The following is a 144,179-nucleotide window of genomic DNA, read 5'->3' as shown; positions in this document are numbered from 1 at the left end:
GGCTTAAAATTCCACTCTGTGGAACCTCAGTGGAAAAATTGAAGAATAATTCATTGGATATGGTTCTTGTCGCTGTACTTTGGTTTTGTTCGAATTGTTCTTACTGTTACATTCTTGCCGTCCCTCCAGTCGATTGTGCAGCCTGTGCAGCCGATGATTTGTGGTTCAGCAAAGAACAATTTCAGCGGCCGTGAGTCTAACTTTTGTGATCACTTTATTTGTGAAATACTCATTTGGCCTGAATGTAAACTCCAGAGTGAAGCTCACACCTCGCAGATGCTTTAATATGGGTTCATCATGTTCTCGTATCATGCCATTGAGCCTGTGCACGTTCTTCAAGACTGTTAAACAGAATTGCGGAATGCTCACTGGCAGTTATCATAGAATTTACAGGGCAGAAGGAGGCCATTCGGCCTGTTGAGTCTGCACAAGCCCTTGGAATGTGCACCCCACCTAAGCCCACACCTCCACCTTATTCCCGTACCCCAGTAACCCCACCAAACGTTTTTTTGGACATTAAGGACAATTTAGCACAGCCAGTCCAGCTTTACCTGCACATCTTTGGACAGTGGCAGAAAACCAGAGCACCCAAAGGAAACCCACGCAGACACAGGGAGAATGTGCAGACTCCACACAGACATTTCCGTCCCCTTGTCTGTTTTTTCTGTCCTCCACTAAGATTTTCTTCTAAATCCTCATACACCATGCACACCATAATGCCTTGCAGTGATTCACTGTGCTCAGGTGACCATCTATCTTCCAGGATATTTAGCTGCCCGACTAGATTCAGAGATTCACATGATTTAATCCCAAGTACTGAGTCCACATCCATTTCTATAATGTGAAAGAGTATTGTGTGCTTCATGCCTGCCACTGAGAGCACCATTGTTGCAAACATCGAAGATCTCTAGAGTTCTTGTTCTGAAGTCTATCATCAGCCCTCCTGATCAGCAAAGTCCCGCTGCACAGCATGTCGACTCATGAGGTTGGCTGTCGCTTTAGGATCAAAGTCACAATGGTTGAAAGCGTCATTGAGCATTACCTTCGATTTGAGTATAGACGTAATGGTTTTCGGAGTGTTCTTATTATCTTCATACTTTGTTTCGATTCTGCTTTCATCTTTGTTTCTGAGAGTTGTCTGGTTTCTTGCGCAATGAGATCGATAAAAACCTGTTTTCCCCCGTGTTTATCTCATCTACTGCATGAACGCACATGCACGGTCCATGGTGGAACACGCAAAACATTGTTTTTGCAAAAGCGCTCAACCATGGCCACACTAGAACAAACTTTTCCATAGGCCAGGCATTGCCATGGGACATGCCGAGTGCCACACTGTTGGCACAAGAGTGGCGGTGGCGACTCCTGTCGGCCGCTTAAAATGGCCATCCGCACTGAGATCATGTTTTCTTCATGACGTGCGACACAGCACTAATGGCGCTGGGTTCTTCTTCCATGTTGGCGCCAAAATTCTTTGAGCCGAGTGCGCCTATGCTTTGAACAGCAATCTGCTCGTCTGGCAATCTTCACTGCCTTTTCCAGCACTAAATCTCCCTCCCGCAATAATATCCGCCCGAAGCTTATCATCAAAGACAATTTGGTAGTGGATTAATGACGATTTAAGGTCACTGAAGTTGCATGACTGGGCCTTTAGCCTCAAGTCTGTGACAAAACTCAAATGATTCACCAGGTCTCTGGTTACGCATATGGAACATATAGAGCTCAAACGTTTCATTCTTTTCAAGGGAACAATGCTTATCAAAGTGCTTTATCACTTCATCAAATTTCTTGTGATCTTCCCCATTATCAAACACAAATGAGTTGTACAGTTTGAGTCTCATGTGGTAAGATAGCAATCTGATACAGAGCACATTATCATGGAGTCTGCTAACTATTCCTCTGAAACTTGCATCGAGCACTGACCATTCACATATACATCTTATTACCCTCTCAAGCTTCTTCTCAAGATGGCCGGATGTGTTTCCCTTTGTATCCGAGTCACAGGTCACACGATCTTGGTCGAGAGACCACAACGTGTGCCTGTACCGCCACCTGCTGGTCGGAGGTTGCACACCATTCAACTATGATATAGCCCATAGGCATATCACCATACTGAACAGTCCTGGAAAATTACAAGTATCGTGTACTTTTGTGAAAAATGTCATAGCCTTGATTTCCCACATGAATCAACTCTGTAGCTAAGGTGTATTACAATTTGCTGGGAGAAGTTAAAGCTCTCACAATAATAGGGTATCACTGCGAATAATTGACAGAAATTGAGAGATGTTCTCTTTCATCATTTGTGAACAACACCCACCATAATGCCTTATGTTGCTTCCTCTTGGTATAACTGTGCAGCGTGTGCTGAACCATAGCAGCATTGTATTTTTAGTGGGCCTCTCATTGCAGTGCACATGAAATAGCTGGCTTCCTTTTTATTTGTAAATGGGCCTCTATGGACTGAGGGGGCAGCTAAATTCTGAAGAACCTGCTGTTAGATGTATTTCTTCAGATGTTTAACAGATAACCCGATCCTGTCTCTTTCTGACGATGAGGGGTTTGACAGAGAGGCCAACAGGTGCTGCTATCCTGACACACAGCAGCAGCATGTGATTGTGTGGTGAATCTACTATGGCAGCCATTCACCACTGTATTGTATTGTACTATGTTGTTGCCCTTGTGTGCTCCACCTATGGACCATTGTATTGTATTACACCGCATTGTATCATGTTGGTGCCCTTGTGGGCTCCGCCCCTGGCCTCCGCCCCCTTGAGGGGAAGGATCTAAGAGCTGCTTCCTTCAGGCGACTCTCAGTGTAGAGTCTGTCACAGGCAAGCACAGTTCTAGTTGATTAAAAGCCACTGGTTCCCAACTTCAACTCTCCGTCTCGTATGAATTGATGGGTCGCATCAATTTAATCAGCAACAACATCGCGATGGAAGCACCCTCAAACTCTGACGCGACTGGAACTCGACCACCACAGGCCACTGAAGCCAAGGGATTTTTTCGCACTGGCTCCGCCTGTTTGACGGCCTACCTCGCCGCCTCCTCCTCGCCCTGCCGGCACCGAGGAACAGAAGCTGAGCCTCCTCCACGCCCGGGTTGAAGCCACAGAAATTCTCGGCAACGCAAGATCGAAGAATGCGACCACGCACGCAAGAATGCCGCACTCGCGATCCATGAAGCAGCAATTGTGAGGCCGATGGACGAAAGATGTTCGCCGCGCATCTCCTCACCACTTGCCGCCAACGCCATGTGATCGCTGGGGGAGTACCTACGACACCGAAAGTACTTGCGAAGCTGCAACTACAAGGCCGTCACGGCCTCACACCACATGGAACGTCGCCATGCGGGACGCCTATGTGACTGGAGTCCGGTCCAACTACGTCAGACAGTGCCTGCTCGAGAATGGCACCCTCGACTTAGAAGAGATGGTAAAACTAGCCACCCTCCCTAGAAGTAGCGTTTCAGAGCCTCAACGCTTTCCCCTCCGACCACTGCTATTTCCTATGGCCAGCACCAGGCCGCATTGCCCGTTCGGAAAGCGACAGGTAGCGACTGCGGCAAAAATGGACACTTTGCTAAAGTTTGCCTGGCCAGGTCCAAGTCCTCCAAATCACAGGCTCAACTCTCAGACTCACAGGCCCCGCAGACCCCGCAGCATGGCCCCTTCGGATGCATCATCCACCTCGTGGTTGCCCTGGGGGCAACCATCTTCGACTCAACACAACACTGCGACTCTTGCCATCTTGGCTGCCATCCCCCACGCGGCCTGCCATGTGCCATTCATGGGGGCCGCCTTCTTCATCACCGCCCAACACGTGCGACCGATGGGGGCAGCCATCTTGGGACCACCCCACCACCTCTGACCACACCAGCTACCCGCAACTTGGTGCGGTCAACCTCGACCAGTCACGCCAAAAGCACCTCAGGAACTCCATGATGACCATCCGGGTCAACGGGCACGAAACGCCCTGTCTGTTTGACTCTGGGAAGAGCAGGGAGAGCTTCGTACATCCAGACATAGTAAGGCGCTGTTCTCTCCAAATCTCCCCTGCATTTCAAACAAGCTCCCTCGCTTCCGGATCGCATTCAGTGCAGATCCGGGGCTACTGTGTCGTGAACCTCGCAGCGCGGTAGCATGGTGGTTAGCATAAATGCTTCACAGCTCCAGGGTCCCAGGTTCGATTCCCGGCTGGGTCACTGTCTGTGCGGAGTCTGCACGTCCTCCCCGTGTGTGCGTGGGTTTCCTCCGGGTGCTCCGGTTTCCTCCCACAGTCCAAAGATGTGTGGGTTAGGTGGATTGGCCATGCTAAATTGCCCATAGTGTCCTAAAAAGTAAGGTTAAAGGGGGGGTTGTTGGGTTACGGGTATAGGGTGGATACGTGGGTTTGAGTAGGGTGATCATTGCTCGGCACAACATTGAGGGCCGAAGGGCCTGTTCTGTGCTGTACTGTTCTATGATTCTATGATCTATGATCTATGAAGTACGCAAACTTTAAACTATATATACCCCCCGATCTCTGCGCTCCTCTCCTGTTGGGACTGGACTTCCAGTACAACCTCAGGAGTCTGACCCTGAAGTTCGGCGGGCCCCTACCCCTCTCTCACCGTATGTAGCCTCGCGACCCTGAAGGTCGACCCTCCCCCGCTCTTCACGAACCTCACCGCCGACTGTAAACCCGCCGCCACCAGGAGCAGGCGGTACAGTATCCAGGACAGGACTTTCATCAAGTCCGAGGTCCAGCGGCTCTTGCGGGAAAGGATCATCAAGGCCAGTAACAGCCCCTGGAGAGCCCAGGTAGTGGTGGTCAGGACCGGGGAAAAGAACCGGATGGTTGGAGACTACAGCCAAACCGTAAACCGGTATACGCACCTCGATGCGTACCCTCTCCCCCGGATAGCAGACATGGTGAATCATTTGCACACTACCGGGTGTTCTCCACGGTAGATCTGAGGTCCGCATACCACCAGCTCCCAATCTGGCCGGAGGACCACCACGACACGGCCTTTGAGGCAGACGGCTGCCTCTTCCACTTCCTCCACGTCCCCTTCGGCGTAATCGATGGGGTCTCGGTCTTCCAAAGAACAATGGACCGAATGGTGGAAATGTGGGCTGCGGCCACGTTCCCGTACTTGGACAACGTCACCATCTGCGGCCAGACCAGCAGGACAACGACGCCAACCTTCAGAAGTTTCTCCAAATCGCCCAAGCCCTCAACCTCACTTATAACAAGGAGAAATGCGTTTTCTGCACAACCCGACTGGCCATCCTCGGCTATGTCGTGGAAAACGGAGTCCTAGGGCCCGACCCCGACCGCATGCACCCCCTCCTGCAAATTTCCCTCTCCCACTGCCCCAAGGCCCTGAAAAGATGCATCAGGTTCTTTTCCTATTATGCCCAGTGGGTCCCCAACTATGCGGACAAAGCCCGCGCACTGATCAAAGCTACCATCTTCCCACTAACAACGGAGGCCCGCCAGGCCTTCAGCCGCATTAAGGCAGATATTGCCAAAGCCATGATGCGCGCGTGGATGAGTCCATCCCTTTACAGGTGGAGAGCGACGCTCAGAGGTCACCCTCGCCGCTACCCTTAATCAGGCAGGCAGGCCCGTGCCTTTTTCTCCCGTACCCTCAATGACTCTGAGATTCAACACTCCTCAGTCGAAAAGAAGCTCAAGCCATTGTGGAAGCTGTATGGCATTGGAGGCACTACCTCGCTGTAGGAGGTTTACCCTCGTCACTGACCAACAGTCGGTAGCCTTCATGTTCGCACACACAGCGGGCAAGATCAAGAACGATAAAATCTTGAGCTGGAGGATCGAACTCTCCACCTATAATTACGATATCGTGTATCGTACTGGGAAGCTCAATGAGCCCCCCAGATGCCCTGTCCCGCGGCACATGTGCCAGCGCGCAAGATGACCGACTCCGGGCCATCCCCAACGACCTCTGCCACCCGGGTCACCTGGCTTTTCCACGACATCAAGGCCCACAACCTGCCCTACTCCACCGAGGAGTCAGGGCCATGACCAGGACTGCCAAATCTGCGCGGAATGTAAGCCGCATTTCTATCGACCGGATAAGACCCACCTGGTGAAGGCACCCCGGCCCTTCGAGCGCCTCAGTATCGACTTCAAGGGCCCCTCCCCTCTACCAATAGCAACGCGTATTTTCTCAATGTCATTGACAAATACTCCCGCTTCCCCTTTGCAATCCCCTGCCCCGACATGACTGCGGCCACTGTCATTAAGGCCCTACATAGTATCTTCACCTAGTTCGGTTTCCCCCTTACATCCACAGTGACCGGGCTCCTCGTTTATGAGCGACGACTCCGTCAGTACCTGCTTGGTAAGGGCATCGCCTTGAGCAGGACTACCAGTTACAACCCCCGGGGAAACGGACAGGTGAGAGGGGAGAATGCAACGGTATGGAAGGCCGTCCTCCTGGCCCTACGGTCTAGGAATCTCCCAGTTTTCCCACTGGAAGGTCCTCCCTGACGCGCTCCACTCCATTAAGTAACTTCTTTGCACAGCCACGAACGAGACACCTCATGACCGCCTATTTGTTTTCCCTCAGAAATCCACCTCCGGGGTCTCGCTTCCAGCCTGGCTGATGATACCGGGGCCCGTACTCCTCCGAAAACACGTGAGGAGCCATAAATCCGACCCCCTGGTCGAGAAGTCCAGTCCTTCACGCCAACCCCCAGTATGTCTATGTAGCGCACCACGACGACCGACAATATACATCTCCCTCCGGGACCTGGCACCCACAGGATCCCCTATGACCATCACCTCCCCCCCCAACCTACACTGAACAGCGCCCCCACCCCTACATGGCCTCCACACCCCCTCTTATACCCCCTCCTCCCATTGCCGACCTACAGGGATGAAGCTCGAGAAGACATGCTCCCGGAGTCCACACCCGTGCCCGCACCGACGAGTCCAACACCTGTGCCCGCACCGACGAGTCCAGCACCCGTCCCCGTAGCGAAACCAGAGCTCAGGCGATCGGAGCACACGATTAGGGTGCCAGACAGACTGAACCTGTGAGCCACTTCACCCCTGCTGGACTTCAATTTTTTAACTGGGGGTGAATGTGGTGAATGTATTATGGCAGCCATTCACCACTGTATTGCATTGTACTATTTTGTGCCCTTGTGAGCTCCACCTATGGACCATTGTACAGTATTATACCGCATTGTATCATGTTGGTACCCTTGTGGGCTCCGGCCCCTTGAGGGGAGGTATATAGAGCTGCTGCCCTGCAGCGGCTCTCAGTGCAGAGCAGTCGCAGGCAGGTACAGTTCTAGCTGATCAAAGCCACTGTTCAATTCAACTCTCCTCTCGTCTCGTGTGAATTGATGGTCGCATCATGCACTATGTTTGAGTGCTTTGGTTGATAGAGAGTTCATATCACCTGCAGAGAAACTGAATAAAACGAATAATTTCTATGAATTATATTATTATAGCTAGCGAACAATTGTTCAGATATATTTAAAAATAAAGGCACAAAACCACAGAATTCCTACAGTGCAGAAGGAAGCCATTCGGCCCATCGAGTCTGCACCGAGCCTCTGAAAGAGCACCAACCTAAACCGACTCCCCACCCAATCCCTGTAAACGCATAACCCCCACCTAACCTTCAAATCTTTGGACGCTAAGGGGCAATTTTACCTTGGCATCCCCCTAAGCTGCATTATTTGGACTGTGGGGCGAAACCGGAGCACCCGGAGAACCCACACAAACACGGGGAGAATGTGCAAACTCCACCAGACAGTCACCCGAGCCAGAAGTGAACCCTGGGTCTCTGGCACTGTGAGGCAGTAGTGCTAAACACTGTGCCACACTACTGCCACCCAACCCCAGTTGCAACAAGTATTTATGAAATAGAGTCATATCAATTATCCTAAATTAAACCAGAAAAAAATTAACAGCCATCCAATAAGGATTTCTGCATTATTTTATAGAAAGATAAATTATCGGCAAGTGCAAGACACATTTTTAGATGATTATTTAATAGCAGTGTACAATCATGTTATCAGCCAGATAAAGCATTAGCTAATGCGTTCATTTACTCATTATTTACAGAGAATCACCCAAAATAACATATATTTCAGATGGCCGCTGTACACACTTGCCATAACCTATCAGAAATCACCATACACCAGTGGGGTGTATCTGTTGGTTTGACTTCATTTTAACATTTCGAAGTGCGTGAATACTACTTTATATCCTCAAATTTTGAAACAGCTTGAATTAAAAGTGATGAAGGCTTGGAACTGACGTACCATATTACAATGCAAAAATTAAAATTTCGCATGCCCACAATTTGTGGTATATTCACTGGAGGTTAGAAGAAATGCCTGACAGTATGATATTTGTAATGACATATTAGGTACTGCTTAGTCACAGAAATTAAATAATCACACAATGGTCTGAAATTGTGATATTACAGTTGAACAACATAAATTAGCCTGTTATAGTGTGTGTGTGGTGTGTGTGGGGGGGGGGGGGGGTGCCTAGCGGTGGTGGTGAAGCACAGGGTATCGCGATATGGGGACGATCTATTGCTTTACGTATTGGACTCATTGAAAAGTATTGGAGGGAATCAGGGACATTCTGGTGATATTTGGTTGGTTCAAGGGGTATAAACATTGGGGAAGCATGAGGTCTTTCTGATCCAGGCGAGGGAGCAAGAGAAGAGGTTGGACGAGCTTCCGTCTAAAGTAGTGGGGGCAAGTTTCAGGTATCTGGGCATGCAGGTGGCATGGGGATGGGAGCAGCCACATAAATGAAATCTGGCGCGGTTGGTGGAACAGTTGAAAGGGGATTTTAAGAGGTGGGACGTGCTCCTGCTGTCGTTGGCTGGACAGGTTTTTTATTTAAGACAGCATTATATGACTTTTAAATAGAAACAATTGGTTAGTGTACGGGGAAAAGGAAGGAGAATGGCACAAAGTCATAATGCGTATATGGAGAGTGAGTGCAGACATGGGGGGCCAAATGGTCTCCTTCTGCACCAATACAATTCTGTGATTCATACACAAGTAATTAATTAATTAAATCATTAATAAAAAGAAAATCCAGTTATTGTTCCAGTTAAACTGAAAGTACACTTATTAGGGCGCACGGTGGTGCAATGGTTAGCACTGCTGCCTTATGGCGCCGAGGACCGATCCTTGAATTACTGTCCGTGTGGCTTTTGCACATTCTCCCCATGTCTGCATGGGTCTCACCCTCACAACCCAAAGATGTGCAGGATAGGTGGATTGGGCCATGCTAAATTGCCAAACTGCCCCTGCCAGGCCCCCCAGTTGGTAAACATGGAGGAGATCAGACCATCCCTTGCGCGTTGGCCCTGGTGCACACGTTGTGCGGTCTCCCCTGTCCTGCCTGGGCCCCATGTCCTGCTCACCCTCGCCCTCCCCTGCATCCTCCTCATCGGACTGGCGTTCATCCTCTTCCTCCAGCATGTTGCCCCTCTGCTGTGTGATGTTGTGGAGGATGCAGTAGGCCGCCACGATGCAAGCGACCCTCTCAGTGTCATACTGGAGGGCCTCTCCCAGAGCGGTCCAGGCACCTGGTGGATTGGCAACACTAAATTGCCCCGTAATAGAAAACAAAAAGAATTGGGCACTCTAAATTTATGAAAAGAAATTACACTTTTTCCTTCTCACAACTGCTTTGAACTGTTGCTGTGGTTTTGATTTTAGCTAAGGTCTGTCTCTGCTATCCACAGTTTTCTCTCTTGTACAATTTACAAAAGCATGTTCAAAAGTTGAAAATAGTTCGAATCAGTAATGGTTTCAAGTGTTTGAACTGTCCCCTCAATACCATGTTTTGGTACACTAGCTCTCTTGTTTTTTCTTAAACATTCATTCGTGTCCTAATATTTTGATGAAATTGGTTTCTGTAACCTTTTGAGCTTCAATCATGCTAGGTTCAGGTTAGGGATTTGCTGACACAACAAAGCAGTCATACGTTTCTGCACAGCTTGAAACTTAGAACATGTTGATTCCGTCACTACATCTCCTAATCTTTTCAATTAATAATCTCATCAGGTGTGATTTAGCGGCCTCATCGTGCCCGACTCGGTGTATGACGCAGTCGTTACGCTCAAAATGTCTTGCGGGATTCAATGGAATTGAGGGGTTTATTTTGTTTTTTTATAGCCGCTTGCTCCTCCTCAACAGCCGTGACACCCACTCCCTACTTGAGAATTCAGCCCCCAGTCTCAGGGTGGTCACTTACTCATCCTCACCCACAGCCCGGCGGGATTTCATTATATTTTTTTTTCATCAAATCTCCGGCCCGGATGGGCCGAAGTCCCGCCGACGTGGCCACAGGTCACGTCGGCGAGAAACAGAGTAGCTTTAAAACGGCGTCAACCATTGATGATGGTTGACGCCGTTCAGTGTCCGAGGGCGAGTGCGGGGGGGGGTTTGCGGCGTTGGGGGGTTGCGGCGTTGGGGGGGGGGTTGCGGCATTGGGGGGGGGTTGCGGCGTTTGGGGGGGGGTTGCGGTGTTTGGGGGGGGTTGCGGCGTTGGAGGGGGGGTTGCGGCGTTGGGGGGGGTTGCGGCATTGGAGTGGGGGGTTGCGGCATTGAGAGGGGGTTAGGGGTGGTGGGGAGGGGGTTAGGGGTGGTGGGGAGGGGGGTAGGGGTGGTGGGGAGGGGCGGTGGGGGGTAGGGGCGTTGGAGGGGGTAGGGGTGGTGGGGGGGTTTGGGGGCAGCGGCGCACAGAGAGGGGGGGGGGCGACGGATGCCCGGGGCCAACGCACCATCGCCCCCCCCTCTGCACGCCGCTATCCCTACCCCAACCACCCCCCCCCTCACCACCCCTACCTCCCTCCAACGCCCTACCCCCCTCACCACCCCTACCCCCCAACCACCCCTACCCCTCCAACGCCCCTACCCCCCCTCACCATCCCTACCCCCCTCCCCACCACCCCTACCCCCCTCCAACGCCGCCCCCCATCTCTTGCAACGCCGCAACCCCCCACCCTCAACGCCGCAACACCCCACCCTCTCAACGCCGCAACCCCCCCTCAACCCCCCCTCATCGCCGCAACCCCCCACCCTCAACGCCGCAACCCCTCACCCTCTCAACGCCGCAACCCCCCCTCGCAACGCCGCAACCCCCCCTCCCTCAACCCCCCTCATCGCTGCAACCCCCCACCCTCTCACGCCGGTCCCCCCCCCCTCACGCAGGGTCCCACCCCTCTCCTCTCAACGCCGGTACACACACACCCCCCCCTCTCAACGCCGTACCCACACCCCCCCCTCCCCCTCCCTCTGAAGGCCGGTACCCCCCTCCCTCTGAAGGCCGGTACCCCCCTCCCTCTGAAGGCCGGTACCCACACCCCCCTCCCTCTGAAGGCCGGTACCAACACCCCCTCCCTCCCTCTGAAGGCCGGTACCAACACCCCCTCCCTCCCTCTGAAGGCCGGTACCCACCCCCCCCTCCCTCTGAAGGCCGGTACCCACACACACCCCCCTCTCCTCCTCCCCCCCCTTCCTTCCTCCTCCCCCCTTCCTTCCTCCCCCCCTTCTTCCTCCTCCCCCCTTCCTTCCTCCTCCCCCTTCCTTCCTCCTCCCCCCTTCCTTCCTCCTCCACCCCTTCCTTCCTCCTCCCCCCCTTCCTTCCTCCTCCCCCCTTCCTTCCTCCTCCCCCCCTTCCTTCCTCCTCCCCCCTTCCTTCCTCCTCCCCCCCTTCCTTCCTCCTCCCCCCCTTCCTTCCTCCTCCCCCCTTCCTTCCTCCTCCCCCCCCTTCCTTCCTCTCCCCCCCTTCCTTCCTCCTCCCCCCCCCCTTCCTTCCTCCGTCAGTGGGGGGGGGGGGGGGGGGGGGGGGTGCGGCGTTAGTGGGGGGGGGGGGTGCGTCGTTGAGAGGGGGGGTACCGGCATTGAGAGAGAGGGGGGGCGGCGTTGGAGGGGGGTAGGGGTAGGGGGGAGGGGGGTAAGGGCGTTGGAGGGGGTAGGGTGGTGAGGGGGTAGGGGTGGTGAGGGGGGTAGGGGCGTTGGAGGGGGCAGGGGTGGTGATGGGGGGTTGGGGTAGGGGGCAGCGGCGTGCAGAGGGGGGGGCGACGGTGCGTTGGCCCCAGCCATCCGTCGCCCCCCCCCTCTGCACGCCGCTGCCCCCTACCCCAACCCCCCCTCACCACCCCTACCCCCTCCAACGCCGCCCCCCCCTCTCTCAACGCCGGTACCCCCCCCCCCTCCTCTCAACGCAGGTAACCCCCCCCTCTCCTCTCCTCTCAACTCAACGCCGCAACCCCCCCCTCTCCTCTCAACGCAGGTAACCCCCTTCTGCCCTTCCTCTCAATTCAACGCCGCAACCTCCCCCCCTCTCCTCTCCTCTCAACTCAACGCCGTAACCCCCTCCCCCACCCTCTCCCCTCAACGCAGGTAACCCCCCTCTCCCCTCTCCTCTCCTCTCAAACGCCGCAACCGCCCCCCTCCCTCCCTCCCTCCCTCTTCCCCTCTCCCCCTCTCCCCTCCCTCCCTCTCCCCCTCTCCCTCCTTCCCTCTCCCCCTCTCCCTCCCTCCCTCTCCCCCTCTCCCTCCCTCCCACTCCCCCTCTCCCTCCCTCCCTCTCCCCCCTCTCCCTCCCTCCCACTCCCCCTCTCCCTCCCTCCCACTCCCCCTCTCCCTCCCTCCCTCTCCCCCTCTCCCTCCCTTCATCTCCCCCCTCCCTCCCTCCCTCTCCCCCTCTCCCTCCCTCCCTCTCCCCCTCTCAACTCCGCAACCCCCCCCCACAATGCCGGGTCTCTCCCTTCTCCTCCCCCCCCCCAACGCCGGGTCTCACTTTCCTCCTCCCCCCCCCCCCCCCTCCCCCCCCAAAGGCCGGGTCTCTCTTTCTCCTCCCCCCCCCCCCCCCAAACGCCGGGTCTCTCTTTCTCCTCCCCCCCTCCCCAAACGCCGGGTCTCTCTTTGTCCTCCCCCCCCCCAAACGCCGGGTCTCTCTTTGTCCTCCCCCCCCCAAACGCCGGGTCTCTCTCTTCTCTCCCCCCCCCAAACGCCGGTCTCTCTCTTCTCCTCCCCCCCCCAACGCCGGGTCTCTCTTCTCCTCCCCCCCCCCCCCCCCAACGCCGGGTCTCTCTTCCTCCTCCCCCCCCCCCCCCCCCCCCAACGCCGGGTCTCTCTTCCTCCTCCCCCCCCAACGCCGGGTCTCTCTTCCTCCTCCCCCCCCCCCAACGCCGGGTCTCTCTTCCTCCTCCCCCCCCCCAACGCCGGGTCTCTCTTCCTCCTCTCCCCCCCCCCCCCAACGCCGGGTCTCTCTTCCTCCTCCCCCCCCCCCCCCCCCAACGCCGGATCTCTCTTCCTCCTCCCCCCCCCCAACGCCGGGTCTCTCTTCCTCCTCTCTCCCCCCCCCCCAACGCCGGGTCTCTCTTCCTCCTCCCCCCCCCCCCCCCCCCCCCAACGCCGGGTCTCTCTTCCTCCTCCCCCCCCAACGCCGGATCTCTCTTCCTCCTCCCCCCCCCCCCCCCAACGCCGGATCTCTCTTCCTCCTCCCCCCCCCCCCAACGCCGGGTCTCTCTTCCTCCTCCCCACCACACAAACGCCGGGACTCGCCACTTCCGCAGCGGGTGAAACTGACACGTATCGCGTCAGTCCGCTGCTGGCCCTTTCGGGAACGGAGATTACCGGCTTAAAAGAAGGCCCTGACGTCGGAGTCATCCGCACCGCTTTTTCCCGACGGAAATGGGCGTCACGTCGGTCCGCGGAGAATTTTGCCCTCTATCTCTCCCCTTCTTTGAAAACCTCCTTTTCTCCATGGACTCGCGGCCAGTACCTGTGCTCAGGCCTCAGGCTGAATGTAGTACAATGCTTGCTGCTCCTCCAAGCAGAGTCCAGTGAGTCTAGTAAAGACTGCTGAGCAGAAAACATGGTAGGAAACGGCCTGTGATTGGAAGAATAAGAGCAGCTCCTTGCAGAACCTTCCACTCTACTCTACATACTGGCATTGTGAAAACCGTGTCTATGAGGCAGGATAGAGAAGAATGGCAGGCTGGATCTGATCAATGGCCTGGAGTTGGACAAGCCTATTGTAAGTCAATTATCTATTCTTCTGGAGACAGCAATGCTTGTTGGGCCTGGATATTCAAATTCAGCAAACAAGTTTCAACTTGCAAGTTGAACCATGAGAGAGAAAGCAAGGGAAGAAACCCACTCAAGATTTAAAGCAGTGTCTCAGTTGCTTGTTGTATTTTGTAGAGAAAACAAGACACTCAAAGAGATGGCTTGTCTCAAGTCTTCTCTCTCAAACTGTCCAGTGACCCGAATATGGTTGTGGCTGGTGTATTCCAGTTAACTCAGTTAGATTATGGGGGCAATTCTCTGGAAAAATTTCCAAGTTCATTTGTGGCGGGTTTTTCAGGGTGTTTGCCAGTGGCTCTGCCGGTGATTTCCCCACTACTATTCAATGACACTTAGTGATTTATTTGGGCACTGGGGAGTTTCTCACCAGATTAACCCGCACTTCGAATAATTATAGCACTGGGGAGTTGAACTCAGAGATTGGGCTGCCATTTTGAAACAGTGCCCCATTCTCTAAGTGAGCTTGTGGGCCCCCACACACCCCACCCATGGGAAATGTCACCCTCCACACACATAGGCACTATCCCACACACCCCAAGTGAGGACACTATGCTATGAGTTTTCTGGGGTCCCCCACTTCAGGCCCCCCCCAAACCCCCCTCCCTTCCAGGAACCCCACCAGCCACTCTCCCAACTTCCCGGAGGCCCTTACGTACCTGCCCTGCACTACCCCACCCTTCAATACTCCCTTCACCCTCATTTCATGGACATGGCCTCCCCTTGGCCCCGATCCATGGCAGTGCCATCCTGGCACTCAAGCAGCCTTGCACTGCCACTCTGGCCATTCTACAACCAGTTTGGCAGTGCCATCTGGGCACCTTGGCAGTGCCAGAGTGCTGGTGCCAAGTTGCCTGCTGGGCAGTGCCAAGGATCCCGCATTCCAGGGGGAGGGCCAGCCTGTACTTAACCTTAATACCCAGTGGTCTCTGATGGCCCGGGAGACCCACCCTCCCCCCCCAAAAACCCTCACCTACAACCCACTCCGTGTTACATACATGCCCACTATGGGGTGTGCCCTGTGTTGGCAGCAACAGCAGGTCTGATCCATGGGATGGAGGATGATGACAACCCACTCTGCGATGAACTCTGTTGTTCCACATCGTGTGACAATGTCTGACTCCTGCCCATGGTCACACTTTGCACCGTGCACCTGGGTGATCCCTGCATGCGAGCTGGCCATTCCATCACCAGGTGCCATCCGATCCCTGGGTGGTGGCAGTGGTGGGGCCGGCTGTGGGGTGAGGGAGCTCAGCCCACCCACAACGCCTGCCCATCACCCCCCTCTCGCCCACAGCTCCCTACACCCCTTCTCTGGCCAGGCCAGACCAGCCCATCCCTCACACCCACCTGGCAGCGAATCAAGGTAGGTTGTAACAGTGTGTTTAACGTGAACAAATAAACACAGGTTTGTTTCCTAGCCCATATAACTAAACTGCTCCCTGCACCCATAGCAACTTAACTGGTGCCCATCTCTCCGGTCTTACAGGCCCTAACACTACGTCCAGATGGATCCCCAAACAGTACATCAGGAGTGGAGGCGATTCCCACTCTGCGATCTGGGTCCCCTTTGGCAGGCGTCTTCTGGGGCATGAAGCCCTGGATGAGCCCAGCTGCTGCTCGGGTATCCCAGGTGGCATTCTGCCAGCCTGTTCTGTCCACTGCCCACCAGGTGCACCAGGAACAGAGGGGGGGACTCCGAGGTGCTGCAGTGTTCCGGCACTTCCACTGCAGGAGTCACCGCACGGGCCCCTTCACCTCCTCCTCGTTCAGAGTGCCCAATGGACCCCAGGCTATTCCATGGGATGGCGGGAGGCCCCGCACTGGTCTCAGCCAGGGTTTACATGCGCGCAGCCATGGAGCACAATGAGTGGGCCATCGCCGTCTGAAACTGCGATATCACATTGTGATATTGCCACCACCTTCTGGATCTCTATCATATCAGGCAGTGACTGCGCCATCTCCCTCTGGGACTGCGCCACCTCCCTCTGCGTCTGTGCCATGTTGTCCAACGCTTGGGCAAAGTCACTAATGTTCGCACCATGGCCTGCTTGACTGGGCCACACTCAGGAGCGCTGCTGCAATTTCCAGGTGGCTCTGGCACATGGTTGCCTGTGAGGCAGCAACTCTCTCCTGGGCTGCCTGCACCTGCACAGTATGCCCCAGGGTGGTGTTGGGGTGGCATGGCGACACAGGGGTGGCACGGTGACACACTGGTTAGCACTGCTGCCTCACAGAGCCAGGGACCCATGCTCAATTCCAGCCTCGGGTGACTGTGTGGAGGTTGTACATTCTCCCCATGTCTGCATGGGTTTCTAGTATGGCCCCCTCCCTGGTTGGATTTTCAACATGCTGTATCAAAAAGCAAAGAAATTGCACTCCATCCGAGCCCTGGCTGTAAGCGATTCCCAGGCAATATGGGGGACTTAAAGTCACCCATCATAACTACCAGTTTTTTTCACACCTTTTCAGTGTGACTACACTACTGCTCCTCTGTCTCCTGCCGGCTATTGGGAGGTCTACGGTACACACCTAACATTGTGATTTCACCCTTCTTATTCCTGAGCTCCACCCATAATGCCTCACCAGAGGATCCCTCCAATGTGTCCTCCCTCAACACAATTGTGATCTGCTCCCTCATCAGCAATGCAACTCCCCACCTCTCTTGTTCCCCCATCTATCCCGTCTAAAACGACGGTATCCTGGGACGTTAAGCTGCCAGTCCTGTCCCTCCTTTAACCATGTCTCCGTAATTGCAATTGCATCATAGTTCCATGCCATAATCCAGGCTCTCAGTTCATCTGCTTTATCTGTTATGCTTCTTGCATTGAAGCAAACGCACTCCAGACCTACAGTCCTACTGAACCCTGCGGGTTACCTTTGCATGCTCTTACTCTGCGCTATGTTTATCTCAGTCTCACTTTTTATCCCCAGTCTCTACACTTACTGGCCTGCTGTTCCGGTTACCATCCCCCTGCCACACTAGTTTAAAGTTTCTCGAACAGCACCAGAAAACCTCCCGCCCAGGAAATTAGTGCCCCTCCAGCTCAGGTGCAACCCATCCTTCTTATACAGGTCCCACTTTCCCCAGAAGACATTCCAGTGATCCATATATCTAAAGCCCTCCCTCCTACACTATCTCTTTAGCCATGTGTTTAATTGTACTTTCTCCCTGGTCCAAGTCTTAGTAGCATGTGGCACGGGGAGTAATCCTGAGATTACTACCTTAGAAGCCCTGCTTTTTAGTTCCCGACCTAACTCCCTGAATTGTCCCTGCAGGACCTCTTCCCTCTTCCATTAGTACCAATGTGGACAATGACATCTGTCTGTTTACTCTCCAGTTTCAGGATGCCTTGTTGCTGTTTAGAGACATCAGGACCCTGACACCAGTGAGACAACACACCATCCTGGAGTCCTGTTTGCGACCAGAGAAACGCCTGTCCGTGCACCTGACTATCGAGTCTCCTACAACTATTACTCGTTTTTATTAGCCCGACCCTGCTTTTCAGCAGAACCAGTCGTGGTGCCACAGGCCTGGCTGCTGCTGGTATCTTTCCCCTGAAAGCCAATGCCCTCCCCCCCAAAGTATCCAAAATGATACACCTGTTTGAGAGGGGAATAACCACAGGAGGCCCCGGTCCCATACTTGTAAAAGTAGCGGCATACTTTTGGGAGCCAACGAGAAGGAACACCTGGACGACCTGGAAGAAGTCCTCAGGCAGTTCTCCAAAGCAGGTGCTTGCCTGAAGAGAGGAAAGTGGATGGGCATTTGTTGGTATCCCCACATGCGTTGCTAAAAAAGAACCACAAATGGGCATGGAGAGCGTCACATGAGGAAGTGTTTGCCAGGGTAAAGAGGCAGCTACTGTCCCACCAGCTGTTGGCATCTTACGACCCTTCCAGGTCACTCGTCTTCACATGCAATGCCTCCCCTTGTGGCAGTATTGTCCCATCACCATCAGTGGGACTGACGGCATGGAATGCCCAATCACATAATGCATGTAGGACCCTGGATCATGCGGAACGAAGCTCCATCCAAATAGAGAAAGAAGGATTGGCTGTGATATACGTGGTGAAAAAAAATTCAGCTGTTTGTCAAGGGTGCCATTTTTTAAATCATCACTGATCATAAGCCCCTGCTGGGCCTTTGCAAGGAGGACAAGGAGATTCCTCCCATCGCCTCAGCCCTGATCCAGTGCTGGACATTGTTCCCAGCAGCTTATGAATATTCATTTGAGCATCGCCCGGGTGGACAGATAGCAAAGGCAAATGCCCTCAGTCAACTCCCGTTCCTTGTGAGCCCCCTCTCCTACAGTAATGGACAAAGTAATGGCCCCATACCCATGTTGGATGCACAGATCCATATGTGGACTCAGAAGACCCACATTAGCAAAACTACACAGCATCATCCTTCATAGCAGGTTACAAGTAAGACCCCCAGGTGATTTGCAGCCCTACCTCACAAAGCAGGAGGTGCTCTGTTTGTAGCATGCCATCCTCCTATTCGGAGCTCAAGTGATCGTCCCGTGGCTGACACACAATCCTACAGGACCTGCATAGTGGATACCCTGGGACCTTGAAGATGAAGATGTTAGCGTGGAGCTATGTGTGATGGCCTGGAATCGATGGTGACATCAAGGCGTGGTAAAATGGTCCTTGACATGCCAGGAACAGCATAGGCTCCCTCCATCAGCCTCATTCCAGCCCTGAGAATGGCCGGATCGCCCCTCTGTGCGCTTACGCGCAGACTTTGTCGGGCCGTTCTTATTTTTGGTCCTCGTGTACACCTATTCTAAATAGCTGGATATACACCGGATGCCTACCGCCATATTGGGGGCTACCTTTGAGAAACTACACCAATCATTTAGCAACCATGGGATACTGGAAGTATTGTTCACAGACAACGGTACCCCATTCAACAGTGAGGAGTTCCAATCATTTATGGGGTGCCAATGGGGTACAGCACATCCGTATGTTCTGTACCACCAGTCCTCGAATGGCTTGGCAGAGCGGGCGGTTCAAACATTAAGCAAGGCATGAGGAAACTGAATATGGGCTCCTTTGATACAAAACCGGCGCGGTTCCTATTCCACTATCGGATTATGCCTCACATCACAGTGCGGTAGCACCAGATGAGTTATTAATGGGCCGATGACTCCAGACCCACCAGTGGCGAACATTACCGTGCCTTGGCGGGAAAGTAGAGATGATGCAGGACCACCAAAAGAAATACCACGACCACTGGACACCTGAGAGGTTTCAAACCAGGGGATGCCGTGCAGGTCTGTAATTTCGGGGATGGATCCCTGATGTCATGATGGAGGGAATGGAACCACTTTCCTACAAGTTCATAACCAGGAAGAGGACCATACGGAAACATGTGGGCCACGTCAAGGGCAGGGCACCCGCCTCTGAGGAAACCACACAAGACACATCAGTGCCCCCACCGCCCCTCATATCACCATACAGTCAGGAAGCACAACCCACCGTAAGCCAGTATCCATGCCAGCAGTACGATGATGACTGGGCCGCTGACATGGACATGGAAGAATCAGCATTCCCAGATGCCGCCACAACCTGAGCCGAGTCGCTGGCAGTGACCCTCCGTCGTTCGTCATGGAAAAGCAATTGATCCTCATCCCTGACCTGGCCCCACCGCTGGCATGTGAAACGGTGAAGAAGACCTCCTCAGCTGGCCACTGGAGGAGAATCTTTGGACTTGGCAGGAGGGGCACATAATGATCCTTATGAGGCCCACGGAGGTATACTAATCGATCTCCCCTTGGGACTCAGAGATTAAAAACGTACAAATCCCCCCGCTCGTGGGTGGAGGCCTTGTCTGTGCTGGCCTTAATATTAATAATAATCTTTATTGTCACAAATAGGCTTACATTAACACTGCAATGAAGTTACTGTGAAAAGTCCCTAGTCGCCACATTCCGGCGCCTGTTCGGTTACACAGAGGGAGAATTCAGAATGTCCAAATTACCTAACAAGCACCTCTTTCGGGATTTGTCAGAGGAAACTGTAGGGAACCCATGTGTCATAACATACATCTATGTATATAATGGAGTGCAGACAGGCAGTGATTGGCACACAGGATGACCAGTAAGCACGCAGAACACAGCAGCCAATCACCAGACAGGACACGACCACTATAAAGCCAGAGGTCACCAGTTTTCCCGCTCTCACGGGATCCAGCCTCTGAGACAGTCAGAGTTCATGAGCATAGCCAGTGCAAACACCATGCGGTAGCTAGTAAGTCTGGTCAGGCTAGCATCAGGTCTCCATTCAAGTCAGCATAGTGTCAACCCACAGTTGAACATGTATAATAGTTTAGATGTTAATAAAATCGTGTTGCATCTCATCAAGTGTTGGAAGTCTGTCGCTCGCTACACTGCATCAAGTGCAGTCCACATCGCCCCAGCCTGCCCAACATATCACCATGTAGACTCGGGAGAATGTGCAGACACCGCACAGACAGTGACCCACGCTGAGAATCGAACCTGGGACTCTGGCGCTGTGAAGCCAATGTGCTAATCACTATGCTACCGTGCTGCCTTTGATCATTGAGTCTAAGCGAGATGTTGTGTACTTGGTTGCTGCTTTGGTGACGATCGGGTCATGCGAACACTGTCCTGAGAGTGCGCCGCACCTCTGTGCGAGGGTCACCCAACTCTATGGATGCTGTAGTCAACAGAATCCTGGACTCTTGAAGCCCCTTCTCAGCATTCTCATGAGACAGGACCAGTTCAATGGCCCTTTTCAGGTCTGAGGTTGGCTCTGCCAAAAATTTCTTCTAAGTTGCCATGTTGTGCATCCCACACAACAAAAGAACCCTTAACATCTTAGAGAGGGATGGATCAAACTCACAATGTTCTTCCAGCCTTCAAAGCCGTGTCAGAATGTCTATCACTGATTCCCCTGGAGTCTATACAACAGTGTTAAACCAATACCTTAACATTATCACTGACGGTTTTGGATGGTAATGATTCACCACTAACATCACAAGCTCATCGTAGGACTTCGAGTCTGGGGCTGCCGGGTAAGTGCGGCTCTTGATTATGCCAAAGGTTGGGAGCCTGCAGGAGGTCAGGAGGATTACCTTCCTTCGGTCCTCTCCACCGATGCTACTTGCCTGGAAGAAATATTGCATTCTCTCAGCATATTAGGCCCAATCCTCCAGGCCTGCATCAAAGGCCTCTAATGTCGCAAAGAACAGCATTTTCAAAACTCCTCCAACCCCGTTCCTGGACGGGAATATTTTGATCACAATCGGCATGTTTACCTCATTGTCAGCATGAAGACCCAGGAGGTAGAGAAGGTAAGTAAACAAAAGTTTATATAGATCAAAGAAAACTGTCACTATGGCAATGTACATGCAATTATTCCCCAGTCAGGACTACCAGAATGCCGGATCCAGTCCGGGCATTTTACGGAGCAGGATTACGATCTCCAGATGGACGGACCTACGCCCACACTTGATGGAAGCTTGTATTCCACAGGTCCCACGGGGAGATCCATCAGTCTGTCCCCCTAAGCCTCAATAACCCTGATTACGGTTATTGTGGAACCGTTTGAGTTTTACTACTCCTCTTCATTTTCCAGGAAAGAGCAAAACTAGGCCGTTGGATAGCTGGAGAGGCTGAAAATGAGAACCCCGACAGGTGTCAAACACTTTGTGATACACCCCCCGAGGGTTGCCTGCTTTATGGTGGTCTGCTGTGTCCTCCACAATCTCACACAGCTGCGGGGCGATGGGATGGAGGTTGGTGATGAGGTAGGGCTGGATCAGCCGGGACTGGAAGACAGGTCCAGTGAGGAACCAGAGGACCAGCCAGAAGCTGTAGGACAGGCGTCAGTGGCAAGGTTCCGGCAAGTCTGGAGGGCCAGGGAGGCCCTCATACTCACCCAATTCAATCAGGACGTGGCCTGGTCTACCTGGGCAGGGGAGATGACTGGAGGGATGTGCCAAGGGTTCTGAGGTGGCCCGCATTGTGGAAAAAAGTGACAGAGGAGTCACATTGGATGTGCACAAGGATGTTTATTGTGTTTTGTAATTCCCCACTCTCCCGATGAGGCCGCCCCCTCCCCCAACCCTCCCCCACCACCTACCTACCCCCCTTTCCCCCCTCCCCTTTGCTCACAGTGATCCCCGATATGCTTCACCTTCCTAGCTCTACCGCTATGTCCAGGTGTGTCTCCAGGATGCACATCTGAGGTGGAGGCAGCCAACTGCTTACCTTGTCCTGTGGCCTTAGATGCCCCTGGCGTGTGTCCTCTGGGGGCTTTGGGGCTGGAGAGTCCCAGCGCACTTTACACCGGCACGTGCACCGCCGTGCCACCAGTTCTGGGTGTTGACTGAGAGACACGCCCTCATCAGAGTGGTGGAACACGGTGGAGCTGGTGGCCATCGTTGTCAGTCCATGGGATGGGTCCATGTTGCCACCCAGCATTTCCTCCTCCCGGCCGGTGCCCAAAGGGCCCTGGGTTCATCTTGGGATGGAGGGGCAGCTGGTTTGAGCCCCAGCTGCCGCTGCATCGTCTGGCTCTGTCAGCCATGGTGGTTCCCCATGGTCCACATCATCGTGTTGACGCCCTCAGCGATGCTCCTCAGTGATTGGGACATGCTCTGCAGCACCTCGCAATGCCCACCTGCGACTGCAACAAGCTCTGCACTGCCTTAGCCATTCCAATCAGAGAACATGGCATGTCCCGCATGAACCTCATCAAGGTCAGCCTAGTACTGGGTAACATCACCCAGCGAGGTAGACATTCTGCCGAATCCCTCAGCCATGACCCTCACCGACTGAACAACATCTTGGACACCTTCACTGATATTGCCGACATCGTGCACTAGGCTGTCCACCGAGGTTGCCACCCTAGCAGTGTTGGCCACAGTGCCACGCATTGTGGGTGACATCTCCTGCGCCCATAGCCTCTGGGACTAATCCGATCAGCCATGGACCTGCTGGTGTATCGCTGACATCCCCCTCTGAATGTCCCGACTACTCCCTATCATCCCCATCAGCTCAGGGAATACCTCTTCCATAGGCTCGGTATCAGGTTGGGGCACAGCTGGACCCTGGGAGCCAGCAGACCTCTGACTGCTGTCTCGCCTGGGGGTTCCGACCTCCATCTGATGTGCATCCGCAGCTGTATGGCGCTCAGCATATTGTGCCCCAGAAGCCTCACTATTAACATTTCCCACTAAGGTGCATGTATCTGCGTTATGGAGGGTAGGGATGACGCCTTGATCGTAGATTCCTCGGAGCTGCCCTCCAAAGTGGTCTCATGGATGGATCAGTCAGGAAGGCAATCACAACTCACATTTGACAGGTTGTCCGGTTGGAGCTCAGTGGTTCCTCACCTCTGCGGCATCCGCCAACAACTGCGTGAGTGACTGCCCCATCCTCGCTTCTCCACTCACCTCCAAGGCCTGTTCCTCAAAGGAGGTGTGTGTTCTTAAGTCAGGTGTCCCACATCAGTCTGGGCTGTCTCCCGGTGATTGTGGGAGAGTTCTTTCTGAGGAGACACAGAGAGGGCATTCTTAATAATAATAATAATTGCTTATTGTCACAAGTACGCTTCAATGAAGTTACTGTGAAAAGCCCCTAGTCGCCACATTCCGGCGCCTGTTCGGGGAGGCTGGTACAGGAATTGAACGCACGCTGCCGCCTGTTCTGCATTACAAGCCAGCTATTTAGCCCAGTGTGCTAAACCAGCCACACCCGTGGTTCACAGTAGTGGGAGGGAGATGTGGAGAAAGGGTTGGGGGGGTTGAAAGGAGAGGGGTGATGGGAGGGTTACTCAGTGTAGATCGTTGACCTTTTTCTAGCACTGGAGGCCAGTCCTCCTGGTCACACTCCTGGAGCTCACAGCCATCGTCACCTCGCCCCGGGCAGCACTGGTTGCCTTGTGGCTGACCCTCTGGGACCCTCGGGGAAACAGAACATTCCTCCTGGCCTCCACTGCTCTCGGAGCCTCCCCAGATCTGCATCCCCAAGTCTTGGCGTCGGTCTCTTGGGCGCCATTGTTGTGAGCTGGCTGTGTTAGCTGAGCACGTGCAGCTTAATTGTTGCTCGGCCTTGTTAGCGGGGGGCCGGCGAGTGCAGTGTCGGCCAATTGGCTGGCGAGCATTCATTTGCGGAGAGAAGTCCATGAGGCCTCATTAATGGACCAATTAACATAGAACATAGAACAGTACAGCACAGAATAGGCCCTTCGGCCCTCGATGTTGTGCCGAACAATGATCACCCTACTCAAACCCACGTATCCACCCTATACCCGTAACCCAACAATCCCCCCATTAACCTTACACTACGGGCAATTTAGCATGGCCAATCCACCTAACCCGCACATCTTTGGACTGTGGGAGGAAACCGGAGCACCCGGAGGAAACCCACGCACACACGGGGAGGACGTGCAGACTCCACACAGACAGTGACCCAGCCGGGAATCGAACCTGGGACCCTGGAGCTGTGAAGCATTTATGCTAACCACCATGCTACCGTGCTGCCCCATTGAATAGCATTTCCAGCCTCGCTGGGCTGAGCGCAAGGAAGCTCACGGCAGTTCCCACTCGCTACCACACTTCGAAATCTTTCCAGTGAATCGCACCATCCATGTGTTATTTTAACACTGTAGTTTAATAGGTTAACAATTGATTTCAATTCGGGGAGGGGGATTTGAATATCCCCTGTGTCTGATTCAATTGCTGGCACTTACATACTTTACCTTGTTATCTACCAAAAATCACATCTGCTCATCTGAAGGATTTTACCGAATTAGGTTAATTGCATTTTTACGTGTCTAAATTATGATTTGGTAGAATACACAGTTCCAGCTCTCCTTGTGTCAGCATATTCATCAACAAAAGTTGATTATAAATTAACAATGTTCACCTTCCTAATTGACAGTTAGTTACTGCGGCTGCACGCTCTGTGAGTTTGGCACTGCAGACTTTGCTCTCTCGGTCTGAGTATAAAAATCAAGTGCTGAAATTATTTCTTGCCAGACTGGATCAAGTGCGCAAATGCAAGAATTTGTGTGAGGAAATCTGTTCCAAAGTCAGGTAAGACATAACGATATATTTGTGTGACAGTGTATCTATTGATTAATAATGTTGTTTGCCTTTGAATGTAAACAGTTAAAATATTGTCATGTATGTTTATTAATTCTCCTATTTTGTTAAAATGCAGCCTAATGAAAAAAAGGAATTAAATCACTTTCTTGATTAAAGTTCAAGATGTCAGTGTCGTATTGGATTAAGTTGGCATTATTTTAACTGAACGTCTTTTGACACATTTTCAAGTCACTGTCTGTGTTATTTTAACACTTTGATTTACTGGGTTGGCAATTGAGTTCAATTCATTCAAAGGTGTTAAGATGGAAATAATACACAGAAAAGGTTATGCGCTTAAACAGCTGTATGTAAACTGGAGGATAATCACTGAAATTGTGGGACTCAGTGGCCGGAATTCTCCGGTCATCGGGATTCCCTTTTCCTGCTGGCTTTGCAGCGGTGTGGGGTGGTTTCAATGGGAAATCCCGTTGACAAATGACAGGAAGATCGAATCCCGGCGCAAGCCAACGGTGCACCACCAAGAAACACGCGGCTGGCGGATCGGAGAACCCAGCCGAGTATGTCGGGGAAACAAGGAGAACAATTTATCTTCCAACACAGCTGTATCCTGAATTTAGTGTTGAGCTTGCTTTCAGTTCATTTGATATTTTCCCTGCACAGCTACATTTTAAAAATGAAGTTACATTATATAGTAACTCACAAAAAGCAAAAGCATATTCAGATCATTGGACAGTCATGACTTATGCTCAGGTATAATTATTCATTTAAGCTGGAGAGGGTAAAATTTAGCTATCTCTTTAAGTCATGTGGATCTCTGTAGTAAATTCTTAATATAAAATAATTCCAAAAGTGCTTTGCTGAGGAGCAGGAAAGGAGCAGACCTGATATGGGAGTCAAGTAGGGCTAGTGCCTGGGTTATTGTTTAGAGATGGATCTTGAGAAGACTTTTGTGAGTCGCTTTCAAGGGAAAAAACTAAGGGGTTTAGGGAAGGAGTTTCAGAGAGTAGGCCCAAGGCAGCTAAAGACTCTGCCTTAAATGGAGGAGAAGAGATGCAGAAAGGTCTGGAGGCCCAGAATGTGTGAGAGACAACATGATACTGAAAGGGTTAACACAGGTGATGTGGACCCTGGCTCTCAACTTCAATGTAACACACACAGATAAATCTTAGAAGTATCGCCTAAATTCATTCTTTATTCTTTAATTCTGAATTTGTATGTGTGCGGTTATTTCAACTCTGAAAATAGCAGGATAGAGCAACACCTGCATTTATCCCAGTTACCGTCACGGGCTCTGAGCCACTCCGTCACAATCCTGGCAAAATATCCAAACTCAGGCAGAATTTAAACATCTGAAAATACAGGTATTCTGGACACTCTAAGCTTTGGATACATTTGGACTATGTTGTGGCAGAATTGTCTGTTCTTTAAAGAGAGCAGCAATTTATTTTGACTGGCCAATAATTTGTCCCTTCCTGCAGAGAGGGTTAGTGTCAACTTGGAGAGAGTAACTATCAGCGCACAGGCGGCTGCTGAGAGGACTTGTCTCTTTCTCTTTGGTGCAACCATCTAGTGAGTTGCCTGGGTGGACCTTGAGCCAATTGGGGGCCGTCTAAAAGAGGAGACAGCATCCAACTTCTACATTTGGGTTCCCTGAAGATACGGTAGCAATTTGCATCGCCACTGCTATAAGTCATTGATAGCAGTTTCCCTTCTAAGGTGGAGAATACAGTTTTGTGTTCCACTCCAGAGACTGGAGTACGCAATCAAGGCTGGGACTTCAGTGCACTGCTACAGGAGTGCCAGGGGTGCTGCATTGTGGATGAGATGTTTGCTCTCTCAGGTGGGTGCAACATACCCGATGGACTATTTTGAAAAAAAGCAGTGGAGTGCCCTCTGGTGGCTTGGTCAATATGTATCATCCACCGACAATGGCATTCTCAGATCATTATCACATTGTTGTTTGTGGAATCTTGCAGTGTGCAAATTGGTAATATTTTCTACCGATCTTTCCACCCCACCCAGGGGTTAGTTTTGTAAAGAGTTCCTCGACTCCCCATGGAAGTTTTCACTACCTATGAATGTCTTGGAATGTCTGAGAGGAAGTTGTGTTAATTAAATCTTGACGCATGTTTTCTGGCGGCGGAGGTCCCACTAATGTCTATGGTGTTTTGTGTGTCTTGCCCCTCCTTCCGCCAGGGAACACGCCGTGGGGTTGTCTTCGACTGGACAGGAAGATCCTGCCAGTGTGAAGGGCACCCTCGGAATGAGTCCCACATTTTCACTCGGATAAATCCTGAAGAGAATATGTTTATATGGTTTCAGGGGGAGTTGAAGAGTTGCAGCAAAGTATTTTTTTCTCATGTAGGTAAATGATCTACAATCGTGAAGTTAGTGAAATAAATAAGATGCATTTACCTAGCACCATTCAGAACCTCAGATATCTCAGAACACTGATCAAACAACTTCAAAAACAGAATTATCATAACCCCCATGAGGCCCACTGGGAGACAATCATTGATCTCCCTGTGGGGCACACGGAGCACACGCTTCGCAGGTGGGGCAGAGGCCACCCAACCTGGGCTCTTTATAACAGAATATAAAAGCCGGCCCGAGAAAGGACCGGTATGTTAGTTATCCCAGCAGGGGCTTTTATTGTAAACTGTTACTGTCATGGGCAGAGTATTGTTATGAGTAATAAGAATTCTTGAGTAATAAATATTCTTCTTCCTACCACTGGCTCCCTTAGTCATTAAGTTGTGATTTGTATGATGCAAGGAAATGCAGCTACTAATTTGTGCACAGCAAGGGAATCAAATGTAATATTTCCAAGTTAACTGAGAACACAAAACTTTGTGTGAATGTACGTGGCGAGGAGAATGTCGAGAGATCTTCAAGGTTATTCAGACAAGTTGAGTGAGTGGGCAAATACAGAGCACTTGCAGTATAACGTGGGTAAGTGCGAAGTTATCCACATTGGGAGAAGAAACAGAACAACGGAGTACTATTTAAATGGTGATAGAATAGGACATGTTGATGTACAAAGGGACCTGGTATTCTTGTGTACCAGTCACTGAAAGCAAGCAGGCAGCTATGGAAAGCAAATAAGAAGGTAAATAGTATGTTGGCCTTCATTGCAAGAGGGCTTGGGTACAGGAGCAGAGATGTCTGACTGTAGCTTTACAGAGCCTGTGTGAGACCACACCTGGAGTATTTGTGTGCAGTGTTTATCTCCTTGCCGAAGAAAGGATATACTTGCCATCGCGAGAGTGCAGCAAATGTTCACCGCACTGATTCCAGGATGGCAGGATTGCAGCCTGGGGAAAGATTAAGTTGACCAGCCTTGTAGTCACTGGAATTTGGAAGATGAGACCATAAGATCATAACCAAAAGACATAGGAGCAGAATTAGGTCACTTGGCTCATCGGGTCTGCTCCGCCATTCAATCATGGCTGATATTTTCTCATCCCTATTCTCCTGCCTTCTCCCCATAACCCCTGATGCCCTTATTAATCAAGAACCTATCTATCTCTGTCTTAAAGACACTCAGTGAATTGGTCTCCACAGCCTTCTGCGGCAAAGAGTTCCACAGATTCACCACCCTCTGGCTGAAGAAATTTCTCCTCTGTTTTAAAGGATCGTCCCTTTAATCTGAGATGGTGTCCTCTGGTTCTAGTTTTTCCGACAAGTAGAAACATTCCACGTCCACTCTGTTCAGGCCTCGCAGTATCTTGTACGTTTCAATAAGATCTCCTCTCGTGAAATGAAATGAAAATCGCTTATTGTCACAAGACGGCTTCAAATGAAGTTACTGTGAAAAGCCCCTAGTCGCCACATTCCGGCGCTTGTTTGGGGAGGCTGGTACGGGAATTGAACCGTGCTGCTGGCCTGTCTTGGTCTGCTTTAAAAGCCAGCTATTTCGCCCTGGGGTGTAGTCCATCTGGTCCAGGTGACTTAGCCACCTTCAGACCTTTCAGTTCCCCCAGTTCCCCAGTTTCCCCAGTTTCTCCTCTCAACTCTGCTTCTTGGTTCTCCTTGAGCTCTGGTGTCTTCCACCGTGAAAACTGATGCAAAGTAACTATTCAGTTCGTCTGCCATTTCTTCGTTTCCTATTATTACTTCTCCAGCCACATTTCCTAGTGATCTAATGTCTATTTTTGCCTCTCTCTTACCTTTTATATATTGAAAAATTCTCTTCCTATCTTCCTTTCTATCTCCAGCTAGCTTGCACTCATACTTCATCTTCTCTCCCCTTATTGCTTTTTTAATTGTCCTCTGCTCGCTTTTAAAGGCTCACCAATCATCTGGTTTCTCACTAATCCTTGCCACTTTGTATGCTTTGTCTTTAGCCTTTATGCTGTCCTTGACATCCCTCATCAGCCATGGCTGCCTTGTCCTCCCTTTAGCATGTTTCCTTCTCCTTGGGATGAGAGGGGATCACATTGAAGCATGTAAAATTCTGACAGGGCTGGGCAGACTGGACACAGGGATACTATTTCCTTAGGCTGGAGGTTTAAAACAAGGGGGTTGCAGGCTCAGAATACTGGGTAGGTTATTTAGGACTGAGACAAAGAGAAACCTTTTCACTCAGAGAGTAGTGAATCTGTTTAATTCTCTCCAACAGAAGGCTGTGGTGGCTACGTCACTGAAAATGTTTAAGAAGGAAATAGATTTTTAGATTCTAAAGATGTAAAGGAGTATAGGGAGAGAGTGGGAGGATGGCACTATGATAGAGAATGCGTCATGATCATATTGAATGGCAGAGCAGGCTTAAGGGGTCAAATTACCTACTCCTACTCTTATTTTCTATGTTTCTGTGAGATAATGTCCAGGTTGTTGTTTTAGGAATTTTGGGTTGGGGATGGATATTGGTCAGGCTTCCAGGGAGAAATCCCCGCTCTTGTTTGAAATAGTAAATTGGGATGCTTTACATCCACCGGAAAGCGTAGACAGGGCCTCAGTTTAACATCTCTTCTGAGACAGAATGTAGCACTCCAGTGCAGCACTCCCTCACTACTGGTAGACTAGTTTTTGTGTCCAACTCTCTGGAATGGGACCTGACCATCCCCATCACCAAACTCTCAGATTGAGAGGTGAGAGTGCTACCAAGTGAACCACAGGGGACACAGCCATTTCAAACAATATCCAGAATATCCACCAATACGCATTGCATGGCCTAAATCCCATACCATAGAATATATTGGCCTGAATTCTCCGGCCATTGGGATTCACTCATACTGCTAGTAGCGCATCCCTGCCCATGGATTTCTCTGTGGCATGGGGTGGCTTCAATGGGATATCCCATCAACAAGCGGCGGGAAGAGTGAATCTGCCACCAGCAAAGGGTGTGCAGCCAAGAAACACGTGGCTGGGCTATAGTGATATCATGGTTGTGTTGTAATTCACCGACTGACCACTAGGAGTCTCATTAGTATAGAATTGAATGTTAGAGTCTGGTGACCTCAGACTGACTAGGGAACTGGGGGAGAGGTTGCTTGTGCATGTTCACACTATTATTCATCTGTTGTTTTTATATTTGACCCACAGTTAATGTTAATAAATTGTTTATAGCTTTAGCTACAAGTGTTCTTGTAATATAAATCAGGCCATCCAACAAGAATATTACATGGTACCAGGACTATATGATATTAAACACTGAGAAAAAATCTATCAAATCATCAACTGACATCTGCCACAATGTCTCCAGAGATTTGATGATTTTGCAGACTGTAAGAATGAGCTACTTGGATTTGTTGAATCCACCAATGAGTCTCAGATTTCATGGTAATGTGGACAGCAACTGCAGTGTGTTTAAACAACAATTTAATTTGTTTCTTACTGCAGTAAATTTCGGAGATTAATCAGATTTGTGTAAGGTAGCGATGTTCCTAACAACGACAGGGCCCAATGCAATTGTTGTGTTTAATACATTTAAATTTGCAAACAATGAAGATAGTACATATTTTAATGAAGTAATTCGAAGATTTGAAAAATATTGCATCCCCAGAAAGAATTAAATTCATGAACACTATGTGTTTAGATCACATGTGTTGACAGAAGACAACGAGTCCGTACATAATTTTTCTGCAGTGGAATCTTCCATGATTTGGGACCAAATTGTGTTTGGTGTGAATGTAAATATGCTGAGGGAACGGTTGCTGAGGAAATTGGAGCTGTCCTTGGAACAAACAGTTACCATTTGTCAGGCTCACGAGCTAGCAGCACAGCATTCTAAAATGTTTCTCAGTAATGGCGGCGTCTTCTTGGAGAAAAGCACTCCGTTTGTCGTCCTTTTCCCAAAAAGGCAGGAAACTTCCGATTAAAGTTGGGAAAGTTCCTGCAGCTCCTAGCACACCAACAAAAAAGGTTAAAGATCAGAACAAAGTATTTATGTGTAAAAGATGTGGTCAAAGGCACAAATTAAGGCAGTGGTCATTGTTTGGCAAGCTTTGTTCCAGATGCAAAGGGAATAGTCACTTTGCTTAGAATTGTTACTCTAAGCTTAACTCCAAATTAGCTAGCACAGTGGAAGACAAAGACTCCAGTGATGAAACATCATTGTTTTTTGGAGTAATAACAGAGAATAATAATTTTTTGGAGACACCAAAATATTCTCCAGCACTTAAAAAAACGCAAACTGGTTGATGAGGACAAATGGTTGCTACCACTTGATGTGAACGATACAGTGGTCTAATTTAAGTTAGACACTGGTGCCAAAGCCAATTGAATCACCATGACTGATTTAAAAAATCTAAAAATTCAGTTGATTGAATCACAAAATGTCTCTGAGAGATTATAATGGTTCAATCATTAAATGTTATGGTGCTTGTGACCCGAGTATGGTGGAGAAGAACACAGTTTATTCCGTCCCATTCTGTATTGTATCCAAGGGCTTGGATTCATTATTAGGTGATCAGTCCTGTGAAGAATTAGGTCTAGTGTAGTTGGTATCTGGCATCCACAAAAGATGGATCAACACTCCAACGATTCTGAGAACATTATCTACAAATTCAGTGATGTGTTTACTGATTTTAGTGCACTACCATTTGCCAATGAGATACAATTAAAAGAAGATGCATTACCCAAAGCATGAGGAAATCACAGCTGGTTTGGCTGGTGCACAATTCTTTATGAAACGTGACACATCTCAAGGTTTCTGGTAGCTAAAGCTAGAGGTACAAAGTACTGTTCTTTTAATACACCATTTGGATGGTATTGCTTTCTGAGAATGCTGTTTGGCATAATATCGGCATCAGAATTTTTTCACCATGCCATGGAGCACATAATCAAAGGCATCGAAGGTGTACATGTGTCCGTGGATGATACCATTGTTTGGGGCTCAACCATAGAAGTGCACAATACGAGGTTGCTTAAAGTTAAAGATTCAGGCAATTTGTCAAGAAAAGCCATTGTACTTGAAGAAGAAGATCCTCGTTCCTTCAATGTACAGACAGAGGACGGGTTGGTTTTTGAGAAGAAATCATTGCGCACTCTTGAAAACTAAAGAAGACTTTCACAGTAGTTTGATGGGCGACAAATCTCTGTCAGAATCAACGCCAGCTACAGTGTCAGATAGTTCTGCAGTTCCTGAGCATGAAAATGTCATGGAGAACATTAAATCTACAAGTTCTGAGCAGCAAGTCAAACTTTGAAAAGTTCAACCGGAGTCAAACGAAAACCTGATCGACTCAATATTTAGATTTGGACTATTTGTACATATTATGCTTGCTGTTCTTGTGCGTGTGTGTATATATATATATTGTATAATATGCATATTTGTTGAACCAGTTTTAAAAATCTTAAAGAAAAAAATTAATACTTTTAGACTCACAGGCTAATGATATCTCATGAAAATATACTGATGATAATGTATTAATTTATTCCTTCAAAGGAAAGAGGATGTAGTGATATCATGGTTGTGTTGTAATTCATTGATTGACCACCAGGAGTTTCATTAGTATATAAATGTATGTTAGAGTCAGGTGACCTCGGACTGACTAGGGAGCCAGAAGAGGGGTTGCTTGTGCACATTCATACAATTATTCATCTGTCGTTTGTATATATTTGACCCAGTTAGTATTAATAAATTGTTTATAACTTTAGCTATAGGTGTTCATAGAATTTACAGTGTAGAAGGAGGCCATTCAGCCCATCGAGTCTGCACTGGCTCTTAGAGAGAGAACCCTACTTAAGCTCACGCCTCCATCCTATCCCCGCAACCCAGCAACCCCAACTCACCTTTTTGAACACTAAGGGCAATTTATCATGGCCAATCCACCTAACCTGCACATCTTTGGACTGTGGGAGGAAACCGGAGCATCCGGAGGAAATCCACGCAGACACAGGTAGAATGTGCGGACTCCACACAGACAGTGACCCAAGCCGGGAATCGAACATGACACCCTAGAGCTGTGAAGCAACTGTGCTAGCCACTGTGCTACCATGCTGTCCGTGCTGTTCTTGTAATATAAATCAGGCACCTGACAAGAACATTACATGGGGGACCGGACAATCCCGCCCATTGTATTCAATATGCATGACGCACAATTTTTTTTTGTTTGGAATTATTTGTGAGATAGCTGCTAGTAACTTGTTTCCTTGCAAAATGTGGACTGCCATAATGCCGTTACTGGTTTGCCGGGTAGATCTTGAGACCGATGTTTCTATGACAATATCATCTCCTCCTTTGCTATGCAGCCACGAAGCACAATGGCGTCACATCGCGGAGCCAGTCCAGCCAGCCCCAGGAGGGTGCACCGTGGACCCCTCCCCCTTCCAAGTGGGGGTGCACCTGATTCACCCCGGCTGCCGTGCACAATCATCAATGGTATTCAGCTCTAGTGGGTTCTCACAGTCAGTGAGGACCCTTTTCTGCTACAACATTCATAAACAAGATCTATGACTTGAAACTCTAAGTATGATTATATACATATATAAGATGTGTCTGATAATGAGGCGGTGCAACGCAAATTAAGTTTCAAAAAGCATAATGGAATAGAGTGATTCGGGCTGTAAAAGGATAGCTAGCATGTGTGCATAAACATTAGTGTTTACTTAGTGAGGCAAATTTCCTATTTCTATGTTGCAGGTTCTATGCAATTCTGCACATTATTATGAAAGTCTTCATACTTCCAATTCAATGTGTCACAAATGCATAAAGCAAAAGACTGCTAGTGGTTTCCTACTGCTTGTGCAGATCTGGGAATCAACATTTCATCCCAAGGCCAGTGGCTCAGGGATTTATATCTAACTGCCAACCAGAGTCACAGAACTAAAAGAAAGCCAGTTGGCCCATTGTGCAGAGATTTTCAAGCTCTTTCCACCATCAGGATCTTATAGTCCCACTAACAGTGACCCCCCCCCCCCCCCCCCCCCGCCCCCATTGCATGTTCCTCAGTAGCCGAGGATGTAAACAAAAGGAGCCCCCATTGACAGTGTCAAAACTGGAAGATCCTGCCTCCAGACAATGGTGGGTCACATCTGGCACTCCAAAACACGCCATGACGGTGTGTGGTTCTGACTGTGGTGGGGTGTGGGGGGCAGAAAATCCCACCCATTGTTTCTGTCCCAATCCAAAAAGGTTATCCTACCTCATCCCATTTCTAGCTCTAGATCTGTAGCCCTGTAGGTTACAGTATTTCCAGATCATAACCAAGTACTTTTTAAATATGATGCAGGTTCCCCCTGCACCCTTTCAGGCAGTTCAGGACCCCGACCACATTGGGTGAAAACAATTCTTCTCGTCTCCATTATAGTCCTTCTACCAATTACTTGAAACTGATCTTGGTTATTGAAATCCCTGTTAAGAGAAATAAGTCATTCCTACGTACTTTATTTAGACCTCCATAATTTTATACACTTTGAGTAACTGCCCCCTGAGCCAACACTTTTATTTAGCCTCATATAGTTGAAATGTCCACGTCCTGGAACATGCAACAGATCTCTGATTTCCCTCAAATCAATCACACCTTGCTGTCATTGGATGACCAGAACTGTACGCAGTACTCTGGCTGTGGCTTAAATGGTGTTTTATGTATTCTCACATAACTTCACTATACATATAATCTATGCCTTGGCTAATGAAGAAAATACCTTGGCTTTCTTAACTATCATAACTACCTCTCCTGCTATACATTCAGGGATCTGTAGACAGGCACTGCAAAGTCGCTCAGTTACTCTACACTTCTCACTATCTCACTATTTGGTGTGTATTCCCTTGCCTTGTTTGCCTTCCCCAAATGCATTGGGTGGGGTTCTCCGACCGTGTCTGCCCAGTGACCGGAGAATCCTGCCTCGGGTCAATGGACTTCTCCATTGTCCGCGTCTCGCCCGTGGCGTTCTTGTGGCAGGCGGGGCAGAAGAATCCAGCCCATTGTCTCACTTACCTCTGGTTGAATTCCTTTGCCATTTATTTGTCCACCTGACCAACCCATTGAGGTCTTCCTGTGGCCGACAGCTTCCTTCTTCATTATTAACCACATAGCCAATACTTATATGAAGAGGTTTCCTCAGACCTTAAAAATGACAAAATCGTAGCTAGTTTGTTATCCTACCTCATCCCATTTGGGAATTTGGAATTTCAGTCACATCTAAAGAACGCTGTCATTTCAAAATAACAATTTGACTCTCCAGCCTAAAGTTTGATTTGAGTTTTTGTTAAGAGGCAGCTTGGGGCAGCACAGTTTATGGGGATTGAGTTGAGTTGAGAAAGTATCAGATCTCAGAATAGAACAAATGGTAGTCCAGCTTACCTAAACACTGAACAAGCTTTTTGGATCATGGGTGAGAATCTTTGACTTTTTTTATGTGTTCTTTACGTATGTGAGGGTTTACGAGCTTCCCTCTCCATCTCCCCAATTGAAAAGAGACAACAAGCAGCAAAACTTCCAGGAAGTTTTGGGGGTTGTGAGTCTGCAATCCTGAGAATCCAATCTATTGGGGCAGCACGGTGGCACAGTGGTTAGTTCTTCTGCCTCACAGCACCAGGGACGTAGGTTGAATTCTGGCCTTGTGGCTGTCTGAGTGGAGTCTGCACATTTCCCGTGTCTTCATGGGTTTCCTCCAGGTGCTCCAGTTTCCTCCCACAGCCCAAAGAAAAGATGTGCAGACTAGGTGGATTGGCCATGCTAAATTTCCCCTTAGTGTTCAAAGGTTAGGTGGGGTTACCGGGTTAGGGGAGGGGAGCCGGCCTAAGGGTCAGTGCAGGCTCGATAGGCCCTGTAGAGATTCTACTGAAATGAATATATGAAATTTCTCCAGGGACTGGGAACCAGCAGTGTCTCAGTCACAGCCCCTCTGAGTGCGCTGCCATACCAGGAGGGGAATCAGGCGCCGGAATGTGGTGACTAGGGGCTTTTCACAGTAACTTCATTTGAAGCCTACTCGTGACAATAAGCGATTTTCAATAGGGGCTAGTTTAGCTCACTGGGCTAAATCGCTGGCTTTTAAAGCAGACCAAGTAGGCCAGCAGCACGGTTTGATTCCTGTACCAGCCTTCCCGGACAGGCACCGGAATGTGGCGACTAGGGTCTTTTCACAGTAACTTCATTGAAGCCTACTCGTGACAATAAGCGAATTTCATTTCATTTCATTTTCATCAGCCAAGAGAACACAAAACGGAACAACTATCATTGTAAGTAATCATCACAATAATTGTTGTGTTGTTCAAATGTGGCAGGTATGAATGGGGTCGCTGGCACTAAGCCATACCATCTCCCAGCCGTTGGAAGTGTTCCACACTCGGATCATGGGTACCTCTGCCCAGGCTCAACAGTCAACCTGGTGGACAACATGGACAAGTTTGAGATTGACACGCATTCAGCAATGGCCTGGAAGTTCTCCAAACTGGAGAATTCCAATCCGCCTCAATGTAAAGGTAAGTGGCGTGCTTTCAACTCAAATATCTTGAGGGGGCATGGTTGCTAAACTTAAGAGTTTATTTCCTTTTTGTAAAGTTTTTTTTCTAATAGATTTGTGCCACAATTTGTTGATTGATGCTGGTTTATAGTACTGTTTGTGTCATTGCATGTCTCTGTGTTCTCAGTGGGAGCGGCTTTGCAGTGCAGAAGCACACACCACAGAAATTCAGCTCTGTTGTTGTGTAAGTTAGTCACTTAATCAGAGCTCATGGGATATGCAGAAACTTCATGATGGTTCAGTCATATTGTATAAATGTAAAGGGCAGAATAATGTATAGACTTGAAAAGTGGCAGATTAGAAAAACTCTTAAATAACACTCAGAAAAGGAAAGAGGAGAAAAGTGACACAGCAATCACAGCAACACCTTGCATTTATACACAACTAAAACATAGTTTTTGGGTCCTTCCTTGTTTGTTCTTGTTTACTCCCTGTTTATTCCCTTATTTCCCTTTTCTTTTATTTTTGCTCTTACATGTTTAATCCATGGATGGTTAATGGACCTGTGACTTTAAGACAAAGCAGCCTCACCTTGAATTCAAACAGGAAGATCCAGAAGGGTGGGCTGTTTTAGAATGACATCAGTGATTATTCTGATTGATTGATGTGGCTAGTGGCTAGTATATTGGCCCAAAAGCCTGTGCTGTGCTCGGTAACAGGTCATAAGTGGATCTGGTCCCACTGAAATGTTCTCAGAGCCACAAGGATCCATTTTAATTTCACTTTTGATTCTGCAGTCTGGGTGGAGGATTCCACGTAATTCTCTCCCAAAAGACCCATCTATAATCAGGCCACTGTGATGGCTGACTCTCTGGGCGGGATTCTCCCCTGCCCGGTGGGGCGGGTCACACCGGCACCGAGGATAGTGTGAACCACTCCGGCATCGGGCCGCCCAGAAGCTGGCGAGGTGGCAGCTGGCGCCGCAGGGCTTGGCACTGTGCCAACCGGTGCCGAAGGGCCTCCGCCAGCTGGCGCGAGTTGGCGCATGCGCGGGAGTGCCAGCATGTGCTGGCATCATCCCAGAGCATGCGCAGGGGTTTCTTCTCCACGCCGGCCATGGCAGAGGTTGACAACAGCCGGCGCGGAAGGAAAGAGTGCCCCCACGGCACAGGCCTGCCCGCGGAGCGGTGGGTCTCGATCACGGCCCAGGCCGCCGTGGGGCACCCCTCCAGGGGCAGATCACCTCGCGCCTCCCCGAGGACTCTGCAGGTCACCCATAGTGCCCGGTCCTGCCGGTACGGACCTGGTTTGATTTACGCCGACGAGACCGGCCGAAAATGGGCGGTCGTTCAGCCGGGGGGGGAGGGGATCACGCCATGCCAGTCGGCGGCGGGGATCACGCAGCGGCCCCCTCGGTAATTCACCGTGCCCTGATGGGCCAAGCGGCCATCGGTTTCTGGCCAGTCCCGCCGGAGGCGATTGGACATCGTCCCACACGGCGGAACCTGGCAGGTAAGTTGGCTGGTGTGATCCTCGGGGGGGGGGGGGGGGGGGTGGGCCCACGCCGGCCTGGCCCTCGATCGGGGCCCACTGATCTGCGGGCGGGCCTGTGCCGTGGGGGCACTCCTTCCTTCTGCACCGGCCCCTGTCGGGCTCCACCATGGCCAGCACAGAGAAGGCACCCCGTGCGCATATACCAGAATACGCTGGCCAGTCTGCACATGCGCTGAACCACGCCAGCGGTTCTACGCATGTGCTAACACGCGCGCCAACCCCTCTGGCGCCAGCCAAGCCCCCAGAAGTGTGGAGAATTCCTCAACCTCCGTTCGGCCCGATGCCAAAGTAGTTCACGCCATTTTTTAAGGCGGCGTCTAGCCAACGCGCCGATTCGGGAGAATCCCGCCTAAAGTGCCTCAAGAAAGAAGTAGGCTTGAATGTGAACTTTAAGTTAAAGACCCAGTTTGATAAGAAATAAAGGCCTGCTGCCTGTAAGCACTGTACTGAACGAATGACTGCAAAGAAGACCATCACAAGCCAGAAACCGGAGACTTTGATCAACCAGCATGCTGTGAGAAAAGTCTACTGCAGGACCACCAATGGAAGTAAAGACTCTTGTGTTTTGACCTTCACACTTATTATTTCATCCCCCTCCCTCTGTGTTTGTCAGTCTTGTGTATGAGGGCAGAGGGTGGGACAGTTAAGGGGCGGTGTAAAAGGTTAGCTTGGTGTCATTCAATTGCATTTACTGCATATTTCATCTTTAGTCTTGTTACAAATAAACAGTAATGTGTTTCAACTTACATACCTGGAGACTGTAATCACTGGGCCGCTAAGGGCCAAAGATTTTGGGAATTTTTATAAGAATTATTGGTTAATTCACTTGTGTTGTGACTCTGGGACAGTGCGGTTGGAATTGATTGCTCACTTGCCCAGGATGTTGTAACAATATTAAAGAGGCCCAAGGCATTTTGCAAGTTGCTGTACCAAACAAAATTTTGCTGAACCATATAATGAGCTATCATGCAAAAGCGAAAGACTGCAGTCTGCAATAATAAGATATTAGGACAGGTAGCAAATGTCTGGTTAAGGAGGCAGGTGAGGAATATCTTAAAAAGAGAAGTAACTGGTAGAGAGATGGAAATATTTATGGAGAAAATTATGGAGCTTAGGGCCCTGCAGTTGCCAACGGTACAGCAATGGAAATCATAAACATAGCAGAAAGTAAAAGGTTGAATATCCTGCTTATTAAGAATAATCTGCCATTAACTCAGCATTGCTTCAGTCAGACATCCCACATCTCTAGTTTTCAGATGTTTTTCATGATTACTTTACCCCCTGCTTCTTTAACTGCTTTAATTTTTCACATTTCTTTGCCTCATTATAATAATCTTTTAAACCAATAACTTTAGTTTGTCCATACTCTTAAGAATGTATCTAGGAGAACAAAGAAAAGGAGGGAATGGCAAAAACTGCTCAATAACTCAAGTCTGTTAATGAAGAACAGCTAACGGCGTTTTACAGGACGCCGTTACAGGTTACAGGGAGATTTTTCAATGTGAAGAGAGATTTACGTCTTGTAAATTTTGAAAAGGTAGTGAATTTTCCTTTAAATTTAGTCTTGGGATATGAGGTCCTCCTCGGGCTGCTGCAGTAGTAGCCAGGGCTAGAAAAGTGTAGCTACGTGGAGAAATTGGAACGAATAAGGTTGAGGGGTGACTTAATTGAGGTGTAAAAAATTATGAGGGGATGAGGTAGAGCAGACAGGATAAAATTGTTTCCCTTGGTGGAGAATTCTAGAACCAGGGGACATAGGTTCAAGATAATTGGCAGAAGGTGCAGAGGGGACATGAGGAAGAATGTTTTTTACTCAGAAGGTGTCATAATATACACACAAGTATATGATGCATAGACAGACACTGAAAGACCAATCAACACACAGAACACAGCAGCTAATCACCAGACAGGGCACGGTCACTATAAAGCCAGAGGGCACTAGTTGTCCCGTTCATTCGGGATGCAGCCTCTGAGACAGACAGAGCTCGTAGTCAGTAGCACAAACATCTACCATGTGCTAGCAGTATAGTCTGGCTAGGTTAGCCATAGGTCTTCAGCCAATCTAACATAGTGTCAACCCATAGTGCAAGTATGTTCAACAGCTCATAGTTAAATATAATAGAGTTGTACTTCTACAAGTGTTGGTAGCCTATCTCTTCTACTGCTCTGGTAAACCCAGTCATCACAGACCCAGCATACCCAACACATCATGGTACCAGTACGTGAGGTGAGAGTTTGATTGACCCACCCTTAAATAATCTGCCTTTGACCAGCGATCAGCCATCCAGTAGTATGGACAGCGTCCGCCCTCCCCCGTCGCTCCGCATCACCGGCAACCTCGGTGCGAACTGGAAAATCTTTAAACAAAGATTTCAACTGTACCTCGAAGCTACAGATCTGGAAGCTGCTTCAGATGCCAGGAAGATTGCTCTCTTCCTCTCTACGGCCGGGGACCACGCCATTCATATCTTCAACTCCCTCACATGCGCTGAAGGTGAGGACAAGTCCAAGTTCAAGACGGTCCTGCTTAAATTCGACAGTCACTGTGACATCGTGGTAAACAAAAGTTTTGAGCAATACGTCTTTCAACAGCATCTGCACCCACCTTGGCATCCTCGCGCAGTCCTGCAATTACAGCTCCACCTCCAATTCGATGATCCGCGACCAGATCGTTTTTGGTGTGCAATCGGATCCCCATGCCAGCAGCTCCTCAAAGTTAAACAGCTCTCCCTTGCTATAGCCATCGAGATCTGCGTTCTGCATGAACATGCCACTAACTGATACTCTCACATTCAAGCGGCAGAAATGGCGTGGCAAGGCCCCCACGAGGCAGAGCGGGTGCAGGCTATAAAACAGCTCCAGGGCCTGAGCCTGGATGAGGGCAGCCCTTTCACGCGCTTTTCACGGGCTCCCGCGCATGCGCACACTGACCGAGGGGACAGGGAGGCCGAAGACCGAACTGCGCAGGCACGAACTACATATGACCGCCCTATACAGGTCTGCTCAACCAACTACCTCTCATCGCTCCCACCAGCCGCGCAGAGATGTCCGGACTGTCCAGCCACCGGTCACCGATTCCGACTCTGACCTGATGCCGGACCTTGACACTGAGGATCCCAAAGCGCCATTTCGGGTGGGCATCACCACCATACACAAGGTGCTTCAGAAAACAAAAGCCAAGTCCTTCCCAGTACTGAGCATTGATCCAGACGACGAGTGGTGTGCCACCCACATGGTCAACCAGAATTCGTTGCCAACCACAGAGACTGAATTTATGAACTGCCTTAATTCATGGACTCTCTAAACTCATTAACTAATTGTTTCGTTACCCTCTTCATTAATTCACTAGTTTGTACATACTGTTATTCTTGTTCTGCTTTGTGTTACATACTGTCTATCTCAGGGGTGGGCAAACTACGGCCCGCGGGCCACATGCGGCCCGCCAAAAATCTTTATGCGGCCCACCAAGTCATTAAAAAAAAAAAATAAAAAAAAAATTTTTTTTAAAGGTTAATGGGGGGGGGGCTGTTGGGTTACTTACTGGTATAGGGTGGGTACATTGACTTGAGTAGGGTGATCATTGCTCGGCACAACATCGAGGGCCGAAGGGCCTGTTCTGTGCTGTACTGTTCTATGTTCTATGTTCCATATGAGGCGCCCAGAATCATAACCGGGTGAAGTAATTACTTTACTTAATATACTATGCGGCCCTTTAAAATTGTGAATTTCTGAATGTGGCCCTTGCACGGAAAAGTTTGCCCACCCCTGGTCTATCTGCACTAGACACCTTCCCATGTAAATATGTTAGGAATTATGTATATAGTCCTGTAAATATGCTCACATATGCCCCACATAGTCAGGAACACTCACATACCACACTATTTATTGCCACGTACACACATTTTAAAAAAAAAGGGGGAGATGTCATAATATACACACAAGTATATTATGGTGCATAGACACACACTGACTGACACACTGAAAGACCAATCAACACACAGAACACAGCAGCCAATCACCAGACAGGGCACGGTCACTATAAAGCCAGAGGGCCCTAGTTTTCCCGCTCATTCGGGCTGCAGCCTCTGAGACAGACAGAGCCCACACTCAGTAGCACGAACATCTACCATGTCCTAGCAGTATAGTCTGGTCAGGTTAGCCATAGGTCTTCAGCCAACCTAACATAGTGTCGACCCACAGTGCAAGTATATTCAAAAGCTCATAGTTAAATAAAATAGAGTTGTACTTCTACAAGTGTTGGTAGCCTGACTCTTCTACTGCTCTGGTAAACGCAGTCATCACAGACCCCAGCATACCCAACACATCAGAAGGGAGTGGGCATCTGGAATTCATTGCCTGAGTGGTGGTGGAGGCTGAGACCCTAATCTCTTTTAAAACGTACCTGGATCTGCACCTTAAGTGCTGTAAGCTAAATGGCTATTTACCAGGTGCAGGAAGGTGGGATTTGAATGAGCACCTGGGTGTCCTTAGGCTGGCGTGGACAATATGGGCTGTATTGCCTCCTTCTATGCTATAGCTTTTCTACGTTTCAATGGTTCTATGGAAAAGATACTTCACACCTGAAGTATACTTCACACCCCTTATAGGGATATTTTATATTAAAACAAACCATGAATACAGTATTAACCACATTGACATCACAGAAAAACAGCCCTACAACTAACAGTTCAACTGTTCTAAAAGATCGACAGTGAGGTACATTTTTGACACAACTGGTGAGCAACTGAGGTCTTCCTTTTCTTTTCAGGGCTAAATGTTAAAGGGAAAGTGAAATTCATTCTGAGCTCGATGATGAAGATGCTGTTGCTGTTCAGCTTCCTCTACATGTTTGTTTGCTCCCTCGATGTCCTCAGTGCAGCCTTTCAACTTGCTGGAGGTACTGTATGCATCCTTCCTCACTCGATCTTCAGGCAAATATCTTCATTCCAGTTGCGGTGAAACGTTAAGGGGAGACCAAGCCAAGATGGCCATTGTTGCTAATCATTATCAAAGCTATTGAACAAGCTATCATTGAACAAGCTAGAAATAACAGTGCCTTTAAAATGTTAAAATGATTTGAAACAGTGTACACAGAGAAACTATTTCCTCTGGTTCGGAGGAACGTAATCATGAAATTAGAGTTAGACGTTTTGGTGGTAAAGTTAGCAAGACTTCCATCAGGGAAAAAAAGATCTAGCACAGCTCTGCAAAAGGCTACGAATGCTGAGGCCAAGAGGTTTTTGTTCAGTAAGCATATTGAGGGATGTGGAGCTAAGGGTGAGGTTGAGGCTCAAATCAACATGGCAGAGCAGGCCCAATCCTGTCCCCATGTATAGAACCAGAAATTGGGTGGCACACTGGTTTAGATGGACCAGTTCTGAAAGCTCCAAATGAGAGGCTGTAACGGACCGATGTGCAATAATATATCCACCCTGTGTGATTTGATAAAATATTCTATTGATTTGTTGCTTGATTTGAACCAAACAGACGGCTAATTAAATTATGGTCAATCCCAACCAAAATGTCTTTACCAAACTGGTTTATTAAATCAGCAAGTTTGTCTGTATGCCTCAGAGAGTTAGTAATGCTTGACAACTTCCACAGTGGAAGAAAAGGGATTAAAAAACTGTAATGTGAAAATAGTTATTTATAGAATAGGTCAGCATTGCAGTTGTGCACTGCTTATTATTTTCCATTGTGATGAGGAGCCCAAGACACTGTGAAAATGTATGGTGCATTACTGTGAAATTCTAGGATCCCAACTTCAATGGCAGAAATGTGATCGAATGGGATTCCTGGATACCTCCATTAGTGGGCATAGGCCCGGCCTGCCCAAATCCCAAAAGTGGATTAGGTACATCTACAGAGATGCTACAGGTGTCCTCCTCATGGAACATTGACCAAGTCGGAATGAATCCACATCATTCTGATTGGGGCATCAAGGGATCGTTAATGGGCTGAAGGTGCAAGTTGCATTAAAAATGACTTATTTCCCCCAGCCAGTCTCCATTCCAGAGAAGCAATCCCCTTTGGGATCAGTATCTTCCTGTTTTAGGCAGCTGCCCAGGATATCTAAATTATGGGCCCAATAAATTTAGCAACAAAGGCATTCACAGGTTGGACAGAAGTCCTCCAAAATGTGTCGTTGCTGGGCCCAATTCACTTCTGTAAAATAGACACAATTCACACCAATTTCTATTCTAATATCTCTGAGTTGGGTCACCCACAAGTCTTCCTTTTTCCAAATGAGAATATGATCAGTGAACTATACAAAGCGCTAAGGATAACAGATTTGAATAGTAGGCATGAGGTACCAAATCCATAGAGTCCACAGAAACCCCACAGTGCAAAAGGAGGCCATTCAGCCCACCGAGTCTGCACTGACCTCCGAAAGAGCACTCTACCTCAGCCCATGCCCTATCCCGTAACCCCATAACCTAACCTACCCATCCTTTGGACACTTAGGGGCAATTTAGCATGGCCGATCCACCTAACATGAACATCTTTGGACTGTGGGAGGAAACCGGAGCACCCGGTATAAACCCACGTAGACACAGAAGAATGTGTAAACTCGACACAGTCACCCAAGGTGGGAACCGAACCCTGGTCCCTGGTGCCGTGAGGCAGCAGTGCTAACCACTGTGCCACCGTGCCGCCCTACTATAGCTCCTATTTAGTATCGATCAGCTTTGCCTGGACAGACATGTGAAAATATAGCTGCTTTTGTGCTAATGAGTTTTTTCTCTTTCAGGCAAGGTGGCTGGTGATATTTTTAAAGACAACGCAATCCTGTCTAATCCTGTGGCTGGACTTGTAGTGGGAATCTTGGTCACTGTCTTAGTCCAGAGCTCGAGTACATCAACATCCATCATTGTCAGCATGGTGTCGTCAGGATGTAAGTACGCCAATCCTACATACAGGAAGATCAGGAAAGCACAGGAAATCAATGCAGAAGGAGGGAGAGAGAGACATGTTTCATCTTCAATAATCCATGAAATCCATGAATAAAGATCATAATGCATCTGGCCCCGATAAAATGGTGATTTTGATGACTTTACTATGAGGGGAACATCAGAAATAAAAGAGATATCTGCACACGAACGAATATTTTCCATCTCACTTATGTTTCATTTATGCCACTATCTGCTTGGCACAGTTGGACTGAGGATAGAAGGTTTTTTTTTTGCTTGCCCTTGTTGTATTTCCCAGTTGCCACCTGGAGACTTGAAGATTTTGGGGGTGCTGGAAAGAGGCTGTCACCCATTCATGATGCTGTAGGAGCACAATTTCATGGTGTTATTGTAGGGAAGATGTCAGCTCTTATGTTTTACTGCAACCAGTAGCATAAAGAGATAAAGGGAACAGGAAAATGGGGACCAGGAGATCAAGCGGGACCAGGGTATGGATGGCATTAGAAGAGTCTGTATCTCATTAAGAACAAACAGCACATGCCGACATTAAAATTAGGGGATCAATGGGGCAGACTAAAGCCCACCTTTAATTCCATGCCATTGTCGCTGATACCAGCCCGCTACCCAACCCCTGCCTGTGACTGGCTATTTACAGTCTTGGGCCTGAATTTTATGTTGCTCGGGTGGGCACGCCCCTCATCTGGGAGCATATAAAATTGCACAATAGGACATCCCAATGCTGACATGCACTCGCACAATATTTTGGTCGACAGGCGCACACGAAAGACGGAGAATTGCCTGCCAACAATCAAGCAGGCAATTTAGCCCATCAGGGGGAAAACTGACTTCAATTTTTCGTGGCCTGTCTGCTGTTATGGTTGGCGGTTGGGCTGATTGTCGAGGTGGCCTTTACTTTTCAGCTTCAGCCTCAGTCGAAGGTGGGATGAAATGTCAGGGCTGGAATAAAATTTAAATATTTGTTTGGCGGGGGGGCATGGTTGTTGAAGGTTATATGTGAATGTGCTGCCTCAATGCTCTTCGCAGCATTTTTCCACCATGCCCTATTGTTTTACAGGTCTGCAGCTCCCTGAGGCAGCTCCACAGTCGCTGTCCCCCTGAGGGAGCACATGAGAAGTGCCAGCCCACACCCTCCCTTTTCTCTGTGCCAGCATTCGTCCCACCCACCCCGGCAGTGCTCAGTCTTTTCCAGCACGTGTTTCACACCGCTGTCATTAATTGGTCAGCCAGCGATAAATCGTACTCCGTGGCTTCTCACAGCCGAACGTTCATTTTGTGCCTGTTTCCAGGCCTGCCGAATATGCATGCCCAACGGGCGAAGAAAATCAGGCCATGATGTCTGAGTTATTGACCCCTTATGTGCTCAAACACAAAAATACTTCCACCTGGATAACATCATCCGCAGCAGACACTTCCTCAACCGTTTCATGCCTTTACTATTTTCAGAGTCAACTATTCCAATGCACTCCTCACTGCTCTCCCATTCTTCACCTTGAGAAAACTTACAGCTCATCCGAATGTCTATAGTCCATGTCATATTTTAGACAAAGCCTGATCTGCCTATACTTCCAAATAAAAATTCTCATCTTTTCTTTCCTTTCTACAATTGTACCTCTGACTGGTCTACTCCTACTCCCACCCCCACAAACTCTGGCCACAATTTTATCCTCCGCACCACACCCCACCCCACCCACCCATAGTGGGCTGGCAGGAAGAAAGGGGGAAGTAAAGTTGGATGAGGCAGTTTTGGAATTATCACCCTGCCCATCGCCTACCCACTCCACTGCTAAATAGGTGTCAGCCATCTCACCTGCTCTTCGGCCAATTAAAGTTTGAGGACTTCCTCCCACTGTTGTTGGTATTATACCGGTGGTAATGGGTGTCCACGCCATCTGTCAAGGGTTGTGCATTCAACGACATGCTCCTGTTCCAGCACCCTATGTCCATTGGAGACTTTCACCCCCGCGCCCCCCCACCCACACAATGGAAATGACTACCCCACTTGTAACCACCCCACCCAGCCTTCTGATCACGCCATGTCCTCTTCCTCTCCAGGGCATGCCCAACCAGCCTCGGTGTGGCTATCCAACTTACTTTAGTCTTTGACTCCATCACTGGTCATCATCGAAAACTGGCTGCAGTCCCATCAAGGCCCATTGCTCCCAGTGACATTGCTGGAACGGGAGAACTACCAAATCTCTAACTGACGAGCAGCTCATGGAAAAGGGACACCCTCCCAGAGAGGAACAGAAGCCAAGCCCTCAGGCAGTTAACTGTCAGAAAACTGTAAAATCTGGTCATGGTTTTTCCAAACAGACCTGCCTTAAACTTTTCACCTGATGGGCAGGGGCATTGCATTTGTGTAAAATCAAGCCTGTGGTTTCTTTGACTGACCTTTTGTGCCTCCTTCCCACTTCACTTGTGGCTCTGCCCTCAGCCGTCTTTGCTACCTGTTATAGAATCTCCTTCCTGAACCCCCCCACTACACACACCCCCGCCCCCCCCTCCTTTGAGGCCATTGTTACAAACTCTATCTTTTACCAAGCTTCGGGTAAATCCTTCTATCTTCTTCTTTGACTTGCAATCAACATTTCCCAATACCTTTTCCACCAATTACCCTTGATTTTTACCTGTTTTCCAGCTCTCTCAGGAGATCACATAGTTTTCAGGTAGGGTAGGAAATTTCCTCATTCGAAACATGGTGGGTGGAAACCTCCGTTTGGGAGACTGTTCACCCGCCGGAGCTGAATTGCACCAGTTTTACGATCCACTTGGAGTTGTAAAGCAGGATGCAATTCAGCATTCGATGCCACGCAGTTTATGCATCGCTTGGAATACGAGTGATTCCCAGAGAAACCCGTTTTGGGCCACCATTTTGAGCGGACGGCCCAATAGCAAGATCCTGGGGCCAAGAACTTCCCCCACCCCGTACTGGAAATAGGCCCCAACCCCCTGTCTTCCGCACAGCAGCACACCACCCTCAGATTGCCTGGGTGCCCCCTCCCATGTGAAGTACAAAGGTGACCCAATCTGCAATACTCCTGCAATAGAAGGATTCCACACTGACCCCCCCCCCCACTCCACCAACCCCCCTCACCGTAGAAAAGGGACTCCTTGTCTGGAAGCTAGAGAGCAGTCCAGACAGGGACAATGGGAAGCATTATAGCTGTAACATTACCTTGGAGCTCCATGTGACCATTCTTCGACCATTCCTCGAAGGAGAGCAAATGTGACCCGCATCTGGTTCCTGTTATATTAATCTTTGTGATAATATATCATTACTCTTTGCTTTGTAATCCAGAATAGTCTGATTGTGTGGTTATAACGGAACCACTAATCTCTAACTTAAAGCAAAACTGATTTATTGAACAATGATTAAATTATATTGAGTTTGCACACTCGACAGAACTGTAACTATTAATAAAGTAATCTATGTTTAAGTAATAATTATTAAACTACACATGCTACTTCTATCTAGTCTTAACTATGCCGTGATCTATCTCTCTCTTGCTAACACTTGACTGACTACCCAAGATTCCCTGAGCTCTTATATTTATACTTGGAACTGGTGGTGCCCTCTAATGTTTGTATGACACTGAGATGTAATAATTAACCCTTTATTTGTATACATATATACATATCATTACAGTTCCCACAGATCCATTTGCTACAAGCCATTCATCGCTTTCGAGTAATGGTCTGTGATTGGCAGTTTCTACAAACCATCTGCAGCTTTGATCCATTTCTATCCTTTCACGGTTCAGTGGCCTAAGTGATGAAAATCTAATGCTTGTAAACATTGACCACTTCAAAGAGGTGCAACCGTTGCCCCTTGGCCCACCACGAGGTCCACCACGTCAGGGACATGCTAGTAAAACCCTTGGCCTTTAGTTATCTGCGTCCACGTTATTCCCAACCACGGGGACTGGAGAATCGCGGGAAGTCAGAGCACCGGGTGCCGGACCTGCTTAATATATGCAAATAGGTCATTAAGAGCCATTTGCATTTATTTACATCCTCCCGCCAGTGCGTATTGTGGACCTCGTTCATGCCCCAGAGGGGGGTCAGAGCATCAGTTCGGCGATCCTGATTTTTCCCGCACCCGATTCTCATTCCCATTGGGGAATGCATTCCGGACGTCCTGGGAGGGATAATCCCGCCCCTTATCTTTGTATAATGCACTATATCAATGCATGTTCAAGCTGTTCTGGACTTGTTCTTAACTGACTGACCTCAAATATGTTTGAATTCTTTGTGAGTTAGCTTGTCATATCTTAGTCAGAGCTAGATTCCCCTGTCGTGATCAGGTTATGGTGCTTTGATTTGGCGCCTTGTAAAAATGTAGACTTTCCATCACATAAACTTGTGCAGGTTTGTTTATCTAGAATTTCTAAGGCACAGATGTGTTGCTTCTTTAACTTTAAACAAAGGGTTTATTTGAAAAGTTTGGATCCTTGAACGATCCCGTTCGATAAAGGAACCAAGGTTCTTCAGTTTTAACATGTCAACAAAATTGTGACTCATCTGCTCTAACGCATTGGGTTATAAATTCATCTTGGTCTTAAATGGATAAGAAAATCAGACAGAGTATAAAACTAGCTGCTTCGTTTCCCGCTTCCATTTTGCACCTCTGCCCAAGATGAATTTCTATCCCATTCTGTCCATGGACCCCAGTACAGTGGAGCTCCATACCTCACTCTTTTTCTTCCCTTCCTCCTACAATCTACAGGCTTTTAAAACCTAAACCTGCTGTCACCCAACCACGACTTCCGGGATTACTCCATTCTCACCGAACTTCAAGTTCCCAGTGAGGGGGCTGTTTTTGAAGAGAGAGAGAAAGAAAGCAGGTCGGACAACCAGCGCTGCCGAGTGAGAGCGGTGAATCTACCCTTTTCTCTTTCCAGCCCTTAGTGATTTCTTATGATGGTTGGGTCTTGGCCCTTCCTTTAGGCTTCTCACTCAGAATGATATAAATGATGCAGGAAGAATTGTGCATTGATAACTAATATACCCAGTACACATGGAGAGGAAAAGACCCAATGGTCTGTCTACACTCTCCCACCTCACTGCGATGCCTTGTTCATCACAATATGCACATTCCCCACCTCATCCAGAAACCATGTGTTCTCCTGAGAGAGGTTAAACAAAAACAGATAGACGCCGTAGTCAATTTTGGACAAAGAAATCTAGGAAATTCTTCCCCCCTGACCCCTTATGCTATCAAAACCTATTGATAACAGTACTGAAACTGATTGACGATAATAAAGCCTATTCCTTGTATGATGTCAAATCCACCCCCAACATTAACCCTAACACCACTAGCCTTGATTAATGATTTTTTTAAAAACACCTATTGCTTGTACGATGTCAAATCAACCCCAGTCAGACACAATTTCAGCTCTCGCTTGGAAGAAGTCAGCGAATTGGCATCTGCCGTATGAGTAGGCAGCCTTTTCCAGACATTAGTACTATTGGAAAACAACCAACTCCTGCCTCATTCCAACCTTGCATGACTTGACATTGTGAAACGTAACTGCCTTCGGCAGATAGTGGGGAATAACTGACGACAGAAATGCCAAATGTGTTCCAGTAGATCAGGAATATGATGGAGGAATTTGTGCTCGCCTGTAAGATTGTTTAGCAAGTTCTACATCTGCAGTACACTGAAGACACAAACTCAACTTATGTTTTTTGCTTCTTGCAGTGCTGGGAGTGCGTTCCGCAATTCCCATTATCATGGGATCCAACATTGGAACCTCAGTAACAAACACCATTGTAGCCCTAATGCAAGCTGGAGACAGAAATGAATTCAAGCGGTAAGATTGTCCATAAATTATGTTGCACTGTATTAGAAGCCATTGTCTTGGGTTCTTTCCAAAGCATCTGGAATCTGAAGCATATTGCCTCCTTGAGGGTCAATGAATTAAGCCCTGGTTAAGACTAATAATTTAATCCCATGTTGCATTGCATTCAACACTCAGGCTGTATACTGGTGCGGTGCAGTTTTTAAAACAAATTTCCAATTAAGGAAGTTTAGCATGGCTAATCCACCTATCATGCACATCTTTGGGTTGTGGGGATGAGACCAACACAGACATGGGGAGAACGTGAAAACTCTATACGGACAGTGACCCAGGGCCGAGATTGAATCCATGTCCTCGGCGCCATGAGGCAGCAGTGCTAACCACTGTGCCAACATGCCACTGGTGTAATGATCAAAAAAGGGCCTTTAGACTTTCCATAGCTGTATGCCAACAAATTGTGCCTGAGCAGAGATCAGCAGATATATCAATGCTAATGCACACTCAATCTGTTTGGTGAGATGAGAGACGTCCAATAGAGGCTCAAGAGGACAGCAATGAAAAGTATGGATTTCTTTCTTAAGATGTGGCCGATGATTTTCTCGCTCATTTGTGCACATTTATGTTTTGTTATTAAATTATATTTATTGAGGTTTAGCACTTTAACGAACAACACAACAAAACCACAGGAATGAAAAATGAAATGAAATGAAATGAAAATGAAAATCGCTTATTGTCACGAGTAGGCTTCAATGAAGTTACTGTGAAAAGCCCCTCGTCGCCACATTCCGGCGCCTGTCCGGGGAGGCTGATACGGGAATCCTACAGCACCACCAGGAAAAGTAAAGGATCCACATACATGAATACAGAGGGGACAGGAGAATGGCAGCACAACTGGGTGAATATAATCATTAGGCATAACTTGATACCTCTCAAAGCCCCACCAGAGAAGAAGGGAGAAATAGGATAAAGCCATCAAAAAAATGGTGAAATGGTGCCTGCCTTCCCACGTGGCAATTGCTCACAATTACCATGAGAGTTCAGGATAGATTTCTCAAGGTATGGGCACCACTATACATCTCCCTCAACTCCAGCAGTGCCAGAGGCACCAATGACACACAGCCAACTCCTTCCCTCGGATACCAGACCAGTCTGTACCCCTGCAGGATCCAATCACGGATTCATTGTTCCCGCCCATAACAAAAAAACAACAAAAAATTGCGAGAACCCGAGTTCTAAAAGGAAATGACGTGCACCACAGAACGCAACATAACCTCAGTCTCAGGCCCAGTACAGATCCAACATCATTCCGTACAACTATACAGAGAGGACCTGCAGTTATGTGTTTAGATTATGATCAGTGCTGTCAAAACTTCCCAGCAAAAGGGGATGAGGAACTACCATGAGTGGATCACAGGAGAATAGAAGGCCCAGCCGCTATTGTGGGTCTGTTTTCCATGAACGTACGCCTGCCAATGATTGAAAAGAAAACTGCTCAATTAACTGCAAAGCGTCCCTAACACAAAGGGTGGGAGGGGAGGGGGGATGGCAACAGGATATCAATTAAAGTACAGAAATCAGCTCATCCCCAGGCCCCTGTGTACAGAAGTGTCCTCTCAGGATGTCTCTAATAAGTGCCTGTGAGGAGGGATACCCTAAGCTCCAGGGAGCAACAGGATATCAATCACAGAACTAGACCTGGCCTAGCTCAGCACGCTCTGACACACAAAATTCAGCTCCCCCAGGACCCCAAGCACATGCTAAAATATATACCCCAGCTGGCCCTGCACATCCTCAACCACACCCAGGGCAATGCACTTCCCCGCACTGAACAGCACACTGCTCACCCAGATGGATAGCACAATCGCTTCACAGCTCCAGGGCCCCAGGTTCAATTCCGGCTTGGGTCACTGTCTGTGTGGAGTCTGCACATCCTCCCCGTGTGTGCGTGGGTTTCCTCCGGGTGCTCCGGTTTCCTCCCACAGTCCAAAGATGTGCAGGTTAGGTGGATTGGCCATGATAAATTGCCCTTAGTGTCCAAAATTGCCCTTCGTGTTGGGTGGGGTTATTGGGTTATGGGGATAGGGTGGAGGTGTTAACCTTGGGTAGGGTGCTCTTTCCAGGAGCCGGTGCAGACTCGATGGGCCGAATGGCCTCCTTCTGCACTGTAAATTCTATGAAAATGAAGCAAAGAAAAATAACTCCTGATGGGAAAACACCAGAGTTGACCAAGAAACAATCACCAACTCGATGAAGGATTAACCAATCCCACCTCAGCATGTGCCACCACTCATTTCCTAAAAACATCAGGAAGTCAGGAAGAATCAAGTCCTCCCCTGGATACATAACCTCCCCAGGCCATCAACAACAATCGGCACTGATACTTTATTCAAAATAATAAAAAGCTAAATAAAAACCCAATATGATGAGCTCTAATTGGGGCTATCCTCAATCTCAGTGAGGACTAACTCACCCTACCACCCAACTCCACATCAACCAACCACCCATCTCTCTATTCTAGCTCCACTCATCTTCAATATAAACAAGATAAGGATGTGTCAAAAAAACACTCCCTTGTCATAGCCACAAGGGCTTTCACTCATGATGACAAAAAGGGGTAAAACTGTGCACATACCACGTTTCACATAATGGACTCAGTACGATTTCTGCTAGAACAGGATAACAGATGACATTTGCCCTCATTCTGACATCATGCACACCCTTGCAGGAGAAAAGTCAACAATAAATAATCAGCAATAAACAATCACAAGGAATAACAAGCAGCGTTATGGAAGAAATTGCAGGATAAGAACACCATCTCGAGAAGGCCAAAGTCAAGACAGAATTGTGATGATACGTCTGTAAGCAATAATGTAGGTGGCTGATGGTATGACCTCCAACCAGCAGGTGGCGGCACAGATCCACCATGCAGTCTCAAGACAGTGGTCATGTGACAAGGCACTCAGATATAAGTGCGGGCAAATCCAGTGATCAGCATAAGATGTACATGAGGTCAGTTGTGCATAGGGGTTGTTCCAGGGGAGTACAAAGAAACTCCATGATAACTTGCTCTGTAACAGATCGCTATCTTACCACCTGTGATTTAATAAAGATCCTGATTTGGACAAGTCACAAGTAGTTTGGTAGATTCCTTGCGAGCCAACAAACACCAACCTCAATAAGCATCATCGAGCACTCCTCAGAATTTCCCAAGGATATCAATGAATGAAACACCCTCACTTCCATCATGTTGCTGCTTTGACATCCAAGCGAAACACAGTCTACACCCCGATCACAGGGGATGACCCGACCTGCACAGTCACCTTCAACCTCTGATGTCGAGCATCGAGGGTAGGATATAGTAGGGCCAGTGGCTAGGGGGCGCAACCTACCCCAGGCCTTGAAGACAGATATGTTGTGCTCCATCAAACATTGATACACCCAGTCTCCAAATCAAGACTATTAAGCATGGCAGCCAATTTTCAATCTCAGAACCCATCAGGATAAAGGACTTACCGTGCAGCAGGATCTCGGCATCTCGACGGCGGGCCTTGACCAGGGAAAGTGGTCTCAACCATTCTCTCAAGGATACCTCGCAAATATTCAAAGTAAGCTCTAAAGATGTACACTGCAGAGCTGAGATCTCCATCATGAGCATTCTCAATGGCAGCCATCATCCGGATGTACACAGCACGGCCAAGGTGAAAGGCCGTTCGACAAGGACAACGCCACCGCAAGCTGGACCCCCATCTCGGTCAACACCGACCATCACGATCAAGTGAGGATTCTCCAGGACTTATTTCGGTTCCACATTGCAAAATACCAATCAGAACCCCGCAGGGACTTGGTGCAAGACATATAGCCCAAGAAAAGACAAATATGAAATGTGCACCAGGATAAAATAAAGAAGAGCAGAGCTGGTGAAAATGCAACCGCTCCCACGCTCACATCACGTGATCCGTGTGTGTATCTATGAAAAGAACATGGACTGGAAATCCATCCCGGATTACCGTTCATGAGTAGCAGAGATAGTCAAGTGGTATAAGGACTTGTTGCAATGTAAAAATTAGGAAATAATAAACCTTGGCTATTTGGCAACACTGTATTCAACGGGTAAACCCACATATTTTGTTTCCACCATCAGTGCTCTCCCCATCTGTCCTGAGAACACAGACTCATCCTGATGGATGGTTGGCACAGTTCTGGCTGTTCTCCAACGCATTTCTCAATTGGCCATCCTTCAAGGTTCCTTTTCCACAGCTACAGTGGCACGCAAGCCCACCATTTGCAGTCCATTCAAGCTCAAGTTAAGTTTTGAGTATCAGTGGGCATTTTGGTGAAGTTGGTGGGGGTGGGTGGAGGGCAGTGGGGGGGGGGGGGGGGGGGGGGTTTCGGAGTGGGAGGGGCACATCCCCAGCCAATCCTAATCCTATCCTCAACAATTTCTGCACATTTGATTTCCGGCAGGGATCACTAGTTAACATTCAGGTCATGGGAACCTTGGTTCATTTCCTCCCTCATCGAGCAAACTTAACGCAGGTTGTCTCACTCATTGTTACAGCTCTGGCAGGGATCAGGACAGGCCAAAGGCATGGGGTCTTTCAGATCCATGTGGAATTCAGGCCATGGGCCAATAGTAAGCTATCTGGGCTTCATTTTCTGCTCATTCTGTGATCCAAAAGTTCAAGAATTCTTCTGAAAGTAAAAGTCACTCAAGTCATTGCCACACATTTTGTTCAATTAATTCCAGGGCTTTTGCAGGTGCCACGGTCCATGATTGCTTCAATTGGCTCTCAGTGCTGGTGCTGCTGCCAATTGAGGTAGCCAGCGGATTCTTGTATCGACTCACTGAGGTTGTCGTGGGCAGCTTTAAAATCCAGACAGGAAAGGATGCACCAAACCTCCTTGGTATCATTACAGATCCATTCACCGACCACATCATACAGGTATGGACAGCAATTATCTTATTATTGGTACCTATTAGGGGTATTATTGGTACCAGGGGCTGGTTTAGCTCACTCAGCTAAATCGCTGGCTTTTAAAGCAGACCAAGTAGGCCAGCAGCACGGTTTGATTCCCGTACCAGCCTCCCCGGACAGACGCTGGAATGTGGCGACTAGGGGCTTTTCACAGTAACTTCATTGAAGCCTACTCGTGACAATAAGCGATTTTCATTTTTTCATTTCATATTACTTATGCCATGTAAATTGAGCATGACAATATAGTTTGTTTAGTTTATTTGCATTAATTTTAAATTTATGGTTTTCCAGACACAATACAAAAGGCTCAAGTGGAGCATAAACAACTGATATTGCCAGTTGGGTCTATGGGGCTCGATCTAACTGAATTGCAGCAGAGTCGTGTCTCGAGAGCATTTAGCCAGGTGTTTCCCAGCATTCGCAACTCCGAGAAAGACCACACTATTGAACGGGACTCAGTTGCGGCCCGGGGTCTCAGCAGAGAACGCCCCGCTGAGGCCGTACCTAGTCCCATTTCCTGGACTAAGGAGCTCCGCTCAACAGAACTCTTCAGTTCAGGAGGAAATTGGGATGCTATTTTTAAATGGTGCCCCAATCTCTCACCCCCATCCCCCGCCTGTGTGAGGTGTGGTGCGAGGGTGTCGAGGACCCTTCACTCACTTATAAGGGGGTCCTCGGGACCCCCCCCGCACCACACCTCACACAGGCAGGGCACCCCCGAGCCTGATCCCTGGTCCAATCCCACCAGGTCAGATGGTGAAATTTGAATAAAATTTTTAAAATATATGGAATTACAAGTCTAATAATGACCATGAAACTATTGTCGATTATTGATTTAAAAACCCAGATGGTTCACAAATATCCTTTAGAGAAGAAAATCTAGAATCCTTACCTAGCCTGGCCTATATGTGATTCCAGACCCACAGCAATGTGGTTGACTCTTAAATGCCCTCAGGTATGGGCAATAAATGCTGGTCCAGCCAGCAACGCCCACATCCAATGAACCAATAAAGAGATATTCCTGAACCTTATTCCAAAAGAATATAACAATAGCATGTTGAAAAATTTGTTAATTTCGATAAGAATAAATTAAACGTAAGCAATTTTGTGAAGGAGGAATTGTGGTGCAGTTGTAGTCCCAGCCTCTGAGCCAGAAGCTATACAGTCAGGTCCCACTTGAGGACCATAAGACCATAAGACATAGGAGTGGAAGTAAGGCCATTCGGCCCATCGAGTCCACTCCGCCATTCAATCATGGCTGATGGGCATTTCAACTCTACCTACCAGCATTCTCCCCGTAGCCCTTAATTCCTCGCGACATCAAGAATTTATCTATCTCTGCCTTGAAGCCATTTAGCGTCCAGGCCTCCACTGCACTCCGCGGCAATGAATTCCACAGGCCCACCACTCTCTGGCTGAAGAAATGTCTCCGCATTTCTGTTCTGAATTTACCCCCTCTAATTCTAAGGCTGTGCCCACGGGTCCTCGTCTCCTCGCCTAACGGAAACAGTTTCTTTGCGTCCACCCTTTCTAAGCCATGTATTATCTTGTAAGTTTCTATTAGATCTCCCCTTAACCTTCTAAACTCCAATGAATACAATCCCAGGATCCTCAGCCGTTCATCATATGTTAGACCCGCCATTCCAGGGATCATCCGTGTGAATCTCCGCTGGACACGCTCCAGTGTCAGTATGTCCTTCCTGAGATGTGGGGCCCAAAACTGGACACAGTACTCCAAATGGGGCCTAACCAGAACCTTATAAAGGCTCAGTAGCACATCGCTGCTTTTATATTCTAACCCTCTTGAGATAAATGACAACATTGCATTCGCTTTCTTAATCACAGATTCAACCTGCATGTTTACCTTTAGGGAATCCTCGACTAGCACTCCCAGATCCCTTTGTACTTTGGCATTATGAATTTTCTCACCGTTTAGAAAGTAGTCTATGCTTGGATTCTTTTTTCCAAAGTGCAAGACCTCACATTTTCTCACGTTGAATTGCATCAGCCATTTCCTGCACCACTCTCCCAAACTGTCTAGATCCTTCTGCAGCCTCCCCACTTCCTCAGCACTACCTGCCTGACCACCTAACTTCGTATCATCGGCAAACTTCGCTAGAATGCCCCCAGTCCCTTCATCCAGATCATTAATATATATGGTGAACAGCTGTGGCCCCAACACTGAACCCTGTGGGACACCGCTGGTCACCGGCTGCCATTCCGAAAAAGAACCTTTTATCCCAACTCTCTGCCTTCTGTCAGACAGCCAATCCTCAACCCATGCCAGTAGCTCACCTCAAACACCATGGGCCCTCACCTTACTCAGCAGCCTCCTGTGTGGCACCTTATCAAAGGCCTTTTGGAAATCCAGATAGACCACATCCACTGGGTTTCCCTGGTCTAACCTACTTGTCACCTCCTCAAAGAATTCTAACAGGTTCGTCAGGCACGACCTCCCCTTACTAAATCCATGTTGAATTGTTCTAATCCGACCCTGCTCTTCCAAGAATTTAGAAATCTCATCCTTAACGATCGATTCTAGAATTTTACCAACAACCGAGGTTAGGCTAATTGGCCTATAATTTTCCATCTTTTGTCTTGATCCTTTCTTGAACAAGGGGGTTACAACAGCGATCTTCCAATCATCCGGGACTTTCCCTGACTCCAGTGATTTTTGAAAGATCTCAACCAACGCTTCCGCTATTTCTTCAGCCACCTCTCTCAGAACTCTAGGGTGTAGCCCATCGGGGCCAGGAGATTTGTCAATTTTAAGACCTTTTAGCTTTTTTAGCACCATCTCTTTTGTAATGGCAACCATACTCAACTCAGCCCCCTGACCCTCTATAATTTTTGGGATATTACTCATGTCTTCCACTGTGAAGACAGACGCAAAGTACTTATTAAGTTCTCCAGCCATTTCCTCGTCTCCCATCACTAGCCTTCCGGAATCAGTTTGAATTGGCCCAATGTCTACTTTGGCCTGTCGTTTGTTTCTTATGTATTGAAAGAAACTTTTACTATCATTTCTTATATTACTGGCTAGCCTGCCTTCATATTTGATCCTCTCCTTCCTTATTTGTCTCTTTGTTAACCTCTGTTTGTTTTTGTAGCCTTCCCAATCTTCTGATTTCCCAGTGCTTTTGGCCACTTTATAGGATCTCTCTTTTTCTTTGATACATTTCCTGACCTCCTTTGTCAGCCATGGCTGTCTAATCCCTCCCCGGATAATCTTTCTTTTCTTGGGGATGAACCTCTGTACAGTGTCCTCAATTATGCATACAAACTCCTGCCATTTTTGCTCTGCTGTCTTCCCCACTAGGGTCTGCTTCCAGTCGATTTTCGCCAGTTCCTCTCTCATGCCCTCGTAATTACCTTTATTTAACTGTAACACCATTACATCCGATTTTGCCTTCTCTCTTTCAAACTGCAGCCTGAACTCAACCATATTATGATCGCTGCTTCCTAAGTGTTCCCTTACTTTAAGATCTTTAATAAAGTCTGGTTCATTACATAGCACTAGGTCCAGAATAGCCTGCTCCCTTGTGGGCTCCATGACAAGCTGTTCCAAAAAGCCATCTTGTAAGCATTCCATGAATTCCTTTTCTTTGGATCCACTGGCTATGTTATTTACCCAATCCACCTGCATATTGAAGTCCCCCATGATCACCGTGACCTTGCCTTTCTGACATGCCTTTTCTATTTCCCGGTACATGTTGCGCCCCTGGTCCTGACCACTGTTAGGAGGTCTGTACATAACTCCCATTATGGTTTTTTTGCCTTTGTGGTTCCTCAATTCTACCCACACAGACTCCACATCATCCGACCCTATGTCGTTTAGTGCCATAGATTTAATTTTGTTCTTAACTAACAAGGCAACCCCACCCCCTCGGCCCACCTCCCTGTCTTTTCGATAGGTTGTATATCCTTGGATGTTTAACTGCCAGTCCTGAACCCCCTGCAGCCATGTCTCTGTGATGCCTACCACATCATAATCATTCACGATGATCTGTGCCATTAGTTCGTCTACTCTGTTACAAATGCTACGAGCATTCAGGTAAAGTACCTTAATGCCAACTTTCTTATCATTACAGATATTGGAAGTCCTAAGATGTCCAAAGTTATCCTTCCTTTTTGTTGAATTCCTAGTCTGCATCAAGCTTAAATCCACCTGCCTACATGTTATCCTCCTGCGTATCTTGCCATTTAACTCCATGCTCCCTGTCGCTTTCACTTTCCCTTCCCCCCAACTCAGAAGTTTAAAGTCCTACTGACCACCCTATTTATCCTCTTTGCTAGAACACTGGTTCCAGATCGGTTCAGGTGGAGACCGTCCCAACGGCACAGATCCCCCCGGTTCCAAAACTGATGCCAATGTCCCATGAAGTGGAATCCCTCTTTCCCACACCAATCCCTTAGCCACGTGTTTACTTCCCTAATTTTCTTGTCCCTATGCCAATTGGCACGTGGCTCGGGCAGTAATCCGGAGATTATGACCCTTGAGGACCTGTATTTCAATTTTCTTCCTTGATAGCTAGGACTTGATAGCTAAGGTGGGTGTGTTTGTAATGTGGCTAAATAGGTTGAATACTACCCTGCAAACCCTTATAACACATGCTGGTGTTAAGAATGGGAGAGGTTCCTGGTCAAGCATGTGATGGAGCCTTCCAGATTAAATATAGCTCAGGTCCTGAGTTTTTCGTTGATAGAAATAAAACTGGGCCCTCAACGTTTGCTATTTATAGCTCTGGTGCTAAATTATGCATATAAAAGCATATTTTTCCACAGCAGACTGGACCGTGTGAGGGGTTGGTTGGCTTAGTTGCATGGACAGTTTATGTTGATCGGATTGATGCCAATACCCTGGGTTTCAATCGCTGCTCAGTCTGGGGTGGATTCAGGATTGGCCTCCCGATGGGCAGTACCCATAAGACCATAAGACCATAAGACCATAAGACATAGGAGTGGAAGTAAGGCCATTCGGCCCATCGAGTCCACTCCGCCATTCAATCATGGCTGATGGGCATTTCAACTCCACCTCCCAGCATTCTCCCCATAGCCCTTAATTCCTCGCGACATCAAGAATTTATCTATCTCTGCCTTGAAGCCATTTAGCGTCCCGGCCTCCACTGGACTCTGCGGCAATGAATTCCACAGGCCCACCACTCTCTGGCTGAAGAAATGTCTCCGCATTTCTGTTTTGAATTTACCCCCTCTAATTCTAAGGCTGTGCCCACGGGTCCTCGACTCCTCGCCTAACGGAAACAGTTTCTTTGCGTCCATCCTTTCTAAGCCATGTATTATCTTGTAAGTTTCTATTAGATCTCCCCTTAACCTTCTGAACTCCAATGAATACAATCCCAGGAACGCCAGCCGTTCCTCATATGCTAGACCCGCCATTCCAGGGATCATCCGTGTGAATCTCCGCTGGACACGCTCCAGTGCCAGTATGTCCTTCCTGAGATGTGGGGCCCAAAACTGGACACAGTACTCCAAATGGGGCCTAACCAGAGCCTTATAAAGGCTCAGTAGCACATCGCTGCTTTATATTCCAACCCTCTTGAGATAAATGACAACATAGCATTCGCTTTCTTAATCACGGATTCAACCTGCATGTTTACCTTTAGGGAATCCTCGACTAGCACTCCCAGATCCCTTTGTACTTTGGCATTATGAATTTTCTCACCGTTTAGAAAGTAGTCTATGCTTGGATTCTTTTTTCCAAAGTGCAAGACCTCACATTTTCTCACGTTGAAATGCATCAGCCATTTCCTGCACCACTCTCCCAAACTGTCTAGATCCTTCTGCAGCCTCCCCACTTCCTCAGCACTACCTGCCTGACCACCTAACTTCGTATCATCAGCAAACTTCGCTAGAATGCCCCCAGTCCCTTCATCCAGATCATTAATATATATGGTGAACAGCTGCGGCCCCAACACTGAACCCTGTGGGACACCGCTGGTCACCGGCTGCCATTCCGAAAAAGAACCTTTTATCCCAACTCTCTGCCTTCTGTCAGACAGCCAATCCTCAACCCATGCCAGTAGCTCACCTCGAACACCATGGGCCCTCACCTTACTCAGCAGCCTCCTGTGTGGCACCTTATCAAAGGCCTTTTGGAAATCCAGATAGACCACATCCACTGGGTTTCCCTGGTCTAACCTACTTGTCACCTCCTCAAAGAATTCTAACAGGTTCGTCAGGCACGACCTCCCCTTACTAAATCCATGTTGACTTGTTCTAATCCGACCCTGCTCTTCCAAGAAATTAGAAATCTCATCCTTAACGATCGATTCTAGAATTTTACCAACAACCGAGGTTAGGCTAATTGGCCTATAATTTTCCATCTTTTGTCTTGATCCTTTCTTGAACAAGGGGGTTACAACAGCGATCTTCCAATCGTCCGGGACTTTCCCTGACTCCAGTGATTTTTGAAAGATCTCAACCAACGCTTCCGCTATTTCTTCAGCCACCTCCCTCAGAACTCTAGGATGTAGCCCATCGGGGCCAGGAGATTTGTCAATTTTAAGACCTTTTAGCTTTTTTAGCACCATCTCTTTTGTAATGGCAACCATACTCAACTCAGCCCCCTGACCCTTTATAATTTTTGGGATATTACTAACGTCTTCCACTGTGAAGACAGACGCAAAGTACTTATTAAGTTCTCCAGCCATTTCCTCATCTCCCATCACTAGCCTTCCAGAATCAGTTTGAATTGGCCCAATGTCTACTTTGGCCTGACGTTTGTTTCTTATGTATTGAAAGAAACTTTTACTATCATTTCTTATATTACTGGCTAGCCTGCCTTCATATTTGATCCTCTCCTTCCTTATTTGTCTCTTTGTTAACCTCTGTTTGTTTTTGTAGCCTTCCCAATCTTCTGATTTCCCGGTGCTTTTGGCCACTTTATAGGATCTCTCTTTTTCTTTGATAGATTTCCTGACCTCCTTTGTCAGCCATGGCTGTCTAATCCCTCCCTGGATAATCTTTCTTTTCTTGGGGATGAACCTCTGTACAGTGTCCTCAATTATGCATACAAACTCCTGCCATTTTTGCTCTACTGTCTTCCCTGCTAGGGTCTGCTTCCAGTTGATTTTCACCAGTTCCTCTCTCATGCCCTCGTAATTACCTTTATTTAACTGTAACACCATTACATCCGATTTTGCCTTCTCTCTTTCAAACTGCAGACTGAACTCAACCATATTATGATCGCTGCTTCCTAAGTGTTCCCTTACTTTAAGATCTTTAATAAAGTCTGGTTCATTACATAGCACTAGGTCCAGAATAGCCTGCTCCCTTGTGGGCTCCATGACAAGCTGTTCCAAAAAGCCATCTTGTAAGCATTCCATGAATTCCTTTTCTTTGGATCCACTGGCTACATTATTTACCCAATCCACCTGCATATTGAAGTCCCCCATGATCACTGTGACCTTGCCTTTCTGACATGCCTTTTCTATTTCCCGGTACATGTTGCGCCCCTGGTCCTGACCACTGTTAGGCGGTCTGTACATAACTCCCATTATGGTTTTTTTTGCCTTTGTGGTTCCTCAATTCTACCCACACAGACTCCACATCATCCGACCCTATGTCGTTTAGTGCCATAGATTTAATTTTGTTCTTAACTAACAAGGCAACCCCACCCCCTCGGCCCACCTCCCTGTCTTTTCGATAGGTTGTATATCCTTGGATGTTTAACTGCCAGTCCTGAACCCCCTGCAGCCATGTCTCTGTGATGCCTACCACATCATAATCATTCACGATGATCTGTGCCATTAGTTCATCTACTTTGTTACAAATGCTACGAGCATTCAGGTAAAGTGCCTTAATGTTAACTTTCTTATCAGTACAGATATTGGAAGTCCTAAGATGTCCAAAGTTATCCTTCCTTTTTGTTGCATTCCTAGTCTGCCTCAAGCTTAAATCCACCTGCCTACATGTTATCCTCCTGCGTATCTTGCCATTTAACTCCCTGCTCCCTGTCGCTTTCACTTTCCCTTCCCCCCAACTCAGAAGTTTAAAGTCCTACTGACCACCCTATTTATCCTCTTCGCTAGAACACTGGTTCCAGATCGGTTCAGGTGGAGACCGTCCCAACGGTACAGATCCCCCCGGTTCCAAAACTGATGCCAATGTCCCATGAAGTGGAATCCCTCTTTCCCACACCAATCCCTTAGCCACGTGTTTACTTCCCTAATTTTCCTATCCCTATGCCAATTGGCACGTGGCTCGGGCAGTAATCCAGAGATTATGACCCTTGAGGACCTGTACTTCAATTTTCTTCCTAGTGCTTGATAGTCCCCGAACAGGTCCTCCACCCTAGCTTTACCTATGTTGTTAGTCCCAACGTGGACCACAACAACTGGATCCTCCCCCTCCCGCTCCAGTATCCTTTCAAGCCGGTCAGAGATGTCCCGCACCCTGGCACCGGGCAGGCAACACACCATGCGAGACTCCCGATCCGGCTTGCATAGGATACTATCTGTCCCCCTAATTATAGAATCCCCTATAACAACTACTTGTCTTTTTACTCCCCCCTCTTGAATGGCCTTCTGCACCATGGTACCGTGGTCAGTTGGCTCATCCTGTCCAGAGCCCCTTTCCTCATCCATACAGGGAGCAAGAGTCTCATACCTGTTGGACAAGGTCAAGGGCTGAGGCTCCTGCACTCCTGAACTCAGGTTCCCTCTGCCTGCCTCACTTACAGTCACACTCTGATGTCCCTGATCAGTTACTGAATGTGAATTACTTAATCTCCCAGGTGTGACTGCCTCCTGAAACAAAGTGTCCAGGTAACTCTCCCCCTCCCGGATGTGCCGCAGTGTTTGAAGCTCAGATTCCAGATCATCAATTCTGAGCCGGAGATCTTCCAGCAACCAACACTTGCTGCAGATGTGGTCATTGCCATTCACAAGGGGAACAGCCAGCTCCCACATCATACAGCTACAGCACATCACCTGCCCAGCCATCTCTGATTAGTTAATTAATTTATTACTTTGTATAAATTTCAGTTAAAATTTCAATGATGGACATTGGTATGGCATGGGTCAGACCTGCCTTTGAGAAAAGAACTGAAGGAGAAGCAACAATTGGTTCACTTTTTATATTATTGTCAGCTCCTTTTGAAATGTCAATGGTCAAATGACCAAAATCCCAAATCAAACCAAAGGGTTTGTTTCAAGTCAAACAAAAGAGAAACAATTAAGAATAATTTTTCTTCCATTGTGACAGGATATTAAAGGAAAATAATCACTGTTCAATATGTAAATTCTGTTTCCAAAGTAATTAGCAGTCAGGTAACATTTCTTTAAAAAAGTATTAATTGAAGAAACAAAGTGGAAGAATGTTGAATTGAAGTATAGAACTATTTTATACTTCTGCCAGATATGTACTTTGTTGTTTGCTGATTTCATAGCTTTTCATATTTTTACTTTAAATGAAATCTAACAGCCATTTTAGCAGACTGGAGTGAGATTTTGTGAAGGTGGATTTGCTGAGTGTAATTGTTAGACAGTGATTCCTGCTTGTTGTTCTAGCACCCAAATTAATCTAGCTGCACCATGGGAGCTCCACTGGTAAATTAACCCTTACCCAATAGCCTACAACACCACAAGTGATCACTGCACCCTTCAACTCACTGAATGCTACATCACAGGACATCCACCATTAAAATCTGTGCTCTGCTACCATGAGCAACACCAAATTAGTGCACAAGTACCACGTTAGATTTGGGAAAGGCATATGCTTTCCTGCTTTATTTGAAATTGCGTTTCATTTTCAGCTTGATAAATCTGTAATCACTGCAATAGCGATTGGCGATGACAGCTTCCGGAACAGGAGCCTCGTGAAGGTTTGGTGTATCAAACGGATTGTACAAGTAAGAAAGTACCTCAAGCTTTGAAAAATATCAAACATTGCTTCAGCTGTAGGTTTTAATTTGAAGGGCTGGTGGTGGGTGGGCAGACTAAACTGACTGTGCGATATATGGTATGATATCGCACCATTCTTTAACCATCGCTGGGCCAAAATCCTGGAACTCCACCTGCAACGTTCTGTGGGAGTACCTTCTCCACACAAACTGCTGTACTTCAAGAAGGTGGTTCACCATCAGTTTCCCTAAGACAATAGGAGCAAGGGTAGGCCATTGAGCCTCTCGAGCCTGTTCTGCCATTCAGTGGGATCATGGGGTCTGAACGTTTCTGACAAGGCCAGCAGCTGTTACCAATGAATAAAACGAAAATTTCACAGCGTGGAATTGCTAAAGGCATAACTGCCGAGGTGGAGTGAAATGAGAGATCGATACGCACAAGACCAGAGTCAGAGAAACAGAGAGTTTAGGGACACTGTAGTCTAGTGATTGCAGAGATAGGCAAAGATAGGTTCATGAACTTAAATCTTAGTGTTGTAGCTGCTCCCATATATTTTTATTAAACCTTAGCAAGTTACAGGTGAGCTCAATTCTCTGGGAAGTTTCTTTTCCTGTTAACTTCTAACTTATTAATCCAGTTCTTGTTTTAGCACAAAATAAATATTTCAGATATTGATCGAATCTCATCAGTGACTGGATTTGCCCACATATGCATCACAGATATTTATTGGGTAAAAAATGCCTTGGGAGAGAGCAGTTCAGTGTTAGCCAAGTACTTTGAGCAGAAAGCTGAAAGGTGGAAATCAGGAAAAAGAAAGAATGTGAGAGAGAATCAGGAAAGAAAGAGTGAAAGATAAAAAGAGAAGGAGAAAGAGAAAGAAAATGAAAGACATATGCCGTTGATGTTGTGTTTTAACAACATAAAACGCTTGAATGTGTAGTTGAAGAGCCATAACGGATAAAACGATGGACCAGGGGCTGTAAAATAGGATGAGGTTGGATAATTATTTTACCAGCAGCCCAGACAATGGGCTTAATGTCTTCCTTCTCCCATTATATAAGGTATGATTGGATTCAATAGCAAAATGTTTGTAAAATCAAAAGAGCAGTCAGAACGGCAACAAATTGAGGGAACAGTAACAAGGAACAGAACTAAAATACATTTTATTTTACTTAAAGTTCTGTGTGACTTTTCATTCCACTTTACTTATAATTGAATCCATGTTATCATGATAAAACAATAATGGACATTCCTATAAAGTCGTTTTTGTTTATACCAGTTCATAACTGACAATTTATAGAATATTCAGCACAGGGAGACTGTCATATCTCTGCCCTGCATCAAATGAGTTAAAACTACTTATCCGATGATGTCATATTAAATTCATATAATATAATTAATATAACATTTTAGACATTGAATATATTACTGATTTGAACAATAAAGCAGGCAATAATTGTACCAACATACCCATGATTAATTATATTCCAAATGGTGTACTATTTCCAAATGGTCCTCAGTTTCTGGGGTTACATTCAATGCATGTTTTCCATGCTGTCTACAACACTGCCACTTCAGTCTCGAGAGGAGGAAGAAAGATTTTTCAATGACATAGCTCTCAGGATATTTCAAGTGATTTGACAGTCAACAAAAGTCATTTGAAATGTTGCTGTTGCTATAATCTAAGCAGCCATTATTGCAGTATGCCTTTAAGGGATAGCAGCATGCCATCACTAGAAATGAAGTGTGACATGTGATCCAGTCTCAGTTTCACTTGTGCCTGGAGTGGAACACAGCAAACATGGCTCTGCTGCTGATGGCTTCAAGTTTGCTATCAATGAAAAGTGTTCTCATGTGCCTATTCTCAATACATTAATCTTTACCCAATGTCTTATGAGTGGTTGATATCTTACTATCATTATAAAATCACAATATGGTGATCAGCAGTGGACAAACTGCATGGCAGCAAGGTTAAGTACAGGTGGACATGGTGAACAGCCTTAAAACTTGCTACATGGCACGAGATGACACTTGCTGTTTTGATCAGACTGCAATGACATCGTGGGTGACCATAGCCACCAATATGTGCATTGCAAGGTCCTACAAATGGCAATTAGATAGATAAATGCAGTTTATGTGCCTGAACTTTAACAGAGTGACAAGCAGAGTGGGATTACCATTCTGCTCTTTCTTATTACCATAGTATTTTAAGTGGGCGGGGGGGGGGGGGGGGCCTCTGGCCAGTTGGGATGGGGGTGTTCGGCCAATCAGGGGGATGTTAACCTAACGGGGGAGGGATAGGTCACACAGTCACCGGGAGGGTTTGGGTCAGCACACCGCTGGCAGGGGTAGTCAGAGTTGGGGAGACTGTCATATCTCTGCCCTGCATCAAATGAGAATGGGGAGAATGCAAGTTCTGTGGGGTGGTGCAGTCTGTTGGGAGGGTGGGTGGGGAGGGAGGGATAAGAATCCCATTGAGGGATTAGGCAGGGGGAGGGTGGAGTCCCTTAGAGGCAGAGTCCTGTGAGGGAGGATGTATCCCTACCTGAGGGTACAGGGTTGTGGTGGCAGTCCCGTGAAGGTGATAGTTCTGGGTCTGTACAATAGTTACTCAGAAGCTAGAAGTGGTTTTAATTCTTCCAACCCTTTTTGGGGTTAACTATTGATATAGTTTGGTCTTGCCCACCGGAAGTTTACACTTCCTGGGAAGTTGCCATGCAAACCTCACCTTGGAACTTTGGAGGGGTTTCCCGCATTAACCTGAAGCTTGAAACCTACCATCAAATATCTTTACCTTTCCACCCATGTGAGTTGCAGTGATCCTTTGACTTGGTGGTGACGTTCCTGCCTCTGAGTCAGAAGCTATAAAATTTCAAACACCACCACAGGCAGTTGTGACAAGATGAGAGCAGAATTCCAGCCGGGAAAATACATCGACAAGAGATAACATAAACTAGTGCAGGGGAAATTTAGAACTGCTGTCAGGAAGTTCTTATTCACACAGAATGTGACCAGTGCACGGAATAGGTCTCCTGGGTAAGGGCAACATCTTTGCAATCATTCAAAGTGACAGCTGGATACTGTAAATGTTCACCTGGGCTGGATAAAAAGAATGAGTTTCCATATGGAAAGCACCTGACTGGTACTGTTGCCTTTAACAGACATTTTGCATGTTCTTCTGACATACCCTTTCTTACAGCTACAGGACAACATCACCGTGGACAGTATGGAGGAGTGCACATCGCCAGAATCATGCTGGCAAGACAGGAATCACACCTGGACTTTAGTCAACAGAACGTATGAAGAAAACTTTGAGAAGTGTAAGTGCGGTAATTGTTTTCAGAATTTGATGCTGGTTTATATATTAGTGAAAACGTACTCTTTCTTTAAAGGAACACACATTGATTTTGTTGATCAAGTTGTGAAGCAAGTATCATGAATTGTACTTATGTTTGTCCGGTACCTTCAATGCCACAATATGGTTTAATATATTTCACTTGTGCTCATACATACATATATCTGCAGATGCACACACATACATGAAGATATGTGCATTCACGTATAAAATCTCACACAAAAATACATGCATTGGACAGAAAGGTAAAGTCTCCAGAACCACAGATGACCATAGGCTGCTTTCCCCTTTGAGGGGAAGGTCGTTGACCTTCTTCTGACACTGGCGGCCAGTCCTCCTGGTCAGACTGCCTGAGCTGACCAGGTCCTACAAACCTTGCTGTTACCTCGTCCCAGGCAGCACAGGCTGCCTTGCGGCTCACCCTCCAGGAGCCTTGGGGTAACAGGACATCCCCCCTGGCCTCCACTGTGTCCAGGATCCTCCCCAGGTCAGCATCCCCGAACCTTGATTGGCGCCATTGTTGCGGGTTGCCTCTGGTTGGCTGAGCAATTGCACCCTAAGTGCTGCTCTGCGTTGTTAGCGGGGGCGCTGACGAGCATGGTCCTGGCGAATCAGCTGGCGTGCCAGCATTCGGGACGGGGAGCCCATGAGGCCTTGTTGAGTGGACTAATTAACGTTGAATAGCATTGCCAGCCTCGGTTGACTGAGCACCAGTCACATACCTCCATGATGATCCACCCCAACCAAGGCTGGACCCCACGTTTCCCCCCCTCACCCCCTCCGAGCACAGCTGTAGAAAGCCCAGTGCCCCTGGGCTCTTTGCTTGTGAGCGAAGGTGGCTACGCACCTCCTTGGGTGCCAGCAGCAGCCCTTCTGCCAGGTTCACATTTTTAAAAAGTTGTACCAATTGGCACCCAGATGATCACTTGCTGGGGAGGTGGTTGGACATGGGCTGGCTCCCATTAATTGTATGGAAATCAGCCTTCAGTGGTGATTAGTAGTCTCTCGCCACAATGGCGGCATCCCGATTTAGCCTACGGCAGCCGGCCAGTTGCATCGCGAACGGTTTGACGCCAGCACGGTTCCCGTTTTTGGCCTCTCCTGCTATTTACCGGCCTCATCGTGCTCTCACTCTAGAGCAACAAAGCCACTGAATCGTGCCCAATGCTCTGATCTCAGGTCAGTGTTAGTGTTGGTATGGAAGTGCTGAAAGCAAAGAGGAAAAGTCAGAGTTACAAACCCCACTGAGATTCAGTGCCAGTTTCATGAGAATGTGATCATGTGGATGTTGAGGGAAGGACTAGAATGGCTCAGCAGAATTCCCATTCCGTCGGATCTCCATTCTCCCCACTACCGAAAGCTTTCAGTTCAAACATGAAGAATGCACAGTAAAGTGAATTACAGAGGGATGGTTAATGAAATCATCTCAGCTTCTGTCTGCAGTAGAAGTCAAGTTAGCAAGGAAGAGGGGAAGATTTTGTTACAGTTCATAAATATAATAAGTCCCACATCATTTTCATTTGGGCGGCATGGTAACACAGTGGTTAGCACTGTTACTTCACAGCTCCAGAGTCCCAGGTTCGATTCCCGGCTTGGGTCACTGTCTGTGCGGAGTCTACACATTCTCCCCCGTGTCTGCGTGGGTTTTCCTCCGGGTTCTCCGATTTCCTCCCACAGTCCAAAGATGTGCAGGTTAGGTGGATTGGCCGTGATAAATTGCCCTTAGTTTAGGTGGGGTTGCTGGGTTACAGGGATAGGGTGGAGGCATGGGCTTAGGTAGGGTGCTCTTTCCAAGAGCAGGTGCAAACTCGATGGGCTGAATGGTCTCCTTCTGCACTGTAAAGTCTATGATTCTATGATTTAGAAACCTCTCTTTCCTGTCTAAATGACTATTCTTGTTAAAGATGTCACGATGCAATGTATGATGGAATGATTACAATGCAAGCTTTTATCGTGGTTTCTTAAGGTGCCTTTGTCAAAGGTGGATCAATGAAGTCAAGGTACAGACCAAACTGAATTAACAACAGTCCATTTAATGGGAAGTTGGATAAGTCTGACAGAGTCAGCATGGTTTTATGAAGTTGAAATATTTCTGACAAATGTAGTAGAGTTCTTTGATGAGGTATCAGCCAGAATAGATAGAGGAGAATTAGTCAATGTTGTATTTTTGGATTTTCAAAAGGTATTTGATAAGGTGCCACATTAAAGGCTGTTACACAAGATAGGAGCTCAAGGCTTTGGAGGGATCTCATGGTATTGGAGGTAATATTCTGCTGTGGATAGAGGATTGGCTAACTAACAGGAAACAGCGAGTAGCGATAAGAGGGTCTCTCTCAGGTTGGGGGGCAGTAACCAGTGGAGTGCCACAGGGATCAGTACTGGGACCGCCGCTCTTCACAATATATATTCATGATGTGGAGGAAGTAACAGAGTGTACTGGGGCTAAATTTGCAGATGATGCAAAGGTGGGAGGAAAGCTGGTTGGAAGGCGGATATAAATAGTTTAAAGCGAGATATCGAGAGGTTAAGTGGATGGGCAGAAAATTGGCAAATAGAGTTCAATGTGAGAAAATGTGGGATTGTTCATTTTGGATGAAAGAATGAGAATGTGGATTATTATTTAAAAGGAGAGAGACTGCAGAAAGTTGTAGCACAAAGGCACTTGGGGTCCTTGTTTATGAAACCCAGAAAGCTAGCATATAGGGACAGAAGGTAATAGGGAAGGCAAATGGAATGCTAGCTTTTATTTCAGGGGGTTTGGAGTATAAAAGTAAAGAGGTGTTGCTGCAATTGTACAAGGTACTAGTGGTGCCGCATTTAAACTACTGTGTACATTTTGGTCCCCTTATTTAAGGAAAGATATATTATTATTGGAAGCCGTACGGAGGAGGTTTACTGGGATGATCCCGGGTATGGAGGGACTGCCAAATGAGGAAAGATTAAACAGGTTGGCTCAGTACTCCTGGGAGTTCAGAATAATGGCAGGTGATATGGGTGAAAATATCAGATTCTTGGGGGGTTAGATGGGGCAAATGTTGGGAGGATGTTTCCACTCAAGGGAGAGTGTAGGATATAGTCGCAGAACAAGGGATGCTCATTTAAGATGGATTTTAGGAAGATGTTCTCTCACAGAGTGGTGACTCTTTCAAATTCATTCCCCCAGGAAGCTGGGGAGGCCGCATCAAGGCTGAGATCGATAGGTTATTAAATAGCAGGGGAATTAAGGGTTACGAGAGAGGGCAGGAAGGTCGACTTAGTGAGTGTTAGATCAGCCATGGTCTTATTAAATGGTGGAGCAGGCACAAAGGGCTGAATTGTCTACCCTGTTCCTATTTGTCTACCCCTCTTCCTATTTGTTACGATCTCGTACAAACAGGAGAAAGAAATAAAATGGTCCGCTGGGAGGATGAGATGAAGCAAAGTTAGAGGGGGGTAGTGTGGTACATTACTGTGCTCCAAAATTCTATGTAATCAGATGAACAGTGTGAGGATCTGAATGGCCTGCTCCTCTTCTTCTGATCCTATACTCCTATCTTAGGGGTGTGCCATTGTTAACACCAGGTGAGGAGTAATGAGCTGACTCACCTTTTATTCAATCTCTCGGTGGTCACACAAAGGTTTGGTTAAAACTCTTTCACCCCATGGATCCCTTTTCCAGTCCAAATGTATTTACCTTTTAACAATCAAACAAGGTTTTATGAGTCACAGGAAAGATTAACAGCGGGATTCTCCGCCAGCAGGATTCCGCGTTGTGCTGGCAGCTCACCCACGCATGCAGGTTTCCCGGCAGCATGGGATGGCCACAATGGGAAATCCCATTGATAGGAGGCAGGAACAGAGAATCCCGCTGCCGGCGAGGGCAGGCTGTCCAGGAAAACGCTGTTGGACCGGAGAATCCTGCTCTAAGTTTATTAGTTACTGAAGCCTGAGGAAAAATAACAAACAATATCACGCACACATATCAGAACTTAGAAAGTTAAGAGTCCAAATAAAAGTCAAAAGAATATAAGGTAAACCGTTGCAGGGAGGGGAGGTTGCCTTCGGAAAACCCCAGCCTATGTGCATGGACTAATGCATCTTTAGTTAGACAATGGTGAAACTCCCTGTGTGTTTCAGCAAGTGTAGTCATGAATGGGAAATTGGTCATTGGATTGACAAGAGCTTGGGGATGAGGGTACTTCGTAAGCCCTTAATTTTTATTCAATGCAGGAACCACTTGGTATAATCTAGAATGACTTTTGAGTCTGCCTTGTTTCCAGGTAACCATTTGTTTGTGAACTCCACCATGTCCGATCTAGTGGTAGGCCTCATCCTGTTGGCTGGCTCCCTAGTGGTTCTCTGCACATGCCTGGTACTGATTGTCAAGCTGCTGAATGCCATGCTGAGAGGACAGGTTGCTAAAGCCATCAAACGTATCATTAATACTGGTGAGTCACTGACTGCAGTTAAGAGCAATGTTGCTCTCTTTGTCGTAAAGAATCTTAGCAGACATAAAGTTTGATGAAACAATAATGTGGGTTATTTATTTGAAGATAACCCTATATATATAGATAGAGTTAACTGTGAGGCTAATTACAGAACAGCTAACCTCTACAGTTGCTGCTAGCAGACTAACTATAACTCATGGGACTACTACCTCATATCCTGTGCCAGTGGTAGTAGTTTGGTGCAGTTTAAGACATGCTCCCTTAAAGGTACATATCATTTTACAACAACATAAGGAGCGGTTTCCCCACTATAACTCTTAGTGACTTCAATGGATTGCTCGTGTCAGGCAAACAGTTAACACCAACACTTAAATGTTGCAATTTCTTCTGAGCAGAAGTGTAGCAAGCCTAGTTTAAAGTGAAGTAAACACAGGAAATGTTCAGCAGATTAGACACCACATGAAACATAGAGTTGACATTTCAGATCATCGAACCTTCATCCATTGGGTCATAGTCCTGAAATATTAACTCTACCATGCCCCTGCCACAGATGACTGGCTTCCCAAGTGCTTCCAGCAGTTTCTGCTTTTAATTCAGATTTACATCATTTATGATACTTTATTCTTTGCTTGTTAGACCTGAACTCAGCGTATTGCAGTTCAGCATCTTACGCAAAACATGCACATTTTGACCATGAACCGATCCAAAAATACCCATAAGAAGCCTCATAGGTAAGACTCCAAAAGCATGGTTTTTGGCCAATTTAAATCTCAAGTGTCAGTTCTCAATGCCGGGTTGGTGGGAATTTGGCTGATTTTGCAATCCAGCTCTTGGTCTGTGACATTGCAGGTAGCAGATGAGGAATATATCAGCCACAATAGAATGTTGGAGCAGACTCGATAGGCCAAATGGCCTAATTCTGCCCCAAATCGTATGAACTTATTTACAGCAGTGAGAGCTAAACATCTAGTTCTGTAGAAGAGTCATGTGGCCTCGAAACATAACTCCGTCTCGCTCTGTCTCACGTCTCGCTTTCTCTCTCCACTGGTGCCGCCAGACTTACTGAGCTTTTCCACCATTTTCTGAGGTTTCTCCCCAAATGTCCTATCACTCCTTCTGATATTGGCTGTAGATTTCTTTTGTATGTCTAGTGTGCTGGCCTCTCGCTAAGCACTAACATTGCCTGTATTTGGGGAGTGTGAAGTTGTTTGTCAAATGGATAGCATGGCCGTTTGCATCATTCTCGAAAACTCCAAAAGAAGTCAAACCTGGGAAGACATCAATATCCACGTCAATGCAAGAGTTCAGCAAAGGGTCTCATCCTATCAAAGGTACAGGCAGAAGTTGAACTTCAATGAATAGGGATGTGGTGGTATGATTTGCATAGCTGTCTGCCATTGGTGCAGAACACCGGCTTACCATTGGCCCTGGTCGGTCATGTGCCTCTCGACCGATTGGTTGAGACCAGTCATGTGACGGCACTCCGATTGGTCGAGAGGCTGAGTTAACTACGCCTCCATACCGAGGTATAAATAGTCAGAACGCCCGGTGGTCGTCCATTTATTGTAGGCGACCGCAGGGCTAAGTTCTAGCTTATTAAAGCCTAACTTTTGTACAGCAACTCGTCTCGCGTTCAATTGATGGCTCAATTTAATAAGCTAGATTTTTGAAGATGGAGTTCCGGATCAAGCCCGAATGCCTCCGCATCAGCCCGCAAACTCCGAACTCTGCAGAAATGTTTCAACATTGGCTGGCATGTCTCGAAGGATACCTGGAGTCTGCAACCAGCCCCCCCACCATGGCACAGAAGCTTCACATCCTCCACTCCAGCGTGGGCACAGCAGCCTACGCGATGATCAAGGAAGAGAAAGATTACGATGCCGCCATGCTTAAGCTGAATGGACAATTTCTTAAACCAGTCAACAGAGTATTCGCCCGACATCTGCTGGCCACCACACAACAGCTCCCCGGTGAGTCATTAGACCAATTTTACCAGGCTCTCGCTATCCTGGGGAGGAATTGCTCCTGCCTCCAAGTTTCAGCCACGGAGCACATGGAACTGCTGATCAGAGATGCTTACGTGGCTGGGATGCAGTCCCCCGCTATCCGCCAGCGGATGCTGGAGAAAGACGACCTCAGCTTAACTGAGGCAAGGACTCTCTCCACCTCCCTAGAGGTCGCCGATTTAAACGCCCGCACCTATGTCCCCAGCCGCGCTGCACCACCCTGGGCCTCCTGGCACGCTTCCCCACCGCCATCCGCCACTCCCGACCTCCCTCAGGCCTGCGCCGCGGGACGCCCCGACAAGTCCACGGAGCCCCGCTGCTATTTTTGTGGATTCACGAAACACCCTCGCTGCGCTGCCCAGACCGCTCCGCCCTCTGTAAGAGCTGCGGGAAGAAGGGCCACTTCTCCTCCGTCTGCCAGGCCAAAACGGTTGCTGCTGTTCTGCGCAGTGACCGGGGATCCCCCCCTCCAGGCCCTTGCTGGCCCCTCCAGTACGCCACGCCGATCTCTCCCCCGGGCCCTTGCGCCCGGCCTGCGTGCCTCTCTTTCTCCTCCGGGCCCTTCCGGGCCCCTCCAGTACGCCGCGCCGAACTCTCCCCCCCCACCCCCGGGCCCCTGCGCCCGGCCTGCGCGCCTCTCTCTCTCCTCCGGGCCCTCCCGGGCCCCTCCAGGACGCAGCGCCAATCTCTCCCTCCCGCCCCCGGGCCCCTGCGCCTGGCCTGTGTGCTTCTCTCTCTCCTCCATGCCCTTCTTGGCTCCTCCAGCGCACAGTGCAACTCTCCACTCGCCGCCCCCGGGCCCCTGCGCCTGGCCTGTGCGCCTCTCTGCCCCGCTCCCAGCCGCTCCGGTCGGCTCGCCGGCACATCTAACTCCGCCCCCCTCAACCACGAGAGCCCCACTGGCGCCGCCATCTTGGGGCGCCGACTCCACGTGCGGGTCCTGGACGCCGCCACCTTGGGGCGCCAACCCCACGTGCGGATCCTGGGCGCCGCCATCTTGGGACCCCGACTCCACGTGCGGGTCCTGGGCGCCGCCATCTTGGGGCCCCGACTCCACGTGCGGGTCCTGGGCGCCGCCATCTTGGGATCCCGACTCCATGTGCGGATCCTGGGCACCACCTTCCGGGACTGGCACGCAAGGTTCCTCCAGCACCTACTCGGACGACGACGACGAATATGGATTTTCTCCACGGCTCGCGGCCATTCAGCTCAACCAGTCACGTCCACGCACGCTCGCCAAAACGACAACGCTGATCCACCTCAACGGCCACAAGACGGGCTGCCTGCTGGACTCCGGGAGCACGGAAAGCTTCGTTCTCCCTGCCACGGTAAGACGCTGCGCGCTCCCTGTCCATCCTGTAAAACACAAAATCGGGTTAGCCTCAGGTTCGCACTCCGTCCGCATCACCGGGTGCTGCATCGCGGACCTCACGGTCCAAGGGAAGGTTTTTAAAAATTATAAACTCCTTGTCCTCCCTGACCTTTGCGCACCGGCACTCCTAGGAGTGGACTTCCAGTGCAACCTGCAGAGCTTGACCTTCCAATTCGGCGGCCATATACCCCCCCTCACTGTCTGCAGCCTCACGTCCCTCAAAGTGGACCCCCCCTCCTTGTTTGCTAATCTCACCCCCGATTGCAAACCCATCACGACACGGAGCAGACGGTACAGCGCCCAGGTCCGGTCCTTCATCAGGTCCGAGGTCCAGAGGCTGCTGACGGAAGGGGTCATCGAGGCCAGCAACAGCCCCTGGCGAGCCCAAGTGCTGGTGGTCCGGACTGGGGAGAAAAACCGGATGGTCATCGACTATAGCTAGACCATCAACCGGTTTACGCAACTGGACGCGTATCCTCTACCCCGTATTTCCGCCATGGTAAACGATATCGCGAAATACAAAGTCTTCTCCACTGTGGACCTTAAGTCCGCTTACCACCAGCTCCCCCTCCGCATGAGTGACCGCAAATACACCGCGTTTGAGGCAGATGTGCGCCTCTACCACTTCCTTAGGGTTCCATTTGGTGTCACAAATGGGGTCTCGGTCTTCCAACGGGAGATGGACCGAATGGTCGATAAGTACGGATTACGGGCTACCTTCCCGTATCTTGATAATGTCACCATCTGCGGCCACGATCAGCAGGACCATGACGCCAACCTCCAGAAATTCCTCCAAACCGCAAAACTCCTTAACCTCACATACAATAAGGATAAGTGCGTGTTTAGCACCGACCGTCTAGCCATCCTCGGCTACGTAGTGCGTAAAGGAGTGATAGGCCCCGACCCCGAACGCATGCGCCCCCTGATGGAACTCCCTCTCCCCAATACCCTCAAATCCCTCAAACGCTGCCTGGGTTTCTTCGCTTACTACGCCCAATGGGTTCCCAACTACGCTGACAAGGCCCATCCCCTCATTCAAACCATGACCTTCCCGCCGTCGACAGAGGCCTGCCAGGCCTTTAGCCGCATCAAAGCGGACATCGCAAAGGCCACGATGCGCGCCATCAATGAGTCCCTCCCCTTCCAGGTCGAGAGCGACGCATCAGAAGTAGCTCTGGCGGCCACCCTGAACCAAGCGGGCAGACCCGTGGCCTTCTTCTCCAGAACCCTCCAGGCTTTCGAACTCCACGACCCCTCTGTGGGAAAGGAAGCCCAGGCCATAGTCGAAGCTGTGCGACATTGGAGGCACTATTTGGCCGGCAGGAGGTTTACCCTCCTCACAGACCAACGGTCAGTAGCCTTCATGTTTGATAATGCACAAAGGGGCAAGATTAAGAATGACAAGATCTTACGGTGGCGGATCGAGTTGTCCACGTACAACTATGAGATCTTGTATCGTCCTGGGAAGCCCAATGTGCCTCCTGATGCCCTGTCCCGTGGTACCTGCGCCAGCGCGCAGATAGACCACCTCCGCTCCCTCCACGCGGACCTCTGCCATCCAGCGGTGACCCGTCTCTACCATTTCATTAAGGCCCGCAACCTGCCTTTCTCCATCGCGGAAGTCAGGACAGTAACCCGTGACTGCCACATCTGCGCAGATTGCAAACCGCACTTCTACCGCCCTGAGCGCGCACACCTGATCAAAGCATCCCACCCCTTCGAACATTTCAGCATTGACTTCAAGGGCCCCCTTCCCTCTAACAACCGCAACATTTACTTCCTGGCGGTAATCGACGAATTCTCCCGCTTCCCCTTTGCCATTCCCTGCCCCGACATGACCACATCGACCGTCATTAAGGCCCTCCTCTCCATCTTCTCCCTGTTCGGCTACCCCGCGTACATACACAGCGATTGGGGGTCCTCATTTATGAGCGACGGGCTGCATCAATTCCTGCTCAACAGGGGCATTGCCTCTAGCAGGACGACCAGCTATAACCCCCGGGGTAACGGACAGGTCGAGCGGGAGAATGGTACCATCTGGAAGACCATACTACTGGCCCTCCGGTCCAGAGATCTCCCTATTACCCGATGGCAAGAGGTTATCCCCGATGCCCTACATTCTATCCGCTCACTCCTCTGTACCGGAACAAATCAGACACCTCATGTCTTCTTGTCTTCCCCAGGAAGTCGTCCTCCGGATCCCCTCTCCCGACGTGGCTGGTCACCCCCGGACCCATCTTGCTCCGGAAGCATGTGCGGGTGCACAAGTCTGACCCGTTGGTGGAACAAGTCCAGTTACTCCACGCTAACCCGCAGTATGCGTATGTGGAGTACCCCGACGGTCAGCAGGACACGGTCTCCCTCCGGGACCTGGCACCCGCCGGCGTGCGGCCTTTCCCCCCTTCACCACAGACCCCCCCTGTTTTTTCCCCCCAGCGCTCCACCCAGGCCACCCCTTCCCCATCCATGGCGTCTCCACAGCCAACTTGGGTGACGGAGACTGTTCAAGGACCATCGCTCCCGGATTCCAGGACGTCAACGGAACCATCACCATCGGCTGAACCGACGTCACCTACTCCACTGCGGCGGTCTGCCAGAAGGTCATGGGCCACGAAAAGACTGATCGAATCGATTTAAATTACAACAGCTCCATGGACTTCGTTGGGACTTTGTGTACTATTGTTAATTGTCTGGGCCAGTGGGAAGCCAAAAATGTAATAAAAGAAAAGAAGAGAAAATGTTTGTTCTCTCTCCCTTCCCGGCTGCTACTCATACCACCAGTTTACTCCCCCCCCCACCCCCCCGCCCCACCCCCCCGCCCCGGCTCTCGTTGATACCCCCGGCTTCTTTCTCCGCAAGGGGTGAATAGATATAGATATAGAACAGTACAGTACAGAACAGGCCCTTCGGCCCTCGATGTTGTGCCGAGCAATGATCACCCTACCAAACCCACGTATCCACCCTATACCCGTAACCCAACAACTCCCCCCCTTAACCTTACTATTAGGACACTACGGGCAATTTAGCATGGCCAATCCACCTAACTCACACATCTTTGGACTGTGGGAGGAAACCGGAGCACCCGGAGGAAACCCACGCACACACGGGGAGGACGTGCAGACTCCACACAGACAGTGACCCAGCCGGGAATCGAACCTGGGACCCTGGAGCTGTGAAGCATTTATGCTAACCACCATGCTACCGTGCTGCCCACCGGTCCCAGGTGGTGGTATGATTTGCATAGCTGTCTGCCATTGGTGCAGAACACCGGCTTACCATCGGCCCTGGTCGGTCATGTGCCTCTCGACCGATTGGTTGAGACCAGTCATGTGACGGCTCTCCGATTGGTTGAGAGGCTGAGTTAACCACACCTCCATACCGAGGCATAAATAGTCAGAACGCCCGGCGGTCGTCCATTTATTGTAGTCGACTGCAGAGCTAAGTTCTAGCTTATTAAAGCCTAACGTTTGTACAGCAACTCGTCCCGCGTTCAATTGATGGCTCATCAAGGGACAAAAGTCACAAAGGAGAACAAGTAATACTCCAATCATTACATATAAAGTGATTGTAATTGTGACAATCTGTGCATAGTAAGCATAATGAAGGGTTAACAATTTACCGTAACTACATCCAACCACTAGATGGCGATCAAGCAATACACGGGGATCATGCGATATTCTTGATTCGGGAGTAGGTTGTTAGGCAAGATAGTGAATGGACATGTTATCAGGAGCTCTGTATTTAGAATCATAGTTTTAGTCAATCTGTTATCTTTTATATCTTAGCAAGCAAGTCAAATCTATTTAGTTGTAGTGTTAATAAATTAACTTTGTTCAATACATCGCTTGATGTTCTTTGTGAGACACTACACTTCGAAGCCATCCTTATTCAGAAATCAAAGAACATCACAAGATACCAGGAGTGGGCATCATAAGGTACCTGGTGTGCATGCTAAAGATAAGTAGGAAGGTGCGGAAAGAAAAGAGAAGTGTGCAAGACATTTCTGTGGAACAAAACTTAGAAAACATTTTTAACCAGAGTCTGACTCTGACAACGCTGAAGCAAATCCCAGTCAAAGCGAGATATAAGGTCTGCAAACTCGAAGTTAAAGAGAAAAAAATTCCAATTAAATTTGAGATTGTTGAACGAAAGATCATCATTACTTGGTGTTCAAGCATGTGAGATTCCGCAGCTTGTAAAACACATTTACAGTTCGGGCAGGATTTCATCCAATTGCAATGGCTAGATTGAGGTGATTATTCAGAAATTTCCTCACGTCTTTTATGGTATGGGAACACTACCATTTGAATTGAAAATCCAGTTAAAAGCAAATGCCAAACCAGTAATTCATCCACCTAGGAAGATACCAGCTCCTTTGAGGGAACTTGAACGTATGCAGCAGTTGGGGATAATCACCAAAGTGGAAGAACCAACTAACTGGGCCAGTTCAATGGTTTGTGTGAAGAAAGCCAATGGTGGCCTGAGAATCTGTATTGATATCAAGGATTTGAATCAGAATAATAAACGGAAACACTACCAGATTTCTAAAAGAGAGGAAATTACTAGTGAAATGTCAGGTGCCACGATTTTTACCAAGCTAGACGCTTCCAGGGGTTTCTGGCAACTAAAATTAGATAACGCAAGTTATGAAAAATCTGTACATTTAACACACCATATGGGAGATACTCTTTCAACAGAATGTCTTTCGGGATTATTTCAGCTTCTGAAATCTTTCATCGGGCTATGAAACAGATGGTCGAAGGTATCACGCGTGTATGTGGATGAATAATCATTTGGTCATCAAATGAAGAGGAACATAATGCACAACTTCTGCAAGTCATGAACATAGAACATAGAACAGTACAGCGCATTGAAAAGTTTGATCTCAAACTGAACAGAGCCAAATTCCACTTTGGCATCTCCAGCCTAATTTTCTTGGTTGATCAGCTCAAGGAATCCAGCCAGACAGTGGCAAGATAGCAGCCATCACCAGAATGTCAGTTCCAAAATGCAAAAAGGCAGTCCTGAGGATGCTAGGTTTTGTCAAGTTTTGGGGAAAACTTGGCATCATGCACCATGGCACGAAGACAGCTTATCCAAAAGAATGGGACCTTCAATTGGTCTGATGAACACAACAGAGAGTGGTCTGATCTGAAATGAGCACTCACTACAGCACATATTCTGTCGTTCTTTGATCCCAAAAGCAGTACAAAGATCTCAACAGATGCCAGCAAAGAGAGCTTCAGTGCAGTGCTGTTCCAAAAGACAAGCGAAAGGCTATGGTGATCAGTTGCATATGCCTCGAGAGCGATGACACCAACCGAGCAGTGCTATGCGCAAATTGAAAAGGAGTGTTTGGGTCTACTCACGGGTATGGACAAATTCCATAACTGCGTGTATGGGTTACCCACGTTCACAGTTGAAACGGATCATCGTCCTCTCATCTCAATTATAAAAAAGAATTTAAACGACATGTCTCTACGACTACAGAGAATGGTCATGAAACTTCAAAGGTACGATTTTGAGTTAGTCGACACGCCAGGAAAGGAGATAGTTGTAGCTAATGCACTATCGCGTGCAACCGATTATCCAGGGGCGACGGACATCGTACAGATCTTTGAAGCTCAAGTGACCCTCATTGAAGAGAACCTAGCTGTGACTGATGACAAGTTGAAATTAATCAAAGAGGAAACAAGTAAGGATGAAACTATCCAACGAGTTTTTAAATACATGTGGGATGGTTGGCCCAAAGGAACTTGTTCCAACTATCAAAATATACGAACAGAAGTCAATTGGTTCCTGCTCAGGCAAAATCATATCATAATACCGACTTCTTTACGACAAATGATCCTCAGCAAGGTGCATGAAAGCCAACTGGGGATGGAAAAATGTAAAAGAAGAGCTCGTGAGTCCATGTACTGGCCGGGAATCAACAACGACATCAGCAACCTAGTTGCACAATGTGAAATATGTCTGAAGATCCAGTTCCATCAACAGAAGGAAGAACTGAATATGCACAAAGTTGTCACAACTCAGTGGCTGAAAGTAGAAATTGATCTGTTTTTCTTCCAAGGCAGTGAATACTTGTTAGTCATTGACTATTTTTCGAGGCAGTCATCAAGGCTACGAAAAAAATCTTTGCTAGGCATGGCATCCCATTCACAGTAATGAGTGACAATGGACCTTGTTTTGTTAGCATTGAATGGACTGAGTTTTCCAGACAGTATGACTTCCAGCATGTAACCTCAGCCTGCTTCATCCACAATCTAATGGAAAGGCTGAGAAGGGAGTGTATATTACCAAGAAGTTACGAAAGAAAGCTTGGGATTCAAACAGCGACCCAAACTTAGCTCTGTTAAGCTACAGAACATACCACTTGTGACAGGATACTCACCGGCACAGTTGTTGATGAATCGAAAGATACGCACCATGTTATCATGTCTTACAACAAATCCTGAAAACGAAGACGCAATCAAAAAAATCAAACAGAACAAAAGGAAACAACAGAAGTACAATGATAGAACAGCAAAAAAATCTATCACTGCTAGAACAAGGTGATATTTTCAGAGTACAACTTGCAAATGGATGGTCGAGCATGGCAAATGCCATATGTCAGGCGGCTCCACATTCCTATGTTGTAGTAGTGGAAGAGGGTTCTATGTTAAGGAGAAACTGCAGAGCACTTCTTTTTTTAAAATAAATTTAGAGTCCCAATTCATTTTCCAATTAATAGGCAATTTAGCGTGGCCAATCCACCTACCCGGCACATCTTTGGGGTGTGGGGAAAAAACCCACGCAAACACAGGCAGAAGGTGTTCGCCCCACAACCCAAAGATGTGCCGGTTAGGTGGGTTGGCCACGCTAAATTGACCCTTAATTGGAAAAATTAATTGGGCACTCTAAATTTTTTTTAAAAGCAAGTCGAATCTATTTAGTTGTAGTGTTGATAAATTAGCTTTGTTCAGTTCATCGCTTGATGTTCTTTGTGAGACAGACTTCAAAGCCATCCTCATTCAAAAATCAAAAAATATCACAGTAATTGTATCCAAAAGAGCAGAATGTTGCTCTATACAATAACCAGAGCAATTCAAGCCAAGCATTCCAGCAGCCCCACGTGGTTAGCACAACCGCCTCACGGCGCTGAGGTCCCAGGTTCGATCCCGGCTCTGGGTCACTGTCCGTGTGGAGTTTACACATTCTCCCCGTGTCTGCGTGGGTTTCGCCCCCACAACCCAAAAAAAAAAATGTGCAGAGTAGGTGGATTGGCCACGCTAAATTGCCCCTTAATAGAAAAAATAATTGGGTAACCTAAATTTAAAAAAAAAAATCAATGCCATATCTGTAGGATAACAAGAAATCCAGGTTATCATACTAACCTGGACATTCTGGTGTCAAAATTAATAACTCAGCAGTAATATGTAAAATAGCCTGAAAATGGGTCACAAGAGATCCCTACCTAACACTGTCACTGGGTCAATATACTGGAACTCCCTACCTAACAGAGTGAGTGAAGCCTATCACTACAGTGAGTGCAGTAGTAAATGAGTGAAGCCTATCACCACAGTGGGTGCAGTGGTAAATGAGTGAAGCCTATCACCACAGTGAATGCAGTGTTAAGTTAGTGAAGCCGAACACCACAGTGAATGCAGTGTTAAGTTAGTGAAGCCTATCACCACAGTGAATGCAGTGTTAAGTTAGTGAAGCCGAACACCACAGTTAGTGCAGCATCACCACCTTCTCAAGGGCAAAAGGGATGCACAATAAATGACAGTCTTGCCAGTGACACCCACATCTCAAAGCATGAATATAAAAACATTCTATTGTGGAAGATTATCACCTCACGCAAGGACCAATAACATACTGAGAAGAAACAAATTCTACATTGCTGATTTACAATTGAGGCTAGCTGGCTTGGATGTACAGAAATTTCCAGATATTGCCAATGGCAACCAAATAGTTATTGAGGCTCATCATCATCTGATGGGTGTCTATCAGATAGTGACAACCTATGAAATAACTCAGGGAAGTGTTGATGTCCTGAAGGATAGCAGATAGAACAGATTTCAATGCCATGTACCTTGTTTTATTTCAGATTTCCCATATCCTTTTGGTTGGTTGGCAGGATACCTTGCCATGTTCGTGGGAGCTGGCATTACGTTTGTGGTTCAAAGCAGTTCAGTGTTTACTTCGGCTATCACTCCCCTCATCGGTAAGTTCACAAGCAACTAGAAGCCATGCCATTCTGGTGGCCAATCCACAAACTGTAGTAAGAATCATGGAATTACAACCTGGAAGGAGGCCATTGGGCCCACTGTTTCTGTGTCGGTTCTTTGATTGAGCTTTATTAGAGCTCGTTACACCCCCCCCCAGTGTTCTTCCTATCCAAGCATATATCAGATTCCCTTTTGACAGTTACCATTGAATCTGCTTCTGCCATCCTTTCAAGCAATGCATCCCAGATCATAACAAAACATTGCTTTGAAAAAGGTCTCCTGATCTTTCCCTAATTCATTCAAACCTGTGTCCGTCCATTACCTACCCTCCTGTGGAAACAGTGGTCGGGATTTCTGTTGCGAGTCCGCCTCACTACTGCTGCTAGTGAGGACGGAGAGCTTGTCGCTCAGCCAAACCTTCCATTGACTGCAGCGGGATAGGAGAATCCCACTTTGGTGAACGAATGGAGAATCCTGCCCAGTTTCTCTTTACTTACTCCCTACAAACATTTTGGAATTGTGAGTACCTATTTGAAATGTCCTATTAACCGTCTCTGTTCTCAGGAGAACAATCCCAGCTGCTCCAGTCTCTCCATGTAACAGGTCATTCATCATTTGTCTCATTCTGTAAATTTCCTCTTCATCCCCTCCAAGGCCTTCACATTCTTCCTGCCCAGTATTTGACACAAAATCTGTTAATGCCTAAATTGTGATTTAAAACAATTTACCTTCTTTGCTTCCATACTTTTGTACTCTATCGGGTGAATTTTGGATTTGGAGGTAAGCAGGGGTGGAAAGTAGCAGAAAACAAAGTTTAGGACAGTTCCCCAAAATTCCAGTGCTCCAGGCGTGTTTACCAGTGGTGGGCTACCACAGAAATCGACAACCTGATTAGTAGAGGGGGTGAGGCAATCAAGATAATAAAGGCCTCAATTAAGGGCCATTTTCTGTTTATGAAAGTGATGCAAATTGCCATCACATGGGCCCACCTGCTCGGTCTGGAGTCTGGCAATGCTTCGGAGGCAGCCACTTAGAAGGATATCATAGGACCATTAGAGACTGCTTCAAATCCTAGCATCAGAGAGACACAAGGGTTCAAAAGGATGTGATCATGGCCAAACACATTTATGTTACCCCCAAGCTGAGGATCCTCATGATTTTGGGCCTTGTTTTTGAATGCTCCCACTGGATCCTTTCATGGGAGTCTCAATTCTGAGGCCTCCCATTTCCATAGCAGCACTTAACCGTTCCCAGTGGCACTGTTGGGTAACCATTTCATCATGCCCTCTGATTGGCCTCCCTGACTCTGTGTGATGGCCATTGGCCCAAAGTGGATGGCAAACTCCAAGGCACCCTGTTAATTGGCCATCCCTTTAAATCATAGATGTGGGTGAACCACTGGCACAGGCAGACTTGGGAGCTGGAAATAAATCTGGGGCGGGATTCTCCGACCCCCCGGGGATTCGGCGGGGACGGGAATCGCACACGCCGATCGCGGGCCCCCCGCGGCGATTCTTCGGCCCGCAATGGGCCGAAGTCCCGCCGCTGACAGGCCTCTCCCGCCAGCGTGGATTAAACCACCTACCTGACCGGCGGGATTGGCGACGCGGGCGGGCTCCGGGGTCCTGGGGGGGTGCGCGGGGCGATCTGACCCAGGGGGGGTGCCCCCACAGTGGGGGCACTCTTTTTCTTCTGCCTTTGCCATGGTCTTCACCATGGCAGAGGCAGAAGAGACCCCCTCCCCTGCGCATGCGCCGGTATGACGTCAGCAGCTGCTGACGCTCCGGCACATGCGCGGATTTACGCCAGCCGGCGAAGTCCTTTCGACCCCGGCTGGCGTGGCACCAAAGGCCGTTCACGCCAGCCGGTGGAGTGGAAACCACTCCGGCGCGAGCCTAGCCCCTCAATGTGAGGGCTTGGCCCCTAAAGGTGCGGAGAATTCCGTACCCTTGGGGCGGCCCAACGCCGGAGTGGTTCACGCCACTCCGACACGCCTGGACCCCCTGCCCCGCTGGGTAGGGGAGAATCCGGCCCTGAAGCTCGTGAGCTTTATAAATCTGGAAAATTCTGGCCTATGCCTTGATTTGTGAAACGTAGAGTACTGATTTGATAGCCTTATCAACTTGTCCTGCCATCTTCAAAGATTTATGTATGAATTCATGTTTCCCGATTCCTTCTATCTTTAAAATTGTAGCAGATTAATTATTATAGTAGCATTGGGCTGACGGTGACATAGTGGTAATGTCACTGCATCTGTCATCCTATGGCCCAGGGGTATGTCTCCAGGGATATGGGTTCAAATCCCACCATGGCAGCTGGGGGAATTGAAATTCAATTAATGAATAAATATGGAATTAAAGTCTAGTCTCAGTAAATGATGACCGTGAAACCATGAATGATTATTGTAAAAGACTAAAGCCCTTTAGAGAAGGAAATCTGTCACCATAACTGGACAGAGGTTGACTCTTAACTGCCCTCTGAAATGGCCGAGGAAGATACTCAGTTCAAGGGCAATTAAGGATGGATGGGCAACAACTACTGGCCTTTTTAGTGATGCCCACAACCCATGAACAAAGAAAGAGGTATTTTGGACAGAATTCTACAGTCCCTAGTTGCCGGGCTGAAGGCAGGGAGTGGCCAATGGAATAATGGGGTGCTATGTCGGTTGGGGGAAGTTTCAAAGTGGTGGGCTCTGAGGCAGATTAGCTGTCTGATAAGTTAACACAACTTCTGGCACATGGAGTGATTGGCAGCTTGATGAAGACAGCCTTCCTGCAGGAACCTAGAGGGCCATCATAGCCAGAGGTCTCCATGGACACAAGCAGGAGCCTCAGGCAGGAAAGTCAGTTCGCCATGATCCCAACAACCATTGCAACGACTACCTCCCCCACCTCCCCACCATCCCAATATTTTAAACCTTTGTTTTTGGGGAGATGCTGGTGATAATTTCCCTGGGCTAGTAATACAGAGGCATATAACTTAAGCTTCTGAGGGCACGGATTCAAATCCCCCACCATGGCAGCTGGTGGAATTTAAATTCAAATGAACTGAAAAAGAAAACCTGGAATTCGTGATGGTAACCTGCATGTAGCCATCATCGATTGTCATAAGAACCCATTTTGTTCATCGATGTCCTTTAGGGAAGGAAATCTGCCATCTCTACCTGGACTGGCCTACATCTCCAGATCCACAGCTTAACTGCCCTCAGAATGGCCAACCAAGCCACTCAGCTCAAACAGCATCTAAGGAGAGGGAGTCGGCCATTTAAATCTATGATGAGGTGAAGAGTTGTGAATCTTTGCAATTCTCTACCTCCGAGGGTTGTTGATGCTCAGTTGTTGAATTTCTTCAGGATATAAGGCAATAGATTTTTGATCACTAAGGGACTGAAGGGGTTTTGGGATAGGTTGGGAAAATAGATTTGAGGTAAAAGTTCAGCCATGATCAGCCTGGTGGAGCATGCTTAAGGAATCTTATGGCTTGTTCCTGCTTTTATTTCTCATGGTCCCAATTTCTTATCGAGGAAAGAGAATGAAATGATGAGGTAAAGGTAGGAAAAATGGCCTTCTGAGGATAATGGATGTCAATGAACAGCATCCAGAGCTGGGATTTTCAGGAAGCTAACCCTTGGGAGATTACAAAGGCATCCCAACAGACCTTTGGTGTTTGCCACAGGATTCTGAGGCACCTGAGTCATAAAAGGCTGGGACAATTTAACATTCACAGGTTTGGGAGATGGTTTGATCTTCCTGAGAGTGATTGATTCCACACTTTTGAAGGACTTTGAAATTTAACCCCCTCCCTGGCCCATCTGGAATCCAGGAAAGCAAGGAATTTCCTTGGACACAGCGAGGACATCAGTGACTAATTAGAACCATAGAATTTACAATGCAGAAGGAGGCCATTCAGCCTATCGAGTCTACACCAGCCCCTGAAAGAGCACTTACCTAAGTCCATACCTCCACCCTACCCCGCAACCCAGCAACCCCACCTAATGTTTAGACACTATGGGGAAATTCTGCGTGACCAATCCACCTCAGCCGCACATCTTTGGACTGTGGGAGGAAACCGCAGCACCCGGAAGAAACCCACGCAGACAAGGGGTGAATGGACTCCGCACAAACAGTGACCCAAGCCGGGAATCGAACCCAGGTCCTGGGTGCTGTGAAGCAACAGTGCTAACCACTACCGTGCCACCCGATGATACCATAGATTTCATAGAATTTACAGTGCAGAAGGAGGCCATTCGGCCCATCGAGTCTGCACCAGCTCCTGGAAAGAGCACCCGACCCAAGCCCATACCCCCATCCCATCCCCATAAGCCAGCAACCCCACCCAACACTAAGGGCTATTTTGGACACTAAGGGCAATTTAGTATGGCCAATCCACCTAACCCGCACATCTTTGGACTGTGGGAGGAAACTGGAGCACCCAGAGGAAACCCACGCAGACATGGGGAGAATGTGCAGACTCGACACAGACATTGACCCAAGCCAGGAATCAAACCTGGGACCCTGGAGCTGTGAAGCAATTGTGCTAACCACTATGCTAACGTGCGGCCCAAATTATTCTACATTCCTCCATTACTTCTAAAAGAGAATCACAAAGGTGCTGGGAGGAAGTCAGTTCCCTGTCATAATGGATCCTAAATGAAATCTTCCATCTGTCCTCTTAGAATTTCATTGGACAGTCAGTAAAACTCTAGTGGCAAATCTTGACTTCAAATCTTAAATCATTGGGCAGCTAGACTTCTTAGCTTGGATATTTTAAAACTTGAGATAAGCTAAGAATTGTTCTATGTACTGTTTTGACATTTGGCATTGCGTTTCATTGGTCTTGATGCGTTCTTTCATGTTGTTTAGGTATTGGGGTGATCAGTATTGAAAGGGCCTATCCTTTGACCTTAGGGTCCAACATTGGCACCACCACCACCGCAATCTTGGCAGCTTTGGCTAGCCCAGGTGACATGTTACCAAGTGCATTCCAGGTAAAAACCAAACCATTTGTCGGTAAGTTATAGCTATTTGCAACTGATAATGAACACAAATGCCCAACACGGTAGCACAGTGGTTAGCACTATGGCTTCACAGCTCCAGGGTTCCAGGTTCGATTTCCGTCTTGGGTCACTGTCTGTGTGGAGTCTGCACGTTCTCCCCGTGTCTCTGTGGGTTTCCTCCGGGTGCTCCGGTTTCCTCCCACAAGTCCCGAAAGACGTGCTGTTAGGTGAATTGGACATTCTGAATTCTCCCTCAGTGTACCCGAACAGGCGCCGGAATGTGGCAACTTGGGGTTTTTCACTGTAACTTCATTGCAGTGTTAATGTAAGCCTACTTGTGACAATAAAGATTATTATTATAAATGCTTCTACCTTTTCCTACCTTTATCCTTGCTTCTTTCATGGAGGTGCTTGACTGGGCTGGGCCATGGCTGTATGGAGCACTGGCAGCCCTTTGGCACCTCATCCAAGTGCCCGTCTTTCACAAGCGCCCATGTCCAATGCACCTCAGTAGATATTGAACCATGGAGGCCCGTCACCTCATGTCCCAACACATATACTTTCCAGCAGATGCCATTAGATGATAATGAGGAACAGAAACCTCAGTTAACTTTAACTCTCCTGAGTTAAAGAGGGCCGAGGACAATTATAGCTCCTTTCTTTTTCATTGGCTGAGGCAGCGAACGCAGGCCAGGCTGAGGGCAGAATGTGAGACCTTCGCTGACTCACTGACTTTTCTGATGTTTGCTCGCATATCCAAACTGACCAATTAGCTTTGACAAAGAGTCATTCAGACTCGAAACGTTAGCTCCCATTTCTCTCCACAAATGCTGTCAGACCTGCTGAGATTTTTCAGTATTTTCTGTTTTTGTTTGTGACCAATTATAAGGGATCAGCTGATGTATAAAATCATGCAGTTGAACAAGTCAAGCAAGCTGATTAGTCCAGTGAAAGGATGCAGAGTGGCATTGAAAATGGACAACCAATGGAGGCAAGTGATTTGCTATCGAGGCGACTTTTAATGCCTTCAGGTCTGTTCACATGAAGCTGTGAAATCTAGGCAGCAAGCTACACACTGGTAGCTGTGGCACATATGAACATATGAATTGGGCCATTCGGCCCATCAAGCCTGCTCTGCCATTCAGTAAGATCATGGATGATCTGATTGTGGCCTCAACTCCACATTCCTGCCGACCCCCCAAAACCTTTGACTCCCTTGAGAGTCAAACATTTCTCTACCTCAGCCTTAAAAATATTCAATGACCCTGCATCCACCACTGTCAGGGAAAGTTCCAAAGAATCACGACCCTGTGAGAGAAAAAGATTTCTTCTCATCTCCGTCTCAGATGGGAGATTTTAAAACTGTGACCCCTAGTTTTAGTCTCGCTGCTAGGGGAACCGCCCTCTCAGCATCCAGTGAAGTCCCTTCAGAATCTTGCATGTTTCAATAGTATCGCCACTCATCTTTCTGAACTCCAATGGATAACTTCTGGCACATGGAGGCCCAACCTTTCAATCCTTTCCTCATATTGCAATCATCCCAATCAGTCACGTGAACCTTCAGTCAGTAGCACTCTCCTCAAGTCTTTAAATGAAACAAAATTCGACCCCGGGCAGGTTTCTCCGTCTGTTTATGGCAGCGGGATTTCCGCTCCTGCTGCAGTGAATGGGATATTTGGCTGAGTGTCAAATTCTCCGTCCTCATCAGTGGTGGGAGCGTGGTGGGCCCTCAACGGAGAATCTCGACAGATTAATACAGACTGATTCTTCACTACCATTGTATCCAGAGTTCTAGAAGACAAGCTAAACAGACCATAATCATTCCCAACCAGCATTTTGTGGGCGGGCTCCTCCGTTCTGGCATCTGGCCAATGGGATTTCCCATTGTGGCCATTCCACACCTTCGGGAAACCCACAGGCGTGGGTGCGCTGCCAGCGAAGTGGAGGATCCTGCTGATGGAGAATCCCGCAATTTACACCAGAAATGGGAACTTGTCAAAATGTTAATTGGCTTCTTATACTTTCAGCGTTTGCAGTCTTTCTTCATCCCGAAAAGGATTTTGCATAGTGTTCAGTTCGAGGTATCTTTGTCTGATTGGTGAGGCGCACCTAATTACTGTCAAACTCTTTCTCTTCACAGATCGCCCTTTCCCATTTCTTTTTCAATATTGCTGGGATTATATTGTGGTACCCATTTCCAATCACTCGCTTCCCCATCCGCATGGCAAAGACCTTGGGAGAACGAACTGCCAACTACCGCTGGTTTGCTGTTTTATATCTGATCATCTGCTTCCTTCTGCTCCCCTCGCTTATCTTTGGCCTCTCCATGGCTGGTTGGCAGGTTCTTATCGGAGTGGGTGCTCCCTTTGTGGGCATCCTTGTCTTCATAGGCATCATTAACATCTTGCAAACGCGCAGGCCCAGCTATCTGCCCAAAATACTGCGGTCGTGGAACTTCCTCCCGGATTGGATGCACTCCTTGAAGCCAATGGACCATGTCATAACTAACGCTGCCCTGTGCTGCACGGACCATTGCATTTGTTCTGACAAGTCGGAGCCCCGGGAAGGTGCGAGATGCAGTGAGAAATCTCCACAGATGAAGATGAAAACCGCCTGCGAAAACCCAGCCATCGCCTACTTGGAGGAGATTCCAGTTGGGGCCTCATCTCCCATATTAAACAGGTTGCCTGTGCTCGATGTCACGAAGCTGTAGCACCAGATCAAGTTGTCTCTCACTCCCTTAACATTTTTCAAAGCTTGCAGAGTCCTTACTTCTTCCCCTTGCCCACACCCGCACCAAAATCCTCCAAGTCCAGCCCCCAAGGTCTCCCTAACCCGGATAGTGAAAGTATGTTTCTGAGAGCCTTTAGGAGCTATTTTCCCTTTGGATTAGGATGGTGTGAAAAGATATTTCTGGAAGTGACTGTTAAATCAGTGGAAGTATTCTGGTTACAAATAACCGAACAGTTCCCCAGCTAATTTGGCAGACGCCATATCCCATTCAAAGTGAATGAATCAAAGGTTCTGCTAAAACACTAGATGAAGAAGCAACATGTGAATCCGCTAAACCTCCGCCCACTTCAGTTATTAAATCTAATTGACCAGATTCATACGGACATATGAATTAGGCCTCTCGGGCCTGCTCCACCATATAATAAGATCATGGCTAATCTAATGGTTATCCTCAACTTCACATTCCTGCCTATCCTCGATAACCTTTCACCTCCTTGCTTATCAAGAATCTATCTGCTTCTGCCTTAAAGATATTCAAACATTCTGGCAGGATTTCTCCGGCTGTTGGGACTCTGTTCTTGCCGGCAATGCACCCCCGCCTGCAGGTTTCCCAGTGGGGTGGGGTGGCCACAATAGGAAGTCCTATTGATACGCGGCGGAAGAGAGAATCCCACCTCCAGTGAACGGCGTACTGCCCAGAAACACACAGCGGAGAATCGCGCCCTTTGTTTCAACCACTTTTTGAGAAAGAGAATTCTAAAGTTTCACAATCCGCTAGGAAATTGCAAATGCACTAGTGATAATTTACCAAAATTCACTAGACTCTGGGGTGGTCCCGGTGGATTGGAAATTAGCAAACGTGATACCACTGTTTAAAAAAGGAGGTAGGCAGAGAACGGGTAATTATAGGCCAGTGAGCTTAACTTCGGTAGCAGGGAAGATGCTGGAATCTATCATCAAGGAAGAAATAGCAAGGCATCTGGATGGAAATTGTCCCATTGGGCAGACGCAGCATGGGTTCATAAAGGGCAGGTTGTGCCTAACTAATTTAGTGGAATTTTTTGAGTACATTACCAGTGCAGTAGATAACGGGGAGCCAATGGATGTGGTATATCTGGATTTCCAGAAAGCCTTTGACAAGGTGCCACACAAAAGGTTGCTGCATGAGATAAAGATGCATGGCATTAAGGGTAATGTAGTAGCATGGATAGAGGATTGGTTAATTAATAGAAAGCAAAGAGTGGGGATTAATGGGTGTTTCTCTGGTTGGCAATCAGTAGCTAGTGGTGTCCCTCGGGGATCAGTGTTGGGCCCACAATTGTTCACAAATTACATAGATAATTTGGAGTTGGGGACCAAGGGCAATGTGTCCAAGTTTGCAGATGACTCTAAGATGAGTGGTAAAGAGAAAAGTGCAGAGGATACTGGAAGTCTGCAGAGGGATTTGGATAGGTTAAGTGAATGGGCTAGGGTCTGGCAGATGGAATACAATGTTGACAAATGTGAGGTTATCCATTTTGGTAGGAATAACAGCAAACGGGATTATTATTTAAATGATAAAATTATAAAGCATGCTGCTGTGCAGAGAGACCTGGGTGTGCTAGTGCATGAGTCGCAAAAAGTTGGTTTACAGGTGCAACAGGTGATTAAGAAGGCAAATGGAATTTTGTCCTTCATTGCTAGAGGGATGGAGTTTAAGACTAGGGAGGTTATGCTGCAATTGTATAAGGTGTTAGTGAGGCCACACCTGGAGTATTGTGTTCAGTTTTGGTCTCCTTACTTGAGAAAGGACATACTGGCACTGGAGGGTATGCAGAGGAGATTCACTAGGTTAATCCCAGAGTTGAAGGGACTGGATTACGAGGAGAGGTTGAGTAGACTGGGACTGTACTCGTTAGAATTTAGAAGGATGAGGGGGAATCTTATAGAAACATTTAAAATTATGAAGGGAATAGACAGGATAGATGCGGGCAGGTTGTTTCCACTGGCGGGTGAAAGCAGAACTAGGGGGCATAGCATCAAAATAAGGGGAAGTAGATTTAAGACTGAGTTTAGGAGGAACTTCTTCACCCAAAGGGTTGTGAATCTATGGAATTCCTTGCCCAGTGAAGCAGTAGAGGCTGCTTCATTAAATGTTTTTAAGATAAAGATAGATAGTTTTTTGAAGAATAAAGGGATTAAGGTGTTCGGGCAGGAAAGTGGAGCTGAGTCCACAAAAGATCAGCCATGATCTCATTGAATAGTGGAGCAGGCTCAAGGGGCCAGATGGCCTACTCCTGCTTCTAGTTCTTTTGTTCTTATGTTATGAATCCTCAACCCCGTCTTCAATGGGTGACTCCTTATTTTGAAACAGTGGCCCCTAGTCCAAACGTTTTCCACAATCCAGCTGAAGTCCCCACGCTGGTGGGAAAACCGGCGTCAGCGACTCCGGTGTCAACGGGCCCACAAGGCAGCTAGATGGACGCTGGAGTCGTTGGCGCCGCTCCAGCCGGCGGCGAAGGAATGGCACGAGTTTGCATGCACGGAACCGCCGCCATGATTCCGCGCATGTGCAGACCGGCCTTGGTCTTTTGGCACATGCCATTCTCAGTTCCAGCCATAGCAGAGCCCAACAGGGGCCGGCGTGGAAGGAAGAAGTGTCCCCACGGAGCAGGCAAGCCCACAGATCGGTGGGCCCTGATCGTGGGCCAGGCCACTGTGGGGGCTCCACCCATGGTCGGATCCCCCCGCGCCCCCCCCCCCCCGAGGACCGCCCACGCCGACTTACCTGTGGGACCATGCGTAACCCACGCTGGCGGGACTGGCCAAAAATGGACGGCTGCTCAGCCCATTGGGTCCCGAAAAATGCCGGGGGGGCCGCTGCCAACGGCCCCCAATTGGCGTGGCGTGAGCCCCGCCCCCGCCCGAGAAACAGTGCTGGAGAATACAGCAGCCGGCGTCGGGATTCGCGCGGCCTCCTGGGGATTCTCCGACCTGGCAGGGGGTCGGGGAATCCCGCCCTAAATGTTTCAATCAAGTAATCTCTTAATCTTCAAACTCCACTGAATACAAGCCTAGCCGGTCCAACCTATCATAAAATAACCCGTCTATGCCAGGTATTAATCTAGTAACCTTTCCTGAACTGCTTCCAATACATTTACATCTTTCTTTAAATAACTAAACCAATATTGTACATCGTATTCCAGATGTGGTCTCACAAATGCCCTGTATATCTGAACGATAACCTCCCAACTCTTGTCTTTGATTCCCCTCGCAGTAAATGATAACATTCTAATAGCTTTCCTAATGACTTGCTGTACCTGCGTGCTAACCTTTTGTGATGCATGCACGAGGACACTCAGATCCCCCTGAATCTGTGAGCTTTGCAATCTCTCACCATTTGGATAATATGCTGCTTTTTTATTCATCCTACCAAAATGGAAAACCTCACATTTTCCCAAATTATATGCTATTTGCCAGATATTTGCCCACTCATCTAACCTATGTATATCCTTTTGTAGCCTCCTTCAGTGCCCTTTGCAACTTATCTTCCTACCTATATTGTGCATTTAGCAACCATACCATCAGTCCCTTCATCACAATCGTTTATATAAATTGTAAAGAGTTGAGGTCCCAGAACTGTTCTGTGTAGCACAGCACTCATCACATCCTGTTAACCAGAAAATTACATATTTATGCCATCTCTTTGTTTCCTTTTACCTAGCCAACCTTCTACCCGAGCCAAACATGCTGATGATTTCATCGGATTGACCTAATGTATTCACCTGGCCCCTCCAGTTACACAGATCTCCTCCTCTCCCACATCGGATCAGTCCAATACCTTTTAGATATTTTGGGGTGACATGGTGCCACAGTGGTTAGCACTGCTGCCTCACAGCGCCAGGGACCCAGGTTCAAAACTAGTTTCAATTCCGGCCTTGGGTGACTGTCTGTGTGGAGTTAGTACAGTCTCTGCGTGTCTGCGTGGGTTTTCTCCCAGTGCTCCAGTTTCTTCCTACAGTCTAAAGAAGTTCAGGTTAGGTGGATTGACCATGCTAAATTGCCTTTTGTGTCCAAAGATGCCTAAATTAGGTGGGGGTTATGGGGTTACAGGAATAGGTTGGGGGAATGGACCTCATCGGGGTGCTCTTTCAGAACAAATGGCCTCTTTCGGCCCTGTAGGAATTTTAACTAATAAAAAATTGTTCAAAGAAGATAAAAACAAAGCAACTTACTTAATGTCCAATAATTATTGTTTTCCCTAGATTGTTTCCAGAAATGCCCAATATCTTAATTGCTTGCGCAATTTAATAGAAATGTTTCTAAGTGTCATTTCAGGCAGGTTAGGCTGGGAGTTTCTTCCTGGCTCTGTTGGTGAGGTCCCCACCACTATCTAACCAGACTTAGACATTTTCTTGGGCCTTGGGGAGTTTTTCTCCGGGCTAGATCGAGATTGGAGAGTCAGAAATGGAGTGTACAGTTCACGGTGCTCTCAATGGTCCCATTCATTAAAATCTACAGCGGGACATTTAGTGGGATTGCAGATCGGTGCCAGAATACTCCAGTCGTTGGGATTCTCAGTTCCCGCCGGCAGCGCACCTCCACCCATGGGTTTCCCAGTGGCGTGAGGTGGCTTCAATGGGAAATCCTCAGTGGCAGGTGGCTGGAGTAAGAATCCGACTGCCAGTGAACGGTCTGCCACCGAGAAACAAGCGGCTCTGGGACGGGAGAATCCCTCCCCGAATGCGGCAATTTGCTCACTCCAGTCTCCAAACCCATTGAACGAGTCTCCCCTCAGGGATTCTGAGCCATGCTAAAAACTTATTGTATCTTGCCCCAAATTAGTTATTTTTATTTTGGAGCGCTCTGCAGTCTCCTGAAAATGTTGAGGACAGAAAACCTTCCTTAACGTTCGCTTTTCCTTGGTGGTTTTGTATTCAGCATTGCTGATCTCATAGTTTGTTTGAATATATTGTTATATTGTGGATGTATTTTGTACATTATACAGATGTAGATGCTTTTACTTAAAGTCTTTCTATATGTTTCTTGGTGCTAACATGGCATGCAGAAGGGTGAAGCACTAGAGAAGCTGATGAAATGGAGGTATGGCTAACTACCCTGGATAGAATGCAAATACTAGTGGTCTGGTAATCCAAATATCCTCACTGCACATTGAATCTAATTTTCACTTCCACTGCCTGCAATGAGCTGACTCACTGTCTAAATGATGGCTTCTGTAAGGGGTTTCCCTCTGCTCCAATAGATAAACTTTCAGCCATTGAATATAAAAATTACCTTCATGTAACTAAATCTGACTGTGAAAACAACTTTCTGATGTGGTTGCTAAATATCATGAATGAGAAATCCTAATTCATAAATGATTTCCTTGCAGCTTTCCAGCATTGGTTTATATGTTTGACACCAAGGCTTATGTTAAAGCTCATTAACAAAACATTTTGATAAAACTCTCAAAATTCAATCTTCCATCTAATGCCATGCAAATATTAATAATGCTTCCAATTGTATGGCATAACTTGTTGAATACCCAACACACTGCACATTAGCTGTCACATAGTCAAACAGTGAAGCCATTTTGATCCAACAATATCCCTCAGGCTTAAGTTGAAAAAGCAATTAATCTGAATTTTGGTGCTGCTTGGTTGAGGGATGAATGTTGGCTAGGACACTAGGAGAATTATCTTCATTTCCTTAGTTAGAAGTCTTACAACACCAGGTTAAAGTCCAACATGTTTTTTCAAGCACTAGCTTTCAGAGCACTGCTCCTTCTGCTGCTCCTTCACCTGAGGAAGGAGCAGTGCTCCGAAAGCTAGTGTTTTAAACAAACATGTTGGACTTTAACCTGGTGTTGTAAGACTTCTTACTGTGCTCACCCCAGCCCAACACCGGCATCTCCACTTCATTTCCTTAAGTAGTGCTGTGGGATCATTACCACACCTACCAAAAAAGACAAATGTTTCATATTGCATCTCCCTTGTGCTGGAAATGTTGTCTATCGGCCAATGCCGGAATCGGGAAATGCAATTGGGCAGAGAGTTAGTTCTGACACCAAAATTGTGGCAGGCGCCGGTTTCACGCCAAATCGTAATTCTCCGGTGGCTTGACAGTGGAGTCAATGAGTTCCAGAATGCAGGTAGAGTAAACATGTTTGACATATCATCAGCGGGCCTGGCCCGGTACTCTCCGGAGCCTCTGCGTCTCCACTGGGGCGGATTCCCGATACAAAGTTCACTTGTGTTTTTAAAAATCATGAAACAGGCGCCATGACTGCTGAGGAAGCGAGAGGGGGTGTAGAAAGTGTCCAACATCGCCATAGTTTACTTACAGTCATGCCGTTGGCCAGGGGGCTTCTGCCAGGGCCGGGGGGAATAGCAGGAGCTGACTGGAGGTTGCTGTGGGATTGGGGTGGACATTGGCAAGGCACCCCCCGAGGTGCCCTCTGGTCCCAGCCAACCCACCAGCAGGATGGGCGCGCTCCACCACAACCTGTGTCAACTTGTTGGCTGGGATGAGTGTGTGTGGGGAGTGAAGTTTGTACATGCGGCTGCAACTTGTCAGCCTCCTGAGTGTCAATCATTGACCAGGCGAATCCCGCACCATTTCTTATTGAAATCAATTGTGTTCCATGTGACACCGATGCTAGCATCTCCATGGTCGATGACTCGGTCCAAGTCTGCCGCCGGTTTTACTGTCGTGGAAGTTCACGAATCCTGCCCCGGTGTCAACACTCAGCGCACGATCTTCCCAAAAAGGAATAAAGATCCTTATCGAGTGTGTTTAACCACATGTTTTCCCACATTCGTAGTGCCGAGAAACACATAACTATTCAATGCGACTCGCGTAAAATAAGGGACCTGAACAGGAAACACATGGCCGAGGCCGCACATAGCCCCATTTTGTACAATGGGGGCTTTCGCTCGATGGAACACCCCATTGTAGTAAGAGACTCCAAGGCCTCCAAAACAATCCCCGATCTCCCCCCAAGCTGGACACAAATTGGGAGGGTCCCTGGACCTCACTGCACTCCCCCAACACCCATGTCAGGCAACCTTGGCCCAATCACACGTACAGAAAATGCCAGCTTGGCAGTGCCAACCTAGCAGTGCCTATGCCAGCTGGAAGTCCACCTGGGCAGTGCCAGGCTGTCACCCAGGTGGAACTGCAAAGGTGCCATGCTGGCATTGCCAGGTTACCCAGGTGGCACTAGCAGTGTCAGGATATAACCCTGCCCAAAGGGCATACAGCCGGGGGCCTCCAATCCCCTTGGAGACCCCATGAGCACCGTTCAGTCTGGTCCTTGTTTGTGGGGAACAGGGCCAAACAGCACTCACTGAAGGGGCTGGAATTCCTGCCGGCAGGATGCTCCATTTTGCCGGCAGCCCGGGGCTTTCCCAATGAAGTGGGGCTGCCCCACAATGGGAAAACCCATTGACCAGCCGGCATAACGGAGCATCCCGCTGGCATGCTGAAACAAAAATGTGGCACGGCGGGGTGGAGAATCCAGCCCATGGTCTCTGTGGCAAAGGAGTGGAATCCCAAATCCTCAGGTACCTCGAGAATCTGCACATTTGAGTAAGGCTTACTGCCTTGCTCTGATATGCAGATTTGCCAAAAAGTGATCCTGCCCACTATCGGGATTCACCTCGCAAATCCCCGCGAGATTCAATGCAATCTCACGAGGCGTTACGAGCTGGGTAGATCCTGCGAGTGGGGTCTGCTGGCTTTCAGTTGTGCCACGGCAAGCTGCTTTTCCAGCGCAGTGTGGCCAGAGGATCATGCCCTTAGTCTCAGGACAGCCGACTCCGGAATCGGGAAATTTGATTGGGCGGAGAATTGGCTTTGAAGCCGAAATCATGGCGGATGCCGGGTTCATGCCAAAACGCAATTCTCTGATGCCTCGACAGTAGCGTCAATGCATTCCAGAACAGTAAATCAGGCATCTCATTAGCATGCCTGACCCGGTATTCTCTGGGGCTTCCGCGCTGCTCCGCCTCCACTGGGGCCATGCTCAAATGGTGAGGTTCACCTGTGCTTTTAAAAATTGTGAAACAGGCGCGATGGCTGCTGAGAGAGAGAGAGGGTACGGAAAATGTCCAACATCACCATAGCTTGCTGACAGTCATGCCGCTGGCCAGGGAGCTTCTGCCAGGGCCAGAGGGAGGAGTGGGGGATGGCCAGGAGGTAAGCTGTGGAGTCGGGATGGTCGGGTACAGAACACCATTACCGCAGCCGGAAAGGCAGCCATGCAGCTGCGCACGCCGCTGACAGCCCACTGTGAACTTAGGATCACAGGTCATGGGGCACCTTCCCAGGTGCCCTCTGGCCCCAACCGATCCATCAACGGGATGGGCACGCTCCAGCACAACCAGTGTCATCTTGTTGGCTGGGATGAGTGTGTGTGGGGAGTGTATGTATATGTGCGCCTGCAGTTTGTCCGCCTCCCAAGTGTCAATCGCCCAGTGAATTCCACATCGTTTCTCATTGGAATCGATTGTGTTCCACATGGCGCTGGTGCTAGTCCCTCCGCAGTCGCTGATTTAGTCCAGGTGCAACGCCAATTTTGCTGATGTGAAAGTCCAGGAATCCTGCTCCAGCGTCAACATTTAGTTTCAGGAATGGAGAATCCCACCGGTTAACTCAGGTAAGCACAAGCCTTGATGTGAGCCTCAAATCCATGCGGACCCAAAGGCCAACAACCGATCTAAAATAACACACCCTGCGCTCCTTTCACGCCATTTTACATCTTCACAGGCCCTTATTGGGCTCACTTCAATGTAGCTCAGATATTACAACCCAAGACAGGGATTTCCCAAATTTTTAGCAAAAGGGACCCTGACACACATCAACAAGTTGGTTGGTACATGTTAGTTCAAAGAAAAGCTATCAAATGCGGAGTTTGCAAGGCCTGGGACTGGATTCTCCGTTGGTGGGATCCTCCGTTTCGCTGATAGTTCACTCACGACTGTGGATTTCCCAACGGCGTGGGGGTGATCACAGTGGGAAACCCAATTGGCCAGCTGGCAGGATGGAGGGAGGTGCGCTGCAGCAGAAAACGAGTGCGGCGAGGCGGAGAAACCCACCCACAGTGTTCATTGTGATGTAAACTGACATGATCAGAATACAGATGAACTCTTAGATTCACCAGCACCATTTGGCAAATTCCCTAAAATCTGCATTCCACAGAACATTGCTTGTATTTCCACTCATCTTTGCCTGGTTTGATTGACACTGAGGTTCATTGTAGCCACACAGTCCCAGTTTTCTCTTTTCAGGCTGTTTTCCTTTGTGTTCTTCTTAAGGCAAGAAGTTAGAGCTCCACCTCCAGGAGTGTTTGGTGACTGCAGCTGTTCTTTCCCCTGATAACAATGTCAGTTTGATCCCCTCATATCAATGGGCAGGAAATTATATGGGCAGTGCAACCTTCCATGTGCCGATAGCACAATAGGGTTTCAGAATATTTAACCCATGTGTATCCATTTCACTCCAGGTCTGATGGTTTGTTTGTCTCCCTGAATTCGTTGCATGCATTCTAAAGACATATTGGGATGAAAAACACCATTAAAATAAGGGAGTCGTAAAAAATGTTCTTATCTTGAAACTTGATTGTTCCACTTCTGGCCTGCTTGACCCCATCTTGAGTTCATCCATAGGCCATCTGACCATATCCTATCCCAATCGCATTCTGTTTACCCATCACCTTTATGTTCAACAATGCACATTGGCTCACAGTTAACCAATGCCTCACATTTTTGTATTCATCATTGTATTAAAATTCCTCCCAATTTCGATCTTCTTCATCTCTGAAACATTCTCCAGACCTGCAAGCCTCCATGATCCTTCAATTCTAGCCTCTCACGCACACCCCACTTACTTTATTCCAAATCTGATGGCCATACCTTCAGGAATCAACTCCAAGCTCTAGAATTCCTTTCTGAAAGCTCACCTCCTCATTCCCCTCCTTTTGGATACTCCCTAAAACTTATCACTTATTTACCCTTGACATATTCCTCTTTGCTTTTGTGTCACCTTTGGTCAGATTGTGCTGCTGTGAAACACCTTGAGATGTTATAGAAACAATGTGGATTACAAGTTGTTGTTATAAATTCATGCTGCTTTCAAATAATATAATGGGAAAAATAGGCAAATAATGAGTTGGCTGTCTGTTCTATCCCTAACTGTGGTATGGGTTAACAGAGTGCACAGTGTGATGAGGAAAATGAATCATTCCTAGGCATTGAATACTAAATATGAAAAATATATTTGTGTATTTGGTGAATCAATTTTTTATTTTGCCGTTCCTTTCCTGGGGCAAACACTCCTTAATGGAATTCTGGTCTCTACAGGGTACTGGCACCTAACTCCACAGGCCCTTCTAAAATTAGGGGCCCAGATTGAGCTGCTTAGCAATGTTCTTGACTTTCAGAGTCAGTCAGCCTTTCCCCGAACTAGGGCACCCAAGAATCCATGGAATTGAAGCCTTGATCCTCATACTTACACAGGTATGAGCCAAGATTGCAATTTCCCCGGCTTGCCTTGCTGGCATGTCCCCTCAGTGTGTTGAGGAAGGGGTGATTGCGACTGCTGAGGAGTTGTGGAAGATTCTTGAACCGTCTTCTCTATAGGAAGATTGTTTTTAATAAACGTTGCCGAACTTAATGCTTAAGGGCCACAGAGTGAGAAGGTGCAGCTTCTAAAAAGGAACTCATGGCAAGATGTTCGGTTCCCTCAGTTATATAGGCCGAGACTTTCCGCTCCCGTTCTTCTCAGTGGGTTTGGTGACGTGAGTGGAAAATCTCATGAGCGACCCGAATGCCTCACGTTGGCTTCAAGTCTTGTGCGATTGCCCCTGCTCCCCGCCGGGACATAATGAGAATCCTGACGTTCGATGTTGAGAACTCAATTATAATGAATTTGCATGTCCTCATCAGTCCTCTACACCTGACCATTAAACCGTTAGATAATCCATTCACATTGGTGTGAATTATAACGAGTCTCACATGGCATGCACTTGGAGGGCAGACCTGCCGGAGGAGCTCGGGGCGGGGTGGGGCGGGGGGGTGGGGGGGGGTGGGGGGGTGGGGGGGGGAGCTGCATGGTTGAGGCGGGTGCGTTTTAACCTTTGTGCATCAGGTCGATCTTTAAAAATGGCTCCCTGACGTTCAAAAAAGGATGTTGCTGATGGGGCAGGCTCAGTCAGAGCCTGGATCCACCCCGTTAACGTTTATACATTAAGTTCCGAGCAATACAGAGGAGAAAGCCGCTGATGGTGCCAACAGCTTTAACGCCACATTTCCCGCCCGCTGCCACTCTCTGCAAAAGAAAGGCAAAATTACACCCATAGCCAAGAATATCTTTTGGTTACCCAATTGGATATCTGAGCAATATCTGACCCCTCAGAAAGAAATTTGGGCAAATTAGTGGAGAAAATGATGTCAGCTTGAGGAGTAACCAAGCAGCGAAGGCTATTGTGGGCAATAATAGCAGCTGTTATTGTACAAAAGCAAAAATAAATGAAATCTATACATCAACAATAATCACCTTATTAATCAGACAATGTAATCTCGTAAACTACCCCATCTCTGATGCCACCCGGGCTGTCTGTCTTTTGTTAATCCAGGATGCAGTGCTCGCCCTCTCAGCCCTGAATCAGAAGGTTGTTAGTTCAAGAGCCATCTCAGAGATTAAAGCAGATATTAGAGCCATAGAATAGATACTTTAAAAAAAACATTTAGAGTACGCAATCAGTTTTTTTCCAATCTCAAGGGCAATTTAGTGTGGCCAATTCACCGACCCTGTATATCTTGGGGTTCTAGGGGTGAAACCCATGCAGACACAGGGAGAATGTGTAAACTCCACACGGGCATTGATCCAGGGCCGGAATAAAACCCTGGTCCTCAGCGCCATAGAATTCCTACAAAAGGAGGCCATTTGGCCCATTGAGTCTACATCAACCCTCTGAAAGAGAATCCTATCTGGGCCCACTCCTTCCCCTCCCTATCCCTGTAACCCCACCTAACCTGCACTTCTTTGGACACTAAGGGACAATTTAGCATGGCCAATCCACCAAGCCTGAACATCTTTGGACTGTGGGAGGAAACCGGAGAACCCAGAGGAAGCCCTCACAGACACAGGGAGAACATGCAAACTCCACATAGACAGTCACCCAAGGCCATAATTGAACCCGGATCCCTGGCGCTGTGAGGCAGCAGTGCTAAACACTTTGCCATCTTACAGCCCTGGTGTGCCCTGGAAATATTCCGGAATGAGATGGCAATGGTGTGTGCGGGGGTGGGGGGAAGCGGGGGGGGGGGGGGGGGGGGTGCACAGTTGGTGTTAGCTGTTGGAGCTGCTATTTTATGGCTGAGATCTTAAACAGCCAGCGTAAAAGGTCCTATGACATATTGGAAATGGAGCATGCTAGTTCTGCCCGGTGTCCTAGCCTCAATCAACATGACTAATAAAGATTGTTGGGTCATTATCTCATTGTTGCCTGTGGGAACTTGCTGTGCACAAAATTGGTTGTCTTGCTTCCTACATTACAACAGTGACCACACTTCGCAGGCATTACACTGCACATGAAAACCTTTGGATCATCCTTAGCTTATGAAAGTCACTTACATAAAATGAAAATTTTGGTACATTATTTGTTATTTTGACACAACCGTCAATTAATTTAAAGGATTAACAGCTGCTCTAAAATAAAGGCCAAGAGAATTTTATACATGTGTCTATACTTTACTGTTGACCATGTGTACTTCTAAGCTGTAATGGTTTATAAATAATGGTTTATAAATCCTGTGTGTTGCTTCAAAGGTGTAAAAGGTGCTAATATTCAATAAGGTGCTGCAAAAGCTAATGAAAGCAATGCGTAAGCTTTGGGAAGGAAAATGAGATGTGAATTTTGTAAAGGGATTTGGGATTTCTGCTGTATTCCGCGTTTATGGTGTAAATATTTAAAGGATTGGGATTGAATCACAATTTGTAAAGGAAGAATATTGAAATAAAGGTTGTCTGAGTCTTTCTGACGCTATGTACATTTATTTGGGAACTTGCATTTCTTCAGTTTGAAAATGAATTGAACTATCATCACTTTAACTGAGATTTGGTTGAATGGCTCATCAATGCCCTTTGCTGACTTGTCATTTTTCTTGTGGCTGTTCAATCATAAAATGAGTCACAACCATGTCCAATGCAGTCATTGCCCCAAGATTACACGCAGGCACTTTTTAACAGCAACTGGATGGCCGCCTAGAGTCCTGGACTCATTTCTCATTCCCTAGCCTAAGGTCTTAGATGTCCATTGTGCCTCAGTTGGTAGAACACTTGCTTCTGAATCAGAAAGCAATGATTTTAAATCCCATTCCGAATAAAGAGTCAAGACTGCCACTTCAGCCATGTCTGTGATCCTCTGCCGAGAGACTCGCTGTCACCTTCAGCACCGGTTCTCAGTCTTCCACAGCACTCTGTTTCTCTGCCCCATTGCTTCTGTGCTCAGGAGGGTGTTTCCCTCTTCTTCATGCTCCTTGGCCCTCTCTCCTGACCTCTTCATTCTTGGCCCTCTGCCCCACCCTCTGAAGGCTGCTATTTCTCATCTCCAACGTGCCTGATGTCTGAGGGTGCAGTTCCTATTCTCAGCTCCAACCTTTCTGGTGCTCCAGGTGGATTTCTAACAGCCTTGTCCACTGCTCCAATGCTAGGCAGGCAGTGACCGCTGAACTGGCAATGTTCTTACTTCTAACTCCTCCCCTAACCTGTGCGGGCTGCAGCAATTTATGTTTCAATATTTTTATTGAAATTTTTACATTTTATATCAAAAGGTTCACAAAACACAACAGTATCAACACATATATCAGAAAAAAATTAAGCAACAACAGTACCATGAACCCCAAAAACAGAAATACCTCCGCCTCCCCCAGAACAATCCACCCCTCGCTAACCTCTCCTCCTTCCCCACTGACAACCAACAGCGACCAGCGGCAGAACTCGGTTCCTGATATTCCCACCACAGAAAAATCCGTGCCGCACTCGGACCAATTCAGCAACCATTGAGGGGCTAACACCGGCACCACATGGAACACAATCGATTACATTGAGAAATGGTGTGGAAGTCGCCAGGTCTATGATTGACACTCGAGAAGCTGACAAGCTTCAGCTGCATATACAAACTTCACTCCACACACACACTCATCCCAGCCAACAAGATGGCACTGGTTGTGCTGGAGCGTGCCCATCCCGCTGATGGATCGGCTGGGGCCAGAGGGCAGCTAGAGGGGTGGTCCTAAGGTCACGATGGGCAGTCAGCGGCGGGTGCAGCTGCATAGCTGCCTGGCAGGCCGCAGAAGTGGTGTTCCATGGCCATCCACCCCCAACCCCACAGCCCACCTCCTTGCCATGCTCTTCTTCCCCCAGCCCTGGCAGAAGCTCCCGGCCAGCGACACGACTGTCAGCAAACTATGGCGATGTTAGACACTTTCCGTACTCCCTCTCTCTCCCTCAGCGGCCATGGAGCCTGTTTCACGGTTTTTAAAAGCATAAGTGGACCTCACCATCGGGAATTCGCCCTGGCCAAGGGTGTTGACAGTATGTACGAGTGGAATGCATTGATGCAGGAGAATTGCGATTTGGTGTGAAACCCGTGCCCGCCACGATTTCGGCATCAAACTGATTCTCCGCCCAATCGTGTTTCCCAATTCCAGAGTCAGCCAACGGAGAATACCGCCCCGGAACTTTAAAATGCAAAATAAACAACCGCCAGTTACAATAGAACCCATCAATCGACCCCTCACCGTGAACTTGACCTTCTCAAGTCGAGGCACGAGGATTCCATCAAATCACCCAGCCATTCTCAGCACTGGGTGGCGTTGCCTGCCTCCAGCTCAGCAGTATCCATTGCCTGGCCAACATAATGCCAAAGCATCCACCTCCACGCCAGTCCTCAACTCCGGTTGGTCCAACACCCCAAATACAGCTACGAGTGGATAGGGCTCTCAGTCAATATGCAGGATTGCTGATATAATGCGGAAAATGGACCACCAAAACCCATCAGCTTGGGACAGGACCAGAACATGTGCGGGTGGTGAGCAGGGCCTCTTGAGCACCGCTCACACTTATCCTCAACCCCCTCAAGAAAAACGACTTACCCTAGCCCAGATAAGGTGTACCCTAAATGTCACATTTAGCTGTGTTAAATACAACCTCGCGCAGGATGACATAGCATTCACCATTCAAAGGGACTCTCTCCCCACCTCCTCCTCCAAAATCGGTCCCAGCTTCTACTCCAACCTGACCTTCACCTCATCCACCGAAACCTACTCTTCCACCATGATCCGCCCATATATCCCAGACGTGCTGCCCTCCTCCGACCTCGCACATGAAGTATCCTTTCCAGCAAGGTAGATGGCAGTGCCTCCGGGAAAGTTGGAAATGCCCGCCGAGCAAAGTCCCACACTTGGAAATATCTGAAGCTATCTGTTCCCCCCCAGCCCTGCTTTCTCCTTCAACTCCTTCCATCTCGCAAACCGCCCCTCCAGAAACAAATCCCTCAGCCTCTCCAGTCCCTTGTTTTTCCACCCCCTGAATGTGACATCCAATTTTGCCAGCTCAAACAAGTGGCTCTTCCAGGTTGGGGCCCGACTTGGCACTGCCCTCAGCGTAAAACACTGACGGAGCTGCCGCCATATTTGTAGCGTGGAGACCACCACCGGATTCACAGAATACTTTTCAGAGGGAAATGGCAGAGATGCCATCATCAGGGCCTCCAGACCCGTCCCTCGACAAAACTCTGGCTCCATGTGTACCCAACTAACTTCCATCCACTCGAATACCTTCTCTACACTGGCCGCCCACTAATAATACTATAAATTTGGCAGCGCAAACCACCCCCTTCTACCTGCCTTTCCCTCTGAAGGATTCCGCTCCAAATCCGAGGTGTTCTCCCTGCCCATATGAAGCCCATTATGAGCCACTCCATCGCCCGAAAAAACGGCTTTGGCAGAAAAACTGGGAGGAATTGAAATAAGAACACAAATCGCGGCAAAATGTTCATCTTAATAGATTGAACTCGGCCAGCCAATGACAGTGCAAGGCAGTCCCACCTGTGCAAGTCCGCTCCTAAACTTACCAAGCCTGTAAAATTTAGTTTGCAAAGTCGCATCCAATCCCGGGTCACCTGAACCCCCAAATAGTGAAAACTGGTCCCCGCCAGACGGAATGTCAATCCCCCCAACACAGCACCTCCCCTCAGAGGGCTAACCACAAAATATTCACTCTTTTCAACATTTATTTTAATATCCTGACAAGGAACCGATCCTCTGCAAATACCCTCATTATCTCCCCCATAACCGGCTCTAGATTCCTAACATACAGTAAAAAGGTCGCCTGCGTCTAGGGACACCTTGTGCTCTACTCCATCCTTCACAATTCCCCTCCACTTCTCCGAAGCCCTCGAAGCAATTGCCAATGGTTTGTTCGCCAATGCGAACAACAGCGAGGATATGGCGCATCCCTGCCTCATCCCCCAGTGCAGCCTGAACGACTTTGAATTAATGGGGTTTGTTCGAATACGAGGCATCTGCACTTCACACAACAGCCGGACCCATGATACAAACCCAGGACCAATCCCAAACTTTTCCAGAACCGAGAACAAGTAGCTTCCTTCCACCCTATCGACCGCCTTTTCGGCATCCAGGGACACAATAATCTCTGGTTCTGGTCCCACCGCCGGTGTAAGAATTGCATTAAGTAACCCTCTCACATTGGATGACAGCTTGCTGCCCTCAGAATCCGTGTCTGGTCTTCCCCCACCACCTCCGGGAGACAGGGCTCCAAACTCAATGCTAGGATTTTAGCCAAATGTTTTGCATCTACATTGAGCAAACAGATTGGATGGTATGACCCACACTCTGTGGGGACCTAGTCATTCAGATGGAGGCAGATGGACGTCTGTGTGTAGGGATACCTTTGCTCGACTCCACCCTTCACCATTCCCCTCCACTTTTCCGAGGCCCTCAAAGCATTTGCAAATGGTTCAAACGCCAATGTGAACAACAGCAGGGACAAGGGGTTCCCTGCCTCATCCCCCTGTGCAGCCCCAATGTCTCCAGAAGGGAAAACCATGCCAATAAATCATTTAACGTCTCCAGCACCAATGGAAATAGCTGGTCTATGAACGTCTTGTAAAATTCTACTATGAACCCATCAGGCCCCGGTGTCTTCCCCGCCTGCATATTACACAGAGCTCTGCGGACCTCTTCCAACCCGATCGGCCTCTAATGTCTCTTGCATCTCATCACCCACCTGACGAAACTCCAAGCCTTCCAAGGACTCAAGCGAGTTCAAGGTGAGAGGGGAAAAGTTTAAGGGAGATATGCAGGGAAAGTTCTTTACGCAGAGGGTGCTGGGTGCCTGGAACACATTGCCGGCGGAGGTGGTAGAGACGGGTACAATAGCGTCATTTAAGATGTATCTAGACAGATACACGAATGGGCAGGGAGCAGAGGGACACAGGTCCTTAGAAAATAGGTGACAGTTTTAGATAGAGGATCTGGATCGGCGCAGGCTTGGAGGGCCAAAGGGCCTGTTCCTGTGCTGAAATTTTTCTTTGTTCTTCTCTAACTCAACCATCTCCTGTTCATCCTCTGGCTCCAACCTGTAAAGCCCTCATAAAAAGGTGCAAAACACTTCATTAATGTTCTCAGTGGTAGAGACCAACCCACCTCCAGATTCTCCCACTTGCACAATCTCCCTGGCAGCCTCTTGCCACCTTAACTGATGCACAGTCGGCTGGCCTTCTCCCCATACTCATATACCATCCCCTTTAAGTGCCCCTGTGGACAGTAGGTCAAACTGCATTTGCAGCTTCTTTCTGCGCACCAAGAGCTTTGGCATTGGGTCACTCACATATTCCCTATCCACACCCAGAATTTCATCCATTATCTCCTGACACTCCCGTCTGTTCTCCCTATCCATATACAACTCGAACAAGATGATCTCCCTCCAATCACTGCCTTGAATGCCTCCCACACTGTAGACGGTGAGACCATCCCATTCACATTTAGTTCAATGTAGTTCTTTATGATCCCTGAAACCTTTGCACAGAACCTGAGATCCTATCACAGACCCACATCCAGCCTCCAGCCCGGATGCAGCAATTGGCCCCCCCCTCCAACTTTAAGTCCACCAGATGCAGCAGGTGGTCTGAAATAATCACTCCACACTCTACACCCCAGTATGCAAGGGCCTACCCACAATGAAAAAATAGATCCGTGAATACACCTTGTGTAGTGGTGAAAAAAAGAAAACTTCTTACACCCGAGTGTAGAATCCGCAATGGATCTGCCCCTTCTGTTTCTTCCATAAATGGTCTTAACATGTTTGCCAGCCCTGAAGGGACCAGCGACCTGGGCCTGGAGCAATTCAAATTTGGATCCAAAATGCATTTGAAATCCCCCCTAAAATCATCTGGTGTTTGTCCAGATCTGGAAGGGCAACTAATACGGATCTCATAAACTTGATATCATCCTAATTCAGCGAACACACATTCACCATCTCAAACGTATCTGTGACTATCACATACCAACTGTAGTGAAAGCATGGTTGTGTTGCAATTCACTGACTGATTATGATGAGTCTCACTGGTAAAGAAGTGAATGTTAGAGTCCGGTGATGTCAGACTGGCTGGAGGGAGCTGGAGAGAGAGGTTGCTTGTGCATGATCATACTGTTTTTCATCTGTTGTTTTGTACATAGTTTACACACAGTTAATGTTAATAAATCATTTATAGCTTTAGCTACAAGTGTTCCTATAATATAAATCAGGCCATCTGACAAGAACATTACATGGTACCAGGCTTGTATGGTATTAAACACTGAAATTATTTCATTAAAACGTTTACTATCTTCATTATTTGCAAATGTAAACATATTAAACACAATTACTTTGAGCCCTGCTGCTGTTTGGAGCATTGCTACCTATCAGCCTGCCACAAGGTCCAGAGAGATTTGAAGATTTTGCAGACTGCCAGAATTAACAACATGGAGTCGTTGAAGCCACCGATGAGTCTCAGATTTCATGGTAACGTGGACAGCAACTGGCGTATGTTTAAACAACAATTTAATCTGTTTCTTACTGTAGTAAATTTAGAAGATCAATCAGATTTGCATTAGGTAGCGATGCTCCTAACAGCGACAGGGCCTGAAGCAATTGTGTTTAATTCATTTAAATTTGCAAACGATGAAGATACTAAAAATTTTAACAAAGTAATTTGAAGATTTGATGCACATTGCACCACCAGAAGAATGACATTTATGAGTGCTATGTGTTTAGGGCATGCTTACAGAGGACAGGAGAGTCCATAGATCATTTCATCACTGATTTCAAGTGAAAAGCAAAAACCTGTAATTTTTCTGCGGTGGAATCTTCCATGATTTTGGACCAAATTATGTTTGGTGTGAATGAAAATAAGCTGAGGGACCAGTTGCTGAGGGAATCAGAGCTGTCTTTGGAACAAACAGTTAAGATTTGTCAGGCTCACAAGCTAGCAGCACAGCATTCTAAAATGTTTCTCAGTAGGGAACTTCCGGTTGCGGTGATGCGGAGCTAAGCCTCACATTCGGTAGCTCCCGCTATTTTAGGTCTTTTGGTCTCTTTTAAGGGCCCGTAGCGGTGCTGGTTGGACTTTTCCCAGTGTGGGAACACATCCACTGCGCTTATCTGCCGGTGGACAGACTGGACCAGGAGCGGAGCGGTTAAAAAATCGGCTTTGGAGCAGAGAAAGGTGCGAGGCAGGAGAAACAAGATGGCGGTGGGCGGGGAACCGGCAGCGTGGCAGCAGTGGCGCAGGAGCAGCTCCATCGCTGCTTCAGAGAGCAAAAGGCTGAGCTTTTGGAACCGCTTATGGCCTCGCTGGACAAGCTCATGGCGACTCAGACGGCTCAGGGTGCAGAGATCCGAGAGCTACGGCAAAAGGCCTCGGAGAGCGAGGACGAACTCCTAGGCCTGGCAGTGAAGGAGGAGTCGTACGAGGCGCTCCACAAGAAATGGCTAGCGAGGATGGAGGAGATGGAGAACCGCTCCCGTCGGAAGAACTTGTGGATCCTGGGCTTCCCGGAGGGGCTGGAAGGTTCGGACTTGGGGGCCTATGTGGCCGTGATGTTGAACTCGTTAATGGGTGTGGGGTCGTTCCAGGGGCCCTTGGAGCTGGAGGGTGCCCATTGAGTGCTGTTGAGGAAGCCCAAGCCGATCGAGCCGCCTAAGGCGGTGCTGGTCCGTTTTCACGGCTTCATTGACCGTGAGCGTGTGCTGAGATGGGCGAAGAAGGAGAGGAGCAACAAGTGGGAGAATGCAGAGATCAGAATTTATCAGGATTGGAGCGCGGAGGTGGCGAAGAGAAGGGCTGGTTTTAATCCCACGAAGACTGCTTCACAAGAAGGGGGTGAAGTTTGGCCTGTTACAGCCGGCTCGCTTCTGGGTCACTTACAAAGACCGCCAGCTTTACTTCGATTCCCCGGAGGATGCCTGGGCCTTCGTCCTGGCAGAGAAGTTGGACTCGAACTGAGGACTCGGGGGCTGGGGACTGATGTACATAGTCCGGAGGCCTTGTCCTCCTGGGTATCCTATCGTTTTTCTGATTGTGTTTGTTGATGCCTTTTTGCTTCTTTGCTTTTTGGGGCTGTTATTTATTTATTCGGGTGCTTTCTTGTTTTTCACTGGTGGAGGGCTGGGGAGCTGTTCGTGGGCCCGCTGGGTCACGCGCCCTTCTTTTTCCCGAGTGTTGGGTCGGGGGGTGCGGGGTCTGAGATGGAAGCGCGGGCTTTCTTCCCGTGCTGGAGGCGCAGCGGGCGGGACCGGCACTGGGTGGGGGGAGTGGTGGTTGTGTTACACCGCGGGGGGGGTCGTTGGGGTGGTGGGAGCAGCCGGGGTCAGCAGGAGTCGGCTGACTTACGGAAGTACGATGGAAGGGATTATGCAGCTAGGGGGAGTCTAGCTTGGGGGAGGTGGGGGGGCTTTGGGGGGGTGAATAGGGGGGGTGCCGGGTTGCTGCTGGAGGGGCCGAAGGGGGGGAGTTGGGAGGGGGGTCTGCCACCGTGGGGAACGGGCCTGGGGGGTTCTGTGGGCACGTGGTGAGCCGAGGAAGAGCTATGGCCGACCGGCGCAGAGGGAGGGGGAAGACCCCCAGATTCGGCTGGTCGCATGGAATGTGAGGTGGCTGAATGGACCGGAGAAGCGGTCCCGGGTTTTGGCGCATTTGAAGGGGCTGGGAGCGGACGTGGCTATGCTCCAGGAGACGCACCTTAAGGTGGCGGATCAGGTGAGGCTGAGAAGAGGCTGGGTTGGACAGGTGTTTCACTCGGAGCTAGATGCGAAGAATCGAGGGGTGGCGATTTTAGTTGGCAAGAGCTTGTCGTTCGTGGCGTCGAATGTGGTGGCGGATAGCTGTGATAGATATGTAATGGTGAGTGGTAGGTTTCAAGGAGAGCGGGTGGTTCTCGTTAATGTGTACGCCCCCAACTGGGACGATGCAGGTTTCATGCGGCGAATGTTGAGCCGGATTCCGGACCTGGAGACGGGGGGGGGGCTTGTTATTGGGAGGGGATTTTAATACTGTGTTGGACCCAGCTCTGGATCGTTCAAGGTCTAAGACGGGCAGAAGGCCTGCGGCGGCCTCAGTGCTGAGGGGGTTCATGGATCAGATTGGGGGGGAAGACCCTTGGAGTTTTTTGAGGCCGGGAGGGAGGGAGTTTTTCTTTTTCTCCCCTGTCCACAAGGCTTATTCCCGGATTGATTTTTTTTATCCTCAGCAGGTCCTCCAGCTTACCCAGAAAGCGGCCCATCCTGCCCACCTCCCTAGGGGGCACCGACCAGTACAGCTCCTTGGAGAAGGACCTGAACCTCATCCCGAGAGTGGTGGGGGCGGAGTATTCGGCGATAGTCAAATCTGACCACACTCCGCATTCGGTGGACCTGGAGCTGGGGGAGGGGAAGGATCAGCGCCGGCTGTGGAGGTTAGATGCGGGGCTTCTGTCAGAGGAGGTAGTATGTGGGTGGGTCCGTAGGTGCATAGAGGGGTATTTGGAAGCTAATGACAGTGGAGGAGGTGCAAGTTGGGGTGGTCTGGGAAGCGCTGAAGGCAGTGGTTAGAGGGGAGCTGATATCTATTCATGCGCACAGGGAGAGGGGGGAGAGGGTTGAGAGGGAGAGGTTGGTAGAAGAAATGGTAAGGGTGGACAGGAGGTATGCGTTTGTCCCGGAAGAGGGGCTTTTGAGGAAGCGTCGCAGTCTCCAAGCGGAGTTCGATATACTGACCACCCGGAAGGCGGAGGCGCAGTGGAGGAGGGCGCAGGTATATGTGTACGGGGAGAAGACAAGTCAGATGCTGGCCCACCAGCTCCGGAAGCGGGAGGCAGCGAGAGAGATAGGGGGAGTCACAGATGCAGAAGGGAACCTGGTGCGGAGTGCTAGGGACATTAATAGGGTGTTCAGGTCCTTCTCCAAAGAGCTGTACCGGTCGGTGCTCCCTAGGGAGGGGGGCGGGATGGACCGCTTTCTGGGTAAGCTGGAGTTCCCAAGAGTGAAGGAGGAGCGGGTGGAGGGTCTGGGGGCCCCAATATAGTTGGAAGAGTTGATGGAGGCGCTCGAGAGCATGCAGACAGGGAAAGCACCGGGACCTGACGGGTTCCCGGTGGAGTTTTCTAAGAAGTTCTCAGACTTGCTGGGCCCGTTGTTAGTGAGGACCCTGAATGAGGTGAGGGAGGGGGGGGCTTTGCCCCCGACGATGTCTAGAGCAATAATTTCACTGATTCTGAAGCGGGATAAGGACCGTGTGAGTCTTACAGGCCGATCTCGCTCCTCAACGTGGACGTAAAGTTGTTGGCTAAGATACTGTCCAGGAAGGTGGAAGATGTGGTCCCGCTGGTTATCCACGAGGACCAAACGGGATTTGTGAATGGGAGGCAGCTGAATGTCAATGTGCGGCGGCTTCTTCATATTATGATGATGTCGTCGGCGGATGGGGAGGCGGAAATAGTAGCATCGATGGATGCGGAGAAAGCCTTCGATAGGGTGGAGTGGAGCTACCTGTGGGAGGTGTTGAGGAGAATTGAGTTTGGTGAGAGATTCATTAGCTGGGTGAGGCTGCTGTATAGCGCCCCGGTAGCGAGCGTGGTGACGAATGGGAGGAGGTCGGAGGACTTTCGGCTGTCCCAGGGGACGAGGCAGGGGTGCCCCCTGTGTCCCCTGCTCTTCACGTTAGCGATTGAACCCCTAGCCATGGCGCTGAGAGATTCGAAGAACTGGAGGGGGATTGTGCGGGGGGGGGGGTTGTCGCTGTATGCAGATGATTTACTGTTGTACATCGCGGATCCAGCGGGGGGGATTCCAGAGGTGTTGAGGATACTTAGGGACTTTTCGGGCTATAAGCTCAATGTGGGGAAGAGTGAGCTGTTTGTGCTGCACTTGGGGGACCAGGAGAGGGAGATAGGGGAGCTCCCGTTGAAGAGGGCAGAGAGGAGCTTTAGATATCTTGGTGTCCAGATAGCTAGGAGCTGGGGGGCCCTGCATAGGCTCAACTTTTGAGGCTGGTGGAACAGATGAAGGAGGAGTTTAGGAGGTGGGATGCGCTGCCGCTCTCTTTGGCGGGCAGGGTCCAGTCGGTTAAGATGACGGTGCTCCCGAGGGTTTTGTTTCTCTTCCAGTGTCTCCCCATCTTGATTCCGAAGGCTTTCTTTAGGAGGGTTAATAAGAGTATTCTGGGGTTCGTGTGGGCGAGGAAGACCCCGAGAGTGAGGAGGGTATTCCTGGAGTGAGACAGGGAGGTAGATGGTTTGGCGCTGCCCAACCTGTGTGGGTACTACTGGGCTGCGAATGTGGCAATGATTCGTAGCAGGGTGATGGAGGGGGAGTATGCCGCATGGAAGAGGTTGGAGGTGGCATCCTGTGTGGGCACGGCTTTGGAGGCACTGGTGACGGCCCCGCTCCCACTCCCCCGGCAAGGTATTCTACGAGTCCAGTAGTGGTGGCGTCCCTCAAAATTTGGGGGCAGTGGAGGCGGCATGGGGGAGAAGTGAAGGCCTCAGTTTGGACCCTGATACTAGGCAACCACCGGTTTGCACCAGGGAGAATAGATGGTGTGTTTTTGAGTTGGCATAGGGCAGGCATCAGGTGGATGGGGGACCTTTTCCTCGACGGGAAGTTTGCGACCTTAGAGGAGTTGGAGGGAAAGTGAGGTCTCCCCCCGGGAATACTTTCAGATATATGCAGATTAGGGCGTTTGTTAAGCGGCAGGTGGCGGAGTGTCCGCTATTGCCGCCAAGGGGGGTGCAGGATGGGGTGCTGTTGGGGATGTGGGTCGGTGAGGGTAGGATCTCGGCAATTTATCAGGTGATGCAGGAGGGGAGGAGGCCTCGGTAGAGGAGCTGAAAGCAAAGTGGGAGGAGGAGCTAGGGGAGGAGGTCGACGAGGGGACGTGGGCGGATGCCCTGGGGAGAGTGAATTCGTCCTCTTCTTGCGCACGACTCAGCTTAATTCAGCTGAAGGTGCTGCATAGGGCGCACATGACTGGGGCCAGGCTGAGCCGGTTGTTTGGGGGTGAGGACAGGTGTGCGAGGTGTTCGGGACGCCCGGCGAATCACACCCACATGTTCTGGGCATTTCCGGATTTGGAGGGCTTCTGGAAGGTGGTGGCGGGGATCTTGTCCAAGGTGGTCGGTTCCACGGTGGAATCGGGCTGGGGGCTCACGATCTTTGGGGTAGCATCGGAGCCGGGAGTGCAGGAGGCGAGAGAGGCCGGGATTCTGGCCTTTGCGTCTCTAGTAGCCCGGCGTAGGATTCTTTTACAGTGGAGGGACGCGAAGCCCCCGAGCCCGGAATCCTGGATTAACGACATGGCCGGGTTCATCAAACTGGAGAGGGTCAAGTTTGCCCTGAGGGGGGTCAATGCAAGGGTTCTTCCGGCAGTGGCAGCCTTTTCTTGATTTCCTGGTGGAGTGTTAGGGGATGGTCAATCTCAGCAGCAACCTTGTGGGGGGGGGGGGGGGGGGGGGGGGATTATGGGTCTGTTAAGGGGGTTTGGGTTTGTTTTTGCAACTATATGTTTGTTACTTTTGTGTTGTTCCTCGTGTCTTAATAAAGCTCGTAGTCTCAAGTGTGGAGAAGATGCTTTATTGTGAGTTCGTTCAGTTTCCAGAGCTCGACCTAGAACTACCTTCCAGTGCTAACTACCAGCTTTGCTTGCTGTGTGTCCTGCTTGCCAGCCCGCCTGCTGTGAAGAGTCTTTTCCACTTCCTGTCCTGATCTATTTATATGGCTCTCCCGTGCTCCCTCTAGTGGTCGCTCAGTTGTGTTGCATCTGGTTAACTTGTGATCACCACATCCCCCTTTTTCTCTTAACATATTTTCTGAACATCGTTAAAGAAAATTGTACATCCTGTCCCAGTGTATTTATAGCTCTCCCGCTCGTGTTTGCTCTGTTGTTTTGTATCTGGTCAATCTACGATCACCACATCCCCCTTTTTCTCATTACATAGTTTCTGTACATCATTAAAGAAATTTTATACAAAACAGTAACTTATGATATGCGTATCTATACAAGTGATGATGCTATTGCCTTAGTTAACAAAGCCAATGTATTTATATGTCCAATCTTAATAAAAACATTTATGAGTCCAAACTTGATGAATTTGTTCAGAGCTTTTTTTCTTTTTGTTGTTGATGACGTGGTGATATTGATATTGCAAGTCCGCTGTGAATGTTGTTGGTGTTCCTTGTTATCTTAAGTACCCAATGCGTCATCCCGAGGTGTCTGCATGGTCACATCACTGATGTTGACTGGCATGGACTTTTTTTTTTCTGTGCTTGTGGTGTTGATTTCTTGTCTCATCCGCCTTGGATGCTGGTGTGCTTGCTCGTTCTGGAGCAGACGTGTGTTTATGCGATTCGTCGTCATCCCATGACATGTTTGTAGTCTTGTCATCGTTTTGCCATGCGCTGTGGCATTGTCCGTCATGTGCCAAGTAGTTCCATTGTGTACAAGTCGTTGTTTCATTGCTGTTGTTTCTGTCGTTCTTGTTTTTGTTGTTTTCGTTGCCGTACTTGTCGCTGTTTTTGTCGTTTCTGTCTTTGGTGTTGTCGCTATCTTTGTTCCTGACTTTGTTGTGTTTGTTGCCATTCTTGTTGTTTCTGTCCCTGTCGTTGTCGCTATCTTTGTGCCTGACGTTGTTGTTTGTCTTGTTGCGCTTCATGTTGCTTTTATTCTTGCTGTTGTCGTTCTCGTTTCTGCTGTGCTTCTTGCTATTGTTGTTGGTCTTGTCGCGCTTCATGTTGTTTTTGTTCTTGCTGTGTTTCTTTTGACTTTTGTTTTTCTCGTTATACTCTATGAGTGTCCCGAGTGGATAATTTGAGTCATTGAGCATTCCGTCTCGCGAGTGGTGCGAATGATCTGATGTTGCATCGGTGCAGGTGACATCAATCAGTTGTGGAGAATTGGATTCCGCATCTTTGCTTTCTTGGTGCTCGTCTTCTCGCGAGTGGTGCGAATGATCTGATGTTGCATCGGTGCAGGTGACATCAATCAGTTGTGGAGAATTGGATTCCGCATCTTTGCTTTCTTGGTGCTCGTCTTCCGGAGTCAAAGTCTTCTTGATTACATTTGACGCGGTGTCTGTGGACTCTCGGCGCTCCTCTTCTGGAGTCCAAATCTGCATGATTTCAGTTGACGTGGTTTCTCTAGACTCTTGGTGCTCCGCTTCTGGAGTTAAAATCTTCATGATTTCTGTTGATGTTGTCTCACTGGACTCCAGGTGCTCCTCTTCTGGAGTCAAAATTTGCATGGTTTCTTTTTGTTTGATGTCTCTGGACTCCAGGTGCTCCTCTTCTGGAGTCAGAATCTGCATGGTTTCTTTCGGCATTGTCTCTGTGGACTCCAGGTGCTCCTCTTCTGGAGTCAAAATCTGCATGTTTTCTTTTGGCGTTGTCTCTCTGGGCTCCAGGTGCTCCTCTTCTGGAGTCAAAATCTGCATGTTTTCTTTCGGCATCGTCTCTCTGGACTGTTGGGTGGCCCGACTCTGTGCTTCTGTACAGACAAGCTGAGAACTGTCAGTCTCACTGTGATCCTGTACGTCGAGTGCGAGCACCTTGTCACTGTTTTCGCTCTGTGCTTCGGTACAGACAAGCTGAGAACTGTCAGTCTCACTGTGATCCTGTACGTCGAGTGCGAGCACCTTGTCACTGTTTTCGCTCTGTGCTTCGGTACAGACAAGCTGAGAACTGTCAGTCTCACTGTGATCCTGTACGTTGAGTGTGATCACCTTGTCACTGTCTTCGCATGCAGTGGGCAGAGGTGCATTGTCTTCTTCTTGTTCCTGTGAGCGTGTTGGACTTTCATAGTCCGCTCTTTCTTCTTGTTCCTGTGAGCGTGTTGGACTTTCATAGTCTGCTCTTTCTTCTTGTTCCTGTGAGCGTGTTGGACTTTCATAGTCTGCTTTTTCTTCTTGTTCCTGTGAGCGTGTTGGACTTTCATAGTCCGCTCTTTCTTCTTGTTCCTGTGAGCTTGGTAGACTTTCATAGTCTGCTTGCGGTTGCTCAGGTACAGCGGGTTTACCTTCATGGTCTTGTTCATGCTTGGTGTCCGCCCGGGAGTGTTTGCTTGCATCCCTGTTGGCGTCTTTCATCACTCGCACTGTGGAGCCTGTCATCGCTCGCTCCGTGGAGTCTTCCTGTGCTCTCTGTGTGGCGTCGTCTTCGTCTTGGGTATTGCTGTCATCCAATGTATCGACGAGCTGCCATGGCACCATGGTGTTGGATTCATCCACCATGAGTAGATTCGTGTTGAGCTTTGCAACGGTGTCGCTGATGCTGTGATCAGCATGTCCAAATAACTCCTCCATGTCTGAGTAGTATTCTTTGAAAACCAAATCATCTTGGTTGGATTCATCTACCACGAGTTGGTTCGTGTTGTGCTTTGCGACCGTGTCGCTGATGCTGTGATAAGCATGTCCGACTGACTCAGCCATGTCTGAGAGGTAATCTTCGAAAAACAAATCATCTTTTGTTGTTTCGGAATTCTTTTTGTTCTCTTCACTTTGGGTGGTGCAGACTGCTTTTTTCAGGGTGTTGTGCAAGTTGTTTTTAACTGTTGGTTTAAGTTCAGGCGTTTTTCTGTGTTCTGAGGCAAGAAAATTTGTGTATACCACTTTAAGTGTCTTGTTTTCAATTTTCGGGTATTTCCCTTTTAAGTGGGCGTGGTCGGGATGCTCAGACGTCATGACGTCACGCGCAGGAATGTATTGCGCATGCGCAAATCGGCCTTCCTTCACTGCGCGGTTTTGTTTCCATTGCGCTTGCGCGGCTTGCGCATGTGCATTACGATCCGCGACCGACACTTTTTTTGAATGCGCATGCGCGGCTTGCGCATGCGCATAACGATCGGCACCGCAATATTTTTTGAACTGCGCATGCGCGGCGTCCGGTTCCGGCGCATGCGCATAATGATCGGTAACGCGATATTTTTTAAACTGCGCATGCGCGGCTTCCGGTTCCGGCGCATGCGCAGACGCAATTTGTAGTTCTTTGCTTACCGGAGACTGCAAAATGTGCTCCGACGCCATTTTTTCGCGGATTTCAGCGATTTTTCTGTCCCATCTGGACTGGATTTCTAAAAGTTGTAAGTTACCTTCTCTTCCCGATCTGGACTGGGTTTCAGCGTTTTGGCTTTGTGAGAAATTCGTGTTATTTCTTCTTTTTGATCTGTTCTTTGCATTCGCGATTTCTTGTTCTTTTCGTGATTTTTTAAGTTTTGCATCACTCAGTCTCTGTGCAGTTTGGACTCTGAGTATGTCTTGCTGTTCAAATTTCTCACAGTACTCTTCAAATTTGTTTAGTAACGTTTGTAAGCTGTTTCTGTCTTCATCTTTTGAGTATTTAAATCCATTATACACTTTCCTATTTACAGGCCCTGCGGTGAGAATTGCTATTTTAATGTTGTCGGAGGCGTCTTGTACCTCATTAGCTACGAGATCCAAATCAAACATTTGTTTAAACCTTTTCCAGACACCTCTTACATTGCCAGTCAGGTCTAGCTGCTCTGGGTATCCATACCACATCCTCGAATTAGCGATGTCTTCCCAAGTCAAATGTCCAGTAGGAGATTTCCATGCCATTTTGAGCTTTCTGTATCTGCCACTGAGTTGTCCTGTAGTAAGCGTCTGAAGCCACTCCTGGGTACCATGTGTTGTTCCTCGTGTCTTAATAAAGCTCGTAGTCTCAAGTGTGGAGAAGATGCTTTATTGTGAGTTCGTTCAGTTTCCAGAGCTCGACCTAGAACTACCTTCCAGTGCTAACTACCAGCTTTGCTTGCTGTGTGTCCTGCTTACCACCCCGCCTGCTGTGAAGTGTTTTTCCACTTCCTGTCCTGATCTATTTATATGGCTCTCCCGTGCTCCCTCTAGTGGTCGCTCAGTTGTGTTGCATCTGGTTAACTTGTGATCACCACATCCCCCTTTTTCTCTTAACATATTTTCTGAACATCGTTAAAGAAAATTGTACATCCTGTCCCAGTGTATTTATAGCTCTCCCGCTCGTGTTTGCTCTGTTGTTTTGTATCTGGTCAATCTACGATCACCACAACTTTCTTTTTTGTTATTAATTTATTGCTTTGTATTGGAGGGGGGCATTTCTTTCTGTTTTTTCTATGCCTTGTTTATTTTATTGTTGGGAGAAAATTTGTTGTTGAAAAATTTGAATAAAAATTATTTTTTTTTAAAAATGTTTCTCAGCCATGGCAGCGTCTTCTTGAAGGAAAACATTCCGGTTGCTGCCATTTTCCCAAAAAGGTGGGAGACTTCCAAAAAGAAGCAAGAAAGTTCTTGCAGCTCCTCACGCAGTTTAAAGATCAGGACAAAGTATTTCTATGTAAAAGGTGTCATCAAAATGTTATGGGCCAGGGTTTGGAGAACCCCAAAGTGTATCATGGAGTTCACTTGACCCACAACTTTTAATAGATTGTGGTAATGAGGAGCACACGGGCCTACTGTACAGGTGTGGTGCACCAGAGATCCACAGTACTTTTAAATTAAAACAATGTTTATTTATGAAACAAGTGAACACTTTATAAACCCACAGTAAACATCTTAACAACTATCAACACCAATAAATCCCCCCCAAAATACAAAATGCTATAAGTAACTCTTAATCTTTCCTTGCAACATCCATTTGACAATTAGTGTCTCCAAAACTAAAACAAAACTAAACACACCCTGTAGCTGCAAGACCAAAGTGAAAGTAAAAGCTGACAGGCAGCCCAGCTCCATACACACTCTGACTTCACTGCAGTAATAAACACCCATTTCTTATAGATACACCCACTACAGCTATTCTATAAAAAACACCCATTGCTTAAAGGTACTCTCACATGACACCTCCCCCCAAGAAAAAAAAACCCACCAACTTCAAGATGGTTTCATTTTTCATCGTTTCACTTTCCTTTAAGAAATATGAACAATCAATATACTTTTTTTTCACAAAACAAAACACGCAAACATTTAATAATAACATAAGTCCATTTTTGTTCTTCTTCCTCCAAATGGAATCCTTCTCGATTGACAGTCTCTTTGAACAAGAAGGTCTCTGCACGATCCATCCATTTCTCTACACCTCGGCATTTTTCTTTAAAGTCAGATAGTTTAGTTCAATCTGATCACAGAGTCCCTTGTAATTCTCCAACACAGAAGCATTGGTTACCACTGCTTTCAGGCAGTCAAATGCTTGTTGAAACTCTGTTGTTCACTGAAATTTTCGACGTTTCTTCAGCAAGTCCATTAGTGGAGCAACCACGCTACAAACATTTTGGACAAATGTTTGATCAAATCCACCTCAAGCCAAGAAATCGCATTTTTTCCCTTCGTGTTGAGGGTATTGGAAACTCCTCAATAACTTTTGTTTTCGCATCCCGTGTGACCATTCAACCCTGTCCGATTGTATCGCCCAGGAAAGTGACTTGGGCTTTTCCGAATTCATTTTTGGCTAGGTTTACCAGGAAACCCGCCTCCTGAAGTCGATGGAATAACTCCATCAGATGTTTTAAATGTTCTTTCCATTTCTGTCTGATAATTACCAGATTGGCGATGTATACCGCACAATTGGGTAATCCTGAAACGACTTTGTTAGTTAATGTGAAATGTGGCTGGGGCATTTTCATGCCAAATGGCATAACTTTAAATTGGTGTATACCATCTAGAGTCACAAAAGCTGAAATCTCCTTCGCCCTTTCGGATAAAGGTACCTGCCAGTAATCTTTGAGTAGATCCACTTTGGAATAAAAGCTGATTGTCCCACCTTCTCAATGCAATGCTCCAAACGTGGGATAGGATAAGAGTCTGTTCTTGTAATTGCGTTAACCTTTCTATAGTCCACACACAACCATTGGGTACCATCTGGTTTAGGTACCATCTTAATGGGTGAGCTCCATTGGCTGGAACCCATTTCAATTGTGCCTGTTTTAAGCATACTCTCAATTTCTTTGTTAACCTGTGCCAAATTTAAAGGGTTAAGTCTATATGGATGTCGTTTGATTCGAACAGCATTTCCCACATCTACATCATGTATAGCCATTTTAGTGCTTCCCAACTTATCTCCACAAACTTGCCCATGTGATATCAATAACTCTTTCAGATCAGTCCGTTTTTCCTCTGGAAGGTAACTCAACAATTTACCCCAATTTTTAAGAACATCCTCATTTTCCAATGTAATTTGAGGAATGTCAAATTCAAAGTCATCTGGATTTGGTTCGTCACTTTGAGTTAGAATCATTAAAACCTCCAGCTTTTGCTCTCCTTCCCTTTCAAAGTACCTTTTAAACATGTTCACATGACACACTCGGTGAGTTTTCCTTCTATCCGGCGTTCTTACCACATAATTCACCTCACTTAATTTCCTTTCAATCTGATAAGGTCCACAAAACCTTGCTTTTAAAGGTTCACTTACCACTGGTAACAATACTAAACTTTATCTCCACTGGCAAAATTACGGGCTTTGGATTTCTTGTCCACTACCCTTTTCATCACATGTTGTGCAACTTTTAAATGCTGTCTAGCCAATTCACCTGCTCTATTTCATCGTTCCCTAAAATTTGACATGTAATCCAATAATGTAAGTTCTGATTTCTCACTCACCAATTTTTCCTTAATCAATTTAAGTCATCCTCTTACCTCATGACCAAAAATTAGTTCAAAAGGACTGAATTTGGTTGACGCATCAGGTGCATCCCTAATTGCAAACAGTACGAACAGAATTCCTTTATCCCAATCCTCTGGATAATCTTGACAATAAGCCCTCAGTATTGTCTTTAATGTCTAATGCCACCTTTTTAACGCTCCCTGCGATTCTGGATGGTTGGCCATTGATTTGAATTGTTTTATTCCTAAGCTATCCATAACTTCTTTGAATAACCTTGAGGTAAATTTTGATCCTTGATCCAATTGTATTTCTGTGGGTAGTCCATATCTGGTAAAGAATTCAAGTCACTCCTCCACAATCTTTTTAGCTGTAATATTACGTACTGGAATGGCCTCTGGCAACCTAGTAGACACATCCATTATCATCAAAAAATATTGATTCCCACTTTTCGTTTTAGTAAGCGGCCCTATGCAATCAATTAAGACCCTTTTTAAAAGGTTCCTCAAATGCTGGAATGGGTATTAAGGGCGCTGGTTTTATCACTGCTTGAGGTTTCCCTATCACTTGTCATGTGTGACATAATCACCAAAAATTAACTACACCTTCATGTAGTCCAGGCCAATAAAAATGTTTTTGGATTTTAGCTTATTCCCAAATGACCTCCCACTGGTCCTTCACTCTCCTTATTATCTCCCATCAGATCTCCTTTACCTTGACCACTTGAGTATTTCTCTTTTGCTCAGTTTCTATCCCTCACAGGCTGAAACTGATGTCGGAAACCAAGCTTTGATTTATGAACTAATTCACAATCATCTGCGATTTCTGCTGCTAACCTTGCAGTTTTAACCCTCTGCTGTTCCCATGAGTTCTCACTACATCAGGAATTGAATTTTTAAACTCCTCCAAAAGTATAATTCTCTGAGAGCTTCATAGGTTTGATCTATTTTCAAAGCCCTTATCCATCTATCAAAATTATTCTGTTTGGTCCATTCAAACTCCATGTGTGTGTGACCAAATTCTTTCCTTAAATTTCTAAAACTTTTGCGTAGGCTTCAGGCACTAGTTCATATACACCTAAGATGGATTTTTTCACCTCCTCATAGTCTCAGATACCTACTCTGGTAATGATGCAAACACTTCATTGGCCCTACCTACCAGCTTTGTTTGAATCAGTAATACCCACATGTCCTGTGGCCATTTCATTTGTTTAGCTACCTTCTCAAATGAAATGAAAAAGGCTTCTACCTCCTCATCAAACCTTGGTAATGCTTGGACATATTTAAATAGATCCCCACCAAGCCTTCAACCATGATGCTCTTTCTCACTATGCTCATCACTATCCTTCAACTGTATGTTTCCCTTTACTTCCACCAATTTTAACTGACTGTCATGTTTCGTGGCCATTTTCCGAAGTTCAAACTCTCTCTCTATTTCTTTTTCCTCTCTCTCTTTCTCTCTCTCTTTCTTTTTCCTCTCTCTCCCTATCTTTCTCTCTCTCTCTTTCTTTCTCCTCTCTCTCTCTTGCATATTCAAGCTGCTTTAATTCTTTCTCGTGTTCCATTTGTTTAATTTATAACTGAATTTTTAGCAGGACATCAAGCTAGAGAAATCTATAACTCATTTAATTACTTGGAAGGTGAAGACAGAACTAAATTGAAAGTGATACTGGGAAAATTTGAAGATCACCATAACACCTGTAATTATGCTGTTTTAAGACATTCAATGCTCAGAGACCAAATTGAACAGGGAATAAGTGAGGCGAAACTCAAATAGTCATTATTGAAACACAACGATTTAATGCTGGAAATCACGATTGAAAAGTGCAAATCGCAAAAAAAACTGAATAACTTGGCCGCTATTCTCCCAAAGGGAAACAAAGTGGCGACGCCGGAGTGAAACCCGGAGTGTTTCACTCCGGCATCAGAGGCCGCTCCTCGCCCCTATTCTCCCACCCCCAGGGGGCTAGGAGCGGCGGCCCGTCAATTTTGCGCGCCGGGCCATGATGCTTGTGTCAAAGCGGTGCCACCTGAATGATGCGGCCGGCGGCACCTAAATGACATCACCCGCGCTTGCGCAGGTTGGCCGGCACCAACCCATGCATGCGCGGTTGCCGTCTTCCCCTCCGCTGCCCTGCAAGTCATGGAGGATTGATCTTGCGGGGCGGTGGAGGGAAAAGAGTGCATCTTTCAGAGACGTCGGCCCGACGATCGGTGGGCACTGATCGCAGGCCAGACCCCTCCTGAGCACCCCCGTGGTGCTCAATCCTCCCTCCGCCCCCCACAGGCCCCACACGCAGTGGTCGCGCGATGTTCACGCTGGCAGCGACCAGGTGTGGTTGGCACCGGCGTGAAACGGTCGTATTAGGCAGGCCGCTCGGCCCATCCGGGCCGGAGAATCGCCACTCGACCGGAACGGCGATTCTCCGAGCGGCCTGTCGCAAAACACAACACGCCATTTTGGGGGGGGGGGGGTGGGAGAATCACGTGCGGGTGCCAGGACGGCGTGGCATGAATCGCCCTGTCCTCCCGTGATTCTCCCACCCGGCGTGGGGGGACAGAGAATCGTGCCCCTTGAGTTTTAACAAACAAAGAACGCTCTCCACAAGGGTGAGAAACTTAAAATGGAGTCTCAGCATTCAAACCAGCTTCTTCATCGCGGTGCCTCTGATTCAAAACTGTCCGCACATGCACACATCAACAAAAGACGCACATCGGGACAATCCCATTCTGCGCATGTGCAGGAAACCAAAGCCGCGCATGCGCAGTTGAGAAGATCGTTGGAAAAGAAGAATCGTTGAAGAAGTTGGAAAAAGATGGCACACCATTTGAAGATTGAACTGCGCATGCGCAAGCTGAACTTGAAGAAAAAGCGTGCACCACCCGATTATCAGTTTGCGCATGCGCAATCAAGTAGTACGCATGATGTCGCGAGCGTCATGATGTCAGAAAACTCCGATCACGTCCATTTAAAGGGGAAATGCCCGCAAATCACAATTAAGACTCTTAAAGGTACTTAACCTCAAAAGGCACAACATTGCCTGAACTTCAACAAAATGTTGAAAATAACTTTTGCAGCACCACAGAACTAGCAATACGCAGCACAAAAAGTGAAGAGCAAATCAACAAATCCAAAACTGATGAAGGTGATTTGTTAATAAAAGGTGAAGAGCTCAATAACAAATCCAAAGCCAAAGAAGAAGATTTGTTAAGTAAAAGGGAAGAGCACAAAAACAAATCCAAAACCACAGAAGATGACTTGTTTATCAAAGAATACTATTCAGACATGGCTGAGTTGTTCTGATATTATCATAATAACATCAGCAACACGGTTGAAAAGCTCAACATGACTCGACTCATGGTAGATGAATCCAATACTATGATGCAATGGCAGATCGTTGATACATTGGATGACAGCAACCTGTCAAATAGCCAAGAAGAAAACAATGCCACACAGAAAGTACTGACCGACTCCATTGAGTGAGCACAGATTGACTCCACAGGGAGAGCGATGGAAGACTCCACACAGAGAGCGACACAATCCTCCACAGAGAGCTCGTTGACAGACTCCAGAATGGAAGCAATTAAAGTCCAGAGTGACAACCATGCATGAAGAAGACTAAGAAGGTCTACCCACCTTATTTGAGCAACAAAAAGAAGACTATGAAAGTCTACCCAGATCATTTAAACAATAGGAAGATGATGAATGTCCAACCACTGTATGTACGAATAGTGACACAGTGATCACAATCAACATACACGATGTGCAAGATCACAGCGAGACTAACAGATCTCAGCTTGTCTGTGCAGAAGCACTCAACAATCAAAGTAAAATTGCTCTTGAGTCCAGTGAGACCACATCAATTAAAACGTCATCCACTCTTGAAAACCCACAAGAAACTGAAATCTTGATGACGTTGACTCCAGATAGAGGAGCACAAAGAGTTCAATGATGAAGCAAATCACGCAGGAATGACTGATGTCAACAAGATCAATGCAACATCAGATGATTCTCCCAATCCTCAAGTCAAAACGTTCAATGGAACATCAGTTACCACAAAGGACAGTGATACCAATAACTTTGAGAATGACTCAAATTATCCACATGGACGTCATTGCGCGCAACAAGAACAACAACAAAAACAACACCAAGAAGCATAACAAAGACAACAACAGAAACAACAAACACAAAAACAACATGAACAACAATGAAAACAAGCACAACAAAAACAACAAGAAGAACAACAACGGAAACAACAAAGACAGAAACGACAGAAACACCAAAAACAACAACAATGAAACAACGACCTGTACAACAAGGTACATGAAGGACAATGTAACAGCACAGTCCAAAACAATGGCAAGCGTACAAACATAACATGGCATGACAACGAATCTCACAAATTCATATCTGCTGTACAACAAACAAGCAAACCAGTTTTCAAGGCAGATGCCATACAGAATCAATACTGCAAGCACAGGAAAAAGTCCAGGTCAGACAAGGCGGAAGACATACAGAATCAATACCGCAAGCACAGGAAAAAGTATAGGTCAGCCAACAAAGATGACATCCAGAATCAATACCGCAAGCACAGGAAAAAGTCCAGGTTAGACAAGGCGGAGGACATACAGAATCAATACCGCAAGCACAGGAAAAAGTCCAGGTCAGACAACAAAAGTGATTCGACCATTCGAACACCTCATGATGACTTGTTGGTCACTTAAACACAAGAATACTGACAAAATTCACAAAGAAATTACAATATCAACATCACCACCTCAACAACAGAAGAAGAAAGAAACACAACCGAATAAATGTATAAAGTTTGGTCTCATAAATTTTTTTTATAATGATTGGACTCATAAATATTAATTGGCTTTGTAAAATTATCAATATCATCACAACTTGTACATATCATAATTTATCTGCCTGTTTTGTACAATTTTCCAAAACACCGTTCGGAAAATATGTAAAAGGAAAAAAGGGGGGATGTAGTGATCTGCACATCTACATGTACACAAGGGGTTAATGTAAATACACTACAACTAAGTAAACACTAGAGGGAGCACTAGAGAGGTATAAAATAGACGGACGGGACCTAGTATCACTCTTCACAGGAACGGCAGCTAGTGACCAGACACAGACAGACAGCTCAGATGCAACATCTAGTATAAGCTCTGGAGAGAGAATAAACTTACTCAATAAAGCATTTACTTCAACTGGAAGACTATGAGCTTCATTTGGACATAAGAAATAGTACAGTACATGGGCTGGGATTCACCGTAACCGCGGCCAAGTGTTGGGCCTCCATGCCCAGGCATTCTCCTCTTCTTCGGGGGCTAGAACGGTGCCAGAGTGCTGTGCAACATGGCGGAGCCCTACAGGGGCCCAGAGTGGAGGAACATAGCCCCCCCCCCCCAGAATGAGCACACCTGCTGATCGGTAGCCCCTGATCACGGGCCTGGCCACCGTGGAGGCGCTCCCGGTGTCAACTCCCCCCCAACCAGGACGGCCCCCGCAGCCAGAACGGTGAGATCCCGCCGGGTGGGACCATATGTAAACCACGCCGGTGGGACTCGGCGGAACTCGGCGGGCACTTGGCCTGTCGAGCGCAGAAAATTGCCGCAGGGGCCATTTCTAACGGCACCCGAACGGTGCCAAAGCAACCACGCAGGCGCAATTGGCACCGATTCTCCGGTCGCATCCTCCTTTTGTCCTCTTCGCAACATACTTTCCTACCTCTTTGTGTCATCTGCAAAGTTAACGACCATGCTTTCTCTACCCTCATTTAAATCATTGATATAAATTGTAAAAGGTTGAGGCCCCAGCTCAGACTTCTGCAGGACTCCATTTACCACTTCCTGCCATTCAGAACAGACCGATTTATACCTTCTCTTTCTTTTCTGCAAGCCAACCAATTTTCAATTCTAGTTAATATGTTATCCTCTATATCATAAGCTTTTACTTTCCGCAATAACCTTTGATGTGGCACCTTATCAAATGTCTTCTGGAAGTCTAAGTACAGTATGTCTACAGGCTCCCCTTTATCCACAGTGCATGATACTCCTTCAAAGAACTTCAATAAATTGGTTAAACACGGTTTCCCTTTCGCAAAGGCATGCTAACTCTTCCCAATTACCTTGAATTTCTCTAAGTGCTCAGCTCTAATTTCCTTTATACCTTCCATGCCTGGTTGGCACCATGGGGACTGAGGTGTTTTATTGATCCCTTTAATCACATTTTGGTTTGATGTTTTAGGATTGATTTGATTTTGTTTGATGCAGTGTCCATTTAAGGGGCTGTTCTTTTCATTTGTCCCTCAGTTTGATTAATTAATTCAACCCAAAAGAGTATAATTTCCTTAAATGATTGATTTTAACATCTTCCCCATGACAGACATGAAACTGACTGACCTGTATTTTGCCTCCCTCCCTTCTTAAATGGCAGGGTCACATTTGCTGCTTTCGAGCCTGATGGAAACTTTTCAGAATCTAGTGAATTTTGGAAGATTAACACCAACACATCTACTACCTCATTATCCATCTCTTATAAGACCCCAGGATGAAGCCCATTCTGACCCGGAGACTCTGCAGCTCCATCAGTTTGCTCAGTACCACTTCCCTCATGATTGTAATTTCAACAAGTTCCTCTTTCCCTTCCACCTCTTGCTTCAGAGCTATTGCCAGAATATTTTTGTATCCTCTATAATGAAGACAGAAGCAAAATGTTGGTTCATTTTATCCACCGTTTCCATATTATCTACAATTAATACCCCATTATCACTCTCTAGAGGACCAGCATTCACTTTACTTAGTCTTTTCCTGTCAACATACTCGGAGAAACTGTTGCTATCCGTTCTTATATTTCTTTTTTTAAATAAATTTAGAGTACCCAATACATTTTTTTCAATTAAGGGGCAATTTAGCGTGTTCAATCCACCTACTTTGCATATCTTTTGGGCTGTGGGGGTGAAACCCACGCAAACACGGGGAGAATGTGCAAACTCCACACGGATGGTGACCCAGAGCCAGGATCGAACCTGGGACTTCGGTGCCATGTGACTGCAGCGCTACAACTGCGCCACTGCGCTGTCCTCCATTCTTATATTTTGAGCTAGCTTCCTCTCAAACTTCTTTCTCCTGATTAACCTATTAGTCCTTTTAACCAACGTCAGTGGAGTTATCTCTCAATCAGCATCAGAAAAAACTGATTATCTGCGTCATGAGTACATGTGTAAAGCGGCATCCTACATTATGAGAGCGACTATACTTCAAAATTACTTTATTGTCTGCAAAGCACTTTGGGTGTTCTATGGTGGTAAAATATACACTGTAGATGCAGGTTTTCCTTTGTTAACTATTGTCACTCTGCTGGCACTGAACCAGGGGTCTTCTGAACTATACTTTACCTCAAGTATCTGTACTGTCAAGATAGAGAGAGGTCCTACTATTTCAAAATGTTTTATAAACCACTCTGCCTGATTTAGTGATTGAAATGTTGGAGGGAATTACTCATATTTCAGAAGTTCAAAGCTCCACAGGCAAGCTGATTGATGTTGCCTGCAGGATTTGCAGTCTTCTTTCTGCACCAGCAGGTGGCATTACAGCACCTCAAACCAAATCAGCAAAACCGTTTCCAATATTGTTCAAGGAGAGCTCACCTCAGGAAATAAACGTTTAATCTGAGGTAAAGTGTTTATAAAACACTGCCGAGGAGTTGGCAATGCTAAATAAAACAAAGCTCATCAGCATCACAGAAACGAAAAAGACTATTTTAATTGTCCAATTGACTTGCAGATTTCAAGCAGTTGCAGTTTGTTACCCATAAGTCCCCGTTGATTTTCTTAACATATTCTTGTTCTAATCTCTCCTTGTATTACTGATGTTATCAGTTTTGAATTCTTCTCTGTCAACTCCAAAACTTGTACTTATTTTTTAATATTCGATTCGCGGGGTTAGATGCTCGGGCACACGGCTGATCGGGGGGGGGGGGGGGGTCTCATTTCATGGAGCCCTGCATGCGCAGATTCTGAACCGGAAATGCAGGGGCCTGTATCCGCATCTAAAGCTGCGAGATTTACTCCGGATCCCTGCTAGCCCCTTGCAGGGCATTGAATTAGGTCAACTTTTTAATCAGAATTTCAGGAGTAAAATGCCATTGTTTTTACGCCGGCGTGGGGACAGAATCCCATTTTGGGAGAATCCAGCCTAATGCCTTTACTGTAAAGGAAAATCCAAGATGCTTTACAAAGGCATCATAGATGCACAGCTAAAGAAAGATGTCCCAGAATAGGTGACTGACGTCTTAGTCAGTTTAAAGAAGGAGCTGAAAGCAGCCATGTGGCATGCTTCCTGGAGACATGGAGGCCAATCATTGGGTGATGCACAAGGGCAACAAGTCAAAGGAATAAAGAGTATGCCTTCGGGGAAAAACTATGCTGGAATGTTAGCATGATGATAAGAAATTTAAATTCAAGGAGTTGAGGACCAAGAGGAGCAAGGGCGAGATTGATGAATGAGCAGATTAAGATACTGACAACGGAGTTTTGGGTGACCTGAAGTTCACTGAGGATGGAAGGCCAATCAGGAGATGATGGGAGCTTTGGTATTTCCACTTTCCATGCCATACCCTGTGGCCTATTAACAGCCAGGGCATCAAGAAACATAAATGATGCTTTGATATGATGCTCTGTCTGAAACAGCAGTGCATGAAAATAACTGAGGAAGTGATCCGCAACAGTATGGTCTCGATTACACCCCGGTCAGGATTTCCAAGTCGGACATGGTGAGGGTGTTGCTCTGTTTCAGTCCCAACAGTGTTGCCAATACTGTGGGTTTTTCTATTTATCTTAATGAACCACAAGCCTTCCCTTATATCGATCAAATGACCATGCAACCAGTTAGTTAGTTCAAAAGGTGGTTTATTTACATACACAAGAGTTATCTCAACATGCAAACACAATATCTACCACGAGTTAAACTACACCTATCAGCTACAATAAACTATACTTAACTCCAGGGCGACCGGCACTGTGCAAATGGATAGGGCCTTTATCTGGATTTCACTTGGCTGGTTCAAAGAAAGTGGCTCTGTCTCTGCTGGGCTCATCCGTCAGATAGTGATCGTTGGTCTTGAACTTAGCTGGCTGTTCCTGCTGCAGTTGGGCTGGCACAGTCCGGATCCGAAAGAGGCAGAACACATGGCTGTGTCCTCTTTTATCCCTCTGGAATATTGCGCTCTTTTGGGCGGTCCTTAAACTTGGACCCAAAAGTTTGACAGGGCTCTGATCACGGTCTTTGATTTCGGCCAATAAAGGGGCGGGTGCCTTTGTGGCTGGGCGGGTCCTTAGCGGTCATTGACCTTGGCAGTTGGGCTTTCTTAGTAAGGGGAGTGGCGCCGATCAGTCTGTGACTGCACTGGTTGTTTGATTAGAGTTCTATTGTCTTGGGAAATTGGGCCATTAAAATGCAAACGAGTGGGGTTTTTGATCAGGTCTGGTTACCTGTGTTTCAGATACACATATGCTCTGTATGTGTCTGGTCCTGGGTTGGCCATAATTCCCATGGTCCTTTGCAGGTGGTCATCTTCGGTAGCTACAAAGGTCGAATGGTATTGGGTTGGGGAGGGGGCAGTAGTTCTGGTTGGTAAGCTTGGATGTCTCGTCTTAACTCCACAGCATGTAAGTTTCTTTTCCCTTCAACAGGTTCCCCGTCGGAAGACAGTGTGATTGAACTTTCTGTCAGCTGAGCAGCACAAAATAAGTGGGAAGCAATGTTATAATCAACTTCCTCTTGAAATAAAAGTTATTGTCAATAAAAGTGTGGAAAATTGTCCAGGTACATCCTATCCCCAAGAAATCCGACAAAGGGCAGCAGGGTAGCATGGTGGTTAGCATAAATGCTTCACAGCTCCAGGGTCCCAGGTTCGATTCCCGGCTGGGTCACTGTCTGTGTGGAGTCTGCACGTCCTCCCCCTGTGTGCGTGGGTTTCCTCCGGGTGCTCCGGTTTCCTCCCACAGTCCAAAGATGTGCGGGTTAGGTGGATTGGCCATGCTAAATTGCCCGTAGTGTCCTAATAAAAGAGTAAGGTTAAGGGGGGGGGGTTGTTGGGTTACGGGTATAGGGTGGATACGTGGGTTTGAGTAGGGTGATCATGGCTCGGCACAACATTGAGGGCCGAAGGGCCTGTTCTGTGCTGTACTGTTCTATGTTCTAAATCCAATTTGGCCGATTCTCACCTAATCAGTCTACGCTCAAGTGATAGAAGGGGTTGTGAACAGTGGTACAAAGTGGCACCTATTTGGCAATAATTTGTTCCCTAATGTTCACTTTTTGTCATGACGACTCATCTCCAGACTTCATTATCGCCTTGATCCAAGAATGTAAAAAAAAAGGGACTGGATTTCAGAGCTGAAGTGAGACTCTGGGGGCCTTTAATGTCAAGGTAGAGCTTCCTGATTGTGGCATCACAAAACCATTGCAAAATTTAAATAAATGGGAATCAAAGGTAAACTCTTCACTGGCTGGAGTCATATCTGGAAAAAGAAAGATAGATTTTTTTTATCTTAAACCTTTTAAGGTATTTTATTCCAAACATGTGGTAAAAACAGTAACATATTTAAAAAAACACTCCACATACTCCACAAACAGTCCATAGTTTGTACAATTTTCAGGGTGAATAGGAAGCAGCCGTTTCCCTTAATTGAAGGGTCAATAATGAGGGGCCATAATTTTAATGTGAGAGGCAGGAGCTTTAGAGGGAATTTGAGGAAAATAATTTTCAACCTGGAATGCACTTCCTGGGAGGCTATAGAGGTGGGAAACCTCACAACCGTTAAAAAATGCGTGGATGAGCACTTGAAATGTCATAACATTCAAGGCTATGGGCCAAGTGGTGGAAAGTGGAATTAATATAGATTTAGTGTAGTTTTTTCAGTGCAGACTTGATGGGCTGAAGGGCCTCTTCTGCACTGTATGACTCTAAGGCTATCTCAGCTGCAAGATATCACTGCAGGAGCTCCTCAGGCCCAAGGGAGGCACTTGAGGACCTAGGCCCAAACATCTTCAGCTGCTTCATCAATTATATCCCCTCCATCACAAGGTCAGATGAGAAATAGTCATTAAGGATTGTGTAGTGTCCAGGACCATTGGCACACTCAACAAGAGCAGCTCAGGCGTTGAGAATTCTGTGGCACGTAACTCATCTTCTTACTCTCCAAAGCCTGTCTACAATCGACAAGGCACAAGAGAGGCGTGTGATGGAATACTCTCCACTCGTCTGGATGAGTGCAGCTCTAACAACATTGAAGAAATTCAACGTCATCCAAGACAAAACCGGGAAACTCATCCACCTTCTCAAACGTTCAATTCTTCCAGCATGGACGCACCATGGCAGCAATGTGTGTCATCTACAAAGAGCACTATATCAACTCGTCAAGGCTCTTTTGACAGCACCTTCCAATCCAGAAACTTCTGCCACCTAGAAGGAGAAGGGCAACAGATCAATGGGAATACCACCACCTGGAGGTTTCCCTCCAAACCATTCACCATTTGAATTAGAACCACATTGCCGATCCTTCACTGTCACCAAATCAACATTTCTCCCTGCACCAACACAGTGTGTGTGACGACACCACATAGACTGCAGCTTGTAGAACACAGAACACAGAACACACAGTGCAGAAGGAGGCCATTCGGCCTGATCTGTTGGGTGCTGTGGATCCGTGGAACACATACAGGCCACCAACACTTAAAATAGTACAACACTATTTTATTAAACTATAAACTGTTGAACATACTCTTACTGTGGGTTAACACAATGTTAGGTTAACTAAAGACCTGTGCCTATCATAACCAGTCTAATCATTCAGCACATGGTGAGGATCTATGCTGTAAGTTTTAAGCTCTTGTACTTCTGAAAGGCTGCATCCCGAATGAGCGGGAAAACTGATGCCCTCTGTCTTTATAGTGAGTGTGCTCTAACTGGTGATTGGCTGCAGTGTTATGCATGTTGATTGGTCCTACTGTATGTCCATCAGTGTGTGTGGCTGCACCATATATATATTATGACACGGCCCATCAAGTCAGCACCGACCCACTTAAGCCCTCACTTCCACCCTATCCCCGTAACCGAATAATCCCTCCTAACCATTTTGGTCACTAAAGGCAATTTATCATGGCCAATCCACCTAACTTGCACGTCTTTGGACTGTGGGAATGAAACCGGAGCACCCGGAGGAAACCGACGCAGACATGGGGAGAACGTGCAAACTCCGCACAGACAGTGACCTAAACCGGGAATCGAACCTGGGACCCTAGCGCTGTGAAGCCACAGTGTTATCCATTTGTGCCACCGTGCTGCCCACGGGAGAGTAAGGAGGTGATCTTGGGCGGGGCTGCAGACAGACCTAAACATATGAAAAATGCTTATTGTCACGAGTAGGCTTTAATGAAGTTACTGTGAAAAGCCCCTAGTCGCCACATTTCGGCGCCTGTCCGGGGAGGCTGGTACGGGAATCGAACCGTGCTGCTGGCCTGCTTAGTCTGCTTTAAAAGCCAGCGATTTAGCCTGGTGAGCTAAGCCAGCCCCTAATATTACCACCTTCAGTGCAGTTAGGGGTGGTCAATAAATGTTGTTTTGCCAGTAATACCCACACCCCACGAATGAATAAAAAATAGAATGATGGAGACGAAAGGCAGATTTTTCTTCGCACAAATCCCTTATATTATAAAGCGATCTCTTTATGCTTGATTCCTTTTTTTATTGAGAATGTAGCAATTATTCTCCCAATCTACACTGCCTATTGGAGGGGCCTCCCTCCTTGTCAGTCTGTTCTGATGACTGTTGCAGGGAAGGGGGGTATCTAAGGATATGTATGAGTACCTATATTCTTTCGTCCAGATGACTGTAACAATCAAACCGCAGCTGATAGCGCATTTTGTTCTCCGTTCTGCTCAAAAAAATATTTATTTTCCAGAACTCCTGATGGCATAACCTGCTCACAGCAGCGAGCCACTTTAGCAAGGGTATTGAAACAAATCTGCCACGCTCTGTCCCATCAAAGAAGAGCTCAGTCACATCTCAGCTGACAGCTTCCTCAGCCTGAGCTCAGTGAAACACTGTAGGAGACATTTTGGCGAGAATGCTTCCAATGAATCCAACACAGCTTCTTCAGCAGCACTGAAAACACCGGTCCCATCTTAACTGAAGCAGGATTTTCAGCAAAGGCATCAGTGAAAACACAGCATAGAATAAGGGAAAGTGCTGACTATTACATGTGCCCGTTGAAGACAAAATTATTGTTCAGCACTGGTAACATGTTACTCATTAAGTAAGTAAAGCAAAATATTAATTTGATGATATGTTTAATTGTACAACTATGCTCATACAGAAAAAAATACTTGTGCTCCAGTCAGCCCACAACATTTTGATAATGGAGGAAGGAGCCCTCAGGAACAAAAAGGTTGAGAATTCTGACGGGTAATTTTGTGTTGCTGGGGTATGATGTGTTGGGTAAGCTGGGTCTGTGAGGACTGCGTTTACTGCAGCAGTGAGAGAGACAGGCTTCCAACACTTGAAGAAATGCAACTCGATTTTATTGAACTCTTAACTATCATACATGCTTTAACTGTGGGTTGACACTATGCTGAGTTGACTGGAGACCTGAGGCTAACCTGACCAGACTATCTTACTACCACATGGTGCATGTTCTAGTTGTTGCTCACTGGCTCTGACTGTCTGAGAGGCTGGATCCCAAGAGAGCAGGAAAACTAGTGCCCTCCTCTGACTTTATAGTGGTCGTGTCCTGTCTGGTGATTGGCTGCTGTGTTCTGTGTTCATTGGTCATCCTGTGTGTCAATCAATGCCTGTCTATGCACCATCATATACTTGTGTGTATATTATGACAGGGCAGAGATCACGTTGTGTAGCTTGTAGAGTAAGGAGGTGATCTTGGGCGGGATTGCAGACAGATTTAGAGCCACAATGGGATGTGGAAGGCCTGGGAGGGGTGATATAATTGAGGGAGTCTGATCATGTGGAGGAGGAATTATTATGATGATGGGGAATCCAATCATGGAGCGAAGCAGGTTAGCTTAAGGGTCTGTGTGAATGAACCCTTGTTCCGCCTGACCCAGCAGCAGTACTAGAAAGGCACTTAACTTTCATGCTCAGCAGTCCTCACCTACCTGTTTGCCAAGGCCCAGGAGACCCAGCCATTCTTTGTTAAAAATGAAAGAGAGATGGGCCGCATAGTGGCGCAATGGTTAGCTCTGCTGCCTCACGGTGCCGAGGACCCGGGTTCGATCCCAGCCCGGGTCACTGTCCGGGGGGAGTTTGCATGTTCTCCTCATGTCTGCATGGGTCTCACCCCCACATCCTAAAGATGTGCAAGGGTAGGTGAACTGGCCACGCTAAATTGCCCCTTAATTGGAAAAATTTGAATTGGATACTCTAAATTTATATATAAAAAAGAAACAAAAATATTTAAATGATAAACAACCCTCTAATAGTGGATTAATTGTCCCCTACACCACTTTCTTTAAATTGGATGGCTTCAAAGGTGGTTGAGTTTGGATTTCAGATTTTTAAAATTGTTACATTCCATTCTATCCAAACCCACTAGTTTTTGAGGATTGAAACTGTCCTGTGAAAGCCTGATACAAGTTTTCGAGTGAATCCTACCCAAATCATCCCAAGCTAATCCAACCCAAACAATCTGATTTAATTCAGAGAAGTCACACCTAATGCAATACAAGTCACGTAGGATGTCAGAGGTGTACAGAGACTTGACTGTACGTTCGGACATTTTGGCACGACTGCAGTCATCTTGTGGATCATGGAATCTTCACCAAGAATCTGATGATATCAGAGCTAATAATGAAAAGAAATTCCTGGGCGGGATTCTCCGTCGACCAACGGCAGAATCGGGAAACGTGATTGGGCAGAGAATCGGCCATGAAGCCAAAATCATAGCGGGCATTGCATCCAGCAATGTCTCCAGTTCCGCATTGGTGAATCTTTGTGCAGCCAACCTGTTGGCTTGTATGAGTGTTTGTGGGGGGTGGACTGCATTTCTGTGGCTGCTGCTTATCAGCCTCTCGCGTGTCAATCCCGACTCCAGCGAATCAAACACCATTTGTCATTGGAATGGGTCATGTTCCATGTGGTGCTAGTGCTAGCCCATTAATGGTTGATGAATTGCTCTGAGAACGGTGCCAATTTTCCTGTCGTATGACACCACCGATTCTGTCCCGGCATTAACACTTTCTGAAACGGGAATTCTGCCGGCTATATTTGAGACATTCAGTCACAATCCGACCACCTGCCCGGTCCATCATTCCACAGCAAAAATACTGAAATTAAAATATGTCTAGTCAGTAACGAAGGTATGATATGCCTGCATCCATCATTTTGATCAAATCATCCACTTACATTGAACTCTTCTTAAAAAGCCATCAGGCTCTAACATTAAATACAAACCCATTTCCTACTAGTATGGCACAGAGCAATTTCAATCCAATGCTTTAAAGCAGTCAGCTCATCATTTTGGGGCTCTGGGGATTGGCTATGTTGGGATTTCATTCCAGCTCACTAACCTATTACTACTACCAAGCTATTCTGAGAGACAGGTCCCCTTCAGTTATCGCTACAGCAACTAAATTGTGTTTCCTGGCAACTATAGAGATGCTTTCACCCCATTAATATTCAACTGGAAGAGATAACAAGATAAAAGCAGTTGATTCAAAGCCCTACTATCTCAAAATTATATGGCTCGCTGTCCTGGCATTCAAATTTTAATAACCAAAGAGATCTATCTTAGAAACTACTTTTGATAGTTAACAATGGCAGTAGGAGATTTGAGTGGCAGCTATGGACTCTGACTCTGGTAAATATAGAGTGAGCAGGATTCTCCAGTTTCCCCAGCCACGTGTTTCTCGGTCGTGCGCTGTTCGCAGGTGGCAGAATTCTATACTCCCGTTGCTTGTCAATGTGATTTTTTTATTGAAGCCATCCCATACCACCGGGAAACCCATGGGCGGCGGGCACTGCCAGTGGGAAAGGTGAATCGCAATGGCCAGAGAATTTGGACCAGTATTACATATAGGTCAAAATAAAATGATGCTCAATGATTACAATTCGCAACATGAGGTTTTCTTCATAAATTTAGAGTACCCAATTCATTTTTTCCAATGAAGGGGCAATTTAGTGCGGCCAATCCACTTACCCTGCATTCCTTTGGGTTGCGGAGGTGAAACCGACGCAAACATGGGGAGAATATGCAAACTCCACACGGACAGTGACCCAGGGCCGGGATCGAACCTGGCTAACCACTGCACCACCGTGCTGCTCCCGCAACAAGAGTTTTGACTATGTGCCAAAGAGGAATCGAAGAACGACTAAGATAAGCAATTTTGCGAGCAGAAGTTTGGAGAACAGCATTCCTCCATCGAACTTGGGCTGGGGGTGCACAGCAAAAGAAAGACTTCACATTTTGAGATCCTTTCATCACCTCAGGATGTCCCAAAGTATTTCAAAACCAATCAAGTACTTTTGAAGTCTAATTACTGTTAAGCCAACACAGCTGTCAATTTTGACACAGGCAGGATCCCACAGACAACAATGAAATTCAATGGCCAATAATTCTGATTGAATATCTGATTGAGGGATAAATATTGCCCACAACAATTCTCAATTTGTGCTATCAGAGCTTTTACATCCACCTGAGAGGTAGGTAGGGCCTTAGCTTAGCATCTCGTTTGAATGCATTCAACACCAATGCTTGCAGCACTCCCTCAGTACGGCACTGATGTGGTAGCCTAGATTATGTGTTCAAGTCTCTGGAGTGGAGCTTGAACCCTCAAACGATATATGTCAAGGAGACACAGCTGGAGTGAGGCACATCCAGAGTAGGAATTGCAACTTGGTAATTTGGTGCAGTGAGGTAATTCGGTGCAGAGTGAGAGAAGGTGCTTTTTTGGAGGTGCTTTTTAATCCTGGTAAGTAGTTTTTCTTTTCATTGTCTAATTTATTTATTTTTATTTTGAAATTGTAGTTGTATAAGTTTACATAAGGTTTAAGACATGGCAGGAGATCCCAGACCCGTGTCATGCTCCTCGTGTGCGATGTGGGAGCTCAGGGACACGTCCACTGTCCCTGGCTCTTTCACGTGCAAGAAGTGTGTTCAGTTACAGCTCCTGTTAGACCGCTTGATGGCTCTGGAGCTGCGGATGGACTCACTTTGGAGCATCCGCGATGCTGAGGAGGTCACGGATAGCACGTTTAGCGAGTTGGTCACACCGCAGGTGAAAGTTACTGAGGGAGATAGCAAATGGGTGACCAAAAGACAGAGCAAGAGTAGGAAGGCAGTGCCGGTGTCCCCTGCGGCCATCTCCCTGCAAAACAGATATACCGCTTTGAATACTGTTGGGGGAAATGGCTCACCAGGGGAAGGCAGCAGCAAGGTTCATGGCACCGTGGTTGGCTCTGCTGCACAGCAGGGCAGGAAGAAAAATGGCAGGGCTATCGTGATAGGGGACTCGATCGTAAGCGGAATAGACAGGCGGTTCTGTGGATGCAATCGAGACTCCAGGATGGTATGTTGCCTCCCTGGTGCAAGGGTCAAGGATGTCTCGGAGTGGCTGCAGGACATTCTGGGGGGGGAGGGTGAACAGCCAGCTGCCGTGGTGCACATAGGCACCAACGATATAGGTAAAAAATGGGATGAGGTCCTACAAGCAGAATTCAGGGAGTTAGGAGTTAAACTAAAAAGTAGGACCTCAAAGGTAGTAATCTCAGGATTGCTACCAGTGCCACGAGCTAGTCAGAGTAAGAATGTCAGGATAGATAGGATGAATGCGTGGCTCGAGAGATGGTGCAAGAGGGAGGGATTCTAATTCCTGGGGCATTGGGACCGGTTCTGGGGGAGGTTGGACCAGTACAAACCGGACGGCCTGCACCTGGGCAGGATTGGAACCGATGTCCTGGGGGGGTTTGCTAGAGCTGTTGGGGAGGGTTTAAACTAATGTGGCAGGGGGATGGGAACCGATGCAGGAAGTTGGAAGGTAGTAAAACAGGGACAGAAGAAAAAGGAAGTAAGGGGAAAAGTGCAAGGCAGAGAAGACATAGTCAAAAATCAAAAAGGGTGACAGTACAAGGTACAGTGACTGAGGGGAGCTCAGTCAATAGGCCCAGTAATACTAAAAGGAATAAAACTGGAGATGTTAAGATTCAAAACAGAGGTTAAAAAAAAAACAACATAAGTGTACTTTACCTGAATGCTCGTAGTATTCAGAATAAAGTAAATGAGTTGATGGCACAAATCATCGTGGATGATTATGATTTAGTGGCCATTACTGAAACATGGTTAAAGGATGGTCACGACTGGGAGTTAAATATCCGAGGGTATCAAACTATTCGGAAGGACAGAGTGGATGGTAAGGGAGGTGGTGTTGCTCTGTTATTTAAGGATGACATCCGGGCAATAGTAAGGGATGACATCGGTGCTATGGAGGATAAGGTTGAATCCATTTAGGTGGAAATCAGGAATAGTAAGGCAAAAAGGTCACTGATAGGAGTAGCCTATCGGCCACCAAATAGTAACGTTATGGTGGGGCAGGCAATAAACAAAGAAATAACTGATGCATGTAGAAATGGTACAGCAGTTATCATGGGGGATTTAAATCTACATGTCAATTGGTTTAACCAGGTCGGTCAAGGCAACCTTGAGGAGGAGTTTATAGAATGTACCCGCGATAGTTTCCTA

General features: G+C 47.6%; 2 protein-coding genes across 3 annotated transcripts in view; both read left to right on the top strand.

The window, feature by feature from the left end:
• Positions 1-36,906: 36,906 nt before the first annotated feature.
• On the top strand, positions 36,907-93,239 carry LOC119964257 (sodium-dependent phosphate transport protein 2A-like). Its single transcript, XM_038793536.1, has 11 exons — positions 36,907-37,050; positions 43,354-43,482; positions 45,337-45,480; positions 51,219-51,330; positions 56,066-56,261; positions 66,070-66,165; positions 69,357-69,477; positions 73,772-73,939; positions 85,410-85,526; positions 90,393-90,517; positions 92,667-93,239. Exons 1-11 carry the CDS (start codon positions 36,966-36,968, stop codon positions 93,237-93,239), a joined length of 1,866 nt encoding a protein of 621 aa, XP_038649464.1. The 5' UTR covers positions 36,907-36,965.
• Positions 93,240-138,576: 45,337 nt separating this feature from the next.
• The window catches only part of LOC119964159 (octopamine receptor 1-like), a 22,675-nt gene continuing 17,072 nt past the window's right edge, over positions 138,577-144,179 (top strand). The window contains exon 1 of one of the 2 annotated variants that reach the window (XM_038793451.1): positions 138,577-138,746. The gene's annotated coding sequence lies outside the window, so the exon portion shown is untranslated. The remainder of the gene's footprint in view (positions 138,747-144,179) is intronic. The other variant, XM_038793452.1, reaches the window with a different exon arrangement.

The sequence above is a fragment of the Scyliorhinus canicula genome, chromosome 4, assembly GCF_902713615.1.
Source record: "Scyliorhinus canicula chromosome 4, sScyCan1.1, whole genome shotgun sequence".
Classification (NCBI taxonomy): domain Eukaryota; kingdom Metazoa; phylum Chordata; class Chondrichthyes; order Carcharhiniformes; family Scyliorhinidae; genus Scyliorhinus; species Scyliorhinus canicula.
The sequence above is the reverse complement of the archived record's forward strand: the minus strand, read 5'-3'. Positions and strand labels throughout refer to the sequence as shown.

What these genes read in the sequence shown, in the direction of transcription:
- LOC119964257 (XM_038793536.1), top strand. Translation starts at nt 36,966, where the DNA reads ATGGACAAGTTTGAGATTGACACGCATTCAGCAATGGCCTGGAAGTTC. An exon ending in CAAACGTATCATTAATACTG is followed by an intron (nt 73,940 to 85,409) that starts GTGAGTCACTGA and finishes GTTTTATTTCAG; the next exon opens with ATTTCCCATATCCTTTTGGT. An exon ending in GGCTATCACTCCCCTCATCG is followed by an intron (nt 85,527 to 90,392) that starts GTAAGTTCACAA and finishes CATGTTGTTTAG; the next exon opens with GTATTGGGGTGATCAGTATT.